The sequence below is a fragment of the Salmo salar genome, chromosome 20, assembly GCF_965601325.2.
Source record: "Salmo salar chromosome 20, fSalSal1, whole genome shotgun sequence".
Taxonomy (NCBI): domain Eukaryota; kingdom Metazoa; phylum Chordata; class Actinopteri; order Salmoniformes; family Salmonidae; genus Salmo; species Salmo salar.
The window spans coordinates 8,076,111-8,186,819 of record NC_138310.1 but is presented as its reverse complement, the minus strand read 5'-3'; the positions used below and the strand labels follow the sequence as shown (position 1 = coordinate 8,186,819).

The 110,709-nt window shown below is 43.1% G+C and overlaps 2 protein-coding genes across 3 annotated transcripts; both read left to right on the top strand.

The window, feature by feature from the left end:
• Window positions 1–20,076: 20,076 nt before the first annotated feature.
• LOC106580156 (uncharacterized) lies at window positions 20,077–96,211 on the top strand. Its single transcript, XM_014160899.3, has 16 exons — window positions 20,077–20,407; window positions 73,717–73,772; window positions 74,893–75,005; window positions 75,777–75,851; window positions 87,548–87,685; window positions 87,938–88,015; window positions 88,220–88,371; window positions 88,548–88,602; window positions 88,752–88,826; window positions 89,172–89,280; window positions 89,487–90,011; window positions 90,140–90,409; window positions 90,584–90,682; window positions 94,341–94,468; window positions 94,691–94,742; window positions 94,842–96,211. The coding sequence occupies exons 1-16, from the start codon at window positions 20,322–20,324 to the stop codon at window positions 94,976–94,978; spliced, it is 2,148 nt and encodes a 715-aa protein (XP_014016374.2). The 5' UTR covers window positions 20,077–20,321; the 3' UTR covers window positions 94,979–96,211.
• Window positions 96,212–104,879: 8,668 nt separating this feature from the next.
• Window positions 104,880–110,056, top strand: LOC106580157 (survival motor neuron protein 1). Of its 2 annotated transcripts, none has more exons than XM_014160901.3 (9): window positions 104,880–105,014; window positions 107,376–107,447; window positions 107,693–107,812; window positions 107,894–108,085; window positions 108,381–108,554; window positions 108,784–108,858; window positions 109,019–109,126; window positions 109,525–109,602; window positions 109,904–110,056. In XM_014160901.3, exons 1-8 carry the CDS (start codon window positions 104,967–104,969, stop codon window positions 109,576–109,578), a joined length of 843 nt encoding a protein of 280 aa, XP_014016376.1. In that variant the 5' UTR covers window positions 104,880–104,966; the 3' UTR covers window positions 109,579–109,602; window positions 109,904–110,056. The 2 variants fall into 2 exon arrangements, with proteins under 2 accessions (XP_014016376.1, XP_014016375.1); XM_014160900.3 differs by having other exon boundaries at window positions 109,806–110,056.
• The last annotated feature ends 653 nt before the right edge of the window (window positions 110,057–110,709 follow it).

Sequence of the window (110,709 nt, the reverse complement as noted above, 5' to 3'; positions counted from 1 at the left end):
GCTCAATCTTTGTGTAAATAAAATAAATGTTTGAAAGACAATCATGTTACCAAAAGTTGCTTCTAATACACCAAATGTATGTCCTTGAATCGATTATTTTAAAATCACACAAAGAAGAAGGAATAATTTAGTTCAGTTTGACATTTATTGTCATGAGTCTTGCGCTGGAGGCAGAAATGAGCGCTTTCTGCTCGACGGACCAGCTGCAAAGTCAAAAATGGCTATATTGTAAAACTTCATGAAAACGTAAATGTGCTTTTTGGACTTCATTTAAGGTACTGTAAGTGTTAGACATTAGGGTTAACACTGTGGTTAAGGTTAGGATTAGGTTTAAAAACAGATTTTATGACTTTGTGGCTATGCAGTTTGTGACCACTCTGCATAGCGGCCTCCAGTACATGAGTCATCTCAATAAATGCTAACCCGCTAATTTAGTTGCTAATTGTTGTATAAAGATGGCGCTTGGATGCATAGCCGCAATTATCGGCCTCTTACCAATTTTGTTATTTAGTTTGCGCTGATCTTACATTTTTTGGTTCATAAGGTTTCTGCCATCATTTCCTATGACTGAAAAAAGCTTCTGGACTTCAGAACAGCAATCACTCACCTCAATCTGGACGAAGACTTCTACTTCAATGAGTGGCGCAGTGGTCTAAGGCACTGCATCTAAGTGCAAGAGGCGTCAATACAGTCCCTGGTTTGAATCCAGGCTGAATCACATCCGGCCGTGATTGGGAGTCCCATAGGGCGGCGCACAATTGGCCCAGCGTCATCCGGGTACGGCCGGGGTAGGCTGTCATTGTAAATAAGAATTTGTTCTTAACTGATTTGCCTAGTTGAATAAAGGTTAAATAAATAAATAACTGAGTGTTCGGCACAGGACATACTGCGCTCACCTCAGACCAGACCCTAATCCCCGACACTCGGAAGAGGAAAATACGTTGTTATAGAGGGCGCCGTACAGGCACGTTGACAAGACTACGGTGGTGAGTGAATAAACTTCCCCTACCATTTTGTTCTATTGGCGAATGTGCAACCGCTGGAGAACAAGCTGCACGACTATCCTATCAACGAGACATTAAGAACTATAATAAACTGTGCTTTTCAGAGTCATGGCTGAACAAGGACATGGATAATACACAGGGTTTGTCATGATTCGGCAGGACAAAACGGTAGCTTCCGGTAAGATCCGTGTGGGTGGGGTGTGTCTCATTGTCAACAAAGACTGGTGCACAATCTCTAATATTAAGGAAGTCTCAAGGTTCTGCTCGCCTGAGTTAGACCATGCTGTTTACCAAGAGAGTTTATCTATATTTTTCGTAGATGTCTATTTACCACCACAAACCGATGCTGGCACTAAGACCGCACTCAACGATCTGTATAGGGCCATAAGCAAACAAGAAAATGCTCATCCAGAGGCGGCGCTTCCAGTGTCCAGTGATTTTAATGCAGGAAAAAAAATGTGTTTTACCTCATTTCCTTCAGCATGTCACCTGTGCAACTAGAGGGGGGGAAAAACTCTAGATCAGCTTTACTACACAAACAGAGATGCATACAAAGCTCTCCCTCACCCTCCATTTGGCAAATCTGACTATAACTCTATCGTCCAGATTCCTGCTTGCAAGTAAAAACTCAAACAGGAAGTACAAGTGACACCCCAATACGGAAGTGGTCCGATGAAGCTGACTGTTTTGCTAGGACAGACTGGAATATGTTCCGGGATTCATCCGATGGCATTGAGGAGTTTACCACATCAGTCACCGGCTTCATTAATAAGTGCATTGACGACATCATCCACACAGTGACAGTACGTACATATCCAAACCACAAACCATGGATTACAGGCAACATCCACACTGAGCTAAAGGGTAGAGCTGACGCTTTCAAAGAGCGGAAACCTAATCCGGACACTTGTAAAAAATCCCGCTATGCCTGCCGACGAACGATCAAACAGGCAAAGTGTCAATACAGGAATAAGATTGAATCCTATTACACCGTCTCTGACGCTCGTCGGATGTGGCATAACTTGCAAACTATCACAGACTACAAAGAGAAACCAAGCTGAGAGATGCCCAGTGAGGTGAGCTTAGCAGATGAGCAAAATGCTTTCTATACTCGCTTCGAGGCAAGCAACACTGAACCATGTGTGAGAGCACCAGCTGATCACGCTCTCCGTAGCCGATGTGAGTAAGATCTTTAAACAGGTTAACATTCACAAGGCCGCAGGGCCAGACGGATTAACAGGATGCGTACTCAGATCATGCACTGACCAGCTGGCAAGTGTCTTTCTGACATTTTCAACCTTTCCCTGACGCAGTCTGTAATACCTACATGTTTTAAGCAGACCACCATAGTCCCTGTGCTGAAGAACGCCAAGGTAACCTGTATAAATGATTATTGCCCCTGGCACTCACATCTGTAGCCATGAAATGCTTTGAAAGGCTGGTCATGGTTCATATCAACACCATCATCCCAGAAACCCTGGACCCACTCCAATTCCCTAACAGATCCACAAATGACGCAATCTCTATTTCCCACCTGGACAAAAGGAACACCTACGTGAGAATGCTGTTCATTGACTACAGCTCAGCTTACAACACCATAGTGCCCTCCAAGCTCATCACTAAGCTAAGGTTCCTGGGACTGAACACCTCCCTCTGCAACTGGATCCTAGATTTCCTGAACCGATGACCCAAAGTGGTGAAGGTAAGCAACAACACATCCGCCACACTGACGCTCAACACAGGGGCCCTTCATGGGTGCGTGCTTAGTCCCCTCCTGTACTCCCTGTTCACACACGACTGAGTGACTGCGCACGACTCCAACTCCATCATTAAGTTTGCTGACGGCCTGATCACCGACAACAATGAGACAGCCTATAGGGAGGAGGTCAGAGACCTGGCAACCTCTCCCTCAACATAAGCAAGACAAAGGAGATGAAGTTTGCCGATCATTGTCCTATCGTGGTCCACACACACCAATACAGTCGTGACGAGGGCAGAACAATGCCACTTTTCCCTCAGGAGGCTGAAAAGATGGGCCCTCAGATCCTCAAAAAGTTCTACAGCTGCACCCCTGAGTGCATCTTAACCGGCTCCATCACTGCTTGGTATGGCAACTGCTCGGCAGACGACCGCAAGGCACTGCACAGGGTAGTGCGTACAGTCCTGTACATCACGGCAGCCGAACTCCCTGCCATCCAGGACTTCTATACAAGGCGGTGTCATAGTATGGCCCTAAAAATTGTCAGACTGCAGTCACCAAAGTCACACACTGTTCTCTCTGCTACCGCACAGCAAGCGGTACCAGAGCGCTAAGTCTAGGACCAAAAGGCTCCTGAACAGCTTCTTCCCCAAGTCATAAGACTGCTCAATAGTTGACCCTTTTTGCAATAACTCAGACAGTGTGCACACACACTGGACTCTGCCCACACACTCACACATACAGTACTTACACTGACACTCCAACACATTCTGGTGCTATTGTTTATTATCTATTCTGTTGCCTAATCACTTTACCCCTACCTAAATGTACATATCTACCTCAAATTCCTAATAACCCTGCACATCGACTCGGTACTGGTACCCCATATACAGTGCCTTCGGAAAGTATTCAGACCCCCTTGAGTTTTTGTTACATTTTGTTACATTATGGCTTGTTGTAAATTTGATTTTTTTTTTTATTATTCTGATCAATCACCAATACAATCAATCTACAATACCCAATAATGATGAAGCAAAAATAGGTTTTTATAAATGTTTGCTAATTTATAAAAACAAACAACTGAAATATTACATTTACGTAAGTATTCAGACCCTTTACTCTGTACTTTGTTGAAGCACCTTTGGCAGCGATTACAGCATTAATTCTTCTTGGGTATGACCACAAGCTTGGCAGACTATTTGGGGAGTTTCTCTCTGCAGATCCTCTAAAGCTTTGTCAGGTTGGATGGGGAGCGTTGCTGCACAGCTATTTTCAGGTCTCTCCAGCGATGTTCGATTGGGTTCCAAGTCCGGGCTCTGGCTGGGCCACTCAAGGACATTCAGAGACTTGTCCAGAAGCCACTCCTGCATTGTCTTAGCTGTGTGCTTAGGGTCGTTGTCCTGTTGGAAGGTGAACCTTCGCCCCAGTCTGAGGTCCTAAGTACTCTGGAGCAGGTTTTCATCAAGGATCTCTGTACTTTGCTCTGTTCATCTTTGCCTCGATTCTGACCAGTCTCCCGGTCCCTGACGCTGAAAATCATCCCCACAGCATGATGCTGCCACCACCATGCTTCACTGTAGGGATGGTGCCAGCTTTCCTCCAGACGTGACGCTTGGCATTCAGGCCAAAGAGTTCAATCTTGGTTTCATCAGACTGGAGAATCTTGTTTCTCATGGTCTGAGAGTCTTTAGGTGCCTTTGGGCTGTTATGTGCCTTTTACTGAGGAGTGGTTTCCGTCTGGCCACTCCTACCATAAAGGCCTAATTGGTGGAGTGCTGCAGAGATTGTACTTCTGTAAGGTTCTCCCATCTCCACAGAGGAACTCTCGAGCTCTGTCAGAGTGACCATTGGGTTCTTTGTCACCTCCCTGACCAAGGCCCTTCTCCCTCGGTTGCTCAGTTTGGCCATTGGGCCAGCACTAGGAAGAGTCTTGGTGGTTGCAAACTTCTTCCATTTACGAATGATGGAGGCCACTGTGTTCTTGGGGACCTTCAATGCTGCAGACAATTTTTGGTACCCTTCCCCAGATATGTGCCTCGACACAATCCTGTCTCGGAGCTATACAGACAATTCCTTCGACCTCATGGCTTGGTTTTTGCTCTGACATGCACGGTCAACTGTGGGACCTTATATAGACAGGTATGTGCCTTTCCAAATCATGTCCAGTCAATTGAATTTACCACAAATTGTAGAAAAATCTCAAGGGTGATCAATGGAAACAGGATGCATCTAAGCTCAATTTCGAATTTAATAGCAAAGGGTCTGAATAATTATGTTAATATGGTATTTCCGTTTTTTATTTGTACATTTCTAAAAACATTTTTTTGCTTTGTCATTATGGGTTATTATGTGTAGATTGCTGAGGATTTTATTTTTATTTAATCAATTTACGAATAAGGCTGTAGCGTAACAGAAAATGTTAAAAGTCAAGGGGTCTGAATACTTTCTGAAGGCACTTTATATAGCCAAGCTATCATTGCTCATTGTGTATGCATTCTTGTGTTACTATTTTTCTATAATGTTCTCTCTGCATTGTTGGGAAGGGCCCGTAAGTAAGCATTTCACTGTTAGATTACACCTGTTGTTTACGAAGTGTGTGACAATTACATTTGATTGACTTGATTTATGGCAGCCTGCAGTAGCCTGCTCGACCTTCAATTTGAGTTACTCAGTGAGAGGGGGCAGCACTGAGCTAGCCTGCAACGCCACTTCCTGGAGTAGCTCAAACTGCTCATGTTCTGTCTCAATGAGATGCCGTCTTAACCAACTTTTTGGCTTCAATGCGCTATTGAGTCTTCACAAAGGAATGAATGGTGTCATGTGATCAATGGCATTGTATGTTCATATATACAGTCATTGGTCTGTGTCTGTGTCTGTGTCAGGAGACGCATCTATGTAACCAGTAGATGGGGCCAGAGATCAACGTTGCCTCCTGCTCTTTCTTCCTCATAGTTCCTGCCTCAGTTTATGACATAATAATGCCTCAATCATCACAACAAATCAAGATCCTCTTGAGAATTCAAGTTTGATATGTTTAAGCTTAGACCAGTTTAGGTAAGGTATTGGTGTATAGTTTTATAGGACACTGCATAACCACATCAACCACGGTCAACCTTCACATCATTGCAGTTATACTGGATTGAAATTAAAGGGACAAGTATTGCCCTATCATCACTACATTTTATTGATTTTGAACAGTGGTGTAAAGTACTTAAGTAAAAATACTTTAAAGTACTACTTAAGTAGTTTTTTGAGGGTGTCTGTACTTTACTTTACTATTTTTGACTACATTCCTGAAGAAAATAATGTACTTTTTACTCCAGACATTTTCCCTGTCACTCAAAAGTACTTGATACATTTTGAATGCTTAGCAGGACAGGAAAATGGTCCATTTCAAGCACTTATCAAGAGAACATCCCTGGTCATTCTGCCTCTGATCTGGTAGACTCAGTAAACACACATGTTTCGTTTGTAAATTATGTCTGAGTGTTGGAGTGTGCCACAGGGCTATCCGTACCTTAAAATAACAAGAAAACGGTGCGGTCTGGTTTGCTTAATATAAGGAATTTGAAATGATTTATACTTGAACTTTTACTTTTGATACTTCAGTATATTTGAGCAATTAGATTTACTTTTGATATTTAAATATATTTAAAACTAAATACTTTTAGACTTTTACTCAAGTAGTATTTTACTGGGTGACTTTTACTTTAGTCATTTTCTATTAAGGTATCTTTACTTTTATTCAAGTATGACGACTGGGTACTTTTTCCACCAGTGGTTTTGAATAAGAACTGGCCTATCCTGTAACCTGACCTGGAAAAACTCTGGGTCCTACCTACACCTGATCCACAGCAGTACCCTGCTCTCCTTCCTTCACATAAGCTCATGTGTTCTCCATGCTCTACTGGTTTTCCCTTGGAGAGAGGAACAACGCCAGAATTGCAGTCAGCCTGTAGACCTACTGGAACAATCCCAGCCTTGGCCTATACAGAGGGAATGGAGTATGAAGACGTGAAGCTGTAGCACCACACACACACACACACACACACACACACACACACACACACACACACACACACACACACACACACACACACACACACACACACACACACACACACACACACACACACACACACACACACACACACACACACACACACACACCCAGGGTCTCTGTCTCTAGCTCCACAACATGCACACTGAGCAAGTCACCTCAAGCTCTGTTATTATTGCTGCTGTTATAGTCATAAAGGAGGCAGATTGTTGAGTGGAGAGAAGGCGGAAGAAGAAAAAAGAGAGAGAACTCCAGTGAAGTTCCTCATTTGTCAAGATGGCTGAAATGTGGGAGAACATCATCACAACCCATTGATATTGATCATCTACTCAGTTAACCGATCAGTAGACTTTAGCCCGTTTACCTATACAGTCGCATCCAAAATAATCACCCTTGATAAAGATGAGCAAAAAAGACTATCAAATAAATAACACAAATACTGAGCTATATTTAACCATTTTGTTTAATTAATAAAATACCCGTTTTCAATACACCGGCACCATCCCCTTTTGAGGATAACTGCACTGAGCCTTTGTAATACATGTATTATAAGACTGAATAACACATTGGGAGGGATCTTAGAGCAGTCCTCCCTACAGAATCTTTCCATATCATGTATGTCCTTCGGTCTGCACTTATGGACTGCCCTCTTCAATTCAAACCTCAGCTTTTCAATGGGGTTTTGAGTTCGGGACTGAGATGGCCATTGCAAAATGTTGATTTTGTTGTCAATTAACCATTTATTTGTGGATGTTGATGTGTGCTTGGGGTTATTGTCTATGTGGAAGATCCACTTAAAGCCAAGTTTCAACCTCCCGGCAGAGTCAACCAGGTTGTTGGCTAAAATGTACTGGTACATGCTAGAGTTCATGATGCCATTGACCTTAACAAGGGCCCCAGCACCAGTGGAATCGAAACAACCCCATAACATCAAAGATCCACCAACATATTTTACAGTAGGTATGAGGTTATTTTCTGCACATGTATCCTTCTTTCAATGCTAAACCCCCACTAGTGTGTATGGCCAAAGAGCTCTATTTCTATCTCATCTGACCATAGTACTGGTTCCAATCCAAGTACCAATGTCGTTTAGCAAACTCCAGGCATTCACATTTTTTTGGTCGCTCTCAATAAAGGATTTTTTTTCCACAGAGACTATTGGCATGGAGGTTGCGTCTTAATTGTAGATTTGGATACTTGTTGACCCGAAGATGTGACTGAGTCCTGTAATTCTCATATTTTGGCCCTTAGATTTTTCTTTGCATCACAAACCATCTTCCTCACTGTACGTGGGGACAAGATACACTTGAGTCCAATACCAGAAAAGTTTCCCACTGTTCCAGTGGTTTTAAACTTCTTAATTGTTGCCCTAATAGTGATTTAGTGGTAAAAAAAAATTGTACCGATCGTTTTGTTTGTGAGTTCTTTGCCTTTTTCCATGGTGATGGATGACAAAAGGATTTCACATTTATGTAGCTAATTTTTATACCCCAGTGAAACAGGAAGTAATGGAAGGCCACAATACAGTTCCTTAAATTGAGAAAAAAGTAGAATATTAATGCAGATAACATTTTTGTTTGATTTTATTTGTACGAATCTTTAGGAGTGCCAACATTTTTGACACTTATCTTTTTGAGAGAAAAAAGTAATTACTCTTATGCTGAGCAATTTTATTAGTATAAAATAAAATAATTTTTATACAGTCCTTTTTGCTCATCTTTAGCAAGGGTGTCAATCATTTTGGATGTGACTGTATATCCCCATAATGGTTGTGGACTGTCTTATAACAATTCCCACACAAACCAAACTGTTACCCCATTTTGAAACATCATTCCCCAGCTTGCTCTACTTGCTCCCTCCAACATGTAATGGCTTTCTGACAAAACATCTCGTATTCTGCCTGCATCCAGGATAGTATTCTACTTTCTAAGTTTCCTGAAAGTTTCTGGAAGTCAGACAGACAGACTGTATACTGAGTAAGCGCAAATCTATGCCATTTTGCTCACTGGTCTATTCATAGCAGACATTAATCATTAAGATATAGTCTTTCTAACCGTCAGAGTTTTGTGTTTTAATAGAGGAAGTTTGGTAAGGGTTTAGTAAACGCCACGCAAACTGGGCTGGGGATTGCTGGGTTGCCATGGTTACTTGTAGTGATGTGGCTTATGGGTAATATTAGAAGGGCAGTGGGGGTGGGTGGGTGGTTACAGGTCATGGAGTTCTTGTACCCATGCCATCTCAATCCGTGTGTGTGTGTGTGTGTGTGTGTGTGTGTGTGTGTGTGTGTGTGTGTGTGTGTGTGTGTGTGTGTGTGTGTGTGTGTGTGTGTGTGTGTGTGTGTGTGTGTGTGTGTGTGTGTGTGTATATGTGTGCCTGCGTGCTTGCAAAATTGTTCGATGGCAATAACAACCCTCACATGTGCCACAATGTTGACAACACCCCTGCATCACCAGTAACCGACTGCCACCCAAACTCCTTTATAACTGACGTCATTTCTCCTCGTATTGTAGTAAATGGGGGGATTTACAAACGTGTGTGTGTGGCGGTGACTGCTGGGTTGCTGTGTGTCGCCTGGCCAGAGACGTCGGTGAGGCAGTGATTACAGGCCTTATCCCTGTGTCAGCTGCTTTATCAGGGATGTGTTCAGCGTTCCCACTGAGCACCGCCGCCAGGCCGCCACAGCCTCGTTTAACGCAGTCTAAGAGCTAGTGACACACGGTGACATCACCACCACATGTGGCTCTCGTTTCAGAGCTTTCTCCGGGAAGAGGATGAGAAGATGTGAATCTGTGAAGAGAGGAGGGAGAATATTGCCTTGCAGCTAACAATAATGGAGGCAAGCCGATGTTCAGCGCCAAAGTCTACGCCCCTTCATTGGTGATTGGTCAACAGTAAAGATTCTTCAGTAAAGTCTTTGTCAAACAGAGAGCGGGACCGGAAGAGAGAAAGAGAGGTGGAGAGAAAGAAAGAGTTATACAATGTGTTTAGTAAGTCTAAGTATTTTGTCAGTGCATGTGTGTAATGCGTGTGTGCGCGTGCGTGTGTGCGTGTGTGTGTGCGTGTGCATGCGTGTGTATGTGTATGTTAGACACACTGGGGCTCCAGGGGAAGATAAGTCAGCCAGAGTAGCTGAGGAGGCACATAGCTGAGGGGTGACCTCACCTGAGAGGCCAGGAGCTTCAATCCTGTCAGAGAGCAGACACATACACTCTATATAAACTACTACAGGCCTGCATTCTCTCCCTCCCTCTCTCTCACTCTCCCTCTCTCCTTCCCTCCCTCCCTCCCTCTCTCTCTCTCTAGCCTCTCTCCTTCCACCCCTCCCTCTCTCTCTCTCCCTCTCCCTCTCTCCTTCCACCCCTCCCTCTCTCTCCCTCTCTCCTTCCACCCCTCCCTCTCTCTCTCTCTCTCTCTCTCTCTCTCTCTCCTTCCATCCCTCCCTCTCTCTCTCTCTCTCCCTCTCTCCTTCCACCCCTCCCTCTCTCCCTCTCCCTCTCCCTCTCCCTCTCTCCTTCCACCCCCCCCCTCCCTCTCTCTCTCTCTCCTTCCACCCCTCCCTCTCTCTCTCCCTCTCCCCTTCCACCCCTCCCTTTCTCTCTCTCCCTCTCTCCTTCCACCCCTCCCTCTCTCTCTCTCTCCCTCTCCCCTTCCATCCCTCCTTCTCTCTCTCCCTCTCCCTCCCTCTCTCTCCCTCCCTCCCTCCCTCAATTCAATTCAAATCAAGGGGCTTTATTGGCATGGGAAACATGTTTACATTGCCAAAGCAAGTGAAATGGACAAACAAAAGTGAAATAAACAATAAAAAGTGAACAGTAAATATTACACTCACACAAGTTCCAAAAGAATAAAGACATTTCAAATGTCATTATGTCTATATAGTGTTGTAACGAGTGTGCAAATAGTTAAAGTAAAAAAGAGAAAATAAATAAACATAAATATGGGTTGTATTTACAATGGTGTTTGTTCTTCACTGGTTGCCCTTTTCTTGTGGAAATAGGTCACAAATCTTACTGCTGTAATGGCACACTGGTATTTCATCCAATAGATATGGGAGTTTATCAAAATTGGATTTGTTTTCGAATTCTTTGTGGGTTTATGTAATCTGAGGGAAATGTGTGTCTCTAATGTGGTCATATATTTGGCAGGAGGTTAGGAAGTGCAGCTCAGTTTCCACCTCATTTTGCGGGCAGTGTGCACATAGCCTGTCTTCTCTTGAGAGCCAGGTCTGCCTATGGCAGCCTTTCTCAATAGCAAGGCTATGCTCACTGAGTCTGTACATAGTCAAAGCTTTCCTTAAGTTTGGGTCAGTCACAGTGGTCAGGTATTCTGCCACTGTGTACTCTCTGTTTAGGGCCAAATAGCATTCTAGTTTGCTCAGTTTTTTTGTTAATTCTTTCCAATGTGTCACGTAATTATCTTTTTGTTTTCTCATGATTTGGTTGGGTCTAATTGTGTTGCTGTCCTGGGGCTCTGTGGGGTCTGTTTGTGTTTGTGAACAGAGCCCCAGGACCATCTTGCTTAGGGGACTCTTCTCCAGGTTCATCTCTCTGTAGGTGATGGCTTTGTTAAGGCAGGTTTGGGAATCTCTTCCTTTTAGGCAGTTGCAGAATTTAACAGCTCTTTCTGGATTTTGATAATTAGCAGGTATCGGCCTAATTCTGCTCTGCATTAATTATTTGGTGTTTTACGTTGTACACGGAGGATATTTTTACAGAATTCTGCATGCAAGGTCTCAATTTGGTGTTTGTCCCATTTTGTGAATTTTGGATTGGTGAGCGGACCCCAGACCTCACAACCATAAAGGGCAATGGGTTCTATAACTGATTCAAGTATTTTCAGCCAGATCCTAATTGGTATGTCAAATGTTATGTTCCTTTTGATGGCATAGAAGGCCCTTCTGACATGCCTAGTTGAACAAAGGTTAAATACAAATTAAATAAACAATTCTTGCCTTGTCTCTCAGATCGTTCACAGCTTTGTGGAAGTTACCTGTGGCGCTGATGTCTAGATAGTATTAGTATTTGTGGTCCTGGCAACTGGACCTTTTTTGGAAGACAATTATTTTTGTCCTACTGAGATTTACTGTCAGGGCCCAGGTCTGACAGAATCTGTGCAGTTTCTTTCTCCCTCCCTCCTTTCTCTCTCTCTCCCGCACACACATACACACACCCTGGTGAAGGGCGCTTCCAGAACACACCCTAGTATCAGGCTGCCGGTATGTTAGCTCATCCCAGCTGGGTTAGGAAGCACGGTACAGGAAAGGACCTTCCCCAAAGTTGGAAGCACAGAAGCGTCTAGAATGTCATTGTATGCTGTAGTGTTAAGATTTCCCTTCACTGGAACTAAGGGGCCTAGCCCGAACCATGAAAAACAGCCCCATTTTTTATCCTCCACCAAACTTTACAGTTGTCCTGGCATCCGCCAAACCCACATTTGTCCGTCAGACTGCCAGATGGTGAAGCGTCATTCATCACTTCAGAGAACGCGTTTCCACTGCTCCAGCGTCCAATGGCGGCAAGCTTTACACCACTCCAGCCGATGCTTGGCATTGCACATGGTGATCTTAGGCTTGTGTGGGGCTGCTCAACCATGGAAACCCATTTCATGAAGCTCCTGACGAACAGTTATTGTGCTGACGTTGCTTCTAGAGGCATTTTGGAACTCGGTAGTGAGTGTTGCAACTGAGGACAGACGATTTTTACGCTCTTCAGCACTCTGTGGTCCCATTCTGCGAGCTTGTGTGGCCTACCACTTCGTGGCTGAGCCGTTGTTGCTTCTAGATGTTTCCACTTCACAATAACAGCATTTACAGTTGACCGGGGCAGCTCTAGTAGGGCAGAAATGTGACAAACTGACTTGTTGGAAAGGTGACATCCTATGCCGGTGCCACGTTGAAAGTCACTGAGATCTTCAGTAAGGCCATTCTACTGCCAATGTTTGTCTATGGCGATTGCATGGCTGCTTGCACAATTTTACACACGTCAGAGACGGGTGTGACTGAAATTGCCTAATCCACTAATTTGAAGGGGTGTCCACATACTTTTGTATATATATAGTGTATGATCACTTAGCTTGGAACTTCATACAAATCAGGTGCTGATGTCTTTGACAGATATGCGTAAAGATAAATATTTTTCAGTTAAGCCTGCATATCTTAATTCATAATTGAACCTCAACATGGCTGTGAGCTTAATAGATTGGAATAGATGGAAAGGCTACAGTAGGTGTCGAATGCCGGAGAGTGATTCCCTCTGCTGATTTGCCTATGGCAGTATTTTCCTCGGAGGATAGATAATGCTGTGTAGCACGGTAATGACCAAAATACAGCACACAGCCTTTCAAAGGTAGGACACATTCCAGCGAGTAGTAAATTCACAAGACAACTAAACATGATAATGTCCCCGGGAAAGGCTGTACTTATCGGTTCAATAAGCAGACAGTAAAGCATACCAGCCACAGCTCATACTGCGCAAGCATTTTTAAAGTTCATTTTGAGAAGATATTCTCTTCCTGAAGAATGACCTAGCCATGTAAGGTATGGGCAGCTGTGCACATTACACCTCACTCACAAAATAACATCTTCATTATAGAACGCCTTTCTATAGCGGAAAACCTCTGCTTATAAACGGCGAGGAAATACATCACCGTGCAACAATGCACTGTGTAATCAACCATGCCTATAACCATGCTTATAAACGTGAATGAGCCTACCATTTCTAGCAATGGATATACTGTACATAGTGACCAATAACAACCGCCTAGACACACAATCGAGAGAGCTGAGACAGAATGTTGTCTTTGGGATACTCATCTCAACACTCTGTTACACACACTGAGTTGGTTCAGGCTATTTCAGGCCACAGGAAAACAACCAACAGCCAGCAGCAAATTCTCTTAAGCCAATTTAGAGAGAGAAAGAGTTTCAGTAAAGAGTCAAATGAATACCCCCCGCCTCCCAAATAGCCCCCCTCCGAATCTCACCTCCCCCCTTCCCTCACTAAAAGCCACATCCAACAAAAACTGCCTGCCACCGCACCCAAGAGGAGGAAATGCCAGAGCCGTCTGAAGTGAAGCGTAACAGCCCAACAGTTCACATCCAGCCAGGGGCACCAGACAGGCCAGAGAGAAGCCCCTAATGACAGGAAGTTGTAAGAATAATAGATGTATGGGGATATAGGGATGTCTTGCCCTCTGTCCTACAGCCTTGGCGATGAACCAGTGGAGGGGGAGGCAGGGGGTGGCTGGGGTGGTAGGCGCGGGGGGGGGGGGGGGGGGGGGGGGTTGTAGGTGGACTCCCGTGGAGGTTTAACCTTTTAAGGAGCGATGCAGTGAAATCGACTGCAGAGGTGGCACAGGTGGATAGGAGTTTGTGGTAGCACTACTGTACATGCAGTAAAGAGAGTAAAGAGTGTGTAGAGAGTGCCTTGTCAGATTAAAGGGATTGACAGGGCCGGTTCCAAGCATAAGCGACATAAATATGTAGAATTGAAATTAACTTTAAGACTGCAAAAATATCTCTCCACCCCATGTCAAAATGGGTAGAATTGCAGGAAATTAGCTGTAAAACTGGAGAAAATAAATGATCTCTGTCCCATGGCAAAATGAGTAGAAATGCATGACATTTGTTAAAACCTCTTACATCTAGACGTTCCGCTAGCGGAACACCTGCTCCAATATCCAATGATAGGCGTGGCGCGAATTACAAATTCCTCAAAAATACAAAAACGTCAATTTTTCAAACATATGACTATTTTACAGCATTTTAAAGACAAGACTCTCCTTTATCTAACCACACTGTCCGATTTCAAAAAGGCTTTACAGCGAAAGCAAAACATTAGATTATGTCAGCAGAGTACCCAGCCAGAAATAATCAGACACCCATTTTTCAAGCTAGCATATAATGTCACAAAAAACAAAACCACAGCTAAATGCAGCACTAACCTTTGATGATCTTCATCAGATGACACACCTAGGACATTATGTTATACAATACATGCATGTTTTGTTCAATCAAGTTCATATTTATATCAAAAACCAGCTTTTTACATTAGCATGTGACGTTCAGAACTAGCATACCCCCCGCAAACCTCCGGTGAATTTACAAAATTACTCACGATAAACGTTCACAAAAAACATAACAATTATTTTAAGAATTATAGATACAGAACTCCTTTGTGCAATCGAGGTGTCCGATTTTAAAATAGCTTTTCGGTGAAAGCCCATTTTGAAATATTCTGAGTAGATAGCCCAGCCATCACGGCTAGGTATTTAGACACCCACCAAGTTTAGCCCTGACCAAACTCCGATTTACTATTAGAAAAGTTTGATTACCCTTGGTGTTCTTCGTCAGAATGCACTCCCAGGACTGCTACTTCAATAACAAATGTTGGTTTGGTTCAAAATAATCCATTGTTATATCCAAATAGCGGCGTTCTGTTCGTGCGTTCAAGACACTATCCGAAGTGTAAATAAGGGTCACGAGCACGACGCATTTCGTGACAAAAGATTTCTAAATATTCCATTACCGTACTTCGAAGCATGTCAACCGCTGTTTAAAATCAATTTTTATGCAATTTTTCTCGTAAAAAAGCGATAATATTCCGACCGGGAAAGCGTGTATACGTACAAAGAGAGAGAAAATAAAAGCATGGGATCCCCTTGTGCACGAGCCTGAGTCTCACAGTACTGTGACCAGCCACTATCCAAACGCGCTACTTTTTTTCAGCCAGAGCCTGCAAAGCCACGATTCAGCTTTTTGCCGCCTTCTGAGAGCCCATGGGAGCCGTAGGAAGTGTCACGTAACAGCAGAGATCCCCTGTAATGGATAGAGATAATCAAGAAGGGCAAGAAATGGTCAGACAGGGCACTTCCTGTAAGGAATCTTCTCAGGTTTTGGCCTGCCAAATGAGTTCTGTTATACTCACAGACACCATTCAAACAGTTTTAGAAACTTTGGAGTGTTTTCTATCCAAAGCTAATAATTATATGCATATTCTAGTTTCTGGGCAGGAGTAATAATCAGATGAAATCGGGTATGTTTTTTATCCGGCCGTGAAAATACTGCCCCCTAGCCATAACAGGTTAAAAGTTTTCTCTCCATCCCACGGCATAGTGTGTAGAATTGCAGAAAACATGCTTCAACTGTCCAATGCAGCTGTATTTATTTCAAAATCAAATACATTGTGGGTAACAATTAAGTTCCTGACTGTGATTGTTTTCAATTAAAATTGTAAGAAATAAATGAAAATAGCTTTTTAGCAAAGATCAATTTCTCAAGCAAGAATTTTGCTAGGACTGTCTGTGAGGGGTCTGCATGGGGAGGGGAAAACAACAAATTTGCTCTTATTGGCAGAGAGGTTTGGAACTCTCTTTCTTATTGGTCTAATAACTCATTTATTGCATGGGGATATCACCATGGAATGCCAAAACTCCATCCCACCAAAACAGGTAGAGATTTCAGGTGGTCTTTTCAAACAGCTCTTACACTAAAAGGGCATTATCATCATGTTAGTAATTTCACATTATTATTTCAGACTCATAGTGTGGAAATATAATATATACTGCTCAAAAAAATAAAGGGAACACTTAAACAACACATCCTAGATCTGAATGAAAGAAATAATCTTATTAAATACTTTTTTCTTTACATAGTTGAATGTGCTGACAACAAAATCACACAAAAATAATCAATGGAAATCCAATTTATCAACCCATGGAGGTCTGGATTTGGAGTCACGCTCAAAATTAAAGTGGAAAACCACACTACAGGCTGATCCAACTTTGATGTAATGTCCTTAAAATAAGTCAAAATGAGGCTCAGTAGTGTGTGTGGCCTCCACGTGCCTGTATGACCTCCCTACAATGCCTGGGCATGCTCCTGATGAGGTGGCGGATGGTCTCCTGAGGGATCTCCTCCCAGACCTGGACTAAAGCATCCGCCAACTCCTGGACAGTCTGTGGTGCAACATGGCGTTGGTGGATGGAGCGAGACATGATGTCCCAGATGTGCTCAATTGGATTCAGGTCTGGGGAACGGGCGGAACAGTCCATAGCATCAATGCCTTCCTCTTGCAGGAACTGCTGACACACTCCAGCCACATGAGGTCTAGCATTGTCTTGCATTAGGAGGAACCCAGGGCCAACCGCACCAGCATATGGTCTCACAAGGGGTCTGAGGATCTCATCTCGGTACCTAATGGCAGTCAGGCTACCTCTGGCGAGCACATGGAGAGCTGTGCGGCCCCCCAAAGAAATGCCACCCCACACCATGACTGACCCACCGCCAAACCGGTCATGCTGGAGGATGTTGCAGGCAGCAGAACATTCTCCACGGCATCTCCAGACTCTGTCACGTCTGTCACGTGCTCAGTGTGAACCTGCTTTCATCTGTGAAGAGCACAGGGCGCCAGTGGCGAATTTGCCAATCTTGTTGATCTCTGGCAAATGCCAAACGTTCTGCACGGTGTTGGGCTGTAAGCACAACCCCCACCTGTGGACGTCGGGCCCTCATACCACCCTCATGGAGTCTGTACCTGACTGTTTGAGCAGACACATGCACATTTGTGGCCTGCTGGAGGTCATTTTGCAGGGCTCTGGCAGTGCTTCTCCTGCTCCTCCTTGCACAAAGGCGGAGGTAGCGGTCCTGCTGCTGGGTTGTTGCCCTCCTACGGCCTCCTTCACGTCTCCTGATGTACTGGCCTGTCTCCTGGTAGCGCCTCCATGCTCTGGACACTACGCTGACAGACACAGCAAACCTTCTTACCACAGCTCGCATTGATGTGCCATCCTGGATGAGCTGCACTACCTGAGCCACTTGTGTGGGTTGTAGACTCCGTCTCATGCTACCACTAGTGGAGTGAAAGCACCGCCAGCATTCAAAAGTGACCAAAACATCAGCCAGGAAGCATAGGAACTGAGAAGTGGTCTGTGGTCCCCACCTGCAGAACCACTCCTTTATTGGGGGTGTCTGCTAATTGCCTATAATTTCCACCTGTTGTCTATTCCATTTGCACAACAGCATGTGAAATGTATTGTCAATCAGTGTTGCTTCCTAAGTGGACAGTTTGATTTCACAGAAGTGTGACTGACTTGGAGTTACATTGTGTTGTTTAAGTGTTCCCCTTATTTTTTTGAGCAGTGTATATAAAACACAGGAAAATGAAGTTTTTGACTGGGCCTTCAAAACTGGAACATTTTATCTACTCCCCATGGCAAATTTATAGAATTGCAGGAAATTGAACATTAAAACTTAAATTCTTCTCTTCACCGTCAAGAGGGGGGCCATTGAAATGTTTTGCCGTGAGGTGGGGGGCCCCCCAACCAAATTGCGCTTAGAGTCCCCAAAAGCCTGGTGATTGGACAAAAAAAAGAGGAAGATGGAGAAAGCATGGTTCCGTATTTTTTATTTTAAGGTAGTTATGGTTATGGTTTGATATTCCAGAGTCTGATGAGCAGATATTCACTGGGGCTTAGTCACTCTCTGTCTGTCCACTGAATCTCTGAAGATCTAAGGGGAAACTCTGGATTGACACACCAGAAACAAAAATACCATCTATCAAATGACACATCTGCACTGAATTATCACAAAATTACAATGAAGAAAATGCAGAGAAACTTTCCTAAACGTAAGGTCTATGCATACCCCCTCCCCTGACCGGCACTCAAATAACAGAGAACTGAGTCTGAAAATGTGTTTAAAGTGTGTGTGTGTGTGTGCGTGTGTGCGCGTGTAAAGTGTGTATGGCACTGGGCATGTATTGTCCAGACCCCCAGCTGTTCTCGAACACAGAAAAAGGCCCCTGTACCCCTGTACATGCTGGCTACCTCAGACGCAGTTCCCATGAAATTGGTCCCTCTGTTTCTTCAAGGGTCTTGATGGAGATGGCCCTCACTGTAAATGGCTTCTGGCAGCTGCCAAGGGCTGCTTGGGGCCTACTCAAAGGGCTGGGGGGACAAAGAGAGAGTGACAGCTCCATACCTGCCCCCCCTCCCACCCCCATGCCCCCTCTAAACCTCAGCAGCAGCACCACCTCTCCGTCACTGGCGCTCCTCACACTGACGTTTTCCCCATCCCTCCGAATGCCAATATAAAGTGGTGTGTTTTCCTTCGGCTTTTCATGAACCTGACATAAACCATGCCAGACAGATACACATCATCAGCTGTCTTGTGTAGCCGTTGTTTACTGGATGATATTAGCTCACAGAAAGTGAGAGATGATGTACATGAATGGCTCTCAAAATAGTTAATTGTGGTTGTACGCACATCATTTGAAGATACTTTATGGAAGATTTTCATACATTTTAGCCAGTAGTTCTGAAAGTAAAGCTCAAGAAGCAAAACCGGTCCCCAAAAATTGCCTACTACATCGTATATGTGCAGATATGTGCAGTACATCATTGCTCTCTCTCGCTTTTTCTGCTGTGTCACTGAGCCATTGGGCCCGCTATGCAACCTCAATGGATAAGGCTGGGCAGGCCTGGCCCAGCCTTCTTCTTTCACTGTGTAACTCGTCCAATGTGCATGTGCATCTTGTCACTCAAATGGCAAGGGGCTGAAGCTCATTGGCTGGAACTCAAATTGCTAGGGGCTGGCCCAGCAGGTCAAGTTTACAGTACTCAAAATTGCGCTACAAAACTTCCAGAAAACAGTCACTTGCAAACTAAAGGTTTCGTGGCTAATTGAGGTAAGACAGTAATTCTGCTCATATAAAATACAAGTATGAACTACACATTGACACAAAGCAGGAGGTAAAAAAATGACTTACCCCTAGTCAGCAAAGTTCCAGAATGTCTCTTTAAGGCAAGTTAATGCTAGAACCCTTAGTTACTTCCATTTTTGGACTTATAAATGAATGATACAGTATATACCGATTGATTCTTGAAGAATAGAACTTAGAAATGCCTCATGAACTTTAGTTCAACTGTTGTACCCCATCAGAAATATAAGCTTGTTTTACTCCAATGTTCGTAAACAATGTAAACGCAAACAAACACTGTATAGCTTCAAAACGTGGACGGTCAGTCCTTGCATCCATTGCTCTGTCTATGAATTTGAGAGTGATTACATTTCTCCAAGCCTATCCCTTTGCTTTATACCAAAACAGAGGTGTGGTGTCAGCTTTGTTGTGGTTTCAATGAAGGATTCTAGCTTTAATTATAAAAAAATATATATATTTTCCACAATTCCACCTTATTATGAAAGTGCGGAATGGAGGTGAAGAGAACGGTGTGTGTAGTTGAAGTTTGGACCAGGACCAGCTCGTCAGGAGGAGGTGGGGCATGGAGTGGAAACGTATTTCCATCTCACTGCAGAAAGTCTGCAACAGCCTTAACCACCCAGTGTGTGTGTTTGCAGCCTGCATCGCTTGCTGGCGGACTGTCACCTTCTTCTCCACTTGAAACTTCCACTACTTTGCATGAGATAAGCCTACTTACTAATCGCTCTCCCGGCCGTGAAAGCGCGTCGGTGTGGCCGTGTTAAGTTTCTAGTACGTTTCTAGTGCGACTTGCGAAGTGGAGAAATCTACGGGAGTGATTTGTAGAAAACTTCACTATCACGATGCGAGCGATTAACCTCGATACCTATAGCCTGTCACTGCTCACGGCCAAAGAGGACATTCTCAACACCCGCTCATCAACCAACTGGTAGGCCTAAACATCCTTATTTGCTCTTACGTGCCTGAATATAGTTGCAAGCTCAAGTTATTGAGTATACCAAGCATAGCTATTTTTTTAGGTTTTAATCGCATTTTTAACTCTCGCAAGGAAGTTTCTAAATACTTATTTGATCGTTCGTTACATAAATATCCGGTTTCATTCAGAGCTACGTAAAACGGTCCCAGCATTTGGATCTTGTTTGCTCGTTTACAAGAAGAAAGGGTGTTGTGTAATTCGAACTTGATTTAATTGGTTCCAGGAGTGGAAAGATTATGGATGTAGTCAAGGGATAACATAAAACAGTGCTCTAGGTATAGAGGAAGTGATAGTATCAGTGATAGTCAGGGTAACTCAGGTGGCACAGTTACGCCTCGATCACACCGATCGTGTTTTTTCATCCTGGTACACCAGAGGAACATACATTTCCAATGGAACGGAACGCTGCGTTTGCCGTGCAACATTGCAGCGCGTTCTGTGTGGTGCATACTTTGGATTTATCGAACGTAGGCTATGCATTACATTGTATGCGTTGACAGCTTGCCAGAAATATTAACGGAAGGTGAATGTTGAACTTTTGTTGCACACATCCAGATGATGCTGCGTACCATACAACCACGATGGAGGTTAGTGCGCGTGCCAAACTGTTGGCTACCCGTGTGGCGTGCACGTCTTGCGTCTAGCACCTGGCCTGCGCTTTTTCCGGCCTCGCGTGTAGTGACTCGGCTATTCTCCCCAGAGCTCTTTGACTTTATTCTTTGTGCTCAGCGCACAGCTCGGGTGTCTGTCTACATGGCGATCTTTGAGATGGACTGTAATTCAACACGGAGAGGTACTGAACAGTACACGCACCCGCAGACATACAGACACACACGAACAGCATCGATGCATAGAATAACATGCATTGTAATGGAGAATAAATAGCCTATTTATTTCCCCTCCTGAATTCTATTGGTGGGCTAACATTTGCAAGTACACTTTAATGGACCGATTTTCCTCTTTGAACTCAAAAGTCCGAGAAGTTCGAGGGCAGCACCCCCTGAAAAATCTGAATAAAATAAATAAATAAATAAACTAAAAAGTAGTGCACTGGGCCTTTACTAGTCCTGTATTAGCGACTGATATAGCCTCTGTAGTGCAGGCAAACAAAAAATAATCTGCATCCCCTATGTTTGAACCCTGTGGCGGATAGCTCAGAGACACATTTAGGACACCTTCAATTATGCCCAATTAGTGCCCTGTTCCTTTGATGAACTTCTGAATGTGAGTGATCTCTCTGTTATGTTGATGTGATCCCACACAATTATAGATAATAGAGATGTGTTGCCATGGTGATGTCATAATGACTTGTGGACTCCGCTTTGTGGTTTACCACCCGTCTATCACCCACCCGGGTTCTGTGGCTGTGTTTTTCGACTAACTGTGTTGAACATCGTAGAAAATACGTTGATGATTCATGAATGCATAATAACTGCTCTATTGATTCAAAAACCCCTTGACAGTCTCAACCAGAGTAAGTATGCTTTCTCAAACAGTGAACTAAGAAAGTCTCCCTCCGACAAAGAGTAGGTTGACAGAGAAATGTACGCGTGCAGGAGTACATTTTGTCATTGCCAAGTACCTCAACTCCACAATGATTTCATCCACAGAGTTGAGCACAGACTAGAGTTTTTGAAATGAGGCTTGGCAGCTCCGTCGTCATGGTGACTTAGCCAAACAGCGTTTGGGCTAGGAGGGGCAGACATACCGTCATTGGCTGCCAAGCTATCCCTACAGGAACTGGGCTGTTACCATCACTATGCTGTGTCCACATACTTGTCCCTACTGATGACACATACTGGCTTCAGCTTTAGTGGATTGTAGCAGGGCACAAGCCTAATTGTTTGCCTATGTGGATGAAAGCTCAATTACTACACATCTTTGTGTCTCGCTGTATTTCACACTTCTCTCTGTTTCTGTTTCTCCAACCTGGTCTGTCTCTTTGTCTCTGTGTCTCTGTCTCTCACTCATTCCTGAGTTGAGCATCAGTGTAAATCAATTGGCCATAGTGCTCCCTCAGCATTAGTTCTTGTGATCACCAAAATAGAGCATGCTGGGAGCTGAGAGAGACCAGTGAGGCCTGAGGAAGTCCTGTGTGTGAGTCTTACCAAACGCTCAGTAAATATCTCGCTCTCAATTCAATTCAAGGGCTTTATTGGCATGGGAAACATATGTTAACATTGCCAAAGCAAGTGAAATAGATAATAAACAATAAGAATCAACAGTAAATATTCCACTCACAGAAGTTCCTAAAGAATAAAGACATTTCAAATGTCATATTATGTCTATATACAGTGTTGTAGCGATGTGCAAATAGTTAAAGTACAAAAGGGAAAATAAATGTGGGTTGTATTTACAATGGTGTTTGTTCTTCACTGGTTGCCCTTTTCTTGTGACAGTAGGTCACATATCAAATCTAATTTATTTATAAAGCCCTTTTTACATCAGCTGATATCTCAAAGTGCTGTACAGAAACCCAGCCTAAAACCCCAAACAGCAAGCAATGCAGGTGTCAAAGCATATATTGATGTTCTGTCTCTATGTACAGACACAGAGAGAGAGGAAACCCACACTGAAAGGCTGAATAACACTGGACTGAATTGAGAAGGGGGCGTAATAATGACATAATTCCTGTGTGTGGCGAGACCGAGAAGGGGGTGTTTGAGTTGGGGAAAGGGTTGTTTTGTAGCGTGATCCTCCTACCCCCCCACCGTGTTGGTCTTGAGGTCCCACTGTGTATTATCTAATGACCTTGTGTTGTGAATGGGAAACAGCCTCTGTATGGGAAGGTACCTAAGAATAGAGGGGCTGCCTATTCAACAACACAGCTCCGGAGGTCTCTCCTTGTTCCCTTTAATGACTGCAGACTCTAGACGGTTTCACACACAACCTCCAAACTGGTGTGTGTTATTTGTGTGTGTGTGTGTCAGTGTCTGAAGCAGTAGTCAAAATTACATGACCTACTGTAACTTTGTAAACCAGACACTTTATTGTAAGTCCAAGGAGACATATATGGCGATGTACAAGGCCTCAAATGGAAATTGTTGTAAGCTGTCTCACGTACACTATTAACTCACATACTTCTGCATTCTGATTGTAACCCTCATAAAAGTACAGCTATAGCTTATTTTAGCAACAGTACACTAAGGGCTGAAAAATTCCCCTTTCTCACTTTTCATGACTCCATAAAATACCTCAGGCAGTAGCCATGCTCCTAAAGCTGATCAAAGGCAGACACACTTTAATTTACTTTCCATCCAAAAAGGACTGGGCACTGTGTAGACTTGAGGAATGTTTATGCCAGAATTTCACGATCGAAATGTAATTTCTCTGCCGATGTTTTTGGGTGTACTCTTGTCAGGCAGACTGTGTATATGGGCAGCAGTGTTGTTGGCCTACCAAATAGACAGTATTGTTGTACCAATCCAGTGGAACTAGGGTTGCAAAGCTACCAGTAATTTACAAAAGTTACCAGAATCTTCAATAATTTAGGTAATTAAGAGAAAATCTATGCCAATCTATCGTAACTTTGGTGATTTATACTTGAATAACTTTTTAAAAATGTATTCAAAACATTGACAACAAATACAGTGCCTTCAGAAAGTATTCACAATCCTTGACTTTTTATGTTACAAAGTGGGATTCAAATGTATTTAATTGTCATTTTTTTGTCAAGGATGCACAACAATGTCAAAGTGGATGAAGAATTTTACGATTTCAAAAAATATGAAAAATAAAATACTAATATCTTGCTTAGATATTCAACCCCCTGAGTCGATACATGTTAGAATCACATTTGGCAGCGATTACAGCTGAGTGTTTTACAGCTGAGTGTTTTTGGGTAAGTCTCTAAGAGCTTTGCATACCTGGATTGTACAATATTTGCCCATTATTCTTTAAAAAGTTCTTCAAGCTCTGTCACGTTGGTTGTTGATCATTGCTAGATAGCCATTTTCAAGTCTTACCATAGATTTTCAAAACTGTAACTAGGCCACTCAGGAACATTCAATGTCGTCTTTATAAGCAACTCCAGTGTATATTTGTCCTTGTTTTGTAGGTTATTGTCCTGCTGAAAGGTGCAGTTTGTCTCCCAGTGTGTTGGAAAGCAGACTGAACCAGTTTTTCCTTTAAGATTTTGCCTGTGCTTAGCTCTATTACTTTTATTTTTATCCTAATAAACTCCCCAGTCCTTGCCGATGACAAGCATATCCATAACACGATGCAGCCACCACCATGCTTGTAAATATAAAGAGTGTAAAGAGTGGTACTCAGTGATGTGTTTTGTTGGATTTGCCCCAAACATAACTCGTTGTATTCAGGACAAAAAGTACATTTATTTTCCAATTTTTTTGAAGTGTTATTTTAGTGCCTTATTACAAACAGGATGCATGTTTTGGAATATTTTATTCTGTACAGGCTTCCTTTTTTTCACCCTGTCATTTAGGTTAGTATTGTAGAGTATTTACAATGTTGTTGATAAGGGCTGACCCCATTTAGTCGATATGCTGTTGGTCGGCCGAGATTTCTTTAGTCGAGCAGTTGCAAAATGTATATAGAATTTCATGGTGTACAAGACACTTCTCTGATTCGCGCCTGTCTGAGTAGACTAATCCATTGTGGAGGCCGTGGGGATGGCACAGTCCACTAAGACGTGCTACTAAAATTGTACATGGTTATATTACATAAGAACAATGGTGCAGCACGAATAAAAATATAATTTTTATTAATGTTGCTTTCTCTCGCATTGGATAGTGGTTGCTGACCGTGGTTCTTAAATATCAGTGCACTGTTGAATTGTCGTCTTTTCTTAGACCATGTTGCTATGTGCATAATAGCAAAGTTAACCAGCATATTGGTGTTGAGAACAATGCGGCGGAGGCAGCAGCCGAGTTAGGAGACAAGAAAAGCGCACTTGCCTTAATTTTCTAAGAAAAGTGAGGAGAGCGGAAACGGCAACTTAATTAGGTCTATAATCAATAGCCTAATTGTTAAATGTGCCTGGCTTTATACTGTAAATCATCCATATACTGTATATCTAGAGAAATAAGACAGATCCTGCTTCTGTTTGAGTGCTTGATCAATAGCCTACTGATTCTGTGAGCACCAAGCCTCACGCAACCACAACATGTGGGATAAACAATTTAACAAATTCAGCTGTTTTTAATCTTTGCAATGCTGTAATAAAGGCTTTACACTTTCTTTATTTATTAGAACAGCCTCACTGGTATTACTTAAGTTATTTAGTGTTGTTTACTCTCGTCCAAATTGTCAGAAAAATCTAATGTATAATAACTCAACTTTTTCTTGATCTCCTTGTTATTATTACTATTGTTATTTATTATGATCATCATTATAATAAGTAATCGTTATCATTAGTAGGCTTATTATAGCAGCCTTGTAGAACCACTGTCAGAAGGTGGGTGTAGCTGGTGCATGAAGTCAGGCGCAGGAGAGCAGAATGAGTGAGCAATGTACTTTACTCCAAATAAAGGCACAAGGTAACAAATACACTTGACCAACAATAAACGGTAATCAATTACGCACGGGTGAAAACGGCACCCGTCGAAAACCAGCCATAACGTACCGAATGAACATAGAAACAATCACGCACAAAAACATGGGGGAAACAGAGGGTTAAATACATAAACATGTAATTAGTGAATGAAACCAGGTGTGTAGAAAACAAAGACAAAACAAATGGAAAATGAAAGGTGGATCGGCGATGGCTAGAAGACCGGTGCCGTCGTCCGCCGAACGCCGCCCGAACAAGGAGAGGGACCGACTTCGGCAGAAGTCGTGGCACTATCGTGCTCTAGGCCAAAGAGTACACACTGTTTAGTTTTGATACCTACCGTAACTTACTTAGGCCTATATTTCAAAACGTATATAGGCTACTGTATCAATCAATCAATCATTCATTCATGTCATCACACAGCATATGAGTCATTTATGATTTGAAATTCAATCAAGCATTTGTTTGAAAATAAAATAAAGCGACCCATGAATAATTAGCGTAAACAATAAATGAACTGTTCCATGTTGGAAATTGCATTCATTCGTGTTTTTAGTCTTTGCTGTAATAAAGGCTTTACAAAAAAATGAAGTAAACATTGCAACAGGCTCTCTGGTACGCTTATCATTTATTTAGTGTTGTGTACATTGTTCCAGATGGTCAGAAAAATGATATTGTAATCTAACAGCACCTGTTTGGCACACATAATATGCACGCTGTAAGAACCGACACTGGAGATGAGAAGCAGGTACGGAGAGTTGAACATTTAATTTAGCACAGACATGAACAAGACAGGAACAGCATCAGAACCTGGTGTACAAGACATACAAACAAACAATGCAGAAGCGGGGAATAGAGCTGGGGAACAGACAGATATAGGGGAGGTAATAACACAGTGATTGAGTCCAGGTGTGTGCAATGAATCGCTGATGTGCGTGACGAGGGAAGCAGGTGTGCGTAATGATGGTGGCAGGAGTGCGTAATGCAGGGCAGCCTGGCGCCCTCGAGCGCCAGGGAGGGAGAGCGGGAGCAGGGGTGTCTCACGCAACACTTGCGCTTTACCTTCTTTTTCTTGATCTCCAGGATTTTCCACAACTAGTCAAATTGATTCCACACATCCGACTTCTCCTTTACCTCCTGAGCAACAAGTAAACATTCCCCCGTTTCAAGTTTATTTGTCATGTTCTCTGCATCCATTTTGCTGTCACATGTTCAGAGTTTGTTTGTGATTATAATATGCTATAGGTCAGGCCCTATTGGTCACGTGCATGCGATGCATACATGTGTAGTGTGAAGAGAGCAAGGGTTGAGGGAATAGGGAATGTTTTTCCTAAACAAATGAGGGATTTTTAACACAGCGCAGCAATCCAATCAATTGCGATCAGACTCCCTCTAGTAATACTGTGCCTTCGGAAAATATTCAGACCCCTTGACTTTTTCCTGATTTTGTTACGTTACAGCCTTATTGTAAAATGGATTAAATAAAACAATTTCCTCAGCAATCTACACACAATACCCCATAATGACAAAGCAAAAACAGGTTTTAGAAACATTTAGCAAAAAACAGAGATACCTTATTTACGTAAGTATTTAGACTCAAAATGGAGCTCAGGTGCATCCTGTTTCCACTGAACATCCTTGAGATGTTTCTACAACTTCATTGGAGTCTATCTGTGGTAAATCCAATTGATTGGACATGATTTGGAAAGGCACACACCTGTCTATATAAGGTTCCACAGTTGACAGTGCATGTCAAAGCAAAAACCAAGCCATGAGGTCGAAGGAATTGTCCGTAGAGCTCCAAGACAGGATTGTGCCGAGGCACAGATCTGGGGAAGGGTACCAAAACATTTCTGCAGCATTGAAGGTCCCAGTGGCCTCGATTATTCTTAAATGGAAGAAGTTTGGAACCACCAAGACTTTTCCTGGAGCTGGCTGCCTGGCAAAACTGAGCAATTGGGGGAGAAGGGCTTTGGTCAGGGAGGTGACCAAGAACCCGATGGTTATTCTGACAGAGCTCTAGAGATCCTCTGGGGAGATGGGAGAACCTTCCAGAAGTACAACCATCTCTGCAGCGCTCCACCAATTAGGCCTTTATGGTAGAGTGGCCAGACGGAAGCCTCTCCTCAGTTAAAGGCACATAACAGCCCGCTATGAGTTTGCCAAAGGGCACCTAAGGACTCTCTGACCATGAGGAACAAGATTCTCTGGTCTGCTGAAACCAAGATTGAACTCTTTGGCCTGAATGCCAAGCGTCACGTCTGGAGGAAACCTGGCATCGTCCTTACGGTGAAGCATGGTGGTGGCAGCATCATCAATCAATCACATGTATTTATAAATCCCCCAGATGTCATAAAGTGCTAAACAGAAACCCAGCCTAAAACCCCAAACAGCCAGCAATGCAGATGTAGAAGCACGGTGGCTAGGAAAAACTCCCTAGAAAGGCAGGAACCTAGGAATAAACTTAGAATACCTAGGCTCTGAGGGGTGGCCAGTCCTCTTCTTGCTGTGCCGGGTGGAGATTATAAGAGTACATTACCATTTAAGGCCAGATTGGTCTTTGAGATGTTCAAACATTCATAGATTACCATCAGGGTCAAATAATAATCACAGTGGTTGTAGAGGGTGCAACAGGTCAGTACCGCAGGAGTAAATGTCAGTTGGTTTTTCATTGCCGAGCATTCAGAGGTCGAGATAGCAGGTGTGGTAGAGAGAGAGAGAGAGAGAGAAAGTCGAAAACAGCAGGTCCGGGACAAGGTGGCATGTCCGGTGAATAGGTCTGAGTTCCCTAGCCGCAGGCAGAACAGTTGAAACTGGAGCAGCAGCACAATCAGGTGGACTAGGGAAAGCCAGGAGTCATCAGGCCAGGTATTCCTGAGGCATGATCCTAGGGCTCAGGTCCTCAGGGAGGGAAGGGAGAGAGATAATTAGAGGGAGCACACTTAAATTCACACAGGACACCAGATAAGACAGGAGATTCACACCAGATATAAACAGACAGACCCTAGCCCCCCAGCACATAGAATATTGCAGCATAGATACTGGAGACTGAGACAGGGGTGGGTCAGGGGACACTGTTGCCCCATCTGACGATACCCCAGGACAGGGCCAACCAGGCAGGATATAACCCCACCCACTTTGCCAAAGCACAGTCCCTACACCACTAGAGGGATATCAACAGACCACCAACTTACTACACTGAGACAAGGCTGAGTATAGCCCACGAAGATCTCCTCCACCGCACGAGCCCAAACGGGCACAAAACCAGACAGGAAGATCACGTCTGTGACTCAACCCACTCAAGTTACGCACCCCTCCTAGGGACGGCATGGAACGGCACTAGTCAGCCAGTGACTCAGCCACAGTGATAGGGTCAGAGGCAGAGAATCCCAGTGGAGAGAGGGGAACCGGCCATGTAAAGACCGCAAGGGCAGTTTGTCGCTCAAGTGCCTTGCCGTTCACGTTTGCACCCCTGGGCCAGACTACACTCAATCATAGGACCTACTGAAGAGATGAGTCTTCAGTAAAGACAAAGGTAGAGACCGAGTCTGCGTCTCTCACATCGATAGGCAGACCATTCCATAAAAATGTGCCTCTATAGGAGAAAGCCCTACCTGAAATTCAAAGGACAATAAGGAGGCCTGCGTCTTGTGACTGTAGCGTACGTTTAGGAATGTACGGCAGGACCAAATGGGAGAGATAGGTAGGAGCAAGCCCATGTCATACTTTGTAGGTTAGCAGTAAAACCTTGAAATCAGCCCTAGCCTTAACAGGAAGCCAATGTAGAGAGAAGTAATATGATCAAATGTTTTGGTTCTAGTCAGGATTCTAGCAACCGTGTTTAGCACAAGCTGAAGTTTATTTAGTGCTTTATCGGGGTAGTCAGAGTAAATCAAAATCAAATGTATTTATATAGCCCTTCGTACATCAGCTGATATCTCAAAGTGCTGTACAGAAACCCAGCCTAAAACCCCAAACAGCAAGCAATGCATGTGAAAGAAGCACGGTGGCTAGGAAAAACTCCCTAGGAAAAACTCCCTAGAAAGGCCAAAAACCTAGGAAGAAACCTAGAGAGGAACCAGGCTATGAGGGGTGGCCAGTCCTCTTCTGGCTGTGCCGGGTGGATATTATAACAGAACATGGTCAAGATGTTAAAATGTTCATAAATGACCAGCATGGTCAAATAATAATAATCATAGTAGTTGTCGAGGGTGCAACAAGCACGTCCGGTGAACAGGTCAGGGTTCCATAGCCGCAGGCAGAACAGTTGAAACTGGAGCAGCAGCATGGCCAGGTGGACTGGGGACAGCAAGGAGTCATCATGCCAGGTAGTCCTGAGGCATGGTCCTAGGGCTCAGGTCCTCCGAGAGAAAGAAAGAAAGAGAGAAAGAGAGAATTAGAGAGAGCATATTTAAATTCGCACAGGACACCGGATAAGACAAGAGAAATACTCCAGATGTAACAGACTGACCCTAGCCCCCCGACACATAAACTACTGCAGCATAAATACTGGAGGCTGAGACAGGAGGGATCAGAAGACACTGTGGCCCCATCCGATGATACCCCCGGACAGAGTAGAGCATTGCAGTAGTGTAATCTAGAACTGTCTAAAGCATGGATTAGCTTTTCGGCATAATTTTGAGAAATAGTTACGAATATGGAAATAAGCTGTCCTTGAAATATTCTTGATATCAAAAGAGAGATCAGGGTCCAGAGTAACGCCGAGGTCCTTCACAGTTTTATTTGAGACGACTGTACAACCATCAAGATTAATAGTCAGATCTAACTTCAGATCTCTTTGTTTCTTGGGACCTAGATCTAGCATCTCTGTTTTGTCCAAGTTTAAAAGTAAAACATTTGCCGGCTATTCCACTTCCTTTTGTCTGAAACACAGGCTTCCAGGTTAGGCAATTTTGAGGCTTCACCATGTTTCATCGAAATGTACAGCTGTGTGTCGTCCGCATAGAAGTGAAAGTTGCATTGTGTTTCCAAATGACATCACCAAGAGGTAGAATATATATATATATATATATATATATATATATATATATATATATATATATATATATATATATATATATAGTGAAAACAATAGTGGTCCTAAAATGGAACCTTGAGGAACGCCAAAACGTACAATTGATTTGTCAGCGGACAAACCATCCACAGAGACCAACTGATATCGTTCCGACAGATAAGATCTAAACCAGGCAAGAACTTCTCCGTGTAGACCACGGGTGGGCAACTCCAGTCCTCGAGGGCCTGATTGGTGTCACACTTTTCTCCATCCCTAGCAAACACAGCTGATTAATCAAATTGCATTCTAAACTGAAGACCATGATTAGGTGATTATTGGAGTCAGGTGTGCTAGCTGGGGCTGGGGCAAAACTGGGATACCAATCAGGCCCTCGAGGACTGGAATTTCCCACCCCTGGTGTAGACCAATTAGGGTTTCTAATCTCTCCAAAGAATGTGGTGCTCGATGGTGTCAAAAGTAGCACTAAGGTCTAGGAGCACTAGGACAGATAGAGAGCCTTGGTCTGATGCCATTAAAAGGTAATTTACCACCTTCATGAGTGCTGTCTCAGTGCTATGATGGGGTCTAAAGCCAGACTGGAGCATTTCATATACATTATTTGTCTTCAGGAAGGCAGTGAGTTTTTGCATAACAACTTTTTCTTTTTTAAATGGGAGATTCGATATAGGCCAAGGTTTGGCTTTTTCAAGAGAGGCTTTATTACTGACTCTTTTAGCGAGTTTGGTACTCATCCGGTGGATAGGGAGTCATTTATTATGTTCAACATAGGAGGGCCAAGCACAGGAAGTAGCTCTTTCAGTAGTTTAGTTGGAATAGGGTCCAGTATGCAGCTTTACGGTTTAGAGGCCATAACTATTTTCATGAATGTGTGAAGAGATACAGGATTAAACAAACATTAGTGTCTCCATTGATCCTATGTCCTGGCGGTTCTGTGCAGACTCGGGACAACTGAGCTTTGGAGAAATATGCAGATTCAAAGTACAATCCGTAATTTGCTTTCTAATGATCATGATCTTTTCATTGAAGAAGTTCATGAATTTATCACTGCTGAAGTGAAAGCTATCCTCTCTTGTTGAATACTGCTTTTTAGTTAGCTTTGCGACAGTATCAAAAATACACTTCGGATTGTTCTTATTCTCCTTAATTTGGTTGGAAAAATAAGACCATCGGGCAGCAGTGAGGGCTCTTTGATATTGCACGTTACTGTCTTTCCAAGCTAGTCAGAAGACTTCCAGTTTGATGGAGCGCCATTTCCGTTCCAATTTTCTGGAAGCTTACTTCAGGGGTCGGATATTATCTGTGTACCAGGGAGCAAATTTCACATTTATTTTGTTTTTAGGGGTGCGACTGCATCTGGGGTATTACGCAAGGTTAAATTAAGATCCTCGGTTAGGTGGTTAACCGATTTTTGTACTCCGATGTCCCTGGGTAGGTGGAGGGAGTCTATAAGGGCATCCAGGAATCTTTGGGTTGTCTGAGAATTTATAGCACAGCTTTTGATGATCCTTGGTTGGGGTCTGAGCAGAGTATTTGTTGCAATTTCAAACTTAATAAAATGGGGGTCCCATAGTCCAGGACTATGAGGAAAAATATTTAGATCCACAATATTTATTCCATGGGACAAAACTAGATCCAGGGTATGACTGTGGCATTGAGTAGGTCCGGAGACATGTTGGACAAAACCCACTGAGTCAATGATGGCTCCGAAAGCCTTTTGGAGAAGGTCTGTGGACTTTTCCATGTGAATATTAAAGTCACCAAAAATGTGAATATTATCTGCCATAACTACAAGGTCCAATAGGAATTCAGGGAACTCCATGAGGAATGCTGTATATGGATCAGGAGGCCTGTAAACAGTAGCTATAAAAAGTGATTGAGTAGGCTGCATAGATTTCATGACTAGAAGTTCAAAAGACCAAAACACAGTAAAAAAAAAAGTATTGTCAATTGAAATTTGCTATCATAAATGTTAGCAACACCTCCGCCTTTGCGGGATGCGCGGGGTATATGGTCACTAGTGTAACCAGGAGGAGAGGCCTCATTTAACACAGTAAATTCATCAGGCTTGAGCCATGTCTCAGTCAAGCCAATCACATCAAGATCATGATCAGTGATTAGTTCATTGACTATGACTGCCTTGGAAGTGAGGGATCTAACATTAAGTAACCCTATTTTGAGACGTGAGATGTCACAATCTCTTTCAATAATGACAGGAATGGTGGAGGTCTTTTCCATTGAGAGTGCTAAGGCAAACCACGCCATGTTTTGTTTTTCTCAACCTAGATCAAGGCACAGACACGGTCTCAATGGGGATAGCTGAGCTGACTACACTGACGTTGCTAGTGGCAGACTCCACTAAGCTGGAAGGCTGGCTAATAGCCTGCTACCTGGCTTGCACCCTATCTCATTGTGGAGCTAGAGGAGTTAGAGCCATGTCTATGTTCATAGATAACATGAGAGCACCCTTCCAGCTAGGATGGAGTCTGTCACGCCTCAGTAGGCCAGGTTTGGTCCTGATTGTGGGGGTATCCCAGAAAGAGGGCCAATTATCTACAAATTCTCTCTTTTGGAGGGGCAGAAAACAGTTTTCAACCAGCGATTGAGTTGTGAGACTGCTGTAGAACTCATCACTCCCCCTAACTGGGAGGGGGCCAGAGACAATTACTCGATGCCGACACATCTTTCTAGCTGATTTACACGCTGAAGCTATGTTGCGCTTGGTGACCTGACTGTTTCATCCTAACATTGTTGATGCCGATGTGCATAACAATATCCCTATACTCTCTACACTCACCAGTTTTAGCCTTAGCCAGCACCATCTTTTGATTAGCCTTTACGTTGGTAGCCCTTCCACCTGGTAAACAGTGTATGTTTGCTGGATGATTCTTTTTAAGTCTAATATTGTGGGTAAAGGTGTCGCCAATGACTAGGGTTTTCAATTTGTCAGAGCTAATGGTGGGAGGCTTCGGGAGCTCAGACCCCGTAACAGGTGGAGGAGAGACCTGAGAAGGCTCTGCCTCTGACTGACTCGTTGCTTAATGGGGAGAACCAGTTGAAAGTTTCTGTCAGCTGAATGAGCGAGACCGGTTGAGCATGCCAACAGCATTTCTTTCCAGAAGCCTTGAGAAAATTGTCTGGCTGCGGGGACTGTGCGAGGGGATTTATACTACTATCTGGACTTACTGGTGGCACAGACGCTGTTTCATCCTTTCCTACTACACTGAAATTGCCCTTGCCTCACGATTGCATCTGAAGCTATGCTTGCGACACAGCTATCCTCACCATAAGGTGATAGTTCTCCTGTATATTATGAGTACAGCGACTGCAATTGGATGGCATAGTGTTAATATTACTACTTAGCTTTTCCGACAGGTGGAGGTCCTGTAGAACCATGTCCAGATAAAGCTTCCGGGGTAAAAAAGTAGAGTGAGGAAAAAACTAAGACGTAGGTAAATGTATTCAAAGTAAGAACCAAAAGGTTTGTCAGATAGCCAAGGAGCAACAAACAGCACAACAAGACGGAGACAAGTCCGGAAGTTGAGGGTGGAGCAAATTTCACCAGATCATCAGAGACATCAACTCTCGCTGTGCAAGGTACTGAGCCAAGACAACGCAGGAGTGGCTTTGGGACAAGTCTCAAATCAAATCAAATTTTATTGGTAATATGCACATATTTAGCAGATGTTATTGAGGGTGTAGTGAAATGTTTATGTTCCTAGCTCCAACAATGCAGTAGTATCTAACAATTCACAACAATAGACACAAATCTAAAAGGAAAAGAATGGAATTAAGAAATATATAAATATTAGGACGAGCAATGTCGGAGTGGCATTGACTTATATACAGTAGAATAGAATATTATATACATATGAAATGAGTAAAGCGGTATGTAAACATTATTAAAGTGACTAGCGTTCCATTATGAAAGTGACCAATGATCCCGTGTCTATGTATATAGGGCAGCAGCCTTTAAGGTGCAGGGTTGAGTAACCGGGTGGTAGCCGGCTAGTGATGGCTATTTAACAGTCTGATGGCTTTGAGATAGAAGCTGTGCCACCGACGTGGCCCACTCCCAAGGACTGTGGGCTCTCGTTGTCCATGGCCGACGTAAGACATTTAAGCGTGTTAACCCCCGGCCCAGGTGGCATCCCTAGCCACGTCCTCAGAGCATGTGCAGAACAGCTGGCTGGAACTGTTTCTCGGTCCAGCTTTGATGCACCTGTACTGACCTCACCTTCTGGATGGTAGCGGGTTGAAAAGGCCATGGCTTGGGTGGTTGATTTCCTTAATGATCTTTTTGACCTTCCTGTGATATCGGGTGCTGTAGGTGTCCTGGAGGGTAGGCAGTGTGCCCCTGGTGATGCATTGTGCAGATCACACCACCCTCTGGAGAGCCCTGCGGTTGCGGGTAGTGCGGTTGCCGTACCAGGCGGTGATGCAGCCCGACAGGATGCTCTCAATTGTGCATCTGTAAAAGTTTCTGATTGTCTTAGGGGCCAAGCCGAATTTCTTCAGCTTCCTGAGGATGAAGAGGCACTGTTGCGTCTTCTTCACCACACTGTCTGTGTGGGTGTACCATTTCAGAATCTCAGTGATGTGTACGCCGAGGAACTTGAAGCGTTTCACCTTCTCTACTGTGGATTCCCGTCAATGTGGATAGGGGGTGCTCCCTCTGCTGTTTCCTGAAGTCCATGATCAGCTCCTTCGTTTTGTTGACGTTAAGGGAGAGGTTATTTTCCTGGCACCACTCCGCCATGGCCCTCGCCTCCTCCCTGTAGGCTGTTTCGTCATTGTTGGTAATCAGGCCTACTACTGTTGTGGAGGCGTGTTGGAGGCATGCGTGGCCACGCAGTCATGGGTGAACAAGGAGTACAGGAGGGGGCTGAGCATGCACCCTTGTGGGACCCCTGTGTTGAGGATCAGTGAAGTGGAGGTGTTATTTCCTACCATCACCACCTGGGGGGCGGCCCGTCAGGAAGTCCAGGACCCAGTTGCACAGGGTGGTGTTCAGACCTAAGGCCACAAGCTTAATGATGAGCTTGGAGGGTACTATGGTGTTGAAGGCTGAGCTATAGTCAATGAACAGTATTCTTACATGGGTATTCTCGTCCAGATGAAATAGGGCAGTGTGCAGTGCGATGCCGATTACATCGTCTGTGGATCTATTCTGGAGGTATGCAAATTGAAGTGGGTCTAGGGTGTCAGGTGAAACTATCCTTAACCTGTTGAGGGTAGGGGGCAGTATTTGCACGGCCGGATAAAAAATGTACCCGATTTAATCTGGTTATTACTACTGCCCAGAAACTAGAATATGCATATAATTATTGGCTTTGGATAGAAAACACCCTAAAGTTTCTAAAACTGTTTGAATGGTGTTTGTGAGTATAACAGAACTCATATGGCAGGCAAAAACCTGAGAAGATTCTGTATAGGAAGTGCCCTCTCTGACCATTCCTTGGGCTTCTTGACTCTTTTTATTGAAAACTTAGGATCTTTGCTGTAACGTGACACTTCCTACGGCTCCCATAGGCTCTCAGAACCAGGGAAAAAGCTGAATGACGTCTTTGCAGCCCCTGGCTGAAAAACATTAGCGCCTTTGGTAAGTGGTCTATCAGAGGACAATGAGACTGAGGCGCGTGCACGAGGCGACCCCATGTTTTTATTTTCTCTCTCTTTGTACTAAAACACGGTTTCCCGGTCGGAATATTATCGCTTTTTTACGAGAAAAATGGCATAAAAATTGATTTTAAACAGAGGTTGACATGCTTCGAAGTACGGTAATGGAATATTTCGATTTTTTTTGTCACGAAACGCGTTGGGCGTGTCACCCTTCTTTACCCTTTCGGATAGTGTCTTGAACGCACGAACAAAACGCCGCTATTTGGATATAACTGGATTATTTTGAACCAAACCAACATTTGTTATTGAAGTAGAAGTCCTGAGAGTGCATTCTGACGAAGAACAGCAAAGGTAATAACATTTTTCTTATAGTAAATCTGACTTTGGTGAGGGCTAAACTTGGTGGGTGTCTAAATAGCTAGCCCTGTGATGCCGGGCTATCTACTCAGAATATTGCAAAATGGGCTTTCACCGAAAAGCTATTTTAAAATCGGACATAGCGAGTGCATAGAGGAGTTCTGTATCTATAATTCTTAAAATAATTGTTATGTTTTTTGTGAACGTTTATCGTGAGTAATTTAGTAAATTCACCGGAAGTTTGCGGGGGGTATGCTAGTTCTGAACGTCACATACTAATGTAAAAAGCTGGTTTTTGATATAAATATGAACTTGATTGAACAAAACATGCATGTATTGTATAACATAATGTCCTAGGATTGTCATCTGATGAAGATCATCAAAGGTTAGTGCTGCATTTAGCTGTGGTTTGGATTTATGTGACATTATATGCTAGCTTGAAAAATGGGTGTGTGATTATTTCTGGCTGGGTACTCTGCTGACATAATCTAATGTTTTGCTTTCGTTGTAAAGCGTTTTTGAAATCGGACAGTGTGGTTAGATTAACAAGAGTCTTGTCTTTAAAATGGTGTAAAATAGTCATATGTTTGAGAAATTGAAGTAATAGCATTTCTAAGGTATTTGAATAACGCGCCACGGGATTCCACTGGCTGTTACGTAGGTGGGACGAAATCGTCCCACTGGCCCTAGAGAGGTTAACTAGCCTCTCAAAGCACTTCATGATGACAGAAGGGAGTGCTATGGGGCGACAGTCATTTAGTTCAGTTAGCTTTGCTTTCTTGGGTACAGGAACAATGGTGGACATCTTGAAGCAAGTGGGGACAGCAGACTGGGATAGGGAGAGATTGAATATGTCCGTAAACAGTTCCAGCCAGCTGTTCTGCACATGCTCTGAGGACACAGCTAGGGATGCCATCTTGGCCGGGGGTTAACACGCTTAAATGTCTTACTCACGTCGGTCATGGACAACGAGAGCCCACAGTCCTTGGGAGTGGGACGCGTCGGTGGCACTGTGTTATCCTCAAAGCGGGCGAAGAAGGTATTTGGCTTGTTTGGGAGCAAGACGGTGACCGCGACGTGGCTTGTTTTCCCTTTGTAATGGTATTGTCAGAGGCTACCTGGAATATATCCCAGTCCGTGTGATCAAAAGAAGCTTGAAGCATGGATTATGATTGGTCAGACCAGCGTTGAATAGACCTTAGCACAGGTGCTTCCTATTTGAGTTTCTGCCTATAGGAAGGGAGGAGCAGGATGGAGTCGTGATCTGATTTGCCGAAGGGACAGCGGGGGAGAGCCTTGTAGGCATCCCGGATGGGGAAGTAGCAGTGGTCGAGTATTTTAGCAGCACGATTACTACAGTCAATGCGTTGATAGAATTTCGGTAACGTTTTCCTCAAATTTGCTTAGTTAAAATCCCCAGATATAATATGTGGCCTCAGGATATGTGGTTTCCAGTTTGCACAAAGTCCAGTGTAGTTCCTTGAAGGCCGTTGTGGTATCGGCTAGAGTGGGAATATGCACGGCTGTGACTATAACCAAAGAGAATTCTTCGGCATTTGATTGTGAGGCATTCTAGGTTGGGTGAACAAAAGGACTTGAGTTTCTGTACATTATCACAATCACACCATGAGTAGTTAATCATGAAACACACACCACCACCTTTCTTCTTTCCGGAGAGTTCTTTATTCCTGTCTATCCAGTATATCCGGAGAGAGACATGATTCCGTGAAACAGAGTATGTTACAGTCCCTGAGGTCTCTCTGCAAGGAGATCCTCGCCCTGAGCTTGTCTACTTTATTGTCCAGAGATTGAACATTAGCAAGTAATATACTCAGAAGCAGTGGATGGTGTGCACGCCTCCTGTGTCAGACTAGAAGTCCACTCGAATACCTCTTCTCCGCCGATGGCGTCTTAGAGCAGCCTCTGGGGTACGACCAAAGGATCAAATTCGGGAAAGTTGTATTCCTGGTTGTAATGATGGTGAGTTACCGCCGCTCTAATATCCAAAAGTTATTTGTGGCTGTATGTAATAACACAAAAAAAAAACGTTCTGGGCTGATAATCTAAGAAATAACGCCCCCCCCCCAAAAAAAAAGTTGCTTAGGAGCTAGAAGCAGAGCTGCCATGTATGTCGGCGCCATCTTGAATGTCCTTGAGTGGCCCAGCCAGCGCCCGGTCTTGAACCCGATCATACATCTCTGGAGAGACCCGAAAATAGCTGTGCAGCAACGCTCCCCAACCCAACCTGACAGATCTTGAGAGGAACTGCTGAGAAGAATGGGAGAAACTCCCCAAATACAGGTGTGCCAAGCTTGTAGCGTAATACCCAAGAAGACTCAATACTGTAATCATTGCCAAAGGTGCTTCAGCAAAGTACTGATTAAAGGGCCTGAATACTTATGTAAATTTGATATTTCAGTTTTAGATTTTTTTTAATAAATGTGCAAAATGTTCTAAAAAAACTGTTTTTGCTTTTTCATTATTGGGTAATGTGTGTAGATTGATCAGGAAAAATACAATTTAATCAATTTTAGAATATGTCTGTAACGTAACAAAATGTGGAATACTTTGCGAAGGCATTGTATATGGAGAAATGTATTTGTTGAAAGAACAGATGACTCACAGTCAAGCAAGATTTTTTTTAGTTGGGGAAAGCCCTATTGTTGATCCATCCTACGTTTTTCCTATCACAGCCATTAAACTCTGTAGCTGTTTTAAAATCATCATTGGCCTCATGGGGAAATCCATGAGCGGTTTCCTTCCCCTCCGGCAACTGAGTTAGGAAGGACGCCTGTATCTTTATAGTGACTGGGTGTATTGATACATCATCCAAATCGTAATTGATAACTTCACCATGCTCAAAGGGATATTCAGTGTCTGCTTTTTTTATTTTCACCCATCTACCAATAGGTGCCTTTCTTTGCGATGCATTGGAAAACCTCCCTGGTCTTTGTGGTTGAATCTGTGCTTGAAATTCACTTCTCGACTGAGGGACCTTACCGATAATTGTGTTTGGTGCAGAGATGGGTTAGTCATAAAAAAAATCATGTTATATCACACAGAGGTTTTTTTGTTACTCCTGCCCTTATTTACGCTTGCCATAACAAAGGGGTTGAATACTTATTGTGCTCAAGACATGTCAGCTTTGATTTTTTTTCATTAATTTGTAAACAACATTATAAAATGAAAATTCCACTTTGACATTATGGGGTATTGTCTAGGTCAGTGACACAAAATCTTAATTTAATACATTTTAAATTCAGGCTGTAACACAACAAAATGTGGGAAAAAATCAAGGGGTGTGAATACTTTCTGAAGGCACTGTACATATTGACATAGTAAAATAAAGACATCTTTGTCCAAAAAATATATATAAAGGATATTTCATGCTGAAACCCTCATATTAATCACCAATGGTATTCACTAAATAGCTGGTTTATAGTCAAGATAATGTTTTACAGCTTTGTCATTCTATAATTTTTTTTATAGTCTCATTAAATTATATGTGATAAGGCCACGCAGAGGGCCAGAGATTATTTTTGACGCCTGTGATACTCTGAAGTACCCAAAAGGGCCACTAGATGTCTTGTGATAGGTTACATAAAATCCTTGAAAGATACCAACATTCTGGTAGTTTACTGGTAAACTTAGGTTTCCAGTAATATACCCTTCTTTTCAACCCTAAGTAGACCACATGAAAACAGATATGAACATAAGCATTTCACTTCTGAGAGTGATGGTCTACAAATGTTTCATCAGACTAAAAGTGTACAGCTCTTGGTTTGCACATTATCACATGGAATTCATTTCGAGCTCAATGGGAGCATGACCCCTATTCATCACCTTTGGGTGTGGGCTGTATCTAACCATCTGTGGGCCCTGGTGACTTTGAACACTGTCAAACACACCTTGTTCTCCCCACTGCTCTTGGCGGACTATGTGTTGACTGTGGATGGGTGTGGGTGGGGGAGTATTTTCACAATTAGTTGGTTTTGACTAGTTGCAAAGATCTAACCACTGCTGATTTGGATGGCGATACGGTACACATTTGATAACTTCCCAAACGGCCCAAAGTAACATTTCAACCTTTTTTTTGTGAAAGTGTGTGGAAATATGATAGTGTTTTCAAAAGAGAAGTGAGATGTGTTCGATTCCAAAGCTAAGCTGAGATAAGTTTGTGAGAAGTTGCAATTGTCATGACTTGATTTAAACATTAATCTGAAAACTGTTATTTATCTAATTAACTAACTGTGTTTAATTGTTACCCAATTAAATTAATCATGTAACAATTATCTCATTAGGATCTGGGGCACCCCGAGAGCAGTTCTTTAAAGAGTTACCATCTCCAGAATGAAACTCTGAAAGGTCTTTACCTTTCACATCTATAAACAGTCAACGTATTAATCATAACCTCGTATCATATAATTATTCTGAACAGTCATAATGTCCTTGCATCTGCAAAAACCTGGGCCTTACTTATAATTTGGGGCGGCAGGTAGCCTAGTGGTTAGAGCGTTGGACTAGTAACCGAAAGGTTGCAAGATCAAATCCCTGAGCTGACAAGGTAAAAATCTGTCGTTCTGCCCCTGAACAAGGCGGTTAACCCGCTGTTCCTAGGCCATCATTGAAAATAAGAATTTGTTCTTAACTGACTTGCCTAGTTAAATAAAGGTGTGGGAAAATATATTTTAAAAAATCTGTTAAAGAAGAGAGGGAGAGAGGGACAGTGACACTTAACATTGGTACATTCAGAAACTACTCTCACCTACAGTAACCATATACTTTGCATACGAACCACCGCCTGCTTTGAATAAGAAATCATGATTGTATTTATGTGAAATGCCTGGGTTCGCCGGGGATCTCTCGGTGGACAGGGCAGCCTTGGAAAGGGGGTTGGGCCTGTTCGCAGCATGCTTGTAAGGCTCTGATTGTTCAAAATGGTTCCAAAAAGTACTCTACTGTTGTCCTCCTTTGTAGGGTTCCGGTATCCGGTGACTTGTCGTGTAGTCCTGAACAGAACAACATCATTTATATTCCTTCCATTCGCTCTTGAAGATGGTTCTTTGAAGATAGGCTAGCCAGCTGTATCGATGGTTTGAGCAGAGTAACAGGATGGTCCTACCTAAATTCGTTTTCGAAGATACTTTACTTAGGACAGCTAATCAGCAGTACCAGTGATTGTCCGGGAGGTGAGTTTATCGTCTCCAACTCGTGTTGAGATTCAAAGGTCAAACCACTTTTTTTAACCTCTCTAGGGTAGGGGGCAGTATTTGCACGGCCGGATAAAAAACGTACCCGATTTAATCTGGTTATTACTACTGCCCAGAAACTAGAATATGCATATAATTATTGGCTTTGGATAGAAAACACCCTAAAGTTTCTAAAACTGTTTGAATGGTGTCTGTGAGTATAACAGAACTCATATGGCAGGCAAAAACCTGAGAAGATTCCTTACAGGAAGTGCCCTCTCTGACCATTTCTTGGGCTTCTACACTCTCTTTATTGAAAACTGAGGATCTCTGCTGTAACGTGACACTTCCTACGGCTCCCATAGGCTCTCAGAAGGCGGCAAAACGGGGAATGATGCCTTTGGAGCCCCTGGCTGAAAAACAGTAGCGCATTTGGATAGTGGTCGATCAGAGAACAATGAGACTGGGGCGCGTGCACGAGGCGACACCATGTTTTTATTTTTTCGTTCGTTTCCCGGTCGGAATATTATCGCTTTTTTTACGAGAAAAATCGCATAAAAATTGATTTTAAACAGCGTTTGACATGCTTCGAAGTACGGTAATGGAATATTTCAAATTTTTTGTCACGAAACGCGTCGGGCGCGTCACCCTTCGTCACCCTTCGGATAGTGTCTTGAACGCACGAACAAAACAGAGGATATTTGAACATAACTATGGATTATTTTGAACCAAATCAACATTTGTTATTGAAGTAGAAGTCCTGGGAGTGCATTCTGACGAAGAACAGCAAAGGTAATCACATTTTTCTAATAGTAAATCGGAGTTTGGTGAGGGCCAAACTTGGTGGGTGTCAAAATAGCTAGCCCGTGATGGCTGGGCTATCTACTCAGAATATTGCAAAATGTGCTTTTGCCGAAAAGCTATTTTAAAATCGGACATAGCGATTGCATAAAGGAGTTCCCTATCTATAATTCTTAAAATAATTGTTAAGTTTTTTGTGAACGTTTATCGTGAGTAATTTAGTAAATTCACCGGAAGTTTGCGGTGGGTATGCTAGTTCTGAACGTCACATGCTAATGTAAAAAGCTGTTTTTTGATATAAATATGAACTTGATTGAACAAAACATGCATGTATTGTATAACATAATGTCCTAGGAGTGTCATCTGATGAAGATCAAAGGTTAGTGCTGCATTTAGCTGTGGTTTGGGTTTATGTGACATATGCTAGCTTGAAAAATGGGTGTCTGATTATTTCTGGCTGGGTACTCTGCTGACATAATCTAATGTTTATGGACAGTGTGGTTAGATTAACGAGAGTCTTGTCTTTAAAATGGTGTAAAATAGTCATATGTTTGAGAAATGGAAGTAATAGCATTTCTAAGGTATTTGAATAACGCGCCACGGGATTCCACTGGCTGTTGAGTAGGTGGGACGATTTCGTCCCACATACCCTAGAGAGGTTAAATGTGTTTTTCTTAACCCACCATTTATACAGTTTGCTGGAAAGGGGTGGCAGGCTGGCACGCTCCCTGACCTCACCCAAGGCGGTAACTACTCACTGTGCAAAGTTAGGTAAAACAATTATCTCTTATAGCTTCCCTCTCTTAACAAGAACACTTTCAGAATTTTTCATATTACATGCACAACGCAGAGTATGGAAACTTCATATATGTAGTGGGTATACTTTCCAAGTTAAAGTATTTAGTTGATAATTTGTTTTAATGACATCACAAAATAACAAACAAAATGACATTAGTGGTCTATAGATCATCTCTGACCATTCCCCACATTCTATGTTAGAAATATTGTCCCAGTATTCGCTTTTGAATGTGTTAGTTTCAGCGGAAAAAAGTCTGTTGAAACAAGCACATTCCTTTGGTCAATCTTGAGAGCGCAGGGCTGAATCTTCTCCCTTGATTTACAACAGGGTGTGAGTTGTTAACCCCGACTAGTTATTTCCTTCCCCCTAGGGGGAGAGGGGGTCTGGTTGAAGTTATTCATTGCAAACCTGATCTGACCTATTTGGATTCTCGTGGACAGTCATGACAATGATTTAGTTGAATGTGTTATTATATTGTGTTAAAAGGGTTACAGGCTATCCAAAGAAAATGGTGCAATCTGTGTTTTAGTGTATTCTATAATTTCTTGGCTTTGGTGTTCTCACTAAGGCTGTGACGGTCTTGGGAATTTTGGATGATGGTAATTGGCCAGCCAAATGACTGTGGTCTCAGTAATAACCGTCAAATAGCATATTTTCTCTTCTCCGCTCCTGACTGCATGTGCTGCCATAGAAATAGAATGAATAGAACGGGAATCGCCATTCAAGTCAATTATGGCATAATAGGTGGACTGGTGGCAATTCTGAATGTACCCATAGGAACAAAGTAGGAAGTTAAAGTGTACCCATCAGTATGTGCTGTGACTCAACTGACATTACAAAGAATACATTCCATTGCATGAGCCATATCAGTCAACATCATTTGGATGAACATAACCATGGAAATTATTGCATCACAATACCAGGCAGCCATTGCTAGTGTATCCATGGGTTTACCAGTCAAATTGCCAGGGTTAGAGGTTCTACAACACCTTGGTTGTTTCAGCAAGGAGCAACAAAGTTTAATCATGTTGTTAAGAGTCCATGTTAGCGCAAAAAACGGACTCAACCGCACGAATGCCCGGAGAGAGATTTTTTTTTTAATGGTTATGACGGTTATTTTCATGACGGTCTTCAACCATAACCATCGGTTACACAGTTAAACGGTAATTGTGCCAGCCATAGTTTTCACACACTCTTTGGTTTGAATCCGGCGTGACACACTCACTCATTCCCTGTTCCAAGGAAGATGTTGCTTAAATGACATCTTGCTAGAAAACAGGCAAGGACAACTCCTCAATGATCTAACAGTGTAGGAATTTCCAGAGGATGGCACACATGCCATGCCATGTACATAGTAGGGAGAAACCTCAAAATGCAGTCTTTATATAACGAGTAGTGCATATTATGTACGACTTCTTATAGTTTCATGAAAGGCCTGAATGAACAAGTCCTCAACCCTCCAATTCTCACTACTTTTCCTCCTTTTTTCTGCCATATTATTTCCCTATGATGTTGCTTAACCTGTTTGAATTATAATACTTTATTATTCTGTGTATCCCCATCCGGTGGATTAGCCTTTGGGAATGTAAACCTATAATGCAATTTAAGTCAAACAACCCACTGAGCCCCCCCCCCCCATCTGTCACATTAAGGCCTTTGATGTTGTGTGAAAGGAATCACCTGTTGATTTGAAATGGTTTTGGTGATTTTTATCCCAGGTGTTTGTGTTTGGGAGGCCTTCCATCGGTGCATGATAAAAGGAGACCTTTAGGGTGCCGGTGTCTAAGGTTACCTGGTGGAGGACACACCTGTGTCTGGGGGGGGACTGTGTGTGTGTGTGTGTGTGTGTGTGTGTGTGTGTGTGTGTGTGTGTGTGTGTGTGTGTGTGTGTGTGTGTGTGGCGCGAGTGAATGCAGTGTGTGTGTGTGACACTGAGAAACCAAGGTGTGTTCTTATGCAGTGTGAGATTATGACACTGGTCACAGTCAAACATGCGTGAACCTAAACAACCATTATCGTTCTGGCTGCTATTTAGAGTTATCCCAATGTCTGAGCCACATAGATCTTCTAGTGTCGTTGCTGCTTATCACAGTTGCAGACACACACTCATGCACGCACACGCACACACACACACACACACACACACACACACACACACACACACACACACACACACACACACACACAAATCCAGGGAGTTTATCTCTAGCTATGCTTATTCACAGTTACACACCAGATTCCCACGGTGAAATGGATCCTGGAGATCAGATTCGATCTTTCTTAAAGGGGCAACGTCTTATTTCGAAACGTGAGAGATCTTAAAATTAACTTTGAAATATATATTGATATGTATCAAATTACATTTTAAAACACTTTAGATTCAATTGCACAATTGTTTTGTTTGCTCTTGAGTCTCATGTATAGTTTTGTAGAAGGATTTTAGGCTACATTTCTAAATCTCATTTGTCACGCCTGCTCCCACTCTCCCTCTCTGGAGCGCGAGGGTGCCAGACTGCCTTCATTATGCACAACTGTCACCATTGTTACGCACACCTGCACTTCATCACTGGTCACCATCACGCGCAGCAGCGCATCATTGGACTCACTTGGACTTTGTTCCTTTAATTTGTTGATTGTCTTCCCTATTTCTGTCTGCTTCCCCGTGTGTTCCCTGTATCAGCGTTGTTGTCGTTTCCATTTCCCCTGTCCAGACTGTCTGTATTCTGTTACTGTTCTGTTTCAAGTCTGTTATTCATTAAATGTTCACTCCCTGTACCTGCTTCTTGTCCCTGGCGTCTGTCCTTACAGAATGCTGATGCCACTAAGGAAGCATCGGGGAGTTTTGTTTTTTTGTTTTGGTTGGTGACGTCGGGTCCGGGTGCCGTCGCCAAGGGAACCGGGGTGCCTCAGTCAGCTAGTCGGGCTTCCACGCCTTTAGCTGGCTTGATCGGTGGACTCGGCAGGCGCCCACCCCAAGTCATGCTTCAGCCGGCCATCAGGATCCCACGCCTCAGCCGGTTCGTCGGGCTCCCACGCCTCAGTGGGATCGTCAGCTTGTCATGCCTCAGCCAGATCGTCAGGCTCCCACCCCTCTGCCGGTTCATCGGGCTTCTACGCCCCAGCCAGGTTGTCCAGCACCCATGCTTCGGCCGGTCCGTCAGGCTCACCCAGGTGGGATGCCGGGTGGCGCCCCTGGGGGGGGGGGGGGGTACTGTCACACCTGCTCCCGCTCTCCCTGTCTGGCACTCGAGGGCGCCAGACTGCCTTCATTACGCACACCTGTCACCATCGTTACGCCCACCTGCGCTTCATCACTGGTCACCATCATGCGCAGCAGCGCACCGTTGGACTCACCTGGATTCCTTTAATTTGTTGATAGCCTTCCCTATTTCTGTCTGCTTCCCCGTGTGTTCCCTGTATCAGCGTTGTTGTCGTTTCCATTTCCCCTGTCCAGACTGTCTGTATTCTGTTACTGTTCTGTTTCAAGTCTGTTATTCATTAAATGTTCACTCCCTGTACCTGCTTCTTGTCCCTGGCGTCTGTCCTTATACATTATTGGTTTCTCTTATTTTAAACACAGACGTCAAGTCTCACCACTCCATCAACTAACGTGAGTCAGCCTACCATTATATTCATGCTAGAACTTCACACAAAGTACAACAAAAACTCAAAAGATACCCAAAGGTTATTCTGTGACTACGCTTGTATTTTCTTTTGCAGTGGTATCGTTTTTGTATCGAGCATCGTGATACTAAACCGGGTATCGGTATCAAAGTCAAATTATTGTATCGTGACAACTCAAGTCCTTATGGGCAGGTGCCCAGACCTCACTCCCTGTGTAGTTAGTTATCATTCTAATCATCATAAGTGGGGGGGGGGGGGCAGTACCGGATGTGTTTACGGTTGGGTGGAGTGTGGGAGAGAGGTTAAAGAGAATGGGGGCTTGATCAATACACATTCAGGAAGAGATAGGGATCCCATGCAGGCGTATGCAGGTTAGGTGCACAGCTCTGCCCTTGCACAATCACATCACAATCACTGCTGCTACTGTTTATTGTCTATGCTGTTGCCTAGTCACTTTATTCCTAGTTATATGTACATATCTACTTCAATTACCTTGTACCCCTGCACATCGATTTGGTACTGGTACCCTGTGTATATAGCCAAATTATTGTTATTTATTGTGTATTTGTGATAACCTTTTTTATTATTTCTCTATTTTCTTTCTCTAGGCATCACTTTCCCAGGTGATGGCCTAGCAGGGTGGCATCCAGATATTGCTGTTGAGGGCATGGTTAAGTCAGCTTTGAAACTGAAGTGATGTTAATCTTTAAACAACTGCCTACTGCTCTCTTAAACACTGTTTATGTGTGTAGGGCTGTTGTGGAGGCTGTCAGGTAATCTCAGGTCTGGCATGATGAGACATGACTCTTATACAAACAGTGTTTGTGTGAGAGAGAGTGTGTGTGTGTGTGTGTGTGTGTGTGTGTGTGTGTGTGTGTGTGTGTGTGTGTGTGTGTGTGTGTGTGTGTGTGTGTGTGTGTGTGTGTTTCAAACTACAGTATATATGGGCAATTCCACGGTAATGATATTGCGCTGGGACTCAGATTATTCACTTAAAATATATGCTTAAAATATATGCTAAACAAAGACCATTGATTTCAAAGTTTAACAAACCATACAACTCTATGCACAATGACTACTTTTAACAATTTACACAAGTAGAGGCTCCTCAGTGGAGGAGGGGGAGGACCATCCTCCTCAGTGAATTTCATAAAAATAAAAATGGTGAAACATTAAAAAAAGTTTGCCTTTTTGTCACCAAATAATTGATTAAAGCATACTGTTTTGCAATGGTCTACAGTAGCCTCAACAGCACTCTGTAGAGTAGCACCATGGTGTAACCGGAGGACAGCTAGATTCTGTCCTCCTCTGGGTACATTGACTTCAATACGAAACCTAGGAGGCTCATGGTTCTCACTTCCTTGCACAGTAATTTGTTATTATGACAACTTCCCGGAGGACGTCCTCCAACCTATCAGAGCTCATGCAGCCAGTGTTGCCATGTTTGCGGTTTTCCAGTAAAATTGGGCTACTTTGAAGACGATGTTGCGGGTGAAAATGTATTGGTCGCGGGTTGCAGGGTTTGTTGCACTGCGGCCGTCATGGCATTTCTCTTAAAAAATATATATTTCACTGTGACCTGCTGCTGAGTGACTGAGTGTGGGGGTGGGGAGCACTACAGTCGTGGCCAAAAGTTTTGAGAATGACACAAATATTAAATTCCACAAGGTTTGCTGCTTCAGTGTCTTTAGATATTTTTGTCAGATGTTACTATGGAATACTGAAGTATAATTAAAGCATTTCATAAGTATCAAGGGCTTTTATTGACAATTACATGAAGTTGATGCAAAGAGTCAATATTTGCAGTGTTGACCCTTCTTTTTCAAGACCTTTGCAATCCACCCTGGCACACTGTCAATTAACTTCAGGGCCACATCCTGACTGATGGCAGCCCATTCTTACATAATCAATGCTTGGAGTTTGTCAAAATTTGTGAGTTTTTGTTTCTCTACCCGCCTCTTGAGGGTTGACCACAAGTTCTCAATGGGATTAAGGTCTGGGGAATTTCCTGGCCATGGACCCAAAATATAGATGTTTTGTTCCCCGAGCCACTTAGTTATCACTTTTGCCTTATGGCAAGGTGGTCCATCATGCTGGAAAAGGCATTGTTCGTCACCAAACTGTTCCTGGATGGTTGGGAGAAGATGCTCTCAGAGGATGTGTTGGTACCATTCTTTATTCATGGCTGTGTTCTTAGGCAAAATTGTGAGTGAGCCCACTCCCTTGGCTGAGAAGCAACCCCACACATGAATGGTCTCAGGATGCTTTACTGTTGGCATGACACAGGACTGATGGTAGTGCTCACCTTGTCTTCTCCGGACAAGCTTTTTTCTGGATGCCCCAAACAAAATGACTTTACCCCAGTCGTCAACAGTCCAATCCCTGTACCTTTTGCAGAAAATCAGTCTGTCCCTGATGTTTTTCCTGGAGAGAAGTGGCTTATTTGCTGCCCTTCTTGACACCAGGCCATCCTCCAAAAGTCTTCGCCTCACTGTGCGTGCAGATGCACTCACACCTGCCTGCTGCCATTCCTGAGCAAGCTCTGTACTGGTGGTGCCCCGATCCCGCAGCTGAATCAACTTTAGGAGACGGTCCTGGCCCTTGCTGGACTTTCTTGGGCGCCCTGAAGCCTTCTTCACAACAATTGAACCGCTCTCCTTGAAGTTCTTGATGATCCGATAAATGGTTGATTTAGGTGCAATCTTACTAGCAGCAATATCCTTGCCTGTGAAGCCCTTTTTGTGCAAAGCAATGATGACGGCACGTGTTTCCTTGCAGGTAACCATGTTTGACAGAGGAAGAACAATGATTCCAAGCACCACCCTCCTTTTGAAACTTTCAGTCTTATTCGAACTCAATCAGCATGACAGAGTGATCTCCAGCCTTGTCCTTGTCAACATTCACACCTGTGTTAATGAGAGAATCACTGACCTGATGTCATCTGGTCCTTTTGTGGCAGGGCTGAAATGCAGTGGAAATGTTTTTTGGGGATTCAGTTCATTTGCATGGCAAAGAGGGACTTTGCAATTAATTGCATTTCATCTGATCACTCTTCATAACATTCTGGAGTATATGCAAATTGCCATCATACAACTGAGGCAGCAGACTGTGAAAAGTTATATTTGTGTCATTCTCAAAACTTTTGGCCACGACTGTACAGTTATTGGCTTATGGCACGTGAGTGAGAGGAGAGAGAGCAGCACGTGTGCACTTTGTGATAGCCTACCTACAACTGGTAAAAGGTTATTTAGATTGTCATTATGGAGTCACATATTTCCAACCCTTTTCCGTAAAACATATTAATACGCTAGAACTGATGCACATCAAGAAATAATGAAGACAAAACACTAGAAAACTACTTTGTGTCATGCCCTGACCATAGAGAGCCCTTGGTTCTCTATGGTGTAGTAGGTCAGGGCATGACTAGGGGGTGTTCTAGTTCAATATTTCTATGTTGGTGTTTTGTATGGTTCCCAATTAGAGGCAGCTGGTAATCGTTGCCTCTAATTGGGATCATATTTAGGTAGCCATTTCTCCCACTTGTGTTTGTGGGATATTGTTTGTGTTGGTGCTTGTGTCACCACGTAGTCACGTTTTGTTTCTTGTTATTTGTTTTGGTTAAAGAAGTTTCACTTTAAATAAATATGTGGAACTCAACAAATGCTGTGCCTTGGTCCGTCTCTTACAACAACCGTGACAGAATATCCCACCAAAAGAGGACCAAGCAGCGTGTTCGAGGTAAAGGAGTTTTGGACATGGGAGGAAGTCATGAGTGGATGCGAGACCCTTCCTTGGCGGGAGTTGCAGGGGACTCAGGAAGGACAGCAACGATGCCGGGAACCGCGGCCACAGAAACCCCAAGATTTTTTTTGGGGGGGGGCACATGGAGCTGGCGGCTGAGCAGAGGGAAGAGCCAGAGACCGTCAGGGAGGCGATAGAGAAGTGGTCGGTCGACCCAAGGAGAGAGCCAGAGCCCGCCTGGGAGTCGATGGAGCAATGTGAGGAGGGATATCGGAGAATGATGTTGGCAAGGAATAGGCTGCAGCGCAGGCGTGCTGAAGAGCGTTCATCAGTCCGGTGCCACTTGTGCCGGCTCCACGCACCAGGCCTCCAGTGCGCCTCCCCAGTCCTGTGCCAGCTCCCCGCACTCACCCTGGAGTGTGTGTCACCAGTCCGGTGCCACCTGTGCCGGCTACACGCACCAGGCCTCCAGTGCGCCTCCACAGTCTGGTACATCCTGTGCCAGCTCCCCGCACTCGCCCTGAAGTGCGTGTCACCAGTCCGGTGCCGGCTCCACACACCAGGCCTCCAGTGCACCTCCCCAGTCCGGTATGTCCTGTGCCAGCTCCTCGCACTCGCCCTGAAGTGCGTGTCAACGGCCCGGGGCTTTCAGTGACGGTCAACGGCCCGGGGCTTTCAGTGACGGTCAACGGCCCGGGGCTTTTGCAGAGAAATTGCAGAGAGCCAAATCAAATTACAGAAATACTCATCATAAACATTGATGAAAGATACAAGTGTTATACATAGGATTAAAGATAAACGTTTTGTTAATCCAGCCGCTGTGTCAGATTTCAAAAAGGCTTTACAGCGAAAGCACACCATGCGATTATGTTAGGACAGCGCCTAGCCACAAAACACCATACAGACATTTTCCAGCCAAGGAGAGGACTCACAAAAGTGAGAAATGGCGATTAAATGAATCACTTACCTTTGATCTTCATCTGGTGGCGCTCCCAGGACTCCATGTTACACAATAAATGTTTGTTTTGTTCGCTAATGTCCCTTTTTTATGTCCAAAAACCTCAGTTTTGTTGGTGCGTTTAGTTCAGTAATCCAAAGGCACAAAGCGCGCTCTCAACATCCAGACGAAAAGTCAAAAAAGTACAATATAAATTCGTAGTAACATGTCAAACGATGTTTAAAATCAATCCTCAGGTTGTTTTTGTCATAAATAATCAATAATATTTCAACCAGACAAAAGCTTTGTCAATAGAAAATAAGAAACAAGAAAGGCGCGCTCCCGATCACGCGCTGGACCCATGTCTGGAAATTTCCACTGTCCACTCATTGAAAGTGCTGTATCTCCCTCATTTTTCAGAGTAAAAGCCTGAAACAATGCCTAAAGACTGGCCACATGTAGAAGAAGCCATAGAGATCGTGAACTGGGTCCTAAGTCTTTGTATGGTGGATAGGCTTTCAATGGAAAAACAGCCTTTCAAAATAATAGTACTTCCTGGATGGATTTTCCTCAGGTTTTCACCAGCCATATCAGTTGTGTTATACTCACAGACATTATTTTAACAGTTTTGGAAACTTTAGAGTGTTCTCTATCCAAATCTACCAATTATATGCATATCCTAGCTTCCGGGCCTGAGTAGCAGCCAGTTTAATTTGGGCATGCTTTTCATCCAAAATTCCGAATGCTGCCCCCTACCCTAGTGAAGTTAAACAGCCATCACTAACACAGAGAGGTTGCTGCCTACATACAGACTTGAAATCATTGGCCACTTAAATAAATGGATCACTAGTCACTTTATTAATGCCACTGTCATTTTTTTACATCATAATGTTTACATATCTTGCATCACTCATCTCATATGTACATAATGTATTTCATACCTTCTATTGCGTCTTGCCTATGCCTCTCTGTCATTGCTCATCCATACATTTATATAGAAGGCATTTCGGCCAAAAAGGCAGCGGTGTGTGAGTGTGTCTCGCCAAACACAGGCTGATCTGGAGCCAGTGTAAGATGTGTGTCAGGGCTTGACCCATACTGACACACTGCTCTGGCACTGACCTAGAGTCAGTATAAGATGTGTGTCAGCCCTCGGCCCTACTGAGACATTGCTCTGGGATGTCTGAACTAGACCGAGCATGACATCACTGTCCATATGATATAGTCAACATGCGCGCGCACACACACACACACACAGCCTCACACACACATTGTATTCATTCCCATACCCCCTATTGGGCCTCAATCCACTTCTCTTGTGGGACTGGAAACACTGTACGCTGCCATAAAGCAGAATGTGCCATTCCACTCTGCTGCTGCCTGGGCTGAGGCTGAGTGTGGAGGCCAGGCGACAGAAACACAATGTACTCTGTTGTAGCGTCTCAACTGTGCTCTCCAGTTCTGCTCCCACACAGATGGCTCATGTCAGAGGAACTAAGAGGTTATGGAAATGATGCTCTTACAGTCTTCGCCAGAGCTCTGGAAGAGGGTCATCTTCTGGAGACATTTCAATTGCTCTGACTCTAAGCAAATATGATTCCAGTCCAGATATGACCCGAAAAGTTGATCACTGCTCAACTCAAATTCTTCCTTTGTTAGCCAGTTGCTGCATGAGACACGACACACATCTCTTGATAGTGTCAATGAGGTAGACCACATTACATAACATTGTTTGATAAACGATGAGCCAGGGTGACAGGAGTGACGCGAGGGGTTCTAACCGAGGCGAGGCATGCTGAAACTTGGAGGGTCTCCGTCTTGTTTTGTGTTGGTTTGGCTTGACTGGAGTGTTCTAGCACCGTTTGACAGCAATGAATCTCTCCACAATGTTCAACGGGGTTATAATGTTCAATAATTATAGTGTTATAAAATCATCAGGCACATCTCTCTCTCACTCAGCTCCGAGCAGTCTGAAAGTGTTATGTAGCGTCAAAGCTAAGTATGCTAACATACTAATTTAGCGCTGGAGCGGTAACAAAACAGACAGTGATTCCATAACAGTTTGAAGGCTAGCGAGCTAGCTGTGTGCTTCTGTGGGAGCCATGGCTTCACACTGGAACAATAGTTCCAGGGCACCGTTGTCATGCTCACCCTGCTGGGAGGGCCCCGCGGTTGTTGTTTGTTAAGTTGATTGTGTGAGTAGAAGGGAAGAGGGGGAGTGAGGGACATGGAGAGTGGGAGATGAAGTGGAGAGATGAGGAACACAGAGAGCAAGAGAAGAAGAGGCATTGTGGGAAGAAATGCAGAGGACAGTGTTAAGAAAAGAAGCAGAAGAGGTAGAGGGGAGAAAGTAGGAGAATGTGAGAGGTTGGAGATGAGCTGAGTGATAGAGTAGTAGAGGAAAGAATGAGGAGTGAAGAGGAGTAAGTAAGAGGAGAGTAAAGGAGCAAAGAGATGAAACCGTACACGGCAGAGAAGAGCAGCAAAAAGAGAGCAGGAGAAGTTTTGTAAAAGAGAGAAGTAGAGGGGCTACATTGTGTGTGGGTGAGGGAATGATTCTTGCTTCTGTATATTTCGCTCTTAACGTTGTGCGTAATAGGGAAGTGTGTGTGTGTGTGTGTGTGTGTGTGTGTGTGTGTGTGTGTGTGTGTGTGTGTGTGTGACTGCCTGGGCAGGAAATGCCAGAGCTGTCCCAGAGGAGTGCTAATTTAGAGGGGCCCATCTGGCCATCCAGCCTGGTCAGATAGACTAGACGTAACATAGTAAATGTAAATCCGGGACATTCAAATGAATATGATATGTTAAGTTTGGAATGGTTACATAAGACAGATGGTTACTTAAGGCAAAAACAAAAGTAGGGTGGTTAGTCAGGGTGGATGGGTACAACGTGAACGTTTAGCAACCCAAAGGTTGTGAGTTCGAATCTCATCACGGATAAGTTTAGCATGTTATGCTAGTTAGCAATTTTTAAACTACTTACTACTTTTTAGCTACTTTGCAACTACTTAGCATGTTAGCTAACCCTTCCCCTAACTTTAACCCATTAACCTCTCTTGGGTATGTGGGACGTGACCGTCCCACCTGCGGGACACACTATTCAACAGCCAGTGAAATAGCAGGGCGCCAAATTCAAAACAACAAAAATCTCATAATTCATATTTCTCAAACATACAACTATTATATTGTGGCAAACCTCTTCAAAGCTAGGAGCGTTTGTCATAAATTAAGTGGGAAACTGTCACCCAAGTCAGCCCAGAATGAAAGTTATTTCGAACATGACAGTGCCTGTATGTTTGTTTCTCTGTCCTGGTCCACCCAGGCCGCAGGTAAGGTCAAGGATAGCAGGGTTCGGTACACAAATCTGGTTCTCGGTAGGTCCAGGTCTAAACGCCAACAGGTAAGTCCAAAATAGTCCAGCTCGTACACGGTAAATCCAGCCAATGTAGATTGTCTCTTTCTCTATGGTTCATAGATCCTTCCCGCCCTCTCTCTCTCTTCCTGGTTTTTCTTGACCCTTTATCTGTGGGGCGGCTCCACCTTCTGAGGGTTCCCCTTGCTTCTGGGAATTGTAGTTTTGGCAATCGGCCATTTTGTGATCTGTAGTTCTGATCGGGGTGGCCATTTTAGTGATCGGGCGGAGCCCGTTTATTAGTTCTGCCCTCACATATCTGCCATTTATCACTCGACCCCCTTCTTTGCCACAATATCCCATTTTAAAGATACACTTCTCCTTAATCCAACCACATTGTCCGATATCAAAAAGGCTTTACGGCGAAAGCATAGCATTAGATTGTTAGCACATCACCTTGACAAGAAAAACCACACAGCCATTTTCCAAGCAAGGAGAGGTGTCACAAAACCAGAAATACAGCTAAAATGAATCACTAACCTTTGATGATCTTCATCATGGCACTAATAGGACTTCATGTTACACAATACATGTATGTTTTGCTCGATAAAGTTCATATTTATATGAATCCAAAAACCCCATTTTACATTGGCGTGTAATGTTCAGAAATGTTTTGCCTCCCAAAACTTCCAGTGAATGAGCACATCAATTTACAGAAATACTCATCATAAACGTTGATAAAATATTAAACTGCAATTCAAAGAATTATAGATACACCTCTCCTTAATGCAACTGCTGTGTCAGATTTCAAAAAAACTTTACAGCGAAAGCACACTTTGCAATAATCTGAGTACAGCGTTCAGACACGAAACCAAACCCGCCATTTTGTGGAGTCAATAAAACTCAGAAATAATATTATAAATATTCACTTACCTTTGATCTTCATCAGAATGCACTCCCAGGAATCCCAGGTCCACAAATGTTTGTTTTGTTCAATAAAGTCCATCATTTATGTCCAAATACCTGCTTTTTGTTCGCACGTTCAGTCCACTACTCCAAATGCAGGAAGCGCGCAAAAATGTCACAACGAAAAGTCAAAAAAAGTTATATTTACGTTCATAGAAATATGTCAAACAATGTATAGCATCAATCTTTAGGATGTTTTTAACATAAATCTTCAGTAATATTCCAACCGGACAATTCCAATGTCTTCAGAAAATAAAAGGAACACAGCTCACACTCACGTGAGTGCGCGCCCCTGAGCTCATGTCATTTCTTCACTCATCTGACTCCAGGCCCTCTTGTTCGCTTCAAATTCACAGTAGAAGCCTGAAACAATGTTCTAAAGACTGTTGACATCTAGTGGAAGCCTTAGGAAGTGCAAAATGAACCCTAAGTCACAGTGTAGGCAATCACTTGAAAAAACTACAACCCTCAGATTTCCCACTTCCTGGTTGGATTTTTCTCAGGTTTTTGCCTGCCATATGAGTTCTGTTATACTCACAAACATCATTCAAACAGTTTTAGAAACTTCATACTAATAATATGCATATCCTACCTTCTGAGCCTGAGTAGCAGGCGGTTTAATTTGGGCACGCCTTTCATCCGGACGTCAAAATACTGCCCCCTACCCTAGAGAAGTTAACTTAACCCTAACCTTAACCATAACTCCTAGCCCAGCTAATGCTAGCCAGCTACCTAACGTTAGCCACATAGCTAGAATTCGTAAACATGTCATACATTTTGCAAATTTGTAACATATTGTACGTTTTGGAAATTCGTAACAAATAATAATAATTGTAATTCATACGTATTATACGAAATGGGTGATGGACTTACACAAATAAATATGTACCATACGAAACGTAACATATCATACTAAATGGAATGACTCTGATTTACGTACAGAATAATACGAAATGCTCTGAGACCAGGTTGAGCCATCAGTCACCCCCTCCTCCTCCCTCACCTGTCCCCCTCAGCTGTCCCATCATCATCTGTAGAGAGAGGGACTATTGCCCCCCCTCTGAACACACACACCCTATCCCGCGACCCCCCCATATAGCCTTCCCTGTGTGCAAACAGCAGCATGCAACCCCTGTATGCACTATGTACCCCTCTCAACCTATGCCTTTCGTGCTTGTTTGAATTCCCAGAGCTCCTTAGCATTAAGCCCTCCCAGTGTGTAGTCTAGCCCCCCTTTCCCTTAACGCACCCCTCTCTCAAGGCACCCCTTCACACCTCCTTCTTAGCAACACACCCCTGTATGGGCCCACAACAGTACACTCTTATCATCATCAATGCCTGGAGAATAGGGCTTCTCCTCTGATAAGTTTGGCTGCAGCGGTGTACTGTACACACAGGAAACATACTCCATTGAATTTAGTGTGATCATTTGTACACTCAACAGTAGAACTCAGTGATCTTACTCTAGATCCATTGAATGCTGTAGACTGTGAATTCATATCAACATCCATAGGCTTTTCACAAAAAAATAGAGACATTCTAATTGCCAAATGATAGCTCATTATTCAGCATAGTGAATTCCCTCTATAGTGGTCATGTAGTGTTGATTGATTCCATATAGCCATGCCATGTGTGTGTAAATGGGAGCTGGTCTGGTCCCTCTCTGTCATCACCTCCAGTTAACACACTGATAAAGACACCTAGACGACTTCCCCTTAACATGAAAAAGCCCTATATGCTTTCTAGGAAATACATTTCTGGTGGTGCTTTCTAGGCGGACTGGAATATAATGATAAACTACATGCCCTCCACATGACCACTTCTTCTTAGGTTACAGAGTGAGGACTGTGGTAACTAAGTAATGGCTGTTCTGTGACACACTTACACAATTAAAAGCTAAGGTTGTCTTGGGATTAGTAGGTACTACCTGTAACAGCAGACTTGCTGTTGTCCTCTCAACGCTAGACTCCTCTCCCTTCAGACAGAGCACCAGGTCCATCCCCTTACAATGAATGCTCCACTCACCGGTTTGATCCAGGTTGAACTAGAGCTCAACTCTTCCTGGTAATCTTGGTTTCAGTTGTGATTAGAGATTCTATTTTGGGCCAGATTTAGATCATCTGACAATTAAAAAAACAGAGGGATGTTTTTGTTAGGGGGCCCCCCTCCTCCTTTTTCCCCCCAGCCTCTTTTCTAATCTTGTTCAGTACAGTTACGTCTCGCAGATCCTTGGCAGAGAGATTTATTTATTTGTTTATTTGGTTTGTCATTTTTTAAAGCTCTCTGGCTCTAGGTTTTGCTGAGAGCAGACGTTTCTATTCCTCCCCTCAACATTCCATCCGCTCTCCCTCTAACCCTCTCCCCCTTTCCCTCTCTCCCACTCCCTAGCCATTTCTTTCTCTTTATTTGAAACTCTTTCTCTCTTTTCCCTTCCCATGCCATGTCTCTTTCTTCTTGTGCATGTCTTTTTGACGCACTCTTGCCTCTCTCCATTTTGGTCTGTTTTCTTTCTTTTCTCCTCAATTGCCTCTCTCCTGCTTTTCCATTCCCTCCTTCTCTACCCCGACGGAGCCTCTTTATTTCTATCATTCCTTTTCCTTCTCTGCAAATAGCTCTACTGGCCTGTAATGGCTACTCAGGGGAGTCCTTCTTCACCCAGCCAGATCCCAGCAGCCACTGCTCTCTCACGTATTGGGCGGCACAAGGTCCCCTTCTGTTCTCTCTGTAAGGATTTACAACCAGTGGGAAATATGCAGGAAACACACCATTTCAACTGTGGAGTTAAGATTATTATATTGGAAATTTCGTTTTTCCAACGAATTAAGAAATGTGTTCAAAGGTCAAAAGTTCATATTCAATCCTAACATGAAGCACATAATATCCCAATGATATAAATATCTGGTGTTGTATTTATAATTTGTATGTATAGTGTTGAGAGTAAATGGCTTGTGTGCAGCAGACCAGTAGACCAGTCTCAGAGTCTCCCAGAGTATTTCGCCACTATAAACTGTGCTGATTAGGACTTGGCATTGTACTGTGCCAGGCAGTAGCATGCCTACAGTCTAGGGCATATCTGTGCCAAGGTGTCTCCATAGTGAAACCTCTATGACTACGCACAACTTCCTCCAGGACAAGGGAAGGACAAGGGACTTTACTAAAGAACAACCAGTATGCAATTCATGTTATACACATACAATTTGGGTATATGTATATAGTTTGGGCAAACCAACATTCCTCCGATTGGAGTTCACAGTCAGTTAAAATGCAGTCAATTAAAACATGTTCATTGTCTGAAGCAGAATGAGACTAGAGTATAATACTAATGGAAAAACGCATTGTATGACACGGCGGGCACTGGAAATGGCACCTCAGCTGCGTTTTATTATCTTCCCAATAAGTACAGCGACATCTCCTGTGGGCCCCCCTGGTCGTCCATCTCCACTCTGTAGGGGTTAGACTAGCATGCTAAATGCTAACCAGCAGCTGAGATGGCAGTAAAGGGGATATTACAATGTGTTGGCCTGAGGCAGTTTGGCTTGCTCCTCTCTTGACTGCTGTACATGTGTTCCTTTAGCCCCCGTCCGTTCCTGTGTGCCTGTCCCTGTATGTACCTCCTCATGCGTTCCCCCACTGACCAGCTCTTATTATACTGGACGGCTGCTGGCTCTGTGAAGGGGATTTCTGTCTGTGTATCTGTCTGTGTGTGTCTGTCTGTCCCCCGTCCGTCCATCCGTCCCTGTCTGCGGTGTACCTGAACGACTGTACTCACTATGGCTGGAGCGGGGCTCTCTACCTCTTTTATCTCTCCCCCTTCATCTCTCCATCTTTCACCCTCTTTCTTCCTCCATCTCTCTATGCACAGGCCATTTCCCCTATTGGGTTTCGATGAGCACAGAGAGGTTTTCATAAACACCATGGCTCAGCCACAGTCTAAATCTCCTGACCTGACTCCCACCTGTCAGCGCTTACTGAAGCGAAAGGCCTTTCTTATTGTGATGGTCTTCGGTCAATGTGGAAGCCCCATCGGACAAGGGCTTGGTTGTTGTGGTGTCCACATGGACACATTCAGTGCAATATTGTCCAAGTGAATATAACTTTTTTACTTCGGTATTTGATTATGTTCACCTTTTTACACTGCTCACAGTGCATTTCTGAAGTCTTCAAGACTTATTTTTGTCTGCGCCCGACCCACGGTTAGAGGAATGTGTTCGCCTATGGCTTTCCACCGCATCAGGTAAGTCAGTCAGGATGTTTATTCTGATACCCCATCACCTCACACTGAGGAGAAACAGAAGCAGCCCACTGTATACTGTACAGCCATTCCACACAGATGGAGGAATGTATTGACCGACAGGTTCACTGTGCTGGCACCAAGCCTGGTCTGGTCTGGCTGTTTTGTCCATGTTTGGAGAGAGGAAATGACTACTGAGCTGAGCGACGTCTCCGTGTTCTCCACACAGCTCCGGTCTTGTCTCCACTCCAACACACAGTCAGACACACAGACTGACTGACTGGCTAATGGCTATAAATAGTAGCCTGAGCCCAGGTCACAACTCAGACACAGAGCCGAGAGGGAGGGAGGGAGGGAGGGAGGGAGGGAGGGAGGGAGGGAGGGAGGGAGGGAGGGAGGGAGGGAGGGAGGGAGGGGAAGAATGGGGGAGGAAAGTGAAAAGGAAGATGTAGGAGGAAAAATGAATAACGAAAAAAAAAAGAGAGACCAATAGATGGCAACGAAAAGAAGAACAGAGGAAAAGTAGGGGTTGAAGAGATTGGGGAGGACACAACACAACCTCTCATTCTCTCTCCATAGTTATCACCAAAGAGAGGGAGCGCTCGAGTGATGTTCTCTCATACCCAGAACACAGATATACCATAAAAACAAGATGGCTTCCCCTAGATATCCCATTAAGAGTTTGATCTAAGTAGTATATCTTAGCATGAAACCAAAGCATCTGGTCCCCACTATCTGTATTTACAGGAAGTTGTATCATGCAACGAGTATGCACCCTACAAATCTCTCAACTCTCCACTGTCTTCAATGGAGGGGTTGTCTGTGCCTAGGGATGTTACTATTGTTTGTAGGAGAGGTGTAGGCTGGAAAGCGTGGAAACAAGGGAGGAAGAGTGGAATGATATGCCCTTTTGTGTAGGATGGGTAGAGAGTGAGACACAAAAAAAAGGGGTGATGAAAAGGGGGGCGGCTTTTCCTCCATTGTTCCTCAAGCAAGAGGGGAGGCCGATGACATCACGAATTCCCATCAGACTCACTCCTTGAATGCCCTACTCCTTGAAGGTTGCGACAGTGTAAAAAAAAAAAAACTATTCTGCTCAAAATGTTTTAAAATGACCCTTTAGTGTGTGTACTTTTATTGTATTTATACTTGGGATATCACTTTTCAACAGGAAAAGTTCAAAAATCCCTGGAGAGTGTCTTTAAGGTAAATCTTATCCCTCTCCTCTGTACTGCACCATCTGCTTTTGTCATGTTCATCTTTGAAATCGTCGAGCAGAGCAGAGCAGAGCGTGTTTGGGGGTACTACAGGCTCCGCTGCTGTCCAAAATAAACCATTGGTGTAGTTATTGGCTTTCTCTTTCTCTCCCTCTGTGTGTGCTTGTGTGTGTGTGTGTCTGTGTTAGGGCTGGGCGGTATACCGTATTTTACGATATACCGGAATTGATGCACGGACCAGTTTGGGTTTTCACTTTACCTTCTATAACGGTATTTGAATGTTTGGTTTGTTAAATGTGATACGCTGTGTGTAACGTCCATTTTTATAGTTTACTTCCCTACTAAAGTCATCTCTCTCAGCTCTCTCTCCATGCCACTTTCCACACAAACCTAACACCTCACCCTGTCACTTAAGGAGCACATTTGTTGTTCTTCGACCAAGAGACACTTGCATTCAGTCTGCATGGTCAATCAAATCACATTTTATCGGTCACATACACATATTTAGCTCCAACAGTGCAGTAGTATCTAACAATTCACAACAAGACACACAAATCTAAAAGTGAAAGAATGGAATTAAGAAATACATAAATATTAGGACGAGCAATGTCGGAGTGGCATTGACTAAAATACAGTAAAAAAACAGTAAATACAGTTGAAGTTGGAAGTTTACATACACTTAGGTTGGAGTCATTAAAACTCGTTTTTCCACTCCACAAATTCCTTGTTAACAAACTCTAGTTTTGGCAAGTCGGTTAAGACATCTACTTTGTGCATGACACAAGTAATTTTCCCAACAATTGTTTACAGACAGATTATTTCACTTATATTTCACTGTATCACAATTCCAGTGGGTCAGAAGATTACATACACTAAGTTGACTGTTCCTTTAAACAGCTTGGACAATTCCAGAAAACGATATCATGGCTTTAGAAGCTTCTGATAGGCTAATTGACATGATTTGAGTCAATAGGAGGTGTGGATGTATTTCAAGGCCTACCTTCGAACTCAGTGCCTCTTTGCACAAATTACTTGTGTCATGCACAAAGTAGATGTCCTAACCGACTTGCCAAAACTAGAGTTTGTTAACAAGGAATTTGTGGAGTGGAAAAACAAGTTTTAATGACTCCAACCTAAGTGTATGTAAACTTCTGATTTCAACTGTATGAAATGAGTAAAGCAGTATGTAAACATTATTAAAGTGACTAGTGATGCCATGTCTATGTACATAGTGTAGGGCAGCAGCCTCTTAAGGTGCAGTGTTGACTAACCGGGTGGTAGCCGGCTAGTGATGGCTATTTAACAGTCTGATGGCCTTGAGATAGAAGCTGTTTTTTAGTCTCTCGGTCCCAGCTTTGATGCACTGACCTCGCCTTCTGGATGATAGCGGAGTGTACAGGCCTCGGCTCGGGTGGTTGATGTCCTTGATGATCTTTTTGGCCATCCTGTGACATCGGGTGCTGTAGGTGTCCTGGAGGGTAGGCAGACCGCACCACCCTCTGGAGAGCCCTGCGGTTGCAGGAGGTGCAGTTGCCATTCAAGGCGGTGATACAGCCTGACAGGATGCTTTCAATTGTGCATCTGTAAAAGTTTGTGAGGGTCTTAGGGGCCAAGTCGAATTTATTCAGCCTCCTGAGGTTGAAGAGGCTCCTGTCTGTGTGGGTGGACCATGTACTCCGAGGAACTTTAAGCTTTTCACCTTCATGTGGATGTGGAGAGGGGCGTGCTCCCTCTGCTGTGACCTGAAGTCCACGATCAGCTCCTTCATTTTGTTGACGTTGAGCGAGAGGTTATTTTCCTGGCACCACTCCGTCAGGGCCCTCACCTCCTGCCTGTAGGCTGTCTCATCATTGTTGGTAATCAGGCCTACATCAAGTAGCTAAGAGAAAACATTCAATGTAGCCGTGGTAGTGTGGAAATTATCTCCAATGAGTGCAGGAAATGCAGAAATTGATAAATGATTTTTTGGTTGAAGTTGAATTGAACATTTGTTTTATAATCAGAATAGAGAAAGACCCATTGAAATCACTTAGTGTGTGTGTGTGTGTGTGGTGTGTGTGTGTGCGCTAAAAGACAACGTGCATGCTCAATCTTCGCCTTGTTTGTTTATGACTGCATTGAGGTTTGCTTTGTTGGCTCCAGTAATGTAATTATCATTGCTAATTGCTTCCACAAAAATATTTGCCAAAGTTCCTAGCTATGACAGCATCTTTCTTGGTCTCTTCTCTCTTCCTTTCAAATCCTTCTCTTTTGTTCTCCCTATCCTCACTTTGTCTCCACTGCCACCTTGGTAATGGTCCGTCCGTCCCCCCCACTCAACACCACTCCTTCTTTCTCCTTACCAACATCCCCCTTTTCGCTGACCACCTCCCTTCTCTTTTTTTTCTTCTATCCCTCCCTCTCTGTCTGAGCTCGTAGCTGGCTGGCGTAGAAGTGGGCTGCTGTACAGAGCTTGGTCTGTTATTCCAATCAGCCTGTACACGCAGGAAACCCACATGTGTGAAGAGAAAGACATGACATCTTTACATTACACAACCTAGACGACACAAACTATGTCCATGAGAGATGCAGTACGTAGTGTACAGTGAGGGGGAAAAAAGTATTTGATCCCCTGCTGATTTTGTACGTTTGCACACTGACAAAGAAATTATCAGTCTATAATTTTAATGGTAGGTTTATTTGAACAGTGAGAGACAGAATAACAACAAAAGAATCCAGAAAAACATATGTCAAAAATGTTATAAATTGATTTGCATTTTAATGAGGGAAATAAGTATTTGACCCCCCTCAATCAAAAAGATTTCTGGCTCCCAGGTGTCTTTTATACAAGTAACGAGCTGAGATTAGGAGCACACTCTTAAAGGGAGTGCTCCTAATCTCAGTTTGTAACCTGTATAAAAGACACCTGTCCACAGAAGCAATCAATCAGATTTCAAACTCTCCACCATGGCCAAGACCAAAGAGCTCTCCAAGGATGTCAGGGACAAGACTGTAGACCTACACAAGGCTAGAATGGGCTACTAGACCATCGCCAAGCAGCTTGGTGAGAAGGTGACAACAGTTGGTGCGATTATTCGCAAATGGAAGAAACACAAAAGAACTGTCAATCTCCCTCGGCCTGGGGCTCCATGCAAGAGCTCACCTCGTGGAGTTGCAATGCTAATGAGAATGGTGAGGAATCAGCCCAGAACTACACGGGAGGATCTTGTCAATGATCTCAAGGCAGCTGGGACCATAGTCACCAAGAAAACAATTGGTAACACACTACGCCGTGAAGGACTGAAATCCTGCAGCGCCCGCAAGGTCCCCCTGCTCAAGAAAGCACATATACATGCCCGTCTGAAGTTTGCCAATGAACATCTGAATGACTCGGAGGACAACTGGTGAAAGTGTTGTGGCCAGATGAGACCAAAATGGAGCTCTTTGGCATTAACTCAACTCGCCGTGTTTGGAGGAGGAGGAATGCTGCCCATGACCCCAATAACACCATACCCACGTCAAACATGGAGGTGGAAACATTATGGTTTGGGGGTGTTTTTCTGCTAAGGGGACAGGACAAGTTCACCGCATCAAAGGGACGATGGACGGGCCATGTACCGTCAAATCTTGGGTGAGAACCTCCTTCCCTCCGCCAGGGCATTGAAAATGGGTCGTGGATGGGTATTCCAGCATGACAATGACCCAAAACACACGGCCAAGGCAACAAAGGAGTGACTCAAGAAGAAGCACATTAAGGTCCTGGAGTGGCCTAGCCAGTCTCCAGACCTTAATCCCATAGAAAATCTGTGGAGGGAGCTGAAGGTTCAAGTTGCCAAATGTCAGCCTCGAAACCTTAATGACTTGGAGAAGATCTGCAAAGAGGAGTGGGACAAAATCCCTCCTGAGATGTGTGCAAACCTGGTGGCCAACTACAAGAAACATCTGACCTCTGATTGCCAACAAGGGTTTTACCACCAAGTACTAAGTCATGTTTTGCAGAGGGGTCAAATACTTATTTCCCTCATTAAAATGCAAATTTATAACATTTTTGACATGCGTTTTTCTGGATTTTTTTGTTGTTATTCTGTCTCTCACTGTTCAAATAAACCTACCATTAAAATTATAGACTGATCATTTCTTTGTAAGTGGGCAAACGTACAAAATCAGCAGGGGATCAAATACTTTTTTCCCTCACTGTAAAGAGGCGCATCTATAATCAAATCTCTCTTTAAGAGATGTCTCTCACCCTACCTTCGGATGTAGTGTGGGAGACATCTACACCGCAAACCCTGAGTGGAACAGTGAGACATGGAAAAGGAAGTGAGACACCCCACTCGCTGTTCCCCCCCCCCCCCCCCATTTTGTTTCTGGTTCAATTAAATGAAATGAACTAAGTAGACCAGACCCAGCTGATATTGCATTGAATTGGTGTCTATGGTTAAGTAGACTTAAATTAACACTTTTTTTTTTTATGGTGAACAAGCTTAATTGATCCACCTTTAGTACAGTGTAAAGACAACGGCTTTCCCACACCACATGTCCCTGTGAGAAACACCTTAATACTAGTAGACAGTATTTTTTTTATCAGTTAGCGAAGTTTTAAATGAAAGGCTTTTAAAATCCCCACACATTTTGTGAATCATTGCATTAATCAAGTGTGCAACACTATGTACAATATGGTTTAGATGAGAAGCTCCTGTATTGAATTGCTATCGTTATATTGTTTCTCTATATACGATGGTATTTACAGTATGCTAACAGCTGCACCCACAAATGAAGTGGGACTGTGGCTTTGGCCACACCACATCCAAGGCTAGTGTAAATAGAGAATTTGCAAATCTGATGTTGTGAGATAGATCCCACTAGACATATTTTACTAATGTAAATCCAGAGAGAGGGAGAGAACGAGCGAGAGAGGGACAGAGAGCTCTAACTTGCTCTGGATCCTATTAGCTATCCCATATTTTTTCCCCTGCCCCATGGCAAAAAGTTTAGAAATGCAGGATATTAGCTTTAAAACTGCAACATTTTCTCTCTGCACCATGGCAAAATGTGTTGAATCCACGCCGACAAAAAGTTGCCTACCCCTGTATTATTTAGTCACACCCTATCGATGTGAAGTACAACATGAGTTATTATACATCGTTTGTATCTTTAAATCTGTTTATTCACTTGTGGCGTTTTGATCTGGGAAGCATGTCTGTGGCCTGTATTTGCATCTCTATATGTGAGAGCCTGACTCCCACAGACTTTAACAAAGCAAGCCTGTTAAACACTGTGGACCCTCACAGCCAGCCAACTCCCTGTGGGTTGAGAATTTGTGCATGCAATCATGATTCCTTCCGTGCCTCTGTGACCTTTGAACCGGCCCCTGTTGCAGACGGTGACTTCTGACCTTTGGGAATGCCTCTAGCACTAATCAGAGTGGAGCAGCCAAGGACATGATTTCCACCAACGTTATTCCCATTGATCTCAAGTGGGAAACAGAGACTTAGGTCACTCATATGATGAAGCTAGACAGACTGAGACAAGGCTCAGTCAGACACAATGGATAGGCGCATGGCTTTTATGGTGGTTGTGCTTGGTAGAGATGAGCTGACTCTAAGCCACACTACTAAATGTGTTGTGTATGGTCATGTTCCCACCACAACCCCCCACACCCCCAGAGAGCTGTGTCAGTCTGCCTTGTCACACGCTGAGCCAGCACACTGCAAACACTAACAGGGGTTCCCTTTCAGTCAGTCAACTTCGGTACAACATACTATTGGGAGTCGCACTCTCGCGACTTTGGTTGAATGATCTACAATCACGCCTGACAAGGCCAATGAAATCTGCGGCTCCCTGGAAGCCCCACAGGGGATAAGCGTGAGGCTTGGATTCACTCCTTCAGTTATTCCGCTCTTCACCTCGGTTTGAACAGGAGCGATTCATGGTACAAAAACAAACAATTGGAAAACAAGACTGTCTTGTGTTGCGCCAACTAAACTATCCCATAGTGGTAGAGCGTGCTCACCCTCTGGACGTTGTGCCAACTAAACTATCCCATAGTGGTAGAGCGTGCTCACCCTCTGGACGTTGTGCCAACTAAACTATCCCATAGTGGTAGAGCGTGCTCACCCCCTTTGACATTATGTGCTGAAGTTTGTATTTGTTCTCACAAGTTTCCTAATCACAAACACTTAGTTATTCTTCAATTTGCTGGAGCAATGAGTAAGATTAGCTAAGAAAGCGACCGAGACGACAATGGCTAAGCCGGGTTCGGGGTCGAGATCATGCCCCCAGTCGTGTGGTTATACTATTTCTCTGAAAGATATTCACACGTTCAGGCGGCCCTCGCAACAAACCAGTCCATGTGCGCATTGCCATATGCTGCATGCAAACTCCCTGGAAAGACGTGTAGCATTCTTGAGCAAGCTTGGGGTTACCAATGGCGACTTTCCTTTCCCGGATGCCCTATACGGCTGGTACAGTCGATATTTCCTGGTTCCGGAATGAGACAGGGGTTTACGCCTCATTCTAGACATCTGTGCCCTGAACAAACATCTCAGAGTTTGCCAGTTCAAAATGCTGACAAACCAAAAGCTGTTACGGTCCGTGCATCCAGCGGCTGTTAGGGTCAATATCATGGGATATCTTTATCAATTCTGAACAAAAATGTGAACTCAACATGCAACAATTTCAAAGACTTTACTGGGTTACAGTTCATATAAGGAAATCTGTCAACTGGAAGTAAATAAATGAGGCCCTAATCTAAAGATTTCACATGACTAGGCAGGGGTGCAGATATGGGCGGGCCTGGGAGGGCATAGGCCCACCCACTGGGGAGCTGGCCCAGCCAATCAGAATACATTTTCCCCCACAAACGGCCTTTATCACAGAAAGAAATACTCCTCAGTTTCATCAGCTGTCCAGGTGGCTGGTCTCAGACGATACCGCAGGTGAAGATGGTCCTGAGCTGGCATGGTTACACGTGGCCTGCGGTTGTGAGGCCGGTTGGACGTAAGGACAAATTCTCTAAAACGACGTTGGAGGGGACTTTTGGTAGAGAACTTAACATTACATTCTCTGGCGACGCTCCCCATCCAACTTGATAAAGCTTGAGAGGATCTGCAGAGAAGAATGGGATAAACTCCCCAAATACAGGTGTGCCAAGTTTGTAGTTTCATACCCAAGAAGACTCAAGGCTGTAATCGCTGCCAAAAGGGCTTCAACAAAGTACTGAGTAAAGGGTCTGAATACTTATATAAATGTGATATTTCAGATTTTTTTATGGAATATCTACATAGGCGTACAGAGGCCCATTATCAGCAACCATCACTGCTGTGTTCCAATGGCATGTTGTGTTAGCTAATCGAAGTTTATCATTTTAAAAGGCTAATTGATCATTAGAAAACCCTTTTGCAATTATGTGAGCACAGCTGAAAACTGTTGTTCTGATTAAAGAAGCAATAAAACTGGACTTCTTTAGACTAGTTGAGTATCTGGAGAATCATTATTACTTTTTATTTTAGCCTACTTGGTAAATATTTTCCAATGATCAATTAGCTAATTCAAGTTTATCATTTTAAAAGGCTAACACAACATGCCATTGGAACACAGGAGTGATGGTTGCTGATAATGGGCCTCTGTACGCCTATGTAGATATTCCATAAAAAAAATCTGCCGTTTCCAGCTACAATAGTCATTTACAACATTAACAATGTCTACACTGTATTTCTAATCAATTTGATGTTATTTTAATAGCCCAAAAATGTGCTTTTCTTTCAAAATCATGGACATTTCTAAGTGACCCCAAACTTTTGAACAGTAGTGTATATATAAACTCAGCAAAAAAAGAAACGTCCCTTTTTCAGGACCCAGTCTTTTTTTTATGGCGGTTTTGGATCAGTGGCTTCTTCCTTGCTGAGCGGCCTTTCTGGTTATGTCAATATAGGACTCGTTTTACTGTGGATATAGATACTTTTGTAACTGTTTCCTCCAGCATCTTCACAAGGTCCTTTGCTGTTGTTCTGGGATTGATTTGCACTTTTCACACCAAAGTACGTTCATCTCTAGGAGACAGAACGTGCCTCCTTCCTGAGCGGTATGACGGCTGCGTGGTCCCATGGTGTTTATACTTGCGTACTATTGTTTGTACAGATGAACGTGGTACCTTCAGGCGTTTGGAAATTGCTCCCAAGGATGAACCAGACTTGTGGAGGTCTACAATCTTTTTTCTGAGGTCTTGGCTGATTTCTTTTGATTTTCCCATGATGCCAAGCAAAGAGGCACTGAGTTTGAAGGTAGGCCTTGAAATACATCCACTGGTACACCTCCAATTGACTCAAATGATGTCAATTAGCCTATCAGAAGCTTCTAAAGCCATGACATCATTTTCTGGAATTTTCCAAGCTGTTTATTAAAGGCACAGTCAATTTAGTGTATGTAAACTTCTGACACACTGGAATTGTGATACAGTGAATTATAAGTCAAATAATCTGTAAACAATTGTTGGAAAAATTACTTGTGTCATGCACAAAGTAGATGTCCTAACCAACTTGCCAAAACTATAGTTTGTTAACAAGAAATTTGTGGAGTGGTTGAAAAACGAGATTTAATGACTCCAACCTAAGTGTATGTAAACTTCCGACTTCAACTATGTAATACAATAATATTTGAAGACAGTAACTCGTTGAATTACTCTGTTACTCCTAAAAGTCATATATTACTGTAGATCGTTATTTTTGTGACATGTTACTTTTGTAACTCATTACCCCAACACTGGTCCTCATCACTCATCACACACACACACACACACACACACACACACTGACTTATTCATTTTGCACAATGATTTCACAATAATTCACTCATTCAGACATGGTTACCCAGTTAGCCTGTCTGCTGAGGTCTTTATAGAGGTGAGGTGTGAGGGTCAATCAATGTCCTCGGTGTTTCCGGGCTACTGTATAGGTCTTTTAGGTTGGCCTGCCTCTGGCCAGCACTAGCCACAGTGACCTCTTCATTATAACGTCTTCTATTCTGTCTTTGTAGAGGTCCTACTTTACTGTACTTTACAGTATCTGCCTTGTACAGGAGATTCATATAGAAAAACGTCATTGCCTTTGTCTTTAGCTCATAGACACAAGGTAAATGTGTGATGTAATCTAATTGGTGAATGTGCTGATACTGATGATATTTGAAAGGGCTCTTTTTAAAAACATATATCAGAGACTCAATGGGACAAACTTGAACAAATGATGTGATATTCAATGTTACCTGTCCTGTCATGCTCTACACTATACACCCAATGTGACTCCATAAAGTAATCCAAGTCGGGGAGAAATTGGCAGGCACTATCTCAACAGTGTTTTTTCATGGTTCATGTTGTTTTGCTCATAGGGCATAGAGATCACATATTCTCTCTGTCTCTCTGTCTCTTTATTTATATATCACACACAGCTCACAGAGGTAGGCCTCTCAGTTCTGGCCCAGACTAATGAGTAGCTGTGGCCTGGTGATCTTTTCCCCCTGTGCCCTCCTCTGCTGGTCCTGATCTCAGGGACACACCCTCAGCAGGCCTAGGAGCTCCAGCAGGGACAGATTTACACCCTCCTTTCCTGGTCGTAAACCCCCCCCCAAAACAGATATTCACACCAACATACTATCACTCTCTGTCTGTCTGTCTCTTTCTCTCTCTCCCTACCTCTTGTGTCCACTGAATTAGGCCATCTAGGGCCAGTTTCCCAGACCTTCATTAAGCCTAGACTTGGACTACGAAGCATTTTCAATGTAGAATCTTTAGGCTTAGTCTTAGTCTGGGAAACTCGCCCCTAGTGTGTAGTGAGTGCTATGGGTGGTGGTGCTGCTGCTCTGTATGTGTATGGATGCTAACATGCATGTAGATGACATTGTGGTAGGTCGGGCTGCAGGTAGCCTAGCGGTTAGAGCAATGGGTCAGTCCCCAAAAAGTTGCTGGTTCAAACAGTTGCTGGTGTTGTGGCCTTGAGGAAGGCACTTAACCCTAATTTGCTCCAGGTGTGCTGTACTACTATGCTGACCCTGTAAAACGACACATTTCACTGCACCTATCCGGTGTGTGGGACAGTAAAACATATTCTATATTATGATGATACTGGTGAAGTGTTTGATAGGACTTAGATGTTTGGTTATGCTACCTGCCTCGGTCATATGAATGAACCTACCATCTTTAGCCATCTCGTGTGTGTGTGTGTGTGTGTGTGTGTGTGTGTGTGTGTGTATTTTCAGGGATCTCATACAGTATGAATGTCATCTGTGAGAGAGTGTGTGACTTGAGCTGAGATTGAGTGAGCAGAGAGCAGTAGGCCAGGTTTTCTTGTGTGGAACAGAAACCTTGCAGCGCACCGTGCATAGTTTACATGGGTTTCAGGTGAGACTGAGGGAACAATGTCACTGTGTGCTATTGTTCAGATGTTGTGTAATAAGTGCCTCACTGTCTTACGCAGGGCCCCTCGCCAACAAGGTAAAATAAGGGTCAAAAATAAATGAACAGGCATAATGGAGAGGAAGAAAGAGAGAGGGATAGAATGAGAGAAAAGGAGAGAGGAGAGAGAGAGTCATGCTTGAACAGAGCTCATCTGCTGGCACATTTTGGATAGGCATCACTCTCTGGGAATGCTTGTTAGGATTTAGGCAAAAGTATGCGCAACCAATGCCAACAGTGTGTGTGTGTGTGTGTGTGTGTGTGTGTGTGTGCATTTGTACGTGCACGCATATGAGAGTGCGTATGAGCGTGTGTGCGTGTACTGTCGACTTAAAAGGAGACTTTGGAATTTTGGCAATGAGGCCCTTTATCTACCTCCCCAGAGTCAGATGAACTTGTGGATACCATTTGTATGTCTCTATGTCCATTATGTTAGGGGTATTTTCATGAGCCAATGCTAACTAGCGTTAGCGCAATGACTGGAAGTTTATGGGTATCTAGCACAATGACTGGAAGTCTATGGGTATCTGGGTGCTAGCAGATACCCATAGACTTCCAGTCATTGCGCTAACACTGGTTAGCAATTGCACTAGATATATTTAGCAACTTTTTTCAAACTGCTTGTTTTGTTTTTATTTACTTTTATTTAACTAGGCAAGTCAGTTATGAACAAATTCTTGTTTACAATGACGGCCTACCCCGGCCCAACCCTAAACCGGACAACGCTGGGCCAATTGTGTGCCGCCCTATTGGACTCCCAATCACGGCCGGTTGTGATACAGCCTGGAATCGAACCAGGGTCTGTAATGACACCTCTAGCACTGAGATGCAGTCAGTGGTGGAAGAAGTACCCAAATGTCATACTTGAGTAAAAGTCAAGATACCTTAATAGAAAATGACTCAAGTTAAAGTAAAAGTCACCTAGTAAAAATCTACTTGAGTAAAAGTCTAAAAGTATTTGGTTTAAAATATATTTAAGAATCAAAAGTAAAAGTATAAATCATTTCAAATTCCTTATATTAAGCAAACCAGGTGGCACCAGTATTTTATTAAAGAATGTAGTGTAGTATAAGTACAAGTAGTCAAAAATATAAATAGTAAAGTAAAGTACAGATACTCCAAAAAAAACGACTTAAGTAGTACTTTAAAGTATTTTTTCTTAAGTACTTTACACCACTGGATGCAGTGCCTTAGAAACCTGCGCAACTCGGCAGCTAGGGTTAAGTGCCTTGCTCAAGGGCACATCAACATATTTTTCACGTAGTCGGCTCAGGGATTTAAACCAGCGACCGTTCTGTTACTGGCACAATGCTCTTAACCGCTAGGCTACCTGCCACACGTTACTAGTGCTAAGCTGTAACAAACCAAATGCTGGCTCACTGAATCGCTGGATCCATGGTTGTGATGATGTAGTGTGTTTGTGCTCCTGTCCCTAAGCTGTCTTTCTCTATCTCTCCACAGGGCTCTATTTACCTACGATGGGGTCACCAACAACCTCAAACTGGCTGACTCTGGAGGTAAAGGGTAGTTCCACCTATAGTTAGTAACAGATACGATTAGCATTCCTGAAACATTATTTTGGTGAAATATAATTTGATATCTGAGAAATTAAGCTAATTGATTGCATCCAAATTGGCCATTTACATTTTTAGGATTCAGACAATAAATATAGTACCCAAAATGCGATTTGGACCAAACTTCTTCCTTACAATGAGTAAGACAAGGAATACCCAAGAATGTGTCAATAGCCACCCACAGACCCCCCACACCCCATGCCAATCCCACCCTAACAACTGGTTGGCTTGAATTGTGAGGATGACCACACAATTTATTTTTTAATTGTGAGCCAAATCTATTGATTTTCTATCCAAAGTTGCAAAGGAAATGTTGTGATCTATTTAATAAACTCATGACACCGGGCAACATTTATAAAAGAGTGTGGCGGTATAGCAGGAACAGCGGTGTCTAGTTGTCAGAACCTGGTAGTTTCACATTACTTTATGGTAGATAATGCAAGGGACATCAATTACACGTTTCTCTGAACAAGGGGGGAAAAACATCACCAGATTCACAGGGAATACATGACATAGTATGGAGAAGCAATACTCCAAGCCACAGCTTCAAACATAGATAACTGATACTGTATATTGTAATTCGCTCTGGATAAGATCCTCTGCTAAATGACGTAAATGTAATGTATATGTTGTTGGGGTGGGATTGGCATGGGGTGTGGGGAGTCCGTGGGTGGCTTACTCATCAAGAATTTTGGTCCAAATTGGATGCTGGGTAATATATTTATTGATTATTATTTGAATCCTATAAATTAAAATCGCCAATTTGGGTGCAATCAATTAGCTTAATTTATCTGAGATCAAATTACATTTCAATAAATAATGTTTCAGGAATGCCAATCTTACCTGTTTCTCACTACAGAATCCATTTCAGAACAATGTGAGATGTTAGGTGTCATGAAATGACATAAAACGACTCTAAATCTAACTGGACAGTTCTAACTTTCCACTTCATTGTTTTTTGTGACTTTTTCCCCTTTAAATGATAAAGACGGAAAGTTGGTGGTGTTTCTTAAGCTCTCTCTCTCCTCTCTGTCTTTCTCTCTCTCTCCTCCCTGTCCTACAGCGGGTGGAGTGGTGGAGTTGTCAGGGAAGTTCCACATAGCCAAGCCTTTGTATGGGCTCTGCAGGGCTGGCTCAGCCGAGACAGGAGGCCCTCGGGTCGCCATGATCTGCTGGGTGAGTGTCATCCATTACAGCATGGCCCTCTCATACAGTCGTATGGATATGCCATACAATATGTTACCTGATGAACTCCAATGACATGATGCTTGAGGTAGAAGTTGCCCATAACCACAGATCTAGGATCAGATTCTCTACCCTCAAACCTAAGCTTAACCATTAGGAGGATGGAAAAATATCTGACCCTGTATCAGAGATTATAGGCAAGCTGTTTCAAGCTGTCGTCTCCCACTGGTTCTAGCTACTGTTGGATGTGTTTTGATTGGTCCGTTGGTTAGGGGTCAATGTGTGTGATGTCAGTGAACTTGCGGACTCGGGACGCCAGGCCTACCTTCTGACTGATACCAAATATTTTGACCGATGAGCACACACACACACACACACACACACACACACACGAGCAGGGGAGCATACGCTTAGAATGTTCACAATGTGCTTCGCTGGTCCCGTCTCTATGGCGACCTTGTGGAATGTTGTGGTGGGGGTCAGGGGTACATCTGTAACCAGTCAGGCAGCAAAACACACACAAACACACGCACACAAATCTGAAAATTGTGAAACATACTGTACCTCAAAAAAATGTCAGTGTACCTTAATTATAAGATATGTAACGTGCTAATAACTTTAGGCTAACTCTCTAACATTGTCAGCTGGTGTACATGCAGTACCTAATGACAAAAGACTGAAACTAGACTTTCTTATAGTGAACAGAGGCTTGTGTTAAAAAGAGCTTAACACCCCCTGTGTGTTTCCTGCGTTTGTCTCCAGGTCGGGCCAAACGTGGATGAATACCGCAGGACGGAATGTGCCAGCCATGTGCCCGCTATCAAGGCCTTCTTCAAGGTACGGTACCACACCACTCCTACCCCTGCCATGCGCTACCAGTTTGTCTGTTGGTCGTGCAGCCAGTTTGAGTGACCTGATTGCAGCTGCAGCATTTGATAGCGCTCAGGAGAGGCATGATAAATATTTCTCTTTTTCACTCACTTTCTCGATCCATCTCCTACAATCCCGTGTCGGTACCGTTGTGGAATGTTGCTCTCCGCGGGTGGCTGTTTTGTCTCTTCACTCTGTTTCTCTAACGATGAATAATGGACAAACGGGCTCCAGTAGTAACTGTCAAGACCATACAGAGAGTTGGTGATGCTAGTGTGGGAAGGGTGGAACTCGCCTGACCAGGCCCGAGGGAATGAATAGTCGTATTGTCACACACACTTAGAAACACACACACACACACACGCATCAAACCCACACCAGCACGTGCATTATGTGCAAACGCATACATCAGTAAATACGCACCAGCAGGCACACACACAAAACCCTCCCCCACACACACAACTTCTCTCAGTCTCTCACACATACAAACATAGATACACACACACACATGCTCTATATTTACACACAGTAGTTTACCTTCCATTGTTGTACGTCTTCCTGTCCTCAGAGCACTTCCTACTGCATAGGTTGGTCTGGTCCAGTTGTGGGCTGGGCCCATACCCAGGCTGGGGTCCACTCTTCCTAACCCTATTGTTCCTGGTGCCACTAAGATGGGGAGATGGGCCACCGACAGGCACGACACAAACAACCATTTACTAAGTGGTGACAGAGCCTCGCAGGAAACAGAGAAAGGAATGGGGGAATACAGGGTGAAGAAGGAGAGTGTGTGTGTGTGGCTGTGTGGGTGTGTGTGTGTGTGAGCGCATGTGTATGCGTGTGTGGTGTCTGCGTGTGTGCGTGTGCACAGTGTGTGTTAAGTGGCCAGATGCTGGCAGCTCTGTCTGCTGTGTCCCTCCATGTGTGCCCCTAAAACAGTGTTTATTTAACATTTCCATCTAACTGCAGAGAAGTTTATGGGTCGTCCATTCAGCCTATAGTCAGACCCCATTTTAACTAGTTTCCATATTAAGGCATCACCCGGTCAACTCCAGAAGCATCCCTGGATTGTTTGATGTTAGTCTTTTTTTTTTTTACACTCAATTAGGTATTTGGCCAGGAACCTCTGACCCCCAGTCTCAGATATACAAGACTGTGTGTTTGTGTGTGTTTATTACGTAATATGAATGTGTGTGTTTCTATATGTGTTCTTGGCCCCTGAGTTGCACTGTGGGTTATTCCTTGATAAAATACTGATGGTGAGACACTGTAGTCGACGGTCTGAACCCACATATTTGTGTAGGAATACCCCTCTGAAGTGTGGGAGGAGAAGGATCCCTAACCAAACACACACATACACACATGTATGCTACACGCACCCATGCACACACACACACTCACTTACAGTCAGAAATGGCATTTTGACTGCATAAATGTCATATTACAATTTTTTATTATTGCTTTGGTGCTATTTTCACAAGTATGTGGTGAATTAATTGTGTATTGTATTTTATAGTTGTTACGTTTGTTGAGGGAAGAATGAGACCAAGGTGCAGCGTGGTAAGCGTACATCTTTCTTTTATTAGATGAACACCAACAAAATACATAACCGAACGTAACATTATGCAGGCTTCAGAGCAGCTATACAAAAACAAGATCCCACAATCTCAGGTGAGAAAAAGGGCTGCCTAAGTATGATCTCCAATCAGAGACAACGATAAACAGCTGCCTCTGATTGGGAACCATACTAGGCCAACAAAGAAATATAAACATAGATTTGCCCACCCAAGTCACACCCTGACCTAACAAAATAGAGAATATAAAAGGCTCTCTAAGGTCAGGGCTTGACAATAGTATTGCATTGTACTTATGTATTGTAGTGGTCCTGTACGTGGCTGAGTTCATAAGAACATGGCACTAGTAACACCAGAGTTGTGGGTTCTATCCTCATTGGAAACACATACAAAATTGTGGACTGTTACATAAATGGCATATATTACGGTATTACAGTGCTGTATTGGCCAATGACATTTAAGTAAAGCAGTGTGACCCCCCCCCCCATCAAAAAGACCCCAGAAACTTCATTTTGGATCCATGTTTAATAGGAGTGTATTTATTTATTGGTTTGGACCTTCTGGAATATTTGCTTATTGGTATTGTATTGGTATTGTATTACTGCACTGTAAGGAGCTAGAAACACAAGCATTTCGCTACACCTGCTGTACCATCTGCTAATCGTTGTACACGACCAATACATTGAGATTTGATTTGTTACATACAGTACAGCTCTAACATTGTCAATGTCAGATTTTTTTTAATCATATTAGTCATCATCATAGTAGTACATTCAAGGATATATACTTTATGTTTTTACATTACAGACATACATTTTCAAAATGTAGTTCTCCAAATCTGTACTAGACAAACCGGTTTACATGTCTAATCTATAGGTTTACCAAACGTTTTAGTGATCGCCAATTAACTTTTTTAGGATAGGGGGCAGCATTCAGAATTTTGGATGAAAAGCGTGCCCAAAGTAAACTGCCTGCTACTCAGGCCCAGAAGCTAGGATATGCATATAATTGTTAGATTTGGATAGAAAACACTCTAAAGTTTCTAAAACTGTTAAAATAATGTCTGTGAGTATAACAGAACTTATTTGGCAGGCGAAACCCCGAGGACAAACCATCCAGGAATGTTTTGTTGTTGTTGAGGTGACAGTGTTTTCAATGGCTTTTCTATGTGGATCTAGATTTCTAAGGCACTTGCTTGCAGTTCCTATCGCTTCCACTGGATATCAACAGTCTTTAGAAATTGGTTGATGTTTATCTTTTGAGTAATGAAGAAGTATGGCTGTTCAGAACGAGGATCGAGTCTAGTGTACTGTTGTGGTTGGGGCGTGCGACCTGAAAACTCGCTCAACTTTGTTTTCGTCTGGTATTGAACACAGTTTATCCCGTCTTAAATTTTATCGATTATTTACGTTAAAAAAGACCTAAAGTTGTATTAGGAAAGTTGTTTGAAATGTTTGGATCAAGATTACAGGTAACTTATTAGATATTTTGTAGTCATATTGCGCGAGTTGGAACCAGTGTTTTTCTGATTCAAACGCGCCAAATAAATTGACATTTTGGAGATATAATGACGGAATTTATCGAACAAAAGGACCATTTATGATGTTTATGGGACATATTGGAGTGCCAACAGAAGAAGATCTTCAAAGGTAAGGCATGAATTATATCGTTATTTCTGAGTTTTGTGTCGCGCCTGGCGGGTTGAATTATGATTGTCATGTGTTTGTTTGATGGGGTGCTGTCCTCAGATAATAGCATGGTTTGCCTTCGCCGTAAAGCCTTTTTGAAATCTGACACGGTGGCTAGATTAACAAGAAGTTAAACTTTAATTTGGTGTATTGCACTTGTGAATGTATGAAAGTTAAATATTTAGAATAATTTATTTTGAATTTCGCGCTCTGCCATTTCACCGGATGTTGTCGAAACGTTCCACTTGCGGAACCCCTAGCCGTAAAAGGTTTAAGAGCAGTCGGATTAAGTAATAGTAAAATGTCTTTTAAAAGTACTGTGAGCATTGTGAAAGGCAATCACTTCATATGAACATGTATTGCAATGTGAAACATGTATTGCAATGTGAAACATGTGTATATACAGGGGCGGAAATCTGATATCAACTTTGGAGGGGACAATTACATGAAATTTTCTCGAGCAATTCCTGAGGGGGACACCAAAGGTAGTGCTGTAACACATAGCCTACATTGTAATATGGTAAATGTATATTGAGGAACCAAAGAAATAAGGTGTTTGCCGTACTCCTAACTACCAGTACCCAAAACTACACAACTAATCACAACAGCAATACCATTGCCTTTAACCTGTTGGGGATAGGGGGCAGTATTTGCACGGCCGGATAAAAAACGTACCCGATTTAATCTGGTTACTACTCCTGCCCAGTAACTAGAATATGCATATAATTATTGGCTTTGGATAGAAAACACCCTAAAGTTTCTAAAACTGTTTGAATGGTGTCTGTGAGTATAACAGAACTCATATGGCAGGCAAAAACCTGAGAAGATTCCTTACAGGAAGTGGCCTGTCTGACCATTCCTTGAGCTTCTTGACTCTGTTTATTGAAGACTGAGGATCTTTGCTGTAACGTGACACTTCCTACGGCTCCCATAGGCTCTCAGAAGGCGGGAAAAAGCTGAATGATGTAATTCCAGCCCCAGGCTGAAACACATTAGCGCTTTTGGCAAGTACTCTATCAGAGGACAATGGGCTGAGGCGCGTGCACGAGTCGACCCCATGTTTTTATTTTCTATCGTCTTTGAACGTAAACACAGATTCCCTGGCGGAATATTATCGCTTTTTTACGAGAAAAATTGCATAAAAATTGATTTTAAACAGCGGTTGACATGCTTCGAAGTACGGTAATGGAATATTTAGAATTTTTTGGTCACGAAATGCGTCGTGCGCGTCACCCTTCTTTACCATTCGGATAGTGTCTTGAGCGCACGAACAAAACAGAGGATATTTGAACATAACTATGGATTATTTTGAACCAAACCAACATTTGTTATTGAAGTAGAAGTCCTGGGAGTGCATTCTGACGAAGACAGCAAAGGTAATAACATTTTTCTTATAGTAAATCTGATTTTGGTGAGTGCTAAACTTGGTGGGTGTCTAAATAGCTAGCCCTGTGATGCCGGGCTATCTACTGAGAATATTGCAAAATGTGCTTTCACCGAAAAGCTATTTTAAAATCGGACATAGCGAGTGCATAGAGGAGTTCTGTATCTATAATTCTTAAAATAATTGTTATGTTTTTTGTGAACGTTTATCGTGAGTAATTTAGTAAATTCACCGGAAGTTTGCGGGGGGTATGCTAGTTCTGAACGTTACATGCTAATGTAAAAAGCTGGTTTTTGATATAAATATGAACTTGATTGAACAAAACATGCATGTATTGTATAACATAATGTCCTAGGGTTGTCATCTGATGAAGATCATCAAAGGTTGCATTTAGCTGTGGTTTGGGTTTATGTGACATTATATGCTAGCTTGAAAAATGGGTGTCTGATTATTTCTGGCTGGGTACTCTGCTGACATAATCTAATGTTTTGCTTTCGTTGTAAAACCTTTTTGAAATTGGACAGTGTGGTTAGATTAACGAGAGTCTTGTCTTTAAAATGGTGTAAAATAGTCATATGTTTGAGAAATTGAAGTAATAGCATTTCTAAGGTATTTGAATAACGCGCCACGGGATTCAACTGGCTGTTGAGTAGGTGGGACGATTTCGTCCCGCCGACCCTAGAGAGGTTAACAAATCTTAGTTCAGTCACCAGTTTAAGTTGAGAGTGGGGGTATCCATGGCATTTTCCAATTATGTTCCTATTTTACAAGTCAAAAAAATTGAGAACCTTTCATGTTGCCAAACAAAGACTCAACAAACTTACCTGAGACTCCCTGTCTCTGCCAGTCTGTCCCTGCATATCTGTCCCCAACGCTGCTGTCTGTGTGCCATCTGTTGCCTGCTCTGCCTAATGACATCATTGTGAAACATTTCCATTAGAATTTAATTTCTTTCTTATGAACATTTTATCAACTAGTCTTTGAGATATTAGGCTACTAGGGTTCTTACTTTGCGTTTTGGTGTACTGAAAAATACTCTGATGTCCGTCTTTTATTTTTCTGCCATTTTTCTACCTTGCTGGCTGGCTACACACACACACAGTGTGTAGGTTATTTACAGTAGGAGATGGGCTTCTATCATCTTATCTTTTATCATTCTATTTGGGCTTCGATCTAAAAGGTAGCTAGCAAATGTGAAATGGATTAAAATGACAAGAGTTGACAGCTGTATGAGTTCACCATTTACACAACATATGCTGCAACCTTTTGTAATTTTAATAGTTTGTTTCATATTGGCTGGCTTCCAACAATAGCTGAATTTGCAAAGCTAGCGAGCACCAATTCCGTTTCAGTGGTGTTTGCTATAATCTTTGCTACCCGGGTTAAATAAAGGTGAAATAAAATAAATAAATGAAAGTTCTCTTGCGACAATTTAGCTTTTGCAACGAGACCATTAAATATATTTAAGACAATGGTAGAAGAGAGTGTAGTTCTGTTCAGTTTGGACTTCAGTTTATCGCTAACCTTATCACAAGGTCTTTGAAGCACTAACTTACATCATCTGCATGCTGATCTTGGAATAAATTGACGATAGAAAAGATTCCATCTTTGACGAGGCCACATAAATGGAATAGGTACTAGCTAGCTTAATAGTTAATATTTGCCCGCTAGCTCTGCATATTCAGCTAGTGTGTGTGCGCGATTGACTGGATTAACCTCACGTCAGTTATGTTCATTGAGTGCCTTTCAGACAGTGGATACCACCCCTCTGTTACCTAGCAAGCTAAGGAACTGGCAGTGGATCAAACCATTGTGAGGCAAAGGGTGGGGGGGGTCGCAATCTTTTGAAACTTAAAAACGCGCTATTAAGTGTCTATAATCAGCACAATTGCTTTCATTGCGTATTCTTAATATTATTTAAATTACATAGTTATGTTTCAGTGATATATTGGGGGGGACAAATCATATTTTTCCCAGGATGGGGGGGTCGTGTCCCCCCCGGGATTTCCACCCCTGTGTATATATACAGTACCAGTCAAAAGGTAATGTTGTAACCAAGAAAGAAGATAAACAGTGTAAAACATGGTTGTTGTGGATGTTGTTTCAAAGCGTAACACAATAGCTTTCGAGGGTGATGATTAATTCAAAACACCCACATGAATATTAGAGTTTATGCATAGGTTTATAATAAAACGGAATTAAAATTATGATTGTGCTGTTATACAATACACAGCCTACTGCATATTACACATAAAACTGATTTAAGATTGTCTTTGGTACTTAATAGGTCTAGCCTATACTCCAAAATTAAACACATTTTAATAATCGCCTTTGAGTGTGGACTGTATTATTATGCATACTGGATGGACTGGTTACCTTATGCTACTGTACCCTTCGAAATGTATATCCATGAGTCCCGGGGAGAACATATAGCCCTAGGCGATGCTGTTGTTTAATTGATTGGTTTAGTTAGCCAAAAATGTGTGCATTTTATTTTGAATAGCCTAGCAATAGGTCATGTTTTATATTTTCATATTTAATTAGTTGACACATTACCTTTAGCTATACAGAATATGTCACCATCATGCGTTTCCATCTCCTCCTCTCTACTTTATTCCTTTCTCGTGCGTGCAGACGGGCTGGCAACAGTTTAGTGAAATATATTTCGTCGAAAAAACGTGTTACTATCGATGTTCCCGAACAGATTTCACTTAGCTTCCCAAATTAAGCACTGGGTAGCTGCATGAACAAGGTTGGAGAGCCCATGGCAAACAGTTTGGGCGGGATATCACCTGGCGGCAGCGAGAGCATGCTCCTTAAACAGTGGTTCATGCTTGGAGTGAAATACATGTTCTTATATGTATTTCTCAGCTGCTCATGTTAAGCACAGCTCAGCTATAAAAGCGAAGTAGCCTACAAAACGGGTGGGAAAGCACGCCTCCATTCACTATTCCAGTGCATACAGATTACATGTATTTTTTTCCCCTGCCACTGTTCTTATGGGTGAATATATGTTCACTTAATGAGAGAATAACTGTGGAGCCCAAGGCTACTTTCTCAAATCATCAATAGCCTATAGTCGCACCATGCAGCCGATATATGTTTTGTTTTCGAAGACATTCTAAGGTTTGTATTATTCACAATTAAAGTTGCCAAATAACTCTACATCTAGCATATAGGACCTGTTTCAATTGATCACTTGTACGCTCAACATAGACACTTCATATGCGCACTCGCTCCATAATGGGAAAAATATAATTGTAATTTTTTTCAGCTAAGTTAAATTATACTGAACAAAAATATAAATGCAACATGCACACCCACTGGGAGGTAGGCCCACCCACTGGGGAGCCAGGCCCAGCCAATCAGAATGAGTTTTCCCCACAAAAGGGTTTTATTACAGACAGAAATACTCCTCAGTTTCATCAGCTTTCTGGGTGGCTGGTTTTGGACAATCCCACAGGTGAAGAAGCTGGATGTGGAGGTCTTGGGCTGGCATGGTTACAATTGTGAGGCTGGTTGGACAAACTGCCAAATTCTCTAAAATGATGTTGGTGGAGAAATTAATATTCAATTCTCTGGCAACAGCTCTGGTGGACATTTCTGCAGTCAGCATGCCAATTGCACGCTCCCCAAAAACTTGAGACATATATGGCATTGTGTTGTGTGACGAAACTGCACATTTTAGAGTGGCCTTTTATTGTCCCAGCACAAGGTGCACCTGTGTAATGATCATGCTGTTTAATCAGCTTCTTGATATGCCACACCTGTCAGGTGGATGGATTATCTTGGTAAAGGAGAAATGCTCACTAACAGGGATGTAAACACATTTGTGCACAACATTTTAGAGATTTAAGCTTTTAGTACATATGGAACATTTCTGGGATCTTTTATTTCACATTACATGTTGCGTTTATATTTTTGTCCAGTACATATTCTTCTTACTATAAAATCATATAAAGTAAAATAATGGCATGGGATTTATAAGCATATCTTGTAAGCTAAATGAAGAAGCCTACAGCCTATGTCATGGAGCATAGCCAGATAACAGGCCTAAAAAAGGCCAACTCATATTTTCTTCATATCATAATGTTTCTTTAGACCTGACTAAAATACATAATTCATTTATTGTGATGATATATTAAATTAATGTATTATACTTTTTAAAATGCAGATGTTCCAAAGGCGCGCATCAGTGTCTTGTATATGTGGAGGATTGGAGATATGTTTTTTTTATTAATTGGCGGTCAATTTCTAGGAGACTTGCAGACTTTTGCATGACAATAACCAGCCAACAAAATGTTATGACCGCCACATGCACCCGATGGGTGCAGTGAAATGTGTTGTTTTACAGGGTCCGCCATAGTAGTACGGCACCCCTGGAGCAAATTAGGGTTAAGTGTCTTGCTCAAGGGCACATTAACAGATTACGCACCTTGTCGGCTCGGGTATTCAATCCAGTAACCTTCTAGTTACTGGCCCAATGTTCTAAACGCTAGGCTATCTGCCATACAAATAGATGAAACGCTGATTAGGTTTGGTGAAAAAGTGACTGTGCCATTTTGTGTTGCTCTTAGTCAATTGAAAATGTGCCAACTGCCTTTTTGACGATCATCTTTTGAGTTTTGTACTAAGTTGTGAAAATTGACCACATACTTGTGAAAATTGCACCAAAGCGATAAGAAAATACGAAAGCATCTGTGTGGCATTTTACAGCCCTTCACATTGCAGTCCTGCTGTCCTCTATATTTGATGACTCCGTTCTGGGAGACATAGGCTTTCCACCTCTCATTTATGCTACATATTTGTCAACCTATTCTCTCTTATCGCCTTTGTAGGGTCTCTAAAACCACATGAGACCTGTGTCACATAGTGGTACTGCGGCACTTGATAAGTTCAAAACTCACGTAACATCCTGCTTTGGTGAGTTTAGGCCTCGTTCTGTCTTATTTCCCATGTGTGGTGTGGTGGAAATGGCACGAGTGCAGTCAATATGCATAGACACTGCAGGACCTCCAGCAAGCCTGATCCTGCTCTGTGTTGAAGCTTAGTAATAATCCTTGTGTCGATGAAGGATTAATGATCGAGTGAGCAATGAGAACTCGGTTATTGTTTGTTGTCCAAAAACCTCAGAATTAATAGTCAGGATTAGGACGTGCTTCGACAGAGTCAGAATGCCCCGTGGCACTTCTTCTATTCTCTGGTCTTTCTCTCTTTTTCTCTTTCTCTCCATCTACCTCTGCAAGTCTCAACTAGCAACAGAGGGCTGTGTGAGAGACGGCGAATCACCAGCGGTGTCTGGATGTGTATCCTAATGTGAAACAATATTATTGTATCAGTTGGTGATGCCGAAGCTAAGCGCGGGAGTCTTTTGCAAATGGGCTCATTGTTGCTCGACGACAGTAATTGATTAGTATTGAGCAGGAAGTCTGCATTGTGGACTGTGTACATTCTATCATGTCGTACACACCAGTAGGCCTTGTGCCAGTAACCGAAAGGTCGCTGGTTAAAATCCCCAAGCCGACTAGTTGAAAAATCTGCCGATGTGCCCTTGAGCAAGACACTTCACTATAATTGCTCCTGTAAGTCGCTCTGGATAAGAGCGTCAGCTAAATGACGCGTCAGTGGAAGGAGTTCCGGGGGGGGATTCAGGAGAAGACGAGAATGAAGGGAACAAGACAGGAGTAGGAAAGTACAGGTGAGGATAGAGGGGAGGAGTAAGAATGGAAGGATAGGAGACGTCTATGAAAGAGGAAAGGACGGGGGTGGGTGGGAGAGGACAGGGAAAAGAGGAGTAGCAGCTGTGTGTGTGTAAGGTTAATGAGCATGCTCTTAGCCCTGTTAGACAGTATTAGGGAGAGGCCTATCGTCTGAGGCATAATAACAGACAGTTAGGAGAAACGGAGGAGATCATTTACACCCTCTTCACCATCCACAACTCCCTCCATCCTCCCTCAGGGGCACCTCGCACTGTGTGCGCGTGTGTGTGTGATTTAGAGTTGGGGCTGGGCCTGTGAGGGTGTTTAATATTTCTCAACACACACACACACACACACACACACAGAATCGGCTGCAACACACACACACACACGTACCCACGTACACACACACAGGCGTATCAGTACAGTGACAGTTTAGCAGTGGAACACAGTGTACTGTTCTGTGGTCGTTTGTCGTTGTTAATCTCTACATCCTATCTGCTCTCTCCACTCTCCCCTCACCTCATTTCACTTTCCTTGTGCTCTCTGTGAATTCTCCATTCCTCCCCCCTACACACTCTTTCCTGTTTCTACCCCCCCCCCCATATCTCTTCCAAACCGATAGATTCCTTCCTGTCTTCTCTATCGTAAGCCAGATACTAGATACAAGCTGTTACATAACTGTATAGTTTAGCTACAGCCCAAAGGCCACAGCCAAGAGGAACCACTGAGGGGAAAAGCTTTCAAAGAACTACTTTCAGAGAGAGAGAGAGTGTGTGCCTGTGTGTGCGCACGAGTTTGGGTGTTTGTGCGTCTGTGCACATATGTATTCACATTGTCAGTGGGTACATGAAAAAGGAGGGACAATATCCCCTTCTCTTTCCCTAGTTTGGAATGCTGTAGCAGAATTATATTGGAGTTTGAAGTTTCACCCGTTATGATACCGTAGATCATAGCAGCCAATAAAAATGACATTCTTGTTCCCAAAAGTTCTGGAAAGGATCAAGTGTCTGTGGCAAAGTTGTGGTGTGCAGGCCAAAAATGCACCAATTTAGTGAACATCTGAAGTCCTTCCTTGGAATGTTAACCTAAAAAACTGAAAGGATGTTCAGGACCTCAGCTTGGGTCCCTTCATTAATCTGTAACGCTTACACGCTTTGGAGCAAGTGTCAGGGCACTGTGTGACAAAGATTAACAGCAACCAACCTGTCACAGCCTTATATACCTGACATCAGCTGTCTGCAGCAGGTCCCTATTGTAGTTCACCTCTCTTACTCCTCTTCTCTCTCTCTCTCTCTCTCTCTCTCTCTCTCTCTCTCAGGAGGCTCATGTGTTTATCAGTGCTGAGAGTACTGAGGATGTCACAGAGGAGAAGATAGGCGCTGAGCTCAGTAAAGTCCGCCCCCAGACAGAGCAAGTCAGAAGAAGCTGTCGATCCAAGGACAAGGAGGAGACAGTGGTGAGTGCTCCTCCTGCAATACCATCTCTGTCCATAGGAGGGGGTGCTAACACCTGGACAAAACCCGGAACTGTGCTTTTACATGGAGGAGGGTCCCACGCGTTTAGATTCTCTCAGATTTAATCTCTATCATGCATTGTACTTAATATATACTTACTGTATGTTTTGAATTTGTTTCATACTTTATCAATTATGAGTTAAAACAACCAATAGCATAAGTTACAAACTGTGTCTTCCTATCTCTGTTGATAGGGCACTAACTACAGGAAGACTAACGCTGCCATGGAGATGAGACGGGCCAACAGAGACTCCTTCTGGGCACGTGCAGAGGTAGCCTACACAGAAACATAGTCACAGTTACCCTCATAGCTTTAGACAGTTTTCTAGTAATTCGTCAATGCAACAGGAGAAAAGTAGTTTAATGTTCACATCACTTCACATCTTTAATGTTCGTATTGTCAACTGTAATAAGTCTTCATCTATTGTGTTCTCTCTCTCTCTCTCTCTCTCTCTCTCTCTCTCTCTCTCTCTCAGCGTGAGGAGGAAGAGAGGAAGGAGGAAGAGAGGAAGCGGGCAGTGGAGGACAGACGCCGTTGGGAGAAGGAGAGAGTGTTGAAGGAACGGAAAGAGGCTGACGAGAGGGAGAGGAAAATGAACGAGAAACTACAGATGATCGAAGAGCAGAGGTCAGGACGTTGGGCGCGCACACACACACACACACACTGACTCAAGACTTACTAACACAATCTCTGACTCAAGGGTATTCTCTTGTGTCACTATCAGGTATTTTAATGGGTTGTCAAAGTAAAGGCTACTTAAGGCTAATATCCCATGAGGTTTCTGACATCTCTGTATCTCCCAGGAGAATGCAGGCCCAGCTGGAGGCAGAAGTGAGGAAGCAGGAGAAATCAAGATGGGTGAGAGAAAGAATGAGTGAGAAAGTTATTGGGCGGCTCGAACTCTAGGTGTTTCTGACTTCTGAACTCTGTGTTTTTGCGTGTTTCTTTACTCTGAACTCTGTGTCTGTGTGTGTCTGACCTCTGACCTCTCTGTTGGTGTGTGACAGGAGCTGCAGCAGAGAGAGCATGAGGAGGACATGAGAGCTCGCTTGAAACGCAGCGAGTCCATCGAGAAAGCAGCAGTGAGTGTCTCTCTTACTGAACTCTCTAATCCAAATAAACTCCCTTCCTACTCTTCCCTAAACACCTCACCTCTTGTTCATGTCACATGGTGTATCCCAACGCTCTGAAGTGGCTTCCTCTCCTTGTCTCCTGCCCTTCATCTGCACTGATCTGAAAACACAGGATAGGTCAAAAGGAATATGGCCTATCATGGGATCCTGTCCACTTCTTTCACACCAGTGCAGATGAAGGAAAGGAGGAGAAGGAGGAGAGGAGATATCTTTAGACTATTGAGACCTGGCTGTAGTTTCCTTTACATCATTCAGTAGAACATAGTGTGGTATGATTCCTCTTCCTACCTTTAGGAGGCAGCGGTGCTGGTGTCACAGCGCTCCATGAACCCCAGAGAGTTCTTCAGACAGCTGTCATCATCATCGTCCCAAAGCCCATCCAGCCCCGGCTCCCCCCGTACAGGTAAATTCACAGTGTGTCTGTATCTGTGTCTGTGTGTCTGTTTGTTCATAAGCATTGGCAAACCAAGGTGTGGCTCGTCTACGCAGTGTGTGATTATGAAGCCAGTCCCAGTCAATCGTGCATGAACCTAAACAACCATTATCTGTCTTGTTGCAGTGCATTTCTTAATTTTGGTCTTTCTTCCCTCCCTCTCTCTCTCCACAAAGGCAAACCTCCATTAAGGCGATACCAGCGCAGCCTGACCGACACAGCATTCATCTTTGGGAAATGGGATGGCCCCACTCCGACCTCCCCCCGCAGTCCAACATTGGTTTCACCCTTCTCCCGTGTCCCCTCCTCCCCCTTCCACCGCACTATGTCTCCACCCAGCACCAGCTTCCGCCCAATCACCTCTCCCCAGAGCCCCCGTGCCTCCCTGGTGTCCCCTTCCACATCACCCCTCCACTCCGCCCCTGCTGTCTCAGCCCGGCCTACCCTCCCATCAACCAGCCCCCAGTCTCAGCCCCCAACCCAGCCCTCTGCCCCCCCAGCCTCTCCAGGCCTCCTAGCCACCCTGACCCCCACCATTCCAGAGAACCAGCACCTGGCCCAGGTCCTGCCACCATCTCCCCCAGATACCCCTCCCCAGTCCCAGCCTAAGTGCTCCCCCTCTCCACTAGTCTCCCTGGAGCCTGCCCCAGCACCACAGCCTCCCACTGTCCCCCTGCCAGAGAGTCCACTGCAGCCAACAGGTAGGTCCTCATCATACACACAGCCTACTGTAGAATGACCAATGGTGTCTGTCAAGCCGTTATAGATTGTGTTCTCAGTTTGGCATGACTGTACTTAAAACCACAATGGTTCATTATCTCCAATCCAGAGCAGTACACAGCCGTACAAGCCGTACTGGTGGAGGAAGAGGAAGATGAGGAAGAACAGGCAGACCCTGAGCCCAGTGTTGAGAATACAGAGCCAAGCCTAAACATGGAGGAGGGAGAGGAGGGCTCAGCATCAGATTCAGACTCTTTATCAGTGCAGGAGCCTGTGGCAGAGGAACAAGAGAAGGAGGACCAATCAGATGACAGCCAGGCCTCTGCTAAGCCAGTTCTGGTGGAGCTTTCAGAAGAGGATGAGGAGCCAGCTGTCACAGGTGAAGTACTTTGTTTTGTATCTTGTACAGGCCTGTCCGATTTATACAAATTCAAAAAAGGTAAAATACAGCAATTAAACGAGAAGAAGAGTGAGGAGTTGTATGTATAAGAAGGTGGTGCAAAGGTTGTCTGACACAACTAACACAATCTAACCAATGTCTTGTTATGTTCAGATGCAGAGGTTATTCTTCAGCCAATCACACAAGAGGTTGTGGTCCCATCCACCAATGGGGTGAGAGATGAGGGGGAGTTGGTGGAACACAATGGTACAGGTATGTAACCCCGCTCACCCATTTAGTTATCTCTACTCTACGCTAGCCTACATTGCCCAAGTTGCTCTCAAACTGAATGAACCTTTATATTGATGAGATAAGGTACAATAGACATACCGGTATGCTATGTTACGATTTCCTATCCTTTTTCAGAAATCCTCTTCCTCATGGATTTTTAAGATCATGAAGGGGTTTGAAATACTACAAATCAAATGTATTTATATAGCCCTTCTTACATCAGCTGATATCACAAAGTGCTGTACAGAAACCCAGCCTAAAACCCCAAACAGCAAGCAATGCAGGTGTAGAAGCGCGGTGGCTAGGAAAAACTCCCTAGAAAGGCCAAAACCTAGGAAGAAACCTAGAGAGGAACCAGGCTATGAGGGGTGGCCAGTCCTCTTCTGGCTGTGCCGGGTGGAGATTATAACAGCACATGGCCTAGATGTTCAAATGTTCATAAATGACCAGTATTGTCAAATAATAATAATCATAGTAGTTGTCGAGGGTGCAACAAGTCAATAACACAAGAGTAAGTGTCAGTTGGCTTTTTCATAGCCGATCTTTGAGAGTATCTCTACCGCTCCTGCTGTCTCTAGAGAGTTGAAAACAGCAGGTCTGGGACAGGTAGCACGTCCGGTGAATAGGTCTGGGACAACAGGTCTGGGACAGGTAGCACGTCCGGTGAACAGGTCAGGGTTCCATAGATACAGGCAGAACAGTTGGAACTGGAGCAGCAGCATGGCCAGGTGAACTGGGGACAGCAAGGAGTCATCAAGCCAGGTAGTCCTGAGGCATGGTCCTAGGGCTCAGGTCCTCCGAGAGAGAGAAAGAAAGAGAAAGAGAGAATTAGAGAGAGCATATTTAAATTCACACAGGACACCGGAAAAGACAAGATAAATACTCCAGATGTGACAGACTGACCCTAGCCCCCCGACACATAAACTACTGCAGCATAAATACTGGAGGCTGAGACAGGAGGGGTCAGGAGACACTGTGGCCCCATCCGAAGAAACCCCCGGACAGGGCCAAACAGGTAGGATATAATCCCACCCACTTTGCCAAAGCACAGCCTCCACACCACTGGAGGGATATCTCCAACCACCAACATACCATCCCGGGACAAGGCCGAGTATAGCCCACAAAGATCTCCGTCACGGCACAGCCCAAGGGGGGGCGCCAACCCAGACAGGAAGACCACGTCAGTGACTCAACACACTCAAGTGACGCACCCCTCCCAGGGACGGCATGGAAGAACACCAGTAAGCCAGTGACTCAGCCCCCGTAAAAGGGGTAGAGGCAGAGAATCCCAGTGGAAAGAGGGGAAACCGGCCAGGCAGAGACAGCAAGGGCGGTTCGTTGCTCCAGCCTTTCCGTTCACCTTCACACCCCTGGGCCAGACTACACTTAATCATAGGACCTACTGAAGAGATATGTCTTCAGTAAAGACTTAAAGGTTGAGACTGAGTCTGCGTCTCTCACATGGGTAGGCAGACTATTCCATAAAAATGGAGCTCTATAGGAGAAAGCCCTGCCTCCAGCTGTTTGCTTAGAAATTCTAGGAACAATTAGGAGGCCCGCGTCTTGTGACCGTAGCGTACTTGTAGGTATGTACGGCAGGACCAAATCGGAAAGATAGGTAGGAGCAAGCCCATGTAATGCTTTGTAGGTTAGCAGTAAAACCTTGAAATCAGCCCTTGCCTTAACAGGAAGCCAGTGTAGGGAGGCTAGCACTGGAGTAATATGATCAAATTTTTTGGTTCTAGTCAGGATTCTAGCAGCCGTATTTAGCACTAACTGAAGGTTATTTAGTGCTTTATCCGCGTAGCCGGAAAGTAAAGCATTGCTGTAGTCCAACCTAGAAGTAACAAAGGCATGGATTAATTTTTCTGTCATTTTTGGACAGAAAGTTTCTGATTTTTGCAATGTTACGTAGATGGAAAAAAGCTGTCCTTGAAACAGTCTTGATATGTTCGTCAAAAGAGAGATCAGGGTCCAGAGTAACGCCGAGGTCCTTCAGTTTTATTTGAGACGACTGTACAACCATCCAGATTAATTGTCAGATTCAACAGAAGATCTCTTTGTTTCTTGGGACCTAGAACAAGCATCTCTGTTTTGTCCGAGTTTAAGAGTAGAAAGTTTGCAGCCATCCACTTCCTTATGTCTGAGACACAGGCTTCTAGCGAGGGCAATTTTCGGGCTTCACCATGTGTCATTGAAATGTACAGCTGTGTGTCATCCGCATAGCAGTGAAATTGAACATTATGTTTTCGAATGACATCCCCAAGAGGTAAAATATATAGTGAAAACAATAGTGGTCCTAAAACGGAACCTTAAGGAACACCGAAATTTACAGTTGATTTGTCAGAGGACAAACCATTCACAGAGACAAACTGATATATTTCCGACAGATAAGACCTAAACCAGGCCAGAACTTGTCCATGTAGACCAATTTGGGTTTCCAATCTCTCCAAAAGAATGTGGTGATCGATGGTATCAAAAGCGGCACTAAGATCTAGGAGCACGAGGACAGATGCAGAGCCTCGGTCTGACGTCATTAAAAGGTCATTTACCACCTTCACAAGTGCAGTCTCAGTGCTATGATGGGGTCTAAAACCTGACTGAAGCGTTTCGTGTACATTGTTTGTCTTCAGGAAGGCAGTGAGTTGCTGCGCAACAGCTTTTTCTAACATTTTTGAGAGGAATGGAAGATTCGATATAGGCAGATAGTTTTTTATAATTTCTGGGTCAAGATTTGGCTTTTTCAAGAGAGGCTTTATTACTGCCACTTTAAGTGAGTTTGGTACACATCCGGTGGATAGAGAGCCGTTTATTATGTTCAACATAGGAGGGCCAAGCACAGAAAGCAGCTCTTTCAGTAGTTTAGTTGGAATAGGGTCCAGTATGCAGCTTGAAGGTTTAGAGGCCATGATTATTTTCATCATTGTGTCAAGAGATATAGTACTAAAACACTTTAGTGTCTCCCTTGATACTAGGTCCTGGCAGGGTTGTGCAGACTCAGGACAACGGAGCTTTGGAGGAATACGTAGATTTAAAGAGGAGTCCGTAATTTGCTTTCTAATGATCATGATCTTTTCCTCAAAGAAGTTCATGAATTCATCACTGCTGAAGTGAGAGCCATCCTCTCCTGGGGAATGCTGCTTTTTAGTTAACTTTGCGACAGTATCAAATCAATTTCAGATTGTTCTTATTTTCCTCAATTAAGTTGGAAAAATAGGATGATCGAGCAACAGTGAGGGCTCTTTGATACTGCACGGTACTGTCTTTCCAAGCTAGTCGGAAGACTTCCAGTTTGGTGTGGCACCATTTCCGTTCCAATTTTCTGGAAGCTTGCTTCAGAGCTCGTGTATTTTCTGTATACCAGGGAGCTAGTTTCTTATGACAAATGTTTTTAGTTTTTAGGGGTGCAACTGCATCTAGGGTATTGCGCAAGGTTAAAGTGAGTTCCTCGGTTAGGTGGTTAACTGATTTTTGTCCTCTGACGTCCTTGGGTAGGCAGAGGGAGTCTGGAAGGGCATCAAGGAATCTTTGGGTTGTCTGAGAATTTATAGCACGACTTTTAATGCTTATTCCCTACTACACACTTGCTTGTTTAGTAGGGAATGAGAATCCAACCCCTCTCATGATTCCTCTTTTCCAGAACGATCCACGAGTCCACCTGAAAGGGACCGAGATACTCCAGAGTTGGCTGTTTGTTTCGATGATGAAATTGAGGAGGACTTTGTTGAAGAGAATGAGGACCAGGAGATTTCAGAGAATGGAAAAGAGGTACGGAATGTAACACAACCAACAAAGTAATATGGCCTCTGTCCCCTGCTATGCCATCATATTTACTACTGTGCTTCAAATCTAGTCCAGGAACGGGATTGAAGAATGACTCATTTAATATGAATGCCATGTCGATGAGAACCAAGAGAGGGCTCTACAATAGGAAAAATGACATTTTCCTCAGACAGGGGCCATTTGTAGCCTTTTTTCTGTTTCTTTCAGATTTCACCAGACAGACAGATGTGTGTTCGAGCTCTCTATGACTACCAAGCAGGTCAGTTCCCGGTGTAACTCATACCATGGACCACATGCACACCTATCCGCTCTATGATGCTCTCTGAGTGTGTTAAACCTTGCTTTCTCTTTTTTTCAGAGGATGAATCAGAGATCTCCTTTGAGCCAGGGGACATCATAAGTGCTGTGGAAACGGTGGACAAGGCCTGGTGGCGGGGCTTCAGTAAAGATGGACGCCTGGGACTCTTCCCAGCCAATTACGTGGAGACCATCTAGACACACACACACACACTACACAGACACACACACACACGAACACACACTCAGGGACTGAACACTCATTCCCCTACAGTGAAACCACCATAGTATACATGCTGCATACATAGATGCCTTAACTTCAATAGACACATTGGACAACTTCCATTGGATTCCATGCGATAATTTTTATCCCCTTCCGACTCGGCTGTTTTGTGGGGGAAGCCAGTGTCTCCTGTTCTAACCACTGGCAGAAACACACAGTTGTGGACTAGCAAGATCCCCCCCCCCCCCCCCCTTCCTTCACTCCACAAGAAGGAGGACTGGGAAAGAGAGGGACCACCAGATGGGATGTCTGCAGGCTCAATGAGTCCCTCTTATTACAACCTAATATTCTGATGATTGTTGTTACTATTAGCATACTGTCTGTGTGGATGTGTCATTCCCTTGGTACATTTAACAGCGTTTTCCATGATCTTGAACTGAAAAGTAAGGGACTGTCTTTCTTGTTTCTGTATTGGTGTTATTTTACGTGTGCATAATCTGTTTTATTTACGCCTATTTTTTTTTATCCAAGCAGCATGTTATTCCTATATCTGATACTAATTGATAGCATTGTGCTAATTTCACATAAATGAAAAACCGCTACTTGTAAATCAAACTGTCTCTTTGAAGTGAGAGCTTTTTAAAATCATTAAGTCTTAATGCACTTCTCTTGTACATAAGAATGTATAGTGACATGCATTTGGTTTATTTTGCTTTGTCATTCTACAAGTGTTTGTGTTCCTTGCATTTACTCCACATTTACAAATAGTAGCCTATGCCATTTACAAAGTCATAATACTTTTAAACTAAAGCTCATATATATTACAGGTCTCATTAGTTTTTGTTCCTACATTAAAATACAAATACTATTTTCAAGGTATATATCTTTATTCATGAAAACAGCATACAAAGCATGAAACGTGAAGCAGAAAGTAACTTTACATAATGCATATCATATTGTTTTTTGTTTTTTTTAAACAACCAACAGGAAAACACTACTACAAGTTACTTTGTAATCACAGAAACCTAGAAGTGATGTTGGAACAAGAATTCTAATTTCATTTAATAGAGCTGAACAAAAACATCCATGTTTTTTCTCCCCATAATAATCAGCTTTGTACCATTTTTAAACGTAAAACACTTGCACATCTTCATGATAAATTGTGTTTTTTTATATTCTGAGAAATATAATGGCTATGTACATATAAATCATTTTGCAGAGTTGTCTTTTACCAGGTAACATACTGTACATTAGCCTCACATGTTTGAGTGAGGTTAATGTACAGTCCACACAGTGGACATTTACTTGATTATTGATCAATTTACACCTTTAAACTTTCCTCACAGGACCAGAGAAGTGAGGGTGAGACACACTCATTCGGCCATCCAAATCCTTAGGCATTATTAGTCCATATTCTGTATCCAAAATGACGCCATCCACCTGAGCAGTCAGTCTGTACCACACAACCCTGTCAGACTCAGTAGGATTAGAGTTCCAGATGGGAGCGAGCTTTTTCTCAGTCTGATAATAAATTTGTGATGGGCTCAGACTTGGGGCAGACCAACAGAACATAATCTAACCTTTGAACTGTGGTGGGTTCAACAGAGGGAAAAGGTTCCCAAATGTTTGCGAACCTTGGTTGAACTCACCTCTGTTACTGTCATAAATGACTCTATTCACACGACACTCATAATGCCCTGTGTGGTTGAGCATCAATGAGGAAATAAATAGGGAGGAGTTCCCTAACACATCTGTAAACACAAATCTGTCCCTCCCATACCAGGCAACTGTAAACGCAAAGTCGTCTATGGTAAGGTTAGGGATGTGGAGAGAGGTGCTTTTCTTAGCCAGCTGCACCCGGCTACCTACGTCCTCCTTAAGGTTTGCCGGGATCTGCCCATTTGCCAAAAACCTACCTGGTACTATCAAACTGTCATGTTGTCCCCACCCCTTGCACCCTTACACTGCAGGTTTAATGTCTCTCCTGTATGAACATGCAGTAGTGGTTTATAGTTTAAAGCTCTGCAAACGGTGAGCGGTATTGTGTGCTGCAACGATCAACTAGGTCCCCTGCACTCAAGCTTGTACCACCCAGAGTCTGATCGAGTGAGATTATGGATCTGTATTCTCCTGGTAGATCATTTTAGTCGACCCTTTAAACCAGCAGCCAGCACGAAATTCTCAGATGAAGCTTTAGAAATGTTCCACAGCCACATGCTTTCTTTAGTTTTGTACTTGAAAATCAATCAGTGGAAATAAGTCGCCAGTGAAACGGGAATAATCTCATTGAATTCCGCCACAATCTCATTGAATTCTTGGTCTGCATGGATGGTTTTCTTCAGGAAAGCAAGTAGTAGAATGCTGAGCTTTACGTTTGAAGCCGTTATGTTCCAAGATTCTGTGCACTGCTTGTACACATGCTGTCTCTGCCTCTGTGTAAGACTGTAAATGGCTTCATATGTACTCTCCCTCACTAATCTTTGTCGTAAATGATGCAGGGATGGCGACCTTAATATTCAACTATATCTACTCATCTCTTTTTCTCTGAATCGTTGAGAGCGAGAAATTGTTAGGAAGGTCACAGAAGTGTTAAATGTCACGGGTTGAACATATGGATGATGGGTGGAAATCAACACTTTAATAAATAAAAAAGAGCACTTTTTAATGCTTTCGTTCACGTAACTTGGCGTCATGGACAGCAACCTCATACTAACAATTTCATCTTGTTGGGCTGAATTCTAAACCTTTGTGGTTCACATTAGGGATTCATATTTTCAATACCGGGAATAATTCATATTTATCCCGAAAGTCCCTGGAAATACCGCAAAAAAATCAGTTGTGCTCATTTGAAGCATTTAATACCAAGATATGGTCACTAAAATTCCAGGATTCCAAGATATCCAAGATATGGTCACTAAAATTCCAGGATTCTCCCCAAATAAAATTGTTGCTGCGTCTCATTTGCGACATGGCTGCACCACTATGTAAAGATTTTACAGCTCGGAAACTGATATTTATACTGAACCAAAATATAAACGCAACATGCAACAATTTCAACGATTTTACTGAGTTACAGGTCATTTAAGGAAATCAGTCAATTTAAATAAAATAATTAGGCCCTAATCTATGGATTTTACATCAGCCATGGGTGGGCCTGAGAGGGCATAGGGCCACCCACTTCGGAGCCAGGCCCAGCCAATCAGAATGAGCTTTTGCCCACAAAAGGGCTTTATTACAGAAATACGCCTCAGTTTCATCAGTTGTCCAGGTGACTGGTCTCAGGCGATCCCGCAGGGGAAGAAGCCGGATGTAGAGGTCCTGGGCTGGCATGGTAACTCGTGGTCTGCGGTTGTGGTGCTGGTTGGATGTACTGCCAAATTCTCTAAACCAATGTTGGAGGTGGCTTATGGTAGAGAAATTAACATTAAATTCTCTGGCAACAGCTCTGTTGGACATTCCTGCAGTCAGCATGCCAATTGAGCACTCTGTCAAAATTTGAGACGTCTGGCATTGGTTGTGTGACAAAACTGCACATTTAAGAGTGGCATTTTACTGTCTCCATATAAACTTTGTAATGGCAGTCAAACAAAAGTCAAATGACCAAAATTGCTAAGCTTGCTAGATAACCTCCAACGAATGACAGATTATCTCCTATTTGGCAAAATCTAGTTAATGATTATACAGATAGCAGATCAGCTCATGAATAACGATGAGATGAAGAGAGGAAATTGTTTAAATATCAAGGTATCTTAACGGGGACGAACTCTTTAAAAAAAATATTGAATTCTCTACCGAAGCTCTCATATGGGCAGCAATACGAGACAGCGCAGAGAAGCGGGGGAAATGTTATAACCGTATTATCACATGCGTAGATGAGACGTGCTTTGATAATGCAACCTATGGATTACAGAATAAAGTTAGGAATTTTCTGGATTTGAGTGGGCTAGGAACAAAAGGAAAATATCCTAGGCTCTACTGTATATAAGGCTATAAAGCTACTACGTGAGTCAATAGATAAATAATAGGCTACAGTTGATTTAGGCTACATAATTGCATGGTAAATGTTTCTAATCAGTGATAGATGAGCAAAAGAATAAGTGAGCAACCACTTCCACTTGTCCAGACAGAAATCAATTAACCAAATATATAGACAGATTCAGTGTAACAAAATCACATTGACTGATTATCAGACAAGTCACATGCTTTCGGTCGGGAGTGGGACAGGCTACTATACAAGTGAAGTGCAAAGAGACTTGTATAACATAATAGCAAAATGTTTTGATCAGCTAATATATACTACATGTCCAAAAGTATGTGGACACCTGCTTGTCGAACATCTCATTCCAAAATCATGGGCATTAATATGTAGTTGGTCCCTGCTCTGCTGCTATAACAGCATCCACTCTTCTGGGAAGGCTTTCCACTAGATGTTGGAACTTTGCTGCTGGGATTTAATTCAATTCAGCCACAAGAGCATTAGTGAGGTTGGGCACTGATGTTGGGCGATTAGGCCTAGCTCACATGCGGCATTCCAATTAATCTCAAAGGTGTTCGATGGGGTTGAGGTCAGGCCTCTGTGCAGCCAGTCAAGTTCTTCCACACCGATCTCAAAAAAACATTTCTGTATGGACCTCGCTTTGTGCATGGGGGCATTGTCATGCTGAAACAGGAAAGGGCCTTCCCCAAACTGTTGCCACAAAGTTGGAAGCACAGAATCGTCTTGAATGTCATTGTATGCTGTAGCGTTAAATTTCCCTTCACTGGAAGTAAGGGGCCTAGCCCGAACCATGAAAAACAGCCCCAAACCTTTATTCATCCTCCACCAAACTTTACAGTTGGCACTATGCATTCGTGCAGGTAGCATTCTCCTGGCATCAGCCAAACCTAGATTCATCCATCGGACTACCAGATGGTGACGTGTGATTCATCACTCCAGAAAACTTGTTTCCACTGCTCCAGATTCCAATGGCGGGGAGCTTTACACCACTCCAGCCGACGTTTGACATTGCGCATGGTGATCTTAGGCTTGTGTGAGGCTGCTTGGCCATGGAAACCTATTTCATGAAGCTCCCGACAAACAGTTATTGTGCTCACTCGGTAGTGAGTAATGCAATCGAGGACAGACGATTTTTACGCGCTATGCGCTTCATCACTCAGCAGTCCCGTTCTGTGAGCTTGTCTCAGCTAAGCCGTTGTTGCTCCTAGACATTTCCACTTCACAAATATAGCACTTACAGTTAACCGGGGAAGCTCTAGCAGGCCAGAAATGTAATAAACTGACTTGTTGGAAAGGTGGCATCCTATGACGGTGCCACGTTGAAAGTCACTGAGTTCTTCAGTACAGGCCATTGTACTGCCAATGTGTGTCTATGGAGATTGCGTGGCTATGTGCTCGCTTTTATACACCTGTCAGCAACAGGTGTGTGGCAAAAATAGCTGAATCCATTCATTTCAATGGGTGTCCACATAAATTTGGCCATGAAGTGTATGAGCAAACTAGAATAAAGATCATTAGCATTCACCTCAATTTAGCTAACATTTTCAGCCTAATTGTTAGCAACAATACAAACAAAGATCGAGTGAAAACATAAATCTGACATTGATTGATTTATCTATAGGAGTCCACCATGCTTGTCTCAAAGGAGCACGACGCGATGGCACTGTCCCAGAAATGATAACCTAGGTGACCACACAAGACTATTGCTTTAAATTAGTATAACAGTTGGATAGCCTATGACTTTGGGTGTTTCAGTATAAGCAAGAATTTGACACATGACTTCAATTGCATCAGCCTACTTTATTCCAATATTTTCATAATTTAGTTGATCATAACTAAGGTGAGTTTACCTTCTCGCCTATGCTGCCCGCCTCCGCTGCCATGTTCTCAACACCAGTTTAAATCAATATAGCCTAGTGATCTAGAAATCTGTCCTTTTTTAGGATTCAGGCTCATTCAATGTCTGTTATGTCAGATCAGGACCAGGCTTGGACCGAGATAGAACTTTCAGTTCTGATGAGAACTCTAAACTGCATTCAGGTCTCGTGTGCAGTCCGGCAGTGCTGAACATGTTGTGGATTTGCATTCGTGCGACATTGGAGGGAAATGTTGTAATTTCCCAGGTCTTGTCATTTTATTTTTCTGGGAAACGTGAAGAGTGGTCCCGGGACAGTCCCGGTTACCAGAGTACCGGTTACCAGTTCACATCAGCAACTTGAATAACAAGGCTATAAAACGTTGAACTCATGGATTTCTGGTTCCGATCAGAAGCCTCCTCCTGAAGGAGGTTTTGTTGTGTGATTGCATATATGTACAGTTGAAGTTGTAAGTTTACATACAACTTAGCCAAATACATTTCACAATTCCTGACATTAATCCTAGTAAAAATTCCCTGTCTTAGGTCAGTTAGGATCACCACTTTTTTTAAGAATGTGAAATGTCAGAATAATAGTAGAGAGAATGATTTATTTCAGCTTTTATTTCTTTCATCACATTCCCAGTGGGTCAGAAGTTTACATACACTCAATTAGTATTTGGTAGCATTGCCTTTAAATTGTTTACCTTGGGTCAAACGTTTCGGATAGCCTTCCACAAGCTTCCCACAATAAGTTCGGTGAATTTTAGCCCATTCCTCCTGACAGAGCTGGTGTAACTGAGTCAGGTTTGTAGGCTTCCTTGCTCGCACACACTTTTTCAGTTCTGCCCACACATTTTCTATAGGATTGAGGTCAGGGCTTTGTGATGGCCACTCCAATACCTTGACTTTGTTGTCCTTAAGCCATTTTCCCACAACTTTTGAAGTATGCTTGGGGTCATTGTCCATTTGGAAGACCCATTTGCGACCAAGCTTTAACTTCCTGACTAATGTCTTGAGATTTTGCTTCAATATATCCACATAATTTTCCTTTCCTCCTGATGCCATCCATTTTGTGAAATGCACCAGTACATCCTGCAGCAAAGCACCCCACAACATGATGCTGCCACCTCCGTGCTTCATGGTTTGAATGGTGTTCTTTGGCTTGCAAGCGTCCCCCTTCTTCCTCCAAACATAGTGATGTCATTATGGCTAAACAATTCTATTTTTGTTTCATCAGACCAGAGGACATTTCTCCAAAAAGTACAATCTTTGTCCCCATGTGCAGTTGCAAACCGTAGTCTGGCTTTTTTGTGACGGTTTTGGAGCAGTGGCTTCTTCCTTGCTGAGCGGCCTTTCAGGTTATGTCGATATAGGACTCGTTTTATTGTGGATATAGATACTTTTGCACCTGTTTCCTCTAGCATCTTCACAAGGTCCTTTGCTGTTGTTCCGGGATTGATTTGCACTTTTCGCACCAAAGTACGTTCATCTCTAGGAGACAGAATGTGTCTCCTTCCTGAGCGGTATGACGGCTGAGTGGTCCCATGGTGTTTATACTTACTATTGTTTGTACAGATGAACGTGGTACCTTCAGGCGTTTGGAAATTGCTCCCAAGGATGAACCAGACTTGTGGAGGTCTACAATAATTTTTTCTGAGGTCTTGGCTGATTTCTTTTGATTTTCCCATGATGTCAAGCAATGAGGCACTGAGTTTGAAGGTAGGCCTTGAAATACATCCACAGGTACACCTCCAATTGACTCAAATGATGCCAATTAGCCTATCAGAAGCTTCTAAAACCATGACATCTTTTCTGGAACTTTCCAAGCTGTTTAAAGGCACAGTCAACTTAGTGTATGTAAACTTCTGACCCACTGGAATTGTGATACAGTGAATTTTAAGTGAAATAATCTGTCTGTAAACAATTGTTGTACAAATTACTTGTATCACGCACAAAGTAGATGTCCTAACCGACTTGCCAAAACTATAGTTTGTTAACAAGAAATTTGTGGAGTGGTTGAAAAACGAGATTTAATGACTCCAACCTATGTGTATGTAAACTTCCGACTTCAACTGTAGGTAATGTTTCCCTATACATTTCTAGCTTTCTCAAATCAGTGATTTGTATCTATAATATTGCCCCCTACTGTACAATGGCCCTAACTTCAGTACCTATACAAGGCTTTGTAAAAACAAGGAGAGTTATCCCTAGTCTGTGAAAACAATTTTAACATGTGACTCTACATAAAACCAACAAGGACTTGTCAGACTTTATGCCACATGATGTTTGCCTATAATGATTTGCTAAACCTATAAAGGTGTTTTGAAGCCCTTCATTAGGCCTAAAAGTTATAGCCTAATTTGATTAAAGTGTGACTATGAATCATCGCACATAAGAAATGTTTTAACGGATGCAATAAAGTGTGATTGGGCGCTATCTTAGCATGCTGTTTGAAGACCGTTTCACTATACAGGAATTGTGAGATCATTCCCTGATAAAACACTGTTTAGTAAGCTGAAATTGTCTTATGAAAAATCCATCTTTGGCCAGACTAACTCTGCAGCACACAAATTACCCTGATAACTAATAACTACCATAGTGCACCTAACCAAATAGTAATCTGGCATTACTAAGGTGGACACACAAATGACAGGTGGAGAACCTTTAAATACAGCTTCTGTTCACTTCACATCAACTGTCACCATGTTTTGGGTCAAGTGCATAATGTTTTTCAGATAGTAGTAGTCAAATTTGCAAAAAATCAGGTTTTATACTTTATGTTTGAGTACATGTTGGATCAAGTAACATATTTGTGTGAACATCTACATAAACTAACTTTTTACAATATGCCACTTGCATGGTCACTGCTAAATAAACAAGGCTATGCAATAAATAACATATTAGGTATTCAGACATAAGTTCTACATTACGAAAAGGCACTATAGATTTCATCCCTCCACACTGACCCTGTACAATGAGACAAAATGGTCATATCTGAGGTTAAGATGAAGCGCGTTATGTGTTGAAGTGTGTTGCAGTCATTCCAATCAGCAGTAAAGAGAAAAAAACAAGGCTGTTGTAATCACCCATAGCCATGTATGTTTGTAGTACAATTATACACATTAGATTAGAATAGTTAGTCAACTCACTGGAGTATGATTTGTTTGAAGATACCCCTCTGTGTGTTTAAATTCTGAAAGAAAATGCAATGAAGATTACAACACTGCTGTGTAACAGCTTTCAGGCACTGTGGATCCAGAGTGGCTTTGCTTGCCCTTTTCTGAAATAGCCTCAAAGTCAGTAGCACCGTCTGAGATGCTCTTCTCAATTTTAAGAGTCTTAATTGGAACACAACAAGAACAAAATAACATATACATTTCAAGCAACATGATCAAACTATAGTAAGCATACACCAAGCCAAGTACCTCGACTAGTTTTTTAAATGAACTTCTGACTCGCTATGCGTCAATACTTAAAACATGTTTTTTCCTCTGTTGTTGTGTGCCTTTCTTAAATGCTGAAATACACTTATATATATATATATATATATATAAAACGTTAATCAAATACAACCATCGACTATTTCCTAATTGCTGTTGCTCTAAGATGGCAACGCAGCGTGAACGCACATATCCCTGTTTACATCTTACATCTTAGTCATTTAGCAGACGCTCTTATCCAGAGCGACTTACAGTAGTTTAATATCAACAGGGAAACTGTCAGCGGTTGTAATTGATTAACGTTTTATTAAAAAGTATGGATTTCAGAAAACAAAGGCGCGCATCAACAGAGGACAAACATAGATACAGGGAAGGTTTAAGAATGTCATTTTTTTAGTATAGACGCATAGCTGGGCGCAGCCAAGACAACCTGAGCACCGCTGGATCTATCATTTTTTTTAGCCGACAAATCACGACTTGCCAGCAAATGTAAACAGAAGTGTTCGTAGACAGAGGGACTTCAGTTCGTTGCCAAGCCAACGTGCCAACAATTTTGTCGCAGCTTTTCAACGTCATCATTATTTAGGAACGTCAGCGACGCACGTTGCTTCGCTTCAGTAAAAACCCAACAATCAAAGCTGTGAGAGCAGCCACTTTTCTGCGTATTCATGGCAAATGGGTGTAAAGATATGCTTTTTGCTCGTGGAGCTGGACAAGTAAGTTATCATTTATATAGTTACTCAGTAATTAGATAGCTGCTTGATTGGCTTGCTAACTAGTAGCTATTGTTGAATTTAAGCTAATGGTTGCAGATTCGCTAGATACCAACGAAGTTAGCCACCTAGCTAGATAGATAGCGAGCTACTCGGTATAGCACCGGAGTTTTAGTGTTAGCAGCACAGATGTAGGGTTAATCTTCATAATCTTTGGTGTTAGTGGTAACAAGTCAGATTGCCAGTTGATATGCCAGCGTCAGGCACTAAAAAGACTGATGGCCAATTCCAAATGTAGTTACCGGGAACCAGGAAGGTCACATAGCATTGGTATGTTTTACTATCTAGCAATTACCTGCTAGTTAGCTTGACCATCTAGTTATGACACATTTATTATACAGCTATGGATATTGAGCAAACTAGATGGAATATTGGCTAGCAATTAGAAAGCATAATGTAAGGGATGGATCGAAATGTACAGAATGGTTACCTGGAGGAAAATGGGGTAGGGTCATGCTTTTTCAGTTTCAGTCAAGGGGAGGGTCATGTAATTTATAATTTATTAAATTTCAATATTTCTCAGCGTTTTAGAATGAGTATCGATGTATGCCAGATGCTGCCCCTCATCTCTGATTCTCCGCGGGGCGCGATATCAAGTAGGCTATTTAGTGTGGTCTCAATTAAATTATCTATAGGCTACGAAGTGCATGCTCGGATGAAGCACAGCGCCAAATTATATTTATAAAATAGCTGCTGGGATGGTGTAAAGACAACCGGGCTGCATTACACTGCTATGGATATTCCAATCCTGATATTCCAATCTGCTCTTGCTGATCAGAAACTTTTTGTGTGCTGCCTAACTCATGACTGTGCAGTATAGTCCTATATGGTGGCAATTCAGGAGGAGAGTCAAAGGTTTCTTCCCCCCCCAAAAAAATTCATTAGGCCTATGCACTATCTATGTTCTGTTCAGTTTGAGATGGAGGACCGGAGGTCAACTTTGATAGCTTGCTACTACTATAATAGATTTGTATTAAAACCAATATGTTTATTACCCATGATGTATTTTTCTGAGTTAATGACCTCACAATAAGCCAGGTGTAAGTAACTTACGTTGTGGTGCTGAAACTTCAAACAGCATTGCGGCACAATCAATCTGAAATGGACAGTTTATGGTGCTGAAAGTAAGCAAATTCGAGTAGGCTAAATTTATTTCAACCGTCTTCATTTTAATTAGACTTTACTAACAACAAGAGGGCTTTGTGTTGGAGCCTATTTCTTCCTATTTAAGAAATAGGTAGTGTAATTAGCTACGTTACATGCCCATAGAGAGAGCATTGCATTGTAGATTTTGTAGTCGACTTGAGATGCAACAGATTTCCACAACGATTTTCGGTTTCGCTACCAACCATATTATAATGTCAAATTGAAACGTTTGTTCAGACAAAAATATTGTTCTCACATATTAGTGTTATTCAACACCCTAAATTAAAGGAATGAGTGGGTTTGGGTGTATTTTACATGAAGGAAACTTCTAACTTATGTAACCACACCAACCGTAACATATCACTCTAGTTTGAGTATCCCTGATTTACATGAACTGTGTTACATCTAGTGTATGAGACCAGCCGGGGAAAGACGTGACTCTGATGCATATGGGAATATCATTGTTTTGTTTTTTTGACATTCAGAGGCTGAGATGCAACCTTTTCTAGCCGAGGAAACTAAAAATAGGCTTTGCTTGGGAAGACATTTCATTCGTTCGCTATCAATTGATTAAAGACAGCTTTTAGGGAAACACTTGACACCTTCTCTCGTTGGGTTAAGTCATGGAAAAGGAGTAGCCAGCAGTTAAAGTTGACATTGTTCTGTGTTGATAGGCCTACTCTGTGTTGGTAGGCCTAACTTTTGAAAATACCATACTCAGATTCTTAATGCCACCCCAAATTTAATTATTTGCAAACAGGGACAGTTTCATTGTAAACGAAACACACTGATTTGGCATTGGAGAAATATAAGATGAACACGCAAGCCTATATCTCTGTCCATTCTTAGCCTGTAATTTCAGTCATTGGTGTGGTATTAAAAACGATTCTGCGAATATGTAAAATGATGGAGAATAATTGCATGAACTGTTTATAAAAGGCACATTTTTCTCGGACCTGCAAATACGATGGAAAATACAATGATAGATTCATGCAATGCTTTTACTATAAAGGAGATCTTTCCACCCCTACTGTTGTCCACGGTAGTCTGCGAACCCACAACAGTTTTCTCCATGTAACCCTTATTATAAATAACGCTCTTACTCTTTAAGTTTCTCAGATGATTTGATTGATTGGTCTAATTGTATTTTTCTCCTAGAGTGATGATTCTGACATTTGGGATGACACTGCGCTAATAAAGGCCTACGACAAAGCAGTTGCATCATTTAAGGTGCCTCTACAGTGTTATTATAGCATTCTGTTGACTGTGTTCTTATTTTCCTCCATATGGATTGATGATTAGGTTGAGAAACATCAGTATCGTGCCATTACAGCTACAGTTTGTGCATTATAGTAGGCAAACATGTCTCCTAGAAGTAGCATCTCAGAAAAGTATCCTTGAAAATGTTCTGTTATCCCTCTGACGTCATGCTCACATTTTTTTCTACGTTTTTAACCATTGGTCCTGACTGTCAGACTGCCCTGAAGGGTGAGGAGGACACGACAATCTCAAAGAAAGACAACCCTGGAAAGAAACGGAAAAACCACAAAAAGAACCGCAGCAGAAAGAGAAGTAGTGCTCCTTCCGATAAAGAGGTAGGTACTGCGCAATAATACAAATACTGTTAAATGAAAGGGGTCTAACCTAACAGATGTACAACAATTATTGTGTTGCAGTGGAGAGTCGGCGAGCCCTGCTGTGCCTACTGGTCTGAAGACGGCAAGCTTTACGCTGCCACCATCGCCTCCATAGACGAGAAAAGGGGCACCTGTGTAGTTGTGTTCACAGACTATGGGAACGAGGAGGAGCAGAACCTCCGAGACCTTCTGACTGAGAGCTCCGAGGTAGAGGAGGAAGCCCCCAACAAGGTACGTTAAGGATGTTTGTGAAGATGATCCTAAGTGTATGATTGGTTTTCTAACCACTGATGAGAATGGACGGTTAGCCTGGTGGAACTAGCCTGATCGCTGCATTCACCATTCTGTTTTACTGCACGTGAAGTGAAATAGAATGGTGAACTCAGCAGTCAGGCTGGTGGACACGGGACACTCAGTTTCCATTCACAGATTGGAGAGAAGTGATTTAGGCATAGAAGTCAGACTTCAATTACTTTTGAATGGGGACATTTTTTGGAGGGTTCTTATTTCTCTTTCTGTAATGCAGGTTAAAGAAGCAGAGTCTTCTACAAAGGAGAGCGACAGGTCGTCCGTCCCACACCCTCACAGTCACGCGCCACGCTCTAAACCCAAATCCAAATCCCCCAAAGTACCTCCGATGTGGGGTCCAGGTTTCCCTGGCTTTCCCCTAGGTCCCCCTCCCATGCCTGGCTTCAGAATGGTAAGTAGACCCTAATTGTAGGTTGTCAGTCACTATTCATCCGTGCGTTACTTCTCAACATACGAAAAGCACCAACACATTTTGGTGAACTTTTGCTTTAACTTTCATTTGGAAGTTGCTTAACAGGCAGAGGTGGCATTTGAAACATGACATCTTGTATGTGTGGATGGAATAAATCCTTTATTTGACAATGGAGTGTGCATGTTGAAGAGTGTTGTTCTGTCTACAGGGAGACTCTAGACGACCTGGGGCCTCCGGGCCTGCCCCTCCGGGATGGCCTCCCATGATGCCCTCTGGGCCACCGGTAAGGTAGATTCTAGAGCACAGAAATATTCTCTGGCATTTGAAATGTTGCCCGTAGAGATCAGACTCTATTCTATTGAGCAGTGTCGCTGGTACATTTCGTCATGCAGCGGTCTGAAAGATGCACCAGTCTGAACATGGTTGTTTTGTCTCTTTGTCAGATGATCCCTCCCCCTCCCCCCATGAGTCCAGACGGAGAGGACGACGAGGCCTTGGGAAGTATGCTGATCGCCTGGTACATGAGTGGATACCACACCGGATACTACCTGGTACAGTTACACGCCATGCGCGTCATGTCTTGCACGCTGTAGATGAGACAGGGAATTGCTTATTACTGATGGTTAAGTTGAATAATTCACTATCTAATACGCATAGCGGCATCTACATGGATAAACGTTCTGTTCTTATTTTAAATCTCTGGTTTGTTTCTGTTCTACCTTTTTTTGTTATTTTTAGTATTGCATTGTTGTTCATTACTGCATTGTTGGGGTTAAAGCTTGCAAGAAAAGCATTTCATTGTACGTGCATGTGACATTAAAACTTGACGAATCTGCATCACGTTAAGATTGATCGGTCATATATTTTTAGTTCAATACCAGGCGTAAACGGGTTTTTCGATGCAAAAGGAAGTCCGTGTCTAAGTTGCTTCTTTTCTTTTCCGTTACAGGGGTTAAAGCAAGGCCGCAAAGAAGCTGCTGGAAAGAAGGCTCACCACAAGTGAAAAAGGGGACTTCGTCCTTACCTGGTAAATAAATTATAAATAGCAGTTTTTAGTAGTTTACTAAACTGACTTACTTTAGTGGGTTTTTTTTTTATTATTATGTTGTAGCCATTACCTGCTCGGGAAGGATTCCATTGAATTCTTTCTTGACTGACTTGCATGAGCCTCCGATGTTTCGATTGCCACTTTGTGGAAAGAATATAATTATAATTATCTTGCCATTTCAGACAAACCGCCAACTAATATCTTCAAAACGTTTGTGTTCATCCCGCCACCAAAAAAAAACACAAAAATAATTACCTTTGTGTTCTGCTGCGGGTCCTAGGTGTTTGTCTCCATCCCAGATGCAGAGGACTGGAGTGCTGTGAATGAATTGTAACATGTGTGAATGAACTCTTGTTTCAAAGCCTCCATGTGTTTCAGGGTTAAGTTTTGTATTCTTTGTAAATAAACCCAAATAAAGGCTCTTAGCTCACAATTTGCTGTTATGTTACGTTTATTTTCTTTAATACATGTGAATATTCAATTAGTTGATCTCGCACATGGAAAGTTACGACGTTTCATACTTTATATTTATTGAGGGCATTGATATACAGGGCTTGCGAGATCGTACAATCAGAGAGGAAGAGGCAAAGCGAGCTGAATTGACCTAAAAAATTGTCCACGTGAGATCACGCCCTTTTTATATGGAGGTTTATGAGAGAGTATCAAATTACGTGAGGCGTATTTGATCGAATATAAGTTTTGTTATCCTAAGGCTGTTACAAATGTACTGATATAAGCAGATGTACGTGGCATTCTGTTAACTTTGAGAAAATCAACTTAGTTGTGCCTGTATTTCCTCTCATTGGCTAGAATGGCCTTGATCTCGCCTCCTCCCTCCTGCTTCCATCTTTGAGGACATGTTTTTCCATTGTTAGAGTTGGCGCTCGACTATCTTGTCAATATGATAGATCAGCTTTGGTACAATCACCTTGATGTAGTTTTATTTGACCTATATTTAACTAGGCAAGTCAGTTAAGAACAAATTCTTATTTTCAATGACTGCATAGGAACAGTGGGTTAACTGCCTTGTTCAGAGGGAGAACGACAGATTTATACCTTGTCAGCTCGGGGATTTGATCTTGCAAC

Coding starts and splice junctions, on each gene's coding strand:
- LOC106580156 (XM_014160899.3), top strand. CDS start 20,322: ATGCGAGCGATTAACCTCGATACCTATAGCCTGTCACTGCTCACGGCC. Junction 73,773..74,892: donor CAAACTGGCTGACTCTGGAG/GTAAAGGGTAGT, acceptor CCTGTCCTACAG/CGGGTGGAGTGGTGGAGTTG. Junction 88,016..88,219: donor CCTTCTGGGCACGTGCAGAG/GTAGCCTACACA, acceptor TCTCTCTCTCAG/CGTGAGGAGGAAGAGAGGAA.
- LOC106580157 (XM_014160901.3), top strand. CDS start 104,967: ATGGCAAATGGGTGTAAAGATATGCTTTTTGCTCGTGGAGCTGGACAA. Junction 107,448..107,692: donor AAGCAGTTGCATCATTTAAG/GTGCCTCTACAG, acceptor CCTGACTGTCAG/ACTGCCCTGAAGGGTGAGGA. Junction 108,555..108,783: donor CCATGCCTGGCTTCAGAATG/GTAAGTAGACCC, acceptor TTCTGTCTACAG/GGAGACTCTAGACGACCTGG.